Source organism: Podarcis muralis, chromosome 7 (genome assembly GCF_964188315.1).
Source record: "Podarcis muralis chromosome 7, rPodMur119.hap1.1, whole genome shotgun sequence".
NCBI classification, from domain to species: Eukaryota; Metazoa; Chordata; class Lepidosauria; order Squamata; family Lacertidae; genus Podarcis; species Podarcis muralis.
Window position 1 is genome coordinate 80896670 of NC_135661.1, and position 130886 is coordinate 81027555.

Below are 130886 nucleotides of genomic sequence, written 5' to 3' on the forward strand. Positions count from 1 at the left end.
TTGAGCTTTTTTGGGGAACATCTCCCTCCCAAAATACGTTTTTGGGCTTTTCTTGATTTTTTTTTAACCATTTAAAAAAACACAAATCACTCTTAAGTACGTTTGGATTTTCCCAGTTTCTTCAGCTGCCCAGACACCATTTTGCAGCCCGATTCCTGGAATTGTCCAGGAAAACCCAGACTCATGCAGTAAGAAATAATAAAATGAGAACATAAGGGAAAATTCATAAACAGCTTTGAAATGGAAAAGCTGTAGTAAAAAAAGATATAAACTAAGTAAATGGAGAAAGGAGGGAAGGTGAAAGAAATGTAGATTAACTTTGTTGGAATTTTTGCTTAAAATATTTGTAAAATGTGAACATGAAAAATGTACTGGCCCTACTGAATATTTTCCAAGACAGGAATGCTCAGCTACTCTCAGCAGCCAAAGCATCATAGCTGGACCCCAGAGAGACCTGTTGATTTAGGGACCGCTCTGCCACAAGGCACTGCAATGGCAAATGCCTTTCAGTTGCACAGATTCATGGCGAACAATCTGTTTGCCAGTCAGTGGCCATAAGGCATAATGGCTAAATGGAAACGTTTAAGTTTATGACAGTACACAATGGGAGAAAGGCTTTATTGCCAAGGATGAGGAAGCTGTGAGCTGTGAGCCTCTCGGTCCTGTTGGCATCCCAATTCCCAACAAATCCCAGCTGGAACAGCCAGTGGGCAGGAATGGTAAGCGGTGTGGCCCGACCACATCTGGAATGGCAGGCTGCAGTTTATCCCTCACGGAGCTACAGTTCCCAGCGTCCTTAACAAACTACTTGGAGGGAAGCCACAAGCTTTAAATGTATGGGGCAGATGTGACCTAGGATGGCCCCTGGAAAGTTGCCCATAAGGGATTGTGGCCCTCAAGCTGACGAAGATTCCTCACCATGCTATGACCTAGTTGGGGGTGTGTGACCATGATGTGCCAACCAGTGTCTGGCTGCATTCCTTTTACCAAGTTGTGTTTTCTTTTCTGTCTCCTCCTTTGGATAACACTTCTGTTTTCTTGCCTTTAGTAGCTTTCTTGACTCTGCTGCTTAACCACACTGGCATCCTCTTGGCCCATTTGGATACCTTCTAGCAGAGCTTCTCTTATTGTTGTGGTTTTGAATCATGCCAAGCATTCTGGAGAGATGTGATCCTCTTGACTTTCCTCTTTTTGAAGTCAAATGCGATTTGCGTGGGACTCTCTTGGCAACGGTCTGTTCAGGACATCTAATGAAAAATAAAAACCTACTATCTAGTTTGGAAAAGGTCTGTCTAGTCTGTCCATTTGTTCCCTATACAGTGGTACCTCGGGCTACATACGCTTCAGGTTACAGACTCTGCTAACTCAGAAATATTACCTCGGGTTAAGAACTTTGCTTCAGGATGAGAACAGAAACCGTGCTCCGGCGGCACGGCGGCAGCGGGAGGCCCCATTAGCTAAAGTGGTGCCTCAGGTTAAGAACAGTTTCCGGTTAAGAATGGACCTCTGGAACAAATTAAGTACTTAACCCGAGGTACCACTGTAGGTTCCAGCCGCTTCTGGAGATATCGCCGCCAAACATGGCACCAGGGTTCCTGCGGTGGGTGCAGTGGAACTCATAAACGTTGGATGCCAGATGCCATTTTGAACCAAGATGGCAGACCAGAATGTGACTTGGGTGTGACTTTACACAATCTTTGGCGCGAGGGATCCAAACTAAAATGAAAAACGCTATCCATTAAAAAAACCTCGCAACCTTCTTTGGTTTCTAAACATAGTTGTTTAGTGCCGGTAACTCCCAACCTAGTAAAAAAAAAATGTTGATGATGCAAGGCGTTGGTAAAAGGAGAGGCCGTTTGCACATGCTCAGAGGCACTCTTGCTATGTGCAATCCTTACCTCCTAAAGCTGTGCGTCGGTGTGTGTGTGGTGGTGGGGGGGGAACAGGTGTCTGGGTACACATCGCAGCTTAGGTTCACAGATGCGCGCGCGCAATCCCGCTCCTCGCGGGCCGCCGGAGTGAGTCCGGATTGCAGCGAGCCTCATCAAGATTCTGTGCGCGCCGGCGAAGCGATGCAGCGCATGCCAATGCGCCTCTCTCCTCTCCCTCCTCCGACGCCGACGCCGCGCTCCCCTCCCCAAGTCAACCACCCCCTCCCAGCAGTGGGAGCTTGATGAGAGGGAGAGAAAAAGGCAGTGCTGCCGCCGGCCAACGCCCCTCCCAGCCTCGACACCCCCAAAGGGACACCCCCCCCCCAGCCTAGCCACCTCCGCTTCCGCGCATCGCCCACCCCCTCTCTCCACGGGGGTGTAGCAGGATAACGGGAGGGCGGAAGAAGAAGGGAGAAGGAAGGAGCGTTTCGGCTGCTGCGGCTTTGGCAGCCAACAGATCGCAGCCTCTGGCCTCCCCCGCCTGGCTTTGGGGGGCGGGTGGTAACGGGGGGGGGGGGAGGAGGAGGAGGAGGAGGGGGCCAACCGGAGAGATCTCGTTCCTCCCCATCACCACCCCCCAGGAGGACCATCCAGACGTGGACCGCGGATCTTCGCCCCTCCACTTCGCTTGCCGCCGCCGCCGAATGATTGAAGAATCGTAGAGAGAGAGAGAGAGAGAGAGAGAGAGAAGGGGGGGGGGCGCTGCGTCTCTCCCACCCAATTTGCAGAAGGAGGCTCGACGTTTGCTCCCAGAATCCGGAATTGGGGGGGGGGGGTGAGCCAGAAGAAGACAGCGTTCGATTACAGAGGAGGGGATCTGGGAAGGGGGTCCTACCCCCCACCCCCCGAAAAGGGGGGGTGCTGCATCCTGGAGAGACGGACATGGGGAGTTTCCTATTTTATGGGCAGTTCTCCCCCCCTGGACAGGAGGGGGCCTGCGAGGCTTTGACTCCTGAGACATCTGATTAGCCCCCCCTTCCTCCAACAACCCCACACGACCCTGAACTTGCTGTGCACCACGGTTTGGCTGCAAGGGGCTGGGGGGGCCAGGCCCCCTGGGAGCAAAGGACCCCTCTTGTCTCACTCTCCCCCCCCCCCAACCATTTTCTTCTCTTGAGCCTTGCGGTACTGGGGCTGTTTTCTGGATGGAGAGGTGATCTGAGAGTTCTCCAAGGATACTCCGTGGAAGGGAGATTCTGAGGGAGCCGAGATCTGGAGAGTGTACGCTTTTATTTCCCAGAGAAATATACATATATATAAATTAAAGAAAGGGGTGGGGGAGAACGGCCTCTCCCCAAGGAAGACCACAGAGGAAAGTGGGCCTCCCCCCTCTCGAAGAGGGGGAGCTGCAAGGAGACAGAGGCCGGGGGGCGCAGTTCACGGATTCCGTAAGTGGGGAGCACTTCGCTCTTACATTTCTTCGGGGGGGGGATGTGGGGTGGGAGAAAGAGGGTGCCTCTGTGTTTGTTGTCCCCCTTTCCTCGCTCCCTCGGATGTGGCCTCCGTCCAAGGGCCCTGCAGGCATATGTGAGGGTGATGGGGGGGAAATTGGTGGGTCTTGGTGGGGGGCAGGGATCAGAAGGGGGTGTTTGGATTTGAGGCTGGCGGGTGGGTGGGTTGCCTTTCAGATGCTGTGTTTGGGCTGAGTGGTTGGGTGGCTCGACGGAGACGTACGACGTAGAAGGTGGCGGAACTGGGTGAAATGGGTTTTTGGGGTGAGTGGGTGGGGGTCGTGGAGAGAGTGGGGAGATGCCACACGAAGATGCAGTTTATCTTCCCATCTGCCCACCCTCCTGCACCATCCACCACTTGCCATAGATCATGTCTTTCCCCTCCGAATCTCGCCTCGCATCCCATCTCCCCACCAAAAAAACCCCCCAATGAATTATTACATTTGAGCCGCACTCCTCACCGCTGCTTTAGAAAAAGACTTATTTACAGCAGCCGAATACCCCAGGGCTTCCCCCTCCCCACTGCCTCTCCCTCGCCTTCCTAGGCTTTCTGGCTCCCTCAATCTAGGCCAGAGAGCTCTCTTGGTCTCCCAGCTGGCCTAGGTTGTTTCTGTTAGCCAGGCCCATCAGCCCAGGCCACAGCCCTCCCTTCTCCTTGTTAATGGAGGGGATGGTGCAGGTGGGTGATATCGGACAAATCCAGGGGCTTTTCCAGCCCTGTAGGCAAGGCCGACAGACTCTCGGTTGGAGAGCAGAGATCTGGGGATAGCTTAGGAATGCATGTGTCGGAGATGGGTTTAAGCCTGCACAAGTTTCTAGCCCACATTGTGTGTGTATTCATTAGTGTACTTGCTCACAACTGGCTGCTACACCAGTCTTTTGTGGCATATTGGTGGTCTAAGGGGCGGAAAGAAAGAAAGGGCCAACTCTGTTTCAGGATACAAAGGCTCCGTTGCCTCTAGGCCATTCTTAGTTGCCACGGGCTGCACAAAGTCTGCCTGCCTGCGCAAGTCTCCTTCACTCCCTGTATAATTTTTAAGAAACACGTCTCTCGTTCTGTCCCCTTTCCTGGCTCTTCTGCAAATCTCTGTCTGTGTGTCAGAACAGAACCATCAGAAGCTTCCCAGCTTCGCCCACCATGCATTGCTCTGGTAATCCTCACAACAGCCCTGGAAGGTAGGCCTCTGTTGCTATAATTTCAAGGTCCATTCTTCTCAAGTTATACTTTAGGCCCACAGACATTCCCTGCTCTGTTTCCAGCTCCTTCACCCCACGATGCAGTTCACTCCTTGTTTCCTTTCTCCTTCAGAAGGTCTCCTGAGGTCTCTCCATCTTCTGACGTCTTCTTTTGCATCCTCTCAAGCCTCTTTGCCACAGTCCCAATCTTTCTGCCCAGGACACCTGCTTGGGCAACTCTCAGGTTCAACCCGCCACCCCCCCCCCATTGCATAACACTGGATATTCTCCCTGGTATCTCCAGCTCCCCCTCCCCAGGCTCCCACAACCCCACCTTCCACTCCGAATTTTCCCCATGCAAAACAGAGGAAGGCTTTTGAGACTTACGAAGCGGCCTGCCATCAGCCAGGCTATTTGTCCACCTAACCCAGTGCTGCCTGCTCTGACAGGCAGCCGCACTCTCACATCTCAGGCAGAGGTCTTTCCCACCGTGGGCTGCCTGATCCCTTTCTAACTGGAGATACAGGGGATTGAACCCCTGGACCTTGTTCCTGTAGAGCAATGAGTTATGGTCCCACCCTCAAGCTCCCATCCCACACTGATCCCACATTGGGTCTCTTAATGCAGGCTTCCTACTGGGACACCTGGTTGGCCACGGTGAGGGCAGGATGCCTGATCCTGCAGGGATCTTCTTGCATTGTTCCTTACAAACCTACCTACATGTCTGGAAGCAGCAATGACCAAGGATGGGGCATCATTAACGACTGTGTGGAAGAGGGAAATTCAGCAACTTTTCTGCGAGCTGAAATTCTCTCTCTTGCACAACTGCTGTAGGTACAGTTGGGAACCTTCTCTTCCTCTGTCCATCCTAATAGGGACCCCCTTTCTTCCCAATCTCCCACCTACACCTCTCCCCAAACCGAACCATTATGAAGCACCCCCAGTGACCTCTCCTGCCATCAGTTACCTTGCATTCCTGCTATTGCAACCTCCTGCATAAGCTCCCTGCTTCCTCCTCCATCCATGGCCGTGTTTCCTTTATTCAGGATCCACCTCCTTGCTCCTAACCCAACTTGCTTGGTTGGTTCTTTGTTGTCATCCCAGCCTGTCTCCATTCTCCCATCCCCAATCTCCCCCTAGGCAAGCCACTATCTCCTCCTCCTGTGGTGCCCTTTGCTCTCCCCCCAACATACTTCCATCCTCCTTGTTTGCTCCTTGGATGTAACCCTTGCCTCTCTCTGTGTGTGTGATGATGTGACCTCTCTCTCTTGCCTGACTCCCTCCCTTCCTTTGAATCTCACACCCAACACCCTTTGCTTTCCATTAGGAGCCGGCTCTACCATTGCTTAGCAGGGTGAAGTGGCCCAACTCAGGTAGCAAATTTATTTGGTGGAGGTTGGCGGGAAGACCAGCAAATTGTTAACGGCTTAGTTGGCGCCCACCATGGTGGGCCCTAAAAGTCAACCAAGGAGGCTTTCTTATTCGGATCATGCGGCTTCCACACGGCGCCCTGTGCCCGCTTACTTCCCTCTTTTCCTTCTCTCCAGTGCCCGCCTCCTTCTCCTCTCCTGACCAGCTGGGAATTTTGGAACCCCTGTGCCCTATTTCCACCCCCTTTCCTCCCTGCCCCTTTCTGTCTTGGGTGCGCAGCAGCCTTGCCGAGCAGCTGTTGAGGCCGCGGGTGGCGGTTGGTGAGGAGAGGGGTAGAGTTCTGCCCCTGCCAGTCCCAGTTAGCATCTCCCCACCCCCCTGGCAGCTTCACCAAGCTCCGTGGCAAGAGACGGAAACGGATCCGAGACAGGGACCCAATTGCTGTGACAGCCACAGCAGATTTGCCGAGGCCTGGGTGTCGCAGCCTTCCTGGGGCTTTGGTGGAGTGTGGTGGTGGTGGTGGGGGGAGGAAATGGGGTGGGGGCCCAGGGAGGTGCACGGGTTTGTGTCTCTCTCTGTGTTTAACGTCTCTCTGTGTGGCTCAGGAAGCGAAAGGGAAAGGACAGTGGCGTTTCTGGGTGCCAGGGAGATCAAAAAGGTCTCATTTCCTTATCCAAGCTTTCTTGCTTTGTTTGCTGGGAAGAAAAGGAGCTGTTTTATTCAGGGGGAGTTTTTCCTGGGGAAGAAGGGATGGGAAGTAGCAAGGAAAATGCAAGCGTCAGAGGCTGGAGGGTGCCAGCGTTAAGCTCTGGGTCCTCAGCAACAACTTGGCTGTTTGTTCGCAGTCTGTTGTGGCACCTGCTTAGGAAATGTGCATGTTTCGTGGCCTGGCGTGTCTCCATGACTGCATTCACATGCTCCGTTTGAAGCACTATAAACTGTCATGGCTTCCCCCAAAGAATTCTGGGAACTGCAGGTCCCAGAGTGGAATAATGACCATTCCCTCTTCCCAGGGAATTCTGGGGATTGTAGCTCTGTTAGCGGGGTAGTGCGGTCTCCTGACAACTCTCAGCACCCTTAACAAACCACAGCTCCCAGAATTCATTGGGAGGGGGAGCCACAACTGTTTAAAGTGGTATCACGGTGGTTAAAATGTTTGGTGTGACCATGGTTCAAGAGTTGGAATTCTTAATGGAGATAAGTCTTTCCCCCAGTGTAGGACTGGAGTGTAGAAAGTCTGGCCCTCCAGAGATGCTGCTGGACTACAACTCCCATCATCCCCAGCCGTCGTGGCCAATGCCACCTGCGAGGCCACCGCATTCCCCAGTTTTCTCTGTGGGTCTAGGCTGGGCCTGCGGGATTTGTAGCTCTACAGTTCACCAGCAGCGGAGAAACATCTCTGCTTTGCTTTCTGCCCGAGATGGCAAAGATGGGGCAGTGTTGTTGAGCATTTTGCGGCTGCAATAAATCAGGGGTGGGGGCTGAAATTCAGCTTGATGGGTCGTGTTCAGCAGGCACAGCTGGTGGGCACAGGGATGCTTGTGACTTTGGACACCGGTGGCGATTTTAGGGCCCACCACAAGAGGAGATCAACATGTGCGCTGTGCTGGGAAAACGATCCAGAACATCTCCCTGGAACGCTACGTGGTGTCCATTTCTTTCTCGACCACCTCCTTCTGACTCCCTATTCCCAGACCGCAGGTTTTTATCCAAGAAGTATACCCCTCAGCCCCCATCGCAAAAACACCAAAGTCCTAGCACTGACATCTGCATGGGGCTCTATTTATCCCTTGTCATTCTTGTCCTTCTCCTTTTGTTTTGTCTCCGACAGCCAACGTTTAGACTGTAAGTTGCTTGGGGCACAGACTGATCTGCCTGCAAGTACATTGATGGTTCTAGAGAGGAATGTTCCCCTTAACTTGAAAGAGTTTGAGGCATGCAGTTGTACTCTGGTTTTGTCCTACTGAGAATAAGCCCAACTCCTTTTCTTCTACAAATGCAGTAAAAATGTGTTGGGAATGAGGTGGTAGAGTCCTTGAATGGGAGAGGACTGTACCACTTCTCAGGCTGCAGGTAGCAATTGCTTCCCTAAATGATGGAAAAATCCCTATCACCCCCCCCCCCAAAAAAACCCCACCTAAAGCAAAACATCAGATTGTTCATAATAAGCCTTAACAGTTCAAAAGACATAAGATAGGTTCCCCCCAACCTGGTGTCTTCCAAAGATTTTGGACCAGAACTCCCATCGTTCCCTGCCAGCGTAGTTGAGCGCTGTAGCCCAAAACTCCCAGAAGCTGGGGAAGGCTGAGTAGGAGTTCAGAAATGTAACATTTCTATGCACTGATAAAAAATTCAGACTTAACAAGTGGAAAATCTAGAGCGGTGATCTTCAGCTTCTCCAGACTGGAGACCCACCTCTGATTTCTAACCTGCAATGTGGGACCCGCTTTCCCACATTCTCTTTTGATCTATCCATACTATAATATGCTAATGAGCCATATTATTGAATCTTGAAATGGCAATTCACAGAGCAATGGACACAGTGGTATCTTAGCATTACTACTAAATGAAAACCAGCAAGAAATTAACTTCCCCCTGATTCCAACCCTACTGCAGGAAGTGGAGTGAGGCTGATGTTTTTATCCCTGCTTTTTCTACCCTCCAACATTTCTCCGATGAAAATAGGGATGTCCTAAAGAAAAGCGGGACGTTCCGGGATCAAATCGGAAAACCGGATGGCTTCTGTAAATCCGGGTCTGTCCCTGGAAAATAGGGGCACTTGGAGGGTCTGTAAACTCTCATATCCTGTAGCCAGACTTCTGCCGTCACTTCCTGGGTCCCCTTGTTACTGCCATGATGTCAGCTGCTGGGGCAACCAAGCTACCTGCAGAAGGAGACACTTTGGCATTGCAATCCCCAAAGTACTTCCATTCTGGGAGAAGTCTAGAAAGCCGTCGAGACAGACTGGAAAGCAAGCAGAGTGTCCCTTGTTCCATTGAAAAGCTCCCTCACTAAAGACGTAGCTCTAGGAAGGTGGGCCACGTGGTTGGTCAGAAATGCTGTTCTTATTGGGGGAAAAGGCTCTTGACTATCACTTGACCCATCACGAAAATGAATGCCTTGTCTGAAGAAGATGCTCTAGCCCAGAAACTGTATGAAATGCTCCTTTGGTTTGGTCAGCCTTAGCTTGGAGTCCAACATGGCAGCATCAGCATTGTCACGACCCATCTGGGATGGCCTCACTTCCTCCCTGTGGGTCCTGAGCCACTGCTGGAAGATCTCTGATGCTGAACAGAACAATCCATCAATTTATTTAAAAAGCATACTGTGCAAGGGAAATCTCACAGCAGGTTGAAAACAGTTGTACAGTGGTACCTGGGGTTACAGACGCTGCAGGTTACAGACTCCGCTAACCCAGAAATAGTACCTTGGGTTAAGAACTTTGCTTCAGGATGAGAACAGAAATCGTGTGGCGGCAGCGGGAGGCCCCATTAGCTAAAGTGGTACCTCAGGTTAAGAACAGTTTCAGGTTAAGAACGCACCTCCTGAACGAATTAAGTTCTTAACCCGAGGTACCACTGTATAAAGCTTCAATAATGTTGAGTGAGGCCCTGAAGATTGTTCTTCCAGGTTCAGGCAGGGATTTGCTTACTTCTTCTCACTGCTACAGATAGTAAGCAACACCTCTGCCAGTGATAACTGTTGGGATTTTATCCTCCATTAGATATTTAACATACAATTGAACTGACCTTCCTGGTAGTTTGGTCAGCAAAAGGCCCATCCATCCATCCATTGATTGATTAAGCAATCAGTTAATTAATTAATTAACTAAAGGGGAGTACCATGTATGCCACTTTGAGCTTCCTTGAAGAACAGTGTGAGATAGAAATGCAATAAGTAAATAAGCAAGTAATATAATGAATATAATGTATGCTGCTGAACTCCAGCACAGAAAATACAGAACGGAAGGGCACGGAAAGTATTTTCTTTCTATAAAATCGTGGTTATGATGGGATAAACAGGGTGCAGCAGAAGGGGAGAAACAACAGCGCCATGGGAAAAGGGGTGGGAAGTCAACAAAAAGAAAAGAAAAGATGAAATTGTGTTTTGGCTGTATATGCTAAAAATGTTGAAACATAATAAAATATAACGGAAGGAAGGGAAAGAAAGTAAGTAAGTTCTTTATCACTAGGGAGGTGAAATCCCTGTCAAACTTCATGTCTCTCCCCCCCCCCCCATTAGCTATGAGACGGTGGATTGGAAATAGTGGAGGGTTTAAGGGACATGTTTACTTCCTGCAGTGGTGGCTTGCGGTATACCATGGAAAACGAGAGGGCCGGCTGGTCATTTTGGGATAGTTCTTCCTGCCTGATTTGCCAAGATGCAGACTGTAGAACAGGATTGTGCTCAGATGGCATATTGAGCTGGGCATGCAGACTGGAGCAGATCATGCGTTGATGCTTGCTTGAAGACTTGCGTGTGATTTCTTGGTTTCTAACATTTTTTTCCCCCCTCGGGGGCAGCGGCTGGATGTAGTGGAATTGATGGGTGCTGCCGCCTTGATGCTGCGAAGCTCCCGGAGAAGGGAGTTGTCATAGAGAGCTCTGGGTTTCCTTTTCAAATACTGTATCTGTGGCAGAGGAAATCAGATTGCATTTCTCCAGTACTGGCATTTTTGGGGTGCCAACTTGACTTGCAACAGGGCTAGTTTTGTAATACCAGGCATCCGTGCTTGGACTGGAATATTTGTTTAAAGAGAGAGCTTCAGAGCATGTGCAGAATGGCCTCTCCCTGCAAACTGGCCACAGTCGAAGCACATCTGAACTTTCAAATTTTCCCTGCTTTTGCCACTTTGTCCTCTGTGCCCAACACATCAGTCGATAGGAATGCTCTGTCCCTCCTCTGTGAGCTTGCATGCATGTGGCTACTAGGCTAGAGTGCTTCATTCATTCATTTGTGTAATATATTTATGTCTTGCCTTTCTTCCGAGCTGGGATTCCAGGCAGCTTACAACATTTAAAAATGCATATATAAATTAGAAAAATGCAAACTGGTTATAAACAAAAGTTAAAACACATCAGAGTGCATTTAGAACTAGCAATTGAAATCCAGCTTGCCTGTAGAGCAGCCCTGATCCTTAGTTTCCAAAGGTCTGCCTGAACAGGAAGGATAACAAAGAGGGAGCCAGTCTAACCTCTCTTGGGAGTGAATCCTGCAGTATGGGAACAGCCACCGAAAAGGCTCCTTCTCACATCATCACCAACCAGGCTTCTGATGTAGATGGGACCGAGAGGAGGTGCTCATCTGGGCATCTTAGCACCAGGGCAGGTTCATATAAGGAGATATGATCTTTCAGGTAGCCTAGGCCCAAGTTGTATATGCAGAGCTTTCAGGCTCCCTGATCCAGTGACTGGGTAGAAACTGCTGCTGTTTACAACAGGAGTTTCATTGCCATTGAGGTGGCACACCTGTGTCTCAGTTGGAATGGAAGTGAGGACCAAGGCCTTACCCACACTTGTCTTTTGCCCTGTTCTTTCCAGGCCCAGGTTCACGGCAGGAGAAGGAAAGCTGGTCCTAAACCTCTGCTGCCTTGCAGGATATCTTCAGGAGAATAAATGCCCAAGGAATAAACCCTTAGTCCCTTAGACGGTTGGATGGCACCTTGTACGCCTCCTTCCGCAACTCCACTTCAGTGAGGCTGAGAGGGGGGTCTTGTCATGTGGGCAACCCAGGACCTCCATGCACACCGTCCAAGCTTGCACCCCGAGGAGGTCACTTTGGCATTGCTAACGCAGAGGTTCAATTTCACCCCCGGAGGCCAGTGTAGTGTAGTGTAGTGGTTAAGAGTGGTAGTCTTGTAATCTGGTGAACCGGGTTTGCTTCCCCGCTCCTCCACATACAGCTGCTGGGTGATCTTGGGCTAGTCACACTTTTCTGAAGTCTCTTAGCCTCACTCACCTCACAGAGTGTTTGTTGTGGGGGAGGAAGGGAAAGGAGAATGTTAGCTGCTTTGAGACTCCTTAGGGTAGTGATAAAGCGGGATATCAAATCCAAACTCTTCTTCTTCTTCTCCATTGTCTCTCAAGACAGATGGCTGCCAACACTTTATCTGACTTAATATAAGGCAGCTTCTGTAGCTTGTGAATCCCGCTTCCAAACTGAAGAAGTAAAGGACAGGGGGATGTCTTCAAGGAAAGCATGTTTTACAGGAGTTGGGATATTAGTCTGCTTTGATCATTTGCAAGACTTCAGCCCTTCTGTAAGTGCAGGAGCTGAGGAGAGCAGCATGGGCAAAGTGGTCTTGGCTCTCCCTTGATAGCTGAACTCCTAGGGCTGGGAAATCTTTATAAACAATGATATGTAGATATACGCATGCTGAGTTCGATGATCTGTCTGTTGAGCCTGTACATAAGTAAATCCCCTACGTTGCAGGGTGAAGGTTAAAGATGCTTGTTGGGTCTGGGAAGGGTAAAGGCCACAGGTCTAGGGAATGAATCTGCGCAGGGGGACGAAGCCACTACCAGCATCTCCGTAAGCTGATTATCTCTGCAGCCTTCTCCTTGCTAGGATTGCAGCTGGGAGCGCAGGAGGCCTTTGATCCCATTAAACTCTTACCAGGGCTTTGCCCGCAGCTAATCGGGGACTTCCTGCTAAGAACCGCTGTAATACAACATACCTCCGAACATTTGACGGAGGAAACGAGCCAGGTTTAGGGTCTCTTTTTCTCACCACAGGTTCAGTATGGGCTGGGCAGGGCTTTGAGAAAAGCCTTCTAGATTGTTGAAAAAAAGGAATCTAGCACACGACCTGCAGCTGTGGCTTGCCAGGGGCTGAACTGATGTGGTTAAGTTTTGCACACACACCCTCTCTCTCTGCAGCTGCCATGCGCTCATGGGGTGAAACGGTCCCTCGGCTGAGTAGCATAAGGAATTGGCAATGTTCCAGGGGCTCAGTCCAGTTCCCCGTAACAGTATAACCCCACCCATGCTTTTTATGCACATCACTTACTTCCTGCCCCCCCCCCCAAAGTGTGATATAGGTAAAGGGTACTTGAACCTTCTCCTTGGTGCATGGGCATAGTTGGGCAGCAGCCCCCCCGCCCCCGTGAACCAAGTAAATAAATACAAATACTTCACTAAAAGTAGAAATGATCAGAATATTTGAAATTGAAATGCACACGGAGGTCTCTTGGGTGGGGTTGCGCTGCATTCTAGCGATGCAACTGGCAAATCGACTGAGCGATAGACAGAGCCAGAGAGAGGGTGACGACAGGTGGCTGTCCTCCCCGCCCAACATTAATAATAATAATAATAATAATAATAATAATAATAATAATAGTAATAATATTTATTATTTATACTCCGTCCATCTTGCTGGGCTTCCCCAGCCACTCTGGGCGGCTTCCAACAAAATATTAAAACACAGTAATGCATCAAACATTAAAAGCTCCCGTAAACAGGGCTGCCTTCAGATGTCTTCTAAAAGTCAGATACAGTAGTTGTTTATTTCCTTGACATCTGAGGGGAGAGTGTTCCACAGGGCGGGTGCCACTACCGAGAAGGCCCTTTGCCTGGTTCCCTGCTTGGGACGTGGGTGGCGCTGTGGTCTAAACCACAGAACCTAGGGCTTGCTGATCAGAAGGTCGGTGGTTTGAATCCTCTCGACGGGGTGAGCTCCTGTTGCTCTGTCCCTGTTCCTTCCAACCTAGCAGTTCGAAAGCACGTCAAAGTGCAAGTAGATAAATAGGTACCGCTCCGGCGGGAAGGTAAACGGTGTTTCCGTGCGCTGCTGTGGTGCACCAGAAGCGGCTTAGTCATGCTGGCCACATGACCCGGAAGCTGTCTGCGGACAACCCTGGCTCCCTCGGCCAGTAAAGCGAGATGAGCGCCTTAACCCCAGAGTCGTCCGTGACTGGACCTAACGGTCAGGGGTCCCTTTACCTTTACCTATGGATTAACTGGAGCATTCATAGCCTGCCCCTCCAGTGTAAATACACCAGTCAGGGTGGCTAGGACTGTACAAAAGTTGCAATTTCATAAATAAGTTTTTAGATATTTTTACTTTGGGTTTTTTTCTTTTAAAAAGATTAGGTCTGTAGTAGGGCTGAGCGATAGGTGGTTTTCAACATCGTGATATATCACCGGCTAAACATCACGATACAGTGGAACCTCGGTTGTCAAACGTAATCCGTTCCAGAGGACCGTTTGACCTCCAAAACATTTGGCAACCGAGGCGCAATTGACAGTCGCCAATTGCAATTGAGAAAATGGAGAAATGCGCCTCGGAAGCCGTTTGACTTCCGAGGCACGTTTGGAAATGGAAGCATCCAATTCTGGGTTATTGGTGTTTGAAAGCCGAAACTTTCGACTTCCGAAGCGTTCGACAACTGAGGTTCAATTGTATCTGAAATAAGGCTAGAGCTACACGTAGGGACACGGGTGGCGCTGTGGGCAAAACCTCAGCGCCTAGGACTTGCCGATCGTATGGTCGGCGGTTCGAATCCCCACGGCGGGGTGAGCTCCCGTCTTTCGGTCCCAGCTCCTGCCCACCTAGCAGTTCGAAAGCACCCTTAAGTGCAAGTAGATAAATAGGTACCGCTTTATAGGGGGAAGGTAAACGGCGTTTCCGTGTGCTGCGCTGGTGCCGGCTCGCCAGAGCAGCTTCATCATGCTGGCCACGTGACCCGGAAGTGTCTCCGGACAGCGCTGGCCCCCGGCCTCTTAAGCGAGATGGGCGCGCAACCCCAGAGTCGGACACAACTGGCCCATACAGGCAGGGGTACCTTTACCTTTTACATAGAGGCATTGGCAAGCTTCAAGGTTTTTCTCGCATTACGATTTTTGCATAACACACACACACACACCATGATTCGCAATCTATTGCCAGGTCAAAAATTATGAAACCGATATCACAATATGGACTTAAAACCGGTTTTACATGATATATCACTATATCGCCCAGTGCTAGTCTCTAGCCCACAGATGGAGAACCTAAGCCCTTTGGACGCTGTTGGACTACAACTCCCATCACCCCTGACCATGCTTGCTGGAGCTGATGGGAATTGTAGTCCAGCTACTTCAGGACGTTCCCCACAGGTTCCCCACATTTGCCTTATGGTTATGAAAGTTGGTTCGAAAGCTTGTGAGCAATATATTGTGTGGCGTTTGTAAAGCCGAAAAGGAATTTGGTAGGGTTTCCAACAGAGGAAGACTTGAGCAGAGCTTCCGTGTCTTGCTGTGCTGTGTCTAGAAGCAGAATGAATTATAGAAAGTAAGGGAAGAGATATTCGAAGCTCCTTTGACCGGGGATCGCAGTGGGACCGGGAGGAAAATGAATTTGTTCATCCGCAGGCAGCAATTCTTCTATCATGCTGCCTCTATGTCTCTGAAAAACGGTTCTGGGCACACATGAGGATTATCTCACAAACACGATGACCGAGTGCTGAAGCCCCAAGCTGGTCACAACAGCACAGCTATAGCCACAAATAAGATGCCCTCTAGCTTGTGTCTGAATTATGTGCTCTATGGGCACCCATAAAGAGCAGACTCCCAGATTTATGCCTCGTCTTGTTTCGTGGGCACAGTTTAGGTAATAAGACGCTCCACCCCAGTGGTTTTCTCAAATGGAGGTTGGGGAAATCCCTGGGCTCATACTGGGGGTTCCTCAGGGATAAGATCAGTAATGGCAGACAAGTTTTACTGTCCCCCATTAACTAATCTCCCTCTGCATGAAGGGTTGCCATAAAGAAAAATCACCCTACTTGCCATACGTCCGGGTTTTCTTGGACATTTTTGCCAATTCAGCAGAAATCCCCCCGGTGGCCATTTTGCAGCCCAATTCCCGGATGTGTCCGGGAAAACCTGGACTTTTGGCAGCCCTACCTGCATGCAAGCTCTGTGTGAAGCCAGTTCAGCCTGGGGAAGCAGGCTGATTAATTGGTTAGATTAACCATTTAAATATGTGTGTGCTCGTGTATATGTATGTGTGAGTATGAAATATATGTATATCAGTGTGGAGTAGAGGTTCGAGTGCAGGACTACTGAACTAGGACCTGGGAGACCAGGGTTCAAATCCCCACCCAGCCCTGAATCCCACTGAGTGACTTTGGGCCATTTACCGTCTCCCAGCCTGACCTACCTCACAGGGTTGTTGTGAGCACAAACTGGGGGGGGGGGGACTGGGGGAGAAGTGTGTAAGCCACAGTGATCTCTTTGGAGAAAAGGTGGGACATAAATGTGTGTTTGTGTGGGTGTGGGTGCAGATACACTCAGATTAACTTAAAATTATTTTTAAAACAATTATTCTTTTTTAAAAAAAACAGATCCCAGACCCCCCCTTTTTTTGTTCCCTACAGGTTTGCCTCCCCTCTTCCCCAGTTTCCTCAGCACCATTTCCCTTTCTAATAGGGTCACTGTTAAGTTGTGGGCGAACATATCAGACGACACAGCGATTCTTCAAACAGCTCTTGTTTATTCACAGGCCAGAACAGAACTGAACTGAAGGGTTCAGCCAGCCTGCTTATATAGAGCTCCACTACAACGCAACAGTAACAACTTTCTGTAACTATCCAATCACTGAACGTAACTTTCAATTCCTTATTTGCATATGTGGACCTGAGTGAAAACTATCTACAGTATCCCCCTGCTGGCCTAGGGTGAGAACTTCAGTACATAACAGTCACCTTCCACATACAGCTGCTGCTTGTCAGATTGGAACCTGAGTTCAAATCTATACTTTGCCATGAAGCTCACTGGGCAGCTGTGCAGAGCCAGTGGCTTTCTTTCAGTTTGACCTACTTCGCTGGGTGGTTGTTAGAGTAGTCAGATGTGAAAAAAGAAAAGAAAAGGATGGGGTTCCTGCACTCTTAAGAGTTGTATGGGGGAACGAGGGGGTGCACCATTTTATATTTTGTCTCAGGTAGCAGAATGTCTTGGGCCTCAGAATGGGTCACAGAATCTTCAATAGTGCAAAGTTTCTTCAGCAGATGGATCAATGTGGAAAAACTTCCATGAAAGTGGATATTCTGAAAAACCAGTATTCTACCAAAGGAGAGAGGCATATTCCAGGCCGTGTATGCACTATTCATTTAAAGCACATTCAAAGGACGTTCATTCCCTCAAAGAATTCTGGGCAATGTAGTTTCCCCCCTCACAGAGTTAGAATTCCCAGCAACCTTTGTTGTTGTTGTTTAGTCATTTAGTCGTGTCCGACTCTTCATGACCCCATGGACCAGAGCACGCCAGGCACTCCTGTCTTCCACCGCCTCCCGTAGTTTGGTCAGACTCATGTTTGTAGCTTCGAGAACACTATCCAACCATCTCATCCTCTGTCGTCCCCTTCTCCTTGTGCCCTCCATCTTTCCCAACATCAGGGTCTTTTCCAGGGAGTCTTCTCTTCTCATGAGGTGGCCAAAGTATTGGAGCCTCAACTTCACGATCTGTCCTTCCAGTGAGCACTCAGGGCTGATTTCCTTAAGAATGGATGCGTTTTATCTTCTTGCAGTCCATGGGACTCTCAAGAGTCTTCTCCAGCACCATAATTCAAAAGCATCAATTCTTCGGCGATCAGCCTTCTTTATGGTCCAGCTCCCACTTCCATACATCACTCCTGGAAAACCATGGCTTTAACTATGCGGACCTTTGTTGGCAAGGTGACGTCTCTACTTCTCAAGATGCTGTCTAGGCCTGTCATTGCCCTTCTCCCAAGAAGCAGGCGTCTTTTAATTTCGTGGCTGCTGTCACCATCTGCAGTGATCATGGAGCCCAAGAAAGTAAAATCTCTCACTGCCTCCATTTCTTCCCCCTCTATTTGCCAGGAGGTGATGAGACCAGTGGCCATGATCTTCGTTTTTTTGATGTTGAGCTTCAGACCATATTTTGCGCTCTCCTCTTTCACCCTCATTAAAAGGTTCTTTAACCTTTAGCAAACCATAATGTTCAGAAATCTGTGTGGGAAATAATGTGCTTTGAATGCACTTTAAAGGTATTGTGTGTGCACAGTCTAAGTCGCTGAAGGCTCTGTCAGATTGTGGATAATGTCTTTTGGGTTGGGGTGCCTCTTCAGGATGGTTTAAAAAAAGAGAGCTTTTTTATTATTAAATTTCAAGTATAAGCAACATAAACAACAGATGAGTGCAATATATCATGTCTGTATTGAAAGCAACTCCAATCAAAATGTCCATCACATTTAAGTGACTTTCCATAGATAGCTGTGAGATGCTGGCATGTTTTGTCGAGGCATATCTAATGATTTATGCAAACAGCATAAAACTTGTCGGACTTACAGTATTTCTTTGTTCTTGTGGTTTGTGGGTTAATTTTTCCATGAGCACCCGGTCCAATAATTGCAGAGAAACCAAGTTTCCATTAGGTTTGGGTTTTACGACCTGGGTGCAATAATAGACACATGACAGAAAGTTTATAAAAATTATTCGTGAAACAGAGGAAGTCGAAAAATAGAGGGAGGGCATTCTTCTTCTCTTATAGCTCTGGAACTCATGAACATCCGGGGGTGGGGGGGCTGAATGTAGAAAGGTTCTGGACCAAAATATTATAAATTGTTGATATACGGCCTTTATCCAAAGAATCTGTGGAGTAAAATCCTATTTTTACACCTTTTTGGAACACTCTGCTCCTGGAGTTTTGCTAGCCTGTTGTTTATGCTGAAATTATTTTGTTGCCAGGCATAGAGCTTTCTAATTCTTCCAGGGTTTCTGTTTGTTTGTTTGTTTGTTAACCTTTTTAAGCAGCTTTAGAAGTTCTCTGTCAGCTGTGGGTTTGGTTTTGGTTTTTTTGTCGTCTCTTTGTTGTTGCTTTATTTTCCTGTTTGTTAATTATGCAGGGACGTCTTGTATGGTTTTCCCCTCTTTTCGTGACCTGCCTTGGGAAGACTTGGGCATCCAAAGCAGAAATAGATAGAAAGATATAGAAAGAGTTGATGGGGGGGGGGGGGCAGAGAAGAATGTGGGTGAACAATAGGAGAATTTAAGCCGTGTATTATAAATAGAAAAAAATGTCAGAGAACCCTAATTCATCCCCACCTACTCACATTAAACAGCAGTTTCTCGCTTTATTTATTGCTCTATCTCCCCTCCTTTATCTTGTTCGTAAGCTGAAGGTCTGTTATCTTGTCTTCTGCAAAAACCTCCTTGTGGGCAACAAATTCTTTATGTAGCACATATTTATCTCTCTGTGTATGTGTGTGTGTATCTGCTCTGCCCTCCTGAGGGCCATTTAATATAATCAAGAGGTAAAGCTTCCTTTGGACTGTACTATTTTGGACTGCAAGTGTGCTGTTATGTTTGGGGTGGGGGGTCCATTTTTAAAAAATCCCTCATGGGCGGGAAGAATTCTCCCTAGCAGGTCACGAAGAAGCTAAATCTAACCTTTCTGCCTAACATGCTCGTTTTGCATATATGTAGAGCAGCGTTTCCCAACCGCTGTTCCGCGGCACAGTAGTGTGCCGTGGAACTTTGCCTTGTGTTCCGCGTGGAGGCGGCCAAGTCGGGCGGTGAGAGGCGGGGCGGCGGCAGCGAGCACACGCGGGGCTGCGAGCGAGCGAGCTCCCACCATCGCCGCTCGCTACCGGGCCTGCGCATCCGCTCGCTAGTGAGCGGGGAATCCCATCCGCCCCCACGTGAGGGGGAATCCCATCCCAGCCCCCGCGAGAGCAGGGGAATCCCATCCGGCCACGCCTCCTGGCCAGCCAATCGGCTGGCTGGAGGGGGCGTGGCTTACCCTTTTTAGGGCCGGAGCAGAGGGGGCTCGCCCTCTCTTCTCCGGCTAGCCCCATCGCCGCTCGCTATTGCCGCTACGAGGTGCCGCTACTGGGCCTGCGCCTGCTCGGCAAGCACACGTGGGGCGGCGAGCGAGCGAGCTCCCACGTCCGACGGCACCAGGCAGGGGCCCTTGGCCGTGCCGGTGCCCACCGTGCCCGCCTCCGCCCAGGAGGGCGGCAAGCAGCCACCGCCACCCCCGCCGCTGCCCGGCAACCGCGCCGCCACCCCCGGCTCCCCGCGGCGGGTGATCGTGCAGGCTTCGACGGGCGAGCTGCTCCGCTGCCTGGGGGACTTCGTGTGCCGCCGCTGCTACCACATCGCCGCTCGCTACTGGGCCTGCGCGTGCGCGATCGCGCCTTCGGGATTCCCTTCAGCAGGCATCAAGCAGCCTGCCTCCCTGCTTTTTCTAATTAAGGGAACCTCCACTCTCCTGCCCCTCGGTGTTTCTCACCCCAAAGCCTTGTGGGCAGCAGGAAGTGGGGCTGTCCTGCCTCTACCCCACGCCGGGTGGCTGCTGACACGTCCCTTGGGCAGGAGAGGCATCCGGCTGGATGAAGGCAGCGACGCCGGGGGAACGGAACAGCACGGCAGGTCTGAGTTGGCGCCTGGAAGGACACAGACTGCTTCATGTAGCTGCATTCAACAGCTCCGAGGCTGGCAGGTGAGTGCGTGCACTCCTCTCTCTCATTTTATTTAATGTGCATTTTAGAAGCATGTGGAAATATCCTGCGTCATCAACCACTTTGGGGAAAGTGTGCGTGTGTGTGTTTGGGGCTAGATTTCATGCATGCCTTTTTTTTTAAGTTCTCTTCCTGCTTCATCCACATTCACCCCCCAAAAGGCCATTTTCTGTGTGCTGAATAAATTCTGCAACTCAAACGGCACGAGGTGCCAATGCATCGGGGCTGAGGAATTTATTCTGCTTGCATTTTGATGTCTAAATGTTGTATTTTAATCTTGTTTTTAAGTTATATTTCAATCAACTTGTTTTTTAGTATTGTTTCTATTGCAATCGACTTATTTTTTATTATTTATTATATTTCAGTCGACTTGTTTTTTAATTTGTTGTTAGCCGCCCTGAGCCCAGTCTTGGCTGGGGAGGGCGGGGTATAAATAAAATTTATTTGGGAAAGATGGTTTAGGTATGTCCAAGCAGGCTTGATAGCAAAAACTGTTTCTCACAAACTTAACAGCGTATACAGCCATTAAGTGACAGTGGCCTTATTACAGTCTTTTTCAACCGCTGTTAGTGTTTTTCAACCTTTTTAGGTTTTCTGTAAACTGGGGAAGACATCCATGTTGGAAGTTCAATTCCTTGCTTAGCCATGAAGCTCAATGGAAATTGCCTTGCTCTTGCCCTCTCTAATCCAGTGTTTTTCAACCGCTGTTCCGCGGCAGTGCCTCGGGGACCTCGTGGCTTCCGCTATTGCGTGTGCTGCCATCACTCTTCCCGCCATTCCCATGTATAATTCGTGCCCGTAATACAGGCAGTAAGAACTGTTCTGTATAACGACCACCCCGCCTCTCCCACCCCATCTAAGCCCATTTTTTTTCCTTTGCAGAAATGAGCCGCTGAATTGAGCTCACACAGTATGCATGTTTTTGCCTGGCTGTGATTGGTCCGGACTCAAGCCTTGACCTATCACAGTAGGACATCATCTTCCGACTTCCTTCCCGCCCGAGCACATAGACCAGGACTCAGCGGGAGTCGGCACTGCAGAGAGGCCGGATACTGGAGTGATGGAAAAGTTTTTGAAAAGAAAAGAACTGGACTCTGAACAAAATTTGGAGCCAGATGAGAGGCCAAGTACGAGTGGGCATGAAAAGAAAGCAAAGATGGTTAGCTCAAGCAAATTCTCTGTCACAAGGCAATATAGCGAAAGCTATATTTCATTTGGATTTACTTTCACCGGAGATGCAAACCAACCAACTCCACTGTGCGTGGTGTGTGGTGAAAAGCTAGCTAACAGTGCTATGGTCCCAAGCAAACTTAAACGCCATCTCCAAACGAAACACCCTTCGCTTAAAAACAAGAATGTGGACTATTTTGTTCGCCTGCGTGAAAACACGGAGAAACAGGCAACTCTCCTGAGACAAACCTCAAAGGTAAATGAAAGAGCTCTTAAAGCTAGCTATCACGTTGCTGAACTTATAGCCAAGACAAAAAAGTCGCACACTGTGGCAGAGACATTAATACTTCCCGCCTGCAAAGCTATTGTAGAGGAGATGCTCGGACCTGAAGCAGCTAAGGAAATAGCCAAGGTCCCTCTCTCAAACAACACAATTTCCAGACGTATTGATGACATGTCTGCAGACATTGAAAGTGTGGTTTTGGAAAAGATCCATAGCAGTGAGAAATTTGCATTACAACTGGACGAGTCTACTGATATCAGTGGACATGCTCAACTCTTGGCCAATGTGCGTTTTGTTGATGGTGATGCAATTAGAGAAAACTTCTTTTTCTGCAAGGCATTGCCAGAAAAAGCAACAGGAGAAGAAATTTTTCGGGTCACATCAGAATACCTTGAACAAGGAGGACTTAAGTGGGAAAACTGCATAAGTGTCTGCACCGATGGAGCTGCAGCCATGGTCGGGCACATCAAAGGCTTTGTAAGCAGAGTGAAGGAAAGAAATCCAAATGTTATTGTTACGCATTGTTTTTTGCACCGTGAGACCCTCGTAGCCAAGACTTTACCAGCAGACCTAGTTCATGTGTTGGATGATGTTGTGCGCATGGTAAACTTTGTAAAGTCACGACCCGTGAAAAGTCGCATATTTGCAGCTTTGTGTGAGGAGATGGGAGCGAAGCATAAAACCTTGCTGTTTCATACGGAGGTCCGGTGGTTGTCGCGTGGCAAGGTCTTGGTTCGTGTGTATGAGCTGCGGGAGGAACTTAAAGTGTTTCTGACAAATGAGAGGACAGATTACGCAAAACTGCTTGCAAGTGATGAGTGGTGTGCAAGGCTGGCATACCTGGCAGATATATTTCATCATCTGAATGAACTGAACACACGAATGCAAGGCCGAAATGAAAACCTGCTTACAAGTACAGATAAAATAAATGGATTCCGTGCAAAGCTGCAACTCTGGCATCAACACGTGGAAAGTGGCAATCTTGAAATGTTCACACTCACCAAGCAATGGCAAGGTGTTCACACTGCTGCACTGTGTGAGATAATAGCTAAACATTTAAAAACTCTCGAGGGGAAGTTGTCATTTTATTTCTCTTCAGTCTCCACTGAATGCCTTGACTGGGTTAGGGACCCTTATAGCTCAGCATCAGTTGGTGGAAAGGACATGACTTTACAGGAGCAGGAGGAACTAACTGAACTGAGACAAAATCGTGGTTTCAAGCTAAGATTTGCTGATCTACCTTTGGACAGTTTTTGGTTGGAAACTGCCAAGGAGTTCCCCCTTCTGGCAAACAAAGCTATTTTGACATTGCTCCCATTTTCCACTACATATCTCTGTGAGTTGAGCTTTTCAAGCATGATTGCTATAAAAACTAAATACAGAGAGAGACTGAGAGCTGTTGACGAAGAGCTACGTGTGTGTCTTTCTTCGATTCCAGCCAGAATATCAGCTTTGTGTTCAGCCAAACAGGCCCAGGTTGCGCACTGAATCAAGTATTTTATAATTTTTCATATTTCTGTTTACTTACCATTTCATAATAAAGTAATTATAAAATACTTTCTTTGTGTTTATTTGATTCCTATTAAAGAGAGTTACTTTATATATAGTCAATATAGGCAAAGAGTTAATTTTTAAAACATTTTCTAATGGTGGTGTGCCTCGAGATTTTTTTCATGAAACAAGTGTGCCTTTGCCCAAAAAAGGTTGGGAAACACTGATGTAGAGACTTCTGTTTTTATTTTTTAAAGGGGGGAATGGAGTATTGTAATATCCCTTACCTGCCGCTTGTCCTGGGATAAATTGGACCACTTGGGGCTTTCTGAATTTACACCCTGAACCTGAGCAATCGAACGCTCAGTCCCTACATGACTAAATCCCTATATTTAGGCATGGAGTTCTTCAACCTCAGTTACCTGCTTAAGTGGGAACAAATATAGAAAATTCACAGGGTTGTGGGAGGACAAATTAAATATTGCGGAAAGCGATTTGCGCGTTAAAAGTGCTGTGTAAAACTTTAATCAACGAGATGCCGAAAGTTGTGCTGGTTGCCTCGGGGGAGAGCCAGGGGGAAGGAACAGCTTAATTTTTTTTGCGTTTTTTTTGGGGGGGGGGGATGGATGCTCAGTGGGCATAAACCCAGCTTATCCCCCTCTGTCTCTCACCTTTTCCAGAAGACAACAGACTGGGCAGAAGGGTTGTGTTAGGACAGTCGTTTTTTCATCAGAGAACTGTTGGAGGATATGTGCCAGGGTTTTTCCAATGTCACTTCCCCATGCATGGAATGGCCTGCCTGGCGATGTGATTCTGTCTCCTCTCTATTGACTTTCAGTAGAAACCTAAAAACATTGTTTACCTAGGTATTCGGTGGCCAAAAGACCCTGATCCTGGCAACTAGAGAACACTGACAGATATAATGTTTTTAGCTGTCTTTAGAATGTTTTTAACGGGTTTTTATTTTTATTTAGTTTTAAAATTATTATTGATGTTTTGGCTGCCCTAGGTTCTTTCAGGAGGAAAGGCAGGATATAAATTGAGTAAAGAAACAGTAATAAAGGTATATCTTACAGCAGGCATAGGCAAACTCGGCCCTCCAGATGTTTTGGGACTAAAACTCCCATCATCCCTAGCTAACAGGACCAGTGGTCAGGGATGATGGGAGTTGTAGTTCCAAAAACATCTGGAGGGCCGAGTTTGCCTATGCCCTGAGGCACGAAACTAGCCGGCCGCCTCAGGTGTGGCAAAGGATGCTATCCCATCACCAGTCCTGAATAAGATTTGACTTCTGTACGTAGAATGGGGAAGGAAGCCATCTTGCTCTTTGCATCAGGTGACAAAATATCCTGGGTCTGGCCCTGAGTCTGGACTATTTCCTCCCTGTGGACGACATTCTGGCAGAGCTCTTGTGCATTTCAACACCTGTATAACCAGCAAAGAGTTAAGCGTGAAGGCTTTTCTCGCCACGGGCTTTCCCTGCCAGTCGAAGCCAGTGTGGTGTAGTGGTTAAGAGCGGTAGTCTCGTGATCTGGGGAACCGGGTTCGCTTCCCTGTTCCTCCACATGCAGCTGCTGGGTGACCTTGGGCCAGTCACACTTCTTTGAAGTCTCTCAGCCCCACTCACCTCACAGAGTGTTTGTTGTGGGGGAGGAAGGGAAAGGAGAAGGTTAGCCGCTTTGAGACTCCTTAAAGGGAGTGAAAGGCGGGATATCAAATCCAAACTCCTCCTCCTCCTCCTCCTCTTCTTCTTCTTCTTCTTCTTCTTCTTCTTCTTCTTCTTCTTCTTCTTCTTCTTCTCTTGTTGAATGTTTTGTACGTCCCACAGCTGCCAAAGTCGCAGGAGCCCTGCCAGAAGAGAAGTTGGCAACCTTGCAGGCCCACCTGCTATTCCTTCAGTGCTGTCCTGGTGTCCTGCAATGAACCCAGCAAACCTATACTCCTCGTCCGTCTTCACAGCCTCGGCTTGGATGTCTCTCGGGGAGCCTTCTTGCTAGATTTTCTAACAGCACTTTAAACTGTAGCTTGTTTGTTTTGTTTTTTTTTTATAAAAAGGGATGAAATGTGGTAATTTAAAGTCCTTTAAGGCTGGCGTATCAATTTACATCACAATGAAAGCTGCCTAGGTCAAGAAAACAAACAATCCAGCCTTTCCCACTAGGCCAACCCTGCTGTGAAGGAACACAAAGGCAGTGATATGATTAATACAACAACAGCAGACCTGATTCTGCCTCCACCGCCATCCCATATTAATCTTTTTACTGGCTCCGCTGGGGTTATCCGTTTATCAGCCAACCAACCCGCCTGTAGCGGCACCGTCTAACTAAGGCTACATTCATATTATACATTAGAGCATTTTAAACAGGCATGGCTTCCCCCAAAGAATTCTGGGAGCTGTAGTTTGTTAAGGGTGCTGAGAGTTGTTAGGAGACCTCAGAGAACTACAGTTCCCAGAGTGGCTTAGCAGTCAATCGCTCTTCACAGGGAACTCTGGAAATTGTGACTCTATGAGCAGAACCAGGATCTCCGAGCAGCTCTCGGCAAACCACAGATCCCAGAATTCATTGGGGGGAAGCCATTTTGGAAAGGGTGAACAAGGAAGCCTCGCCTTTTCAATGTGAACCTGAAATATACTCGGAGTCGAGAGTGGATTTCATGCTCTTTATTCAGCTCATAGTGGTGAGGAGGAATGGAAGTTCCCCCACAATATCTGCTTTATATACATTATTTACACAATGGGCTGCACGTGATTGGCTAATTCCGGGATTCTCCTGTAGGCCAATCAGGTTGTGGATTCACTTCCACCTGGAGCTGGATTGGGTGGCTCCTGTGGACCAATCATACTGCTGCATTGTTCTAGGACCAATCAGACTGCTGCATTTTGGATCCTATTGTTCTAGGACCAATCAGACTGCTGCACTTTGGATCCTATTCAACTCAGTACATAACAGAACTCAACTTAATTTCTCCTCGGCACAAGGTGGACACGAACAGGCCAGGTTCTGTCTGCGCCGTGGAGATGGGTAGCTGCTGGTTCGGTTGGTGAGCTGTGCCCTTCACTGACAAACGCAGGGGTCACGGATACCACCGGGCAACATAGGGTGAAGCTGAGCAGTGGGCAGCTATGCGTCCATACGACATCACTGACAGCACTGCCTCCTTCCTTGGTGGCTGCTTCACATCTCCCTCAGGCAAGGACGTGCTTCTCCAGCTCTCCCTCTTGTTGCTGCTCAGTGGCGGCGGCGGCTGAAGACGCCTCGGGCCGAAGCCTCACCATTTGTGTTGGCAGCTCTAAAGAGAGAAGCAGTCCCCAGATTGCAAATTTGGATGCCTGTGCTCCCGATTCGTTGGGACGCCATCGTTTGTACCAGGCTCTCTGCTCCTGCGCCTTTTTAACAGGAGCCTGAAAAGGACTGCTTCCTTTTCTCCAGACCGTGCCCAGTGCCAAAATCAGCAGAGGGTATCCTCTTGGTTGTTCGCTCTTCCTCAGAAGTTTGTAGGCGGTGGATGAAAAGGCATTCTTTGTAGCAGCCCCTAAGTTGTGGAACTCAGAGGTGCATTAGGCTTCCTAAAGTTTTCGGGTAATGCAAAAGACGCACTGCTTTTGACCCACGGTTTTCGACGCCTGAGGTGTGTGTTTTCACCCTGTTCCCGTGACGGTCATCTGATTTAACTGTTTTTAATTCTGAATTTTAAATTGCTGTAACCTGCCCCGGAACCTGCTGGCGGTGGACGGGTAATAAATTTAATGATAATGATAAACAGAAATATTAATAAGATAAGCTTTTCCCAACCAGCATGGTGCTAAGGTTTCTTTGAAAATAATAATAATGAAAAAAGCAGAATAATGCAATCAGGGCAATCATGCACACAAGTACAAATGTGGGGTACTACAAAGGATGGTATGGGTCCAGTACAGGTATAACTCACTGTATAAACAGTAAATTGTTTTGTGAGTCTTTCCAATCCACGTGTGCTGATATAACTAGCTAAAGGGTACCAAGTTATAGAAAATACATCATTTTTTGTATGCCCTAACCTCACTGTACCAATAATTCATTGAAAGTCTTTCTAGGGCCTGCCACTTATGTGCTATTTGCAATCAACAAGCTGCTAAGAGAAGTAATATTAGGTCTTTAAACAAAATATCATGGCTTATGTTCTCCAATAAGTTTAATAATTCCAGTGCTGCTGGCATAGTGAAGGACTGGCCAATTACCACATTATTTCATCAAATACAATTACCTAGGATACCTGTACTATTGGGCAGTGCTACCTCATGTGAAGGTAGGTGCCAATTTCTCTACCCAGACTCCAACATTCAGGTTTTGTGCTATTTGTGATTCTAGCATTGTGGCCTTTTCATCCCTGTGGCAGCCCATTTCTCGCCAGTGGTGACAAAAATTAATTCACGGTTCCATGTTATTTGGGTGCCTTGTTAACAAACCCAAACGTTATACAAGTGCAAACTTGCATGTTTTAGAAACCATATTTTTTTGCGGAGGGTATCATTGACAGCATTTAGCGTGTGTCTCAAAAGCAGTAAAATTTTGGGTCACTCATGCAGCACAGTGCAAGTAATCTAAAGTCACACTTGGTGCCCGTTCACTTATTTAATTGCCCCAAAGTGGGAGCTTGCTTCCTAATCCTTATATTCTAAATGGGGATGATAACCACTCTTGGGCTTGCTGATCAGAAGGTCGGCAGTTCAAATCTGCGTGATGGGCTGAGCTTCCATTGCTCTGTTCCAGCTTCTGCCAACCTAGCAGTTCGAAAGCACACCAGTGCGAGTAGATAAATAGGTACCGCTCCAGCGGGAAGGTAAACGACGTTTCCATGTGCTCTGGCACTCGTCATGGTGTCTCTTTGCACCAGAAGTGGCTTAGTCATGCTGACCACATGACCCAGAAAACTGTCTGTGGAGAAACGCCGGCCCCTTGGCCTGAAGCGAGATGGGCACCGCACCCCATAGTCACCTTTGACTGGACAAACCATCCAGAGGTCCTTTACCTTTTACCTTTTTTTTGATTAGCAAGCAGTAGCAACGGAGATGGAGGTGGTGATGGTTTTTTAAACCAGGACCTCCCCGATCTCGAGTTAAGGGTTAGAGACGTGTGTCTTTCAGGAGGAATGGGAGGGAAGTAGCAGCACCATCCCAGCTTATCCTTTCGGTTGTGGATTATAAGGTGCTTAAATTGAAATGCTTCAAAATAAATTGTAGGTGAGGGATTTCCAGACCTCCACATACTGGATCTTCTTTCTAATCCTAATTTCCACACATCCTATGTATAAAGGAAAGAAGCATGTTTTGCCAAATATTAAGACATTTTCGTAGAGAAGGGGGACTCAGGAGAACCTCTTGCACCTCTTCCTCGTGTCCAGCTGTCCAACACCGCTGTAGGGAGCCAGCTACTGCTGCCACCTCCTTGTGAGACTCTGGCCTATTTCCCCCAGACAAGGAAGGAAGGATTTGGGGCTGTCCAATTATCAAGTAGATCCTGGGATCCCGGAAGGATGCACCACCAGCCAATCCCTTGAAATTTACCCAGAGTGCAAAGGCAGCCCATGCTCCCAGTCTCTCTGACACATGATAGAGTAACATACTGATCCCCAAATAGTCCTAAATTTGCAGTGGCGTGGATCCCAAGTGCTCTTGGGATTCCACGGCGAATGGTAAGATGCTGAGGTCAGCAAGCACCCACACTTCAGTGGTCCAGTGATGAAACTTGATTAAGAACAATTATTATTATTATTATTATTATTATTATTATTAACAAAAGAATTTACTCTGATCCTGGCCACAGAATGAGCATTGCAGCCCTTATGAAGGAATCACCCATGTTTATTTTGGTCATTAGTGTCTTCAGGAAATCGCAGCTGGTCTTGTCAAAGCCTTTGCAGGAGTCTAAAAAAGAATAGCAGGGAGTTTTGTGATTGCTTGCTAAAGTGCATTTAAGGAGCCTGTGAATGCTGTGAGGTATTTGCCACCCTCGCATAAAGTCTACTTGGGCTGGTAGAATATGTTTTGTAATTGAATCAACTGATTCTAGTGTGGACAACAGGAGCTTACAAAGAGGGCAAGGAGCGAGGAGATTGCCCCAGTGAGAGTGTGACGATGGGTGTGTTGAATTGGCCACCTCATTAGCTGCTACTGGATGGACTGATATGATTCTGCAGTTTGGCATTCTTCCTTGGTTTGGGGAGTAACACAATCTTAGAATAGAACCGTGAAGGAGGTATAGAACCTTGTTACATGAGGTCAGTAAATAAGTTGGCAAGATGAGGAGGGGCTGGTTCCCTCCCCCAATTTCTTTTATAAAAGTTAGCTCTAAAGCCATCAGTGCCTGGGGATTTATGATTCTTTAATTTCTTGTTGGCTTCAATCACTTCTTTGCTTGAGATATTTTGGTTTAGATATACTTTATGCTTTTTAGCCAATGGTGGAATACCAGTGGTTTGTAGTAAAATATCTTTATAGCTCCACCATTTGTTCTTTGGGTGAACATAGAGTTGTATAGAAGTCTGTAAAAATGTTGCTCATTTCACTATGGGCAAAGCAAAGCTTCCTCTTCTGGTTCTGTACAGAACCAATTTTTCTACTATTTTGTTTGTTTTTATTTTAAAAACACACAATTTTTATTGGTTTTTAAACAAATACTAATATACAATAACCATTCAGCAGTTATCCAGCAGTACAGCTAATTGTGTTTGTTTTATCCCTTGTCTCTAGACATACACATTCAACATTCAGACATATTACTTAATGTGACCTCTCTACTGAGAATATTGAGCGGTTGGTATGAGAAGATCTTGGTTTCTTTTCAATTTGGTTTGCAAGTAATTTAGAATTTTTCTGCCAAATTCGTATTTCTTTTCTCTCTCTCTTTTTTCAATTGTATATCTTTATTGTTTTAAAATAGATACATTTATGTGAGGAAAGCAAAGAAACCAACCAACCAACATACAATCAAATAGGCAAACAATAAATTAACAAACAAACAATAACAATATATGAAACAACACAATTATTATAACTGACATCATTTATACTCCCAATGATGTGAACAATTATAGAACTTATAAAACAAGAAATTAAAAATGACTTCCAATTAGTCTCACTGTACTTTATCTGTTGATTATCTTGTACCGCACAGTTACATATTTCATATCTAGTTTCTGTTAACTTCCCTACAAACTATATTTATACTGTGCAAGGTTCAGTCATTCTGCCAAGAGGTTTCCTTTTATACCGTAGTTTTTAAAGTATTCTTTAAAAAAATTCCAATCCTTATAGACTTTTTGTTTCGTTTGGCCTCTTATCCTTCCTGTCGTCTTTGCTAGCTGCAGATATTCTACCAAATTCATATTTCTGATTAACATACATTAGTTGTGTGGGAGTTTTTGCAGCCTTAATTCTGCCTGTTTTTAAAGAAGTGTTCTTTTTCATGTTTAAGCTCCAGTTCTCCAATTTCCTTCACCAGACATTCTTGTTCTGCTTCTGTGGATTATTTTGATGGCTGACGTTCCACTGATACAGACTCCTCTGATGGCCAATTTCATGGCATCCCAAGTGGTCACCGATGAAAGGTTGCAGCAGGAGTTCACTACAAAATACCCTGTGATTGATGAACCCAGTCTTCCCACCACCAGCTGATTTTGCAGGAGTAGCGAAAGGCAGCTCCAGAACAGCAGGCAAGCAGGGAAGGATTGACGTTTGACAGTAACCCATACAGGGATGCAATCTGACACTTCCAGGCAGACAGTTTTTGCCTAATTTTTCAACTCATCCAGGGGATGATAGGATGTAAGCTGTTCATGTGTATACATTTTAGCTTGGGGGGGGGGGGGACAACAGGTGCAATTTCACACATTAGGATGAAGTCTTTCAAATTCCTTCTAGGGTTTGCTGAGCATTCACATTTGTTTGGATCAGTCTTCCCTTTTTATTGTGCTGTAAATGCCTCGCTGGATTCAAATCACCTCCCCTGGAATGTTTTCAACACTTTAAAAGTTTTATCCAAGAAGGGGAGCTGGGACAATGCTATGTTTTTACCGCTTTGATAGCCCGCGACAAAAATATAACATCCCTCCGTATCTGCGAGCTATGCTAAAGGAGAAAAGTTAAATTAGCAAATAGTATTGCTAGCCCTTATGCTTTGAATGTACCTGGTGAAATAAATTGGAGGAGAAATCTCTTAAAGGTAAAGGTAAAGGGACCCCTGACCATTAGGTTCAGTTGTGGCCGACTCTGGGATTGCGGAGCTCATCTTGCTTTACTGGCCGAGGGAGCCGGCGTACAGCTTCCGGGTCATGTGGCCAGCATGACTAAGCCGCTTCTGGCGAACCAGAGCAGCGCACGGAAACGCCGTTTACCTTCCCGCCGGAGCGGTACCTATTTATCTACTTGCACTTTGATGTGCTTTTGAACTGCTAGGTTGGCAGCAGCAGGGACTGAGCAACGGGAGCTCACCCCGTTGCGGGGATTCAAACCGCCGACCTTCTGATTGGCAAGTCCTAGGCGCTCTAGTTTAACCTTAACATGTGCCTTCTGATGCCTAATTCCCCCCCCCTGCTCCTGAAGACTTCTTCCATGTCTGATTCTTCATCATGGGATCTGCAATGTTGAAGGAGAGGGGATGAGGAGTCCGAGTTAAGTAAATAGAAGAAGTTCCTCATCTCCTCATGAGTGGATTGCCCAATGCATGACACTACCTGTAGTGGTGATCACCCCACCAATATCTCACGTCTGCCTTTTGCATTTTTTCTGTGTAGGGGTGAAATTCACCAATGTGCCTTAACGTATCGGGACCAGTTGTAAAGAAATAACAGCGGTTTGCCTTGCCGTATCACTTTTCCCAAGGGACGCGGGTGGCGCTGTGGGTAAAAGCCTCAGCGCCTAGGGCTTGCCGATCGAAAGGCCGGCGGTTCGAATCCCCACGGCGGGGTGCGCTCCCGTTGCTCGGTCCCAGCGCCTGCCAACCTAGCAGTTCGAAAGCACGTCTAAGTGCAAGTAGATAAATAGGGACCGCTTTCTAGCGGGAAGGTAAACGGCGTTTCCGTGTGCGGCTCTGGCTCGCCAGAGCAGCGATGTCACGCTGGCCACGTGACCCGGAAGTGTCTCCGGACAGCGCTGGCCCCCGGCCTCTTGAGTGAGATGGGCGCACAACCCCAGAGTCTGGCAAGACTGGCCCGTACGGGCAGGGGTACCTTTACCTTTTATCACTTTTCCCAGGCTGTATACTCGCTTGCAAATGGAGATTTCTTGTAGTTGCAAGACTCCTGAAGCAGATCACTAGATCTCTAGGCCAACGATCCTTTTGGGCCAATTCTATACAACGCATCTATGTTGAATTCTGCGATTCCCTCTGAACATGGCACTTTAGTCAGCCATTTTGCCATGAAGGGTATTACAGCTTCACGCCCAGAACCCTTGGCTAATCTGCTCACTTTTAGGTTCAAGCGGTAGTGGTCATTTCCCACCTCCTCTAAGTGTAATTGCGGGCTGAGAGTATTATGCGCTAGCAATTTCAGTTTTCCCACCTGTTTGACAGCTAGATTCACAGCTTCAATGGCTGTCTGAACCACCTTGGTAAGGCTGCCTTTGACTATAGTAACTCCATCTTCCAGAGGCTTTAAAACATCTTTCCAACCAGTGGTTAGATTAGTTCAGAGTCTGTCAAGCTGAGCTGACATTTCTGACAGGAAGAAGTCTGTGACCACTTTGTCCTTCTTTGTCAGTTTCAGCTCCTTCGCCGCCATAGCGGGCCTTCTTCTTTGCTATCTGACAGGACTTTGGGCTCAAAACACTCTCTCAGGTTTCGCTCCGACTACTTGTTTCTTGTTGCGTATACTCCGTGTAAATATTTGTCCGGATTTCAGAGAAGTCCTCATTTAGCGTGTGATTAGCTAAAGATTAAGTGCTGAGGAGTGGAGCTGGTGGGTTGCGCCTCCATTTTCTTTCAGTGACATTAGCATGCCTCCCCTGCATGAAGAAAGCGTTGCCCATGGAATTTATGTGGGAATATCAGACCTGGCTGGCAGGATGTCACTTGGAAACATTCGTTTCAATGGGCTTTCTCTGAGTAGGACTTAGTTGGAGGCAACTCATAGTGTTGGCATCAGCGGTGTGCGGACAATGGACTAGGGAGACTAGGCTAGTCCCCTAAATGTTCCCTTTGTGCCTCCTTCTCAAAGCCTTGGAAACTTCTGCCTGGCTTAGGGAGGGAAGCAAAATGCTCTAATGGGTCCATGAACCCTCCCACCACCTTCCCAAAGTCTGTCCAGCTTTGGGAAGGAGGCAAGAGGGCTCCAGCGTCCTTTCCGAGCCCTGACATGTCCTTCCTAAAGCCCAGGAAGCTTCTGTCTAGCTTAGAGAGGGAGGTGTGATGCTCACATCGGGACGTCACAATGCCATGCTCACGACGTCGGTCCCCCACCTTCACCCTCACAAACTGGCACTTCTGGCCCTAACTCTTCCCCAACGAAAAATTTCATCACATGCCACTGGGTGGCATCATTCGTTGTCAAAACTCTTACCCTCAAGAAACTCCTCCTAGATAAATTTAACCTTAATAATAATAATAATTATTCATTTGTACCCTGCCCATCTGACTGGGTTGCCCCAGCCACTCTGGGCGGCTTCCAGGAGCCCCTGTGTGTCTGTCATGGTTGATGTTGCAGAGAATTTGATGTTCGATGTTGCAGAGAATTCTGGGAGCATTCTCAGTTCCAATGAGGCAATGGGTGCCTCTCTTGGGATACCCCACAGGCGCTGAAAGTGTCCTTTAATGTAAGGGCAACACTCCCCTGTGTCTGCAGTTTTGCACCATGGTTGGCAAGCTGACTTCCGGGGAATTTATCCTGCTGTTACTGAATTTCTTGTTGAGGAACCCCAGAGTTCCTACACCTCATTGTGAAAGCTATTGGGGGTATGGGTCATGTATAGGTTTTTAGAGTAGGGACTGGACCTGAAATTCTGACCTGGGAGACAAGCGCAGGTTCCGTCTTTATGATCTGGCTGGCCGAGGAAGGTCCAGGGGTGTCAGAATTCAGAAACAGGGCGTTTCCTATTTGCCCCATAATAAATCTTTTGGGAGGCACCGCTTTTACACACTGAGTGAAGACTCTCCATTTTCCCGACTGCCGAGCGCCTGTGTGTATCGTGGGGTGGAGAAAAGAGTGTGTCTGTTGCCGTTTGAACTTTGATGCAAATATTGCTTTTCCAAATGTGCTGTGAATATGAACGACACTCATGCAAGTCAATGAGGAGGAACTTGGCATTAAATATTCTCTTAAGCAGCACCTGAGTGCAGAATCCAAGAATTCGAGTCTGCGAAGAAGGGTTGGCCAGAGGCAATATACAGAGGACAGGCTGGCATTTCTGTCCCTTTTAAAAGTTGAATTGGGAGTGAGAGACTCCCGTCTAGGGTGGAAGTTTAGCTGTGGTGCAGGAATACTACTGGAAGCAATAAGCTTTAAAAGTTTAAATAAATAAAAATGGGGATGGTGTTCATGAAATGTGGATTAAGCAGGGCAGGGAAATACCTTGGCCCTAACTGGGAGTGACTGGAAGTGACCACTGAGACCATATAACACCAGTCCTGAAGGACCTACATTGGCTCCCAGTATGTGTTTCCAAGCACAATTCAAAGTGTTGCTAGTGACCTTCAAAGCCCTAAACAGCCTCAGCCCAGTCTACCTGAAGGAGCCTCTCCACTCCCACTGTTCAGCCCGGACATTGAGGTCCAGTGCTGAGGGCCTTCTGGCAGCTCCCTCTCTGCAAGAAGTAAGGTTACAGGGAACCAGGCAGAGGGCCTTCTCAGTGGTGGCGCCTGCCCTGTGTAATGCCCTCCCGTCAGATGTCAAGGAAATAAACAACTATCTGATTTTTAGAAGACATCTGAAGGCAACCATGTATCGGGAAGTTTTTAATATTTGATGTTTTATTGTGTTTTTAAAATTCTGTTGGGAACCGTCCAGAGTGGCTGGGGAAACCCAGCCAGATGGAGGGGGGTAGAAATGATTTATTAATAACAACAACAACAACAACAACAACAACAACAACAGAGCCTTATGGTCATCCTGATGCAAAACAGTCAGCACCCATAGTAGTTGTGTAGAAGACTTAATTCAGCAGATGTAGCTTGCATGACAAACTACACCTGTTGGAAAGTCCCCTTTCCACAACTACTATAGGGAACCTTTTACAGCTAGAAGGCCAGATTCCCCTCTGGCCAGCCTAGCAGGGGCTGCATGCCAGCGGCAGGCAGGGCAATGAATACGAATGTTACCTCTGTACAGTAGGCTGATCTGCAAAGATCCAGGAAAGACAGAGGCGCTCGGCCTAAGTTTTGCGAACCTCCCTGCTCTGGAAGACTATGTTGAAAAGAGGAGAGTGGAGAATAAGAGGAAGGGGCATAAAGGTCCTGTGCTGGATGTTGGAAGCATCTGGGTCACTGACTTAGAGAAATATAGCCCAGTAGGGAAATGTGGGAAGGTTCACTCGCGAGACGAGATCCTTTCACAGAACGGACAATTGATGTCAGCAGTGCAAGAATCAAAGAAGTTCTCACCCTGGGCCAGCAGGGGGATACTGTAGATAGTTATGCAAATAAGGGATCGAAAGTGACGTTCAGTGATTGGATAGTTTTAGAAAATTGTTACAGTTATGTTGTACTGGATCTCTATATAAGCAGGCTGACTGAACCCTTCAGTTCAGTTCTGTTCTGGCCTCTGAATAAACAAGAGCTGTTTGAAGAATCGCTGTGTCGTCTGATATGTTCACCCACAACTTAACAGTTTATGCTTTGTATACTGTAACTTTGTGTTGTGAAGCACCCTGAGACCTATAGGTATAGGTTAGTATACAAATGTTAATAATAATAATAATAATAATAATAATAATAATAATAATAATAATAGGCTGGTTTAGACACACCTTGGGTTGCCTGACCACTGATCCTGCTAGCTAGGGATGATGGGAGTTGTAGTCCAACAACATCTGGGGACCCCAGGTTGAGAAAAGCTATCTCTAGAGATTGGTGAGCCATAACTCCCATCATCCCTGACCATTGACCGTACGTGCTGGGGCTGATGGGAATTGTAGTTCAGCAGCCTCTGGCGGGTCAAAGGTCCCACGCACCTGCCGTTGGCCCTTAATTCTTAGTGCGTGGGAAGTGGCTGGCTGTTGCTATTCAGGGAGGGAGACGTCTGTTTATTATTCCAGAAGGAGGGCTGCGTAGCCACATCAGTCTGTTACATCCAACGTGAAAGACGTTTTCTGTAGCAAATCTGTTACCATTTTACGGATCTCTGCCTGTTTTCTTTCTTAATTTGAAGGAAGTCCCTTGGCATTGTCCACAGAAGAGGGCCTGGTGATGTAAAATGGGCATGTTTAGGGCAGAAGGATCAGGCCAACGGCTCATCTTTGTCCGGCTTTCTATTCTTACAGTGGATGCTTGTGGGAAGCCTCAAGCAGGACCCGGGTTCAAGAGCACTCTGTGGTTTCCAGCAACTGGCACCAGAGCACAGCCATCATGGCTTGTAGCCATCAATAGCTCCCTGAATTTGTCCAACCCTCTCAGGACCACAGAGTTCCCCCCTGCATTAGCAAAATTACCCCTCCTCCCTAGCTGCACCAATGTAAGGACCATGCGTGACAAATGAGGAGAATTTATTGCACAACAAATCGCCCCTTTCCCCACCTCCCGGCCCGCCGCTGACTTTCATCTCTTAGAAAGCGTCAATATGCAGTGCACCAGATTGGGAAGAAAGCACAGGGCATGCCTTGTAGGAGAAGCGCTGCCCTGCCCCCAGGCCACCTTTGGGTGGGCACGCACTTCCCTCCTTTGCTTGGAGGGGCAAGGAGGTGAGAGAGGGCAGCCAAGCTGCAGGTGGCTGTGCCTAGCAACCGCAACATCCTTTTAGCAGCTTCCTGTTTCCTGGCAACCGTTGCCACGTGGTGCACGAGAGAGCCCTCTTAGCCAAACTCGGCGGCGGCTGCGAGTACCCCCACAGCACTTCCTAGCAGGGTGCTGTGATGTCGAGGGGTGTCGCTACTGCCGGTTCCTGACTGTGTGAAGGCAACCCATCTGCCATGCCCTTCTGGCACCTTTGCACCCTTGGCTGCTGGGGTTCCGCTTCCTCCACAGGTGTCCCCTGAATGCCTATCTTTCATTTTAAAAAGAAGAATTTTTTAAAAAAGAATTTTTTAAAAAAAAGCCAAGGTGTTGTTGGACTACAACTCCCATGAGCCTCAGCCAGAATTGCCCCTGGTCAAGGGTGATGGGAGTTGTAGTGCAGCAGCACCTGGAGGACACCATGTTTACTTTCCCTTTGCTCTAACCTAGACCTTTCGGTTTTGAAGAGGGAGTAGAAAGTGTATATGCAGCCTTAAAAAACCCCCCAAATGACCCAATAGCTCACTGGGAAATAATAAAATTAAACAACTTTAAACAAATTAAATGTAAAGGGACCCCTGAATGTTAGGTCCAGTCACGAACGACTCTGGGGTTGCGGCGCTCATCTCGCTTAATTGGCCGAGGGAGCCGGCGTAAAGCTTCCAGGTCATGTGGCCAGCATGACTAAGCCACTTCTGGCGAACCAGAGCAGCGCACAGAAACGCTGTTTACCTTCCTGCCGGAGAGGTACCTATTTATCTACTTGCACTTTGACGTGCTTTTGAACTGCTAGGTTGGCAGGAGCAGGGACAGAGCAACGGGAGCTCACTCCATTGCGGGGATTCAAACTGCCAACCTTCTGATCGGCAAGCCCTAGGCTCTCTCTGTGGTTTAACCCACAGTGCCACCCGCGTCTCTTACATAAATTTACACTCAGGCTCTTCCGAGATGATCCACATCTTCAACTATTTGAAGGGCTGTCACAGAGATAATGGAGCAATTTTGTATTCTGTTGTTTCGGAGGGTACAACCTGAAACCAGTGTTTTCAGATGATAAGAATGCAGATTTTAAAAACTAAAAATAAGGCAGAAAGTTCAGCAGTGACAAAGGCTGCCTCAGAAGGTGGCAGGCTCTCCATCATTGAAGGTTCCGAAATGGAGGCTGTACAGGGCACCTCTTGAAGTTGCTGCAATTTTTAATTTCCTGCATCAGCAGTGGGCTGAACTGGATGATCTCTGAGGTGCCCTTCCAGCTTCCCACATCCCTGCTAAGCCTCCTCACCCCTCTAGCTATGTGGGCTTGCCTTAGAAGCAGGCACTCTTCTCTCTAACTGGCTCCGGAATACCAATAAGTATGTAGGGCATTAAAAAAACCAAAACAAAAATTGAATGCAGAAAGACCCTGCAGCTGAAAGTTGGTCCTGGGGCTCAGCTCAGAGCCCTTTGCTAAAATTAATCCCTAATTAATTTGGAGTAAGGAAAAGATAGCATCTTCCCTTGCAGTGTAAAAGGCCTAGCGTAATGCTCAGGCCTTCATTTGAGTTGGAATTTGCCAGGGGCAAGATGACAGTCTAGCTCTGAGCAACAGGTTCCCGGAAGGGCTGCCATTTCTTTGCTTCCCTCTTCCATTTCTGTTTGCTGTTAAACAAGCAAAAAAACAAAACAAAACCCAAACTCCAGCCCTGAGTGAAGGGATGAGGAAGCATCCAAACCATCTTGTCCTTTTGCTTCAAGGAACGTGCTGGCAAAGCAGCAGCACCCAGCTGGACTAAACCCAGTAACGCCAGCTGATTGACAGGTGGCTGTACTTTGGGGCAAGTGGCATTGTGGGCCAAATCGGACACCCTGGCACACTGAGAGTGACCAGTGTGTTGGAGGTTCCCCGCCCCTGAATGGCATCTTTACAAAGTTTAACCTTAGGATATGATGCAGAGACACCCAAATCCACCTTTGCTATACTGGCTAGTTTTGCTGCAGAGGCTGGTGTAGCTTGGAGGGGGGCAGAGAAGGGAGAATTCCATTGGACCCTGCTTTTTCTGCCCTGGCACCACTGTGGCAGACCCTCCAAGTGTCCCTCTTTTCCAGGGACAGCCCTGGACTTACAGAAGCCGTCCTGGCTTCTGATTTGACCTGTTTCCCCTTAGGACGTTTCTATTTTCATCAGAGAAATGTTGGAGGGTATGGAGTTATATGACCCCGCCCCCTGAGCCAAGGAGATAAGTAACTACAGTCATACCTCATGTTACGTCGGCTTCATGTTACGTTCTTTCAGGTTACGTCCCGCAGCAACCCGGAAGTACCGGAAAGGGTTACTTCTGGGTTTCACCGCTCACGCATGTGCAGAAGCGCAAAATGACATCACGCGCATGCGCAGAAGTGGTGAATCGCAACCCGCGCGTGCGCAGATCCGCCGCTGCGGGTTGCACTCTTTTCGTGTTGCGAACAGGCCTCCGGAACGGATCCCGTTCGCAACCAGAGGTACCACTGCATACAACCTTTAGAAGATATCTGAAGGCAGCCCTATACAGTGGTACCTCAGGTTAAGTACTTAATTCGTTCCGGAGGTCCGTACTTAACCTGAAACTGTTCTTAACTTGAAGCACCACTTTAGCTAATGGGGCCTCCTGCTGCTGCTGTGCCGCCGGAGCCCGATTTCTGTTCTCATCCTGAAGCAAAGTTCTTAACCTGAAGCACTATTTCTGGGTTAGCGGAGTCTGTAACCTGAAGCGTACGTAACCTGAGGTACCACTGTATAGGGAACTGGTTTTTTTAATGTTTAATGCTTGATTATATGATTTAATATATGTTGGAAGCCGCCCAGAGTGGCTGGGGCAACCCGGTTAGATGGGCGGCGTATAAATAATAAATAGAAATAGAATCTTTTTTTATGTCTTTTTTGTGCTTCCCCCCCCCTCTCTTCTTTTTCTTTTTTCTTCTATTTTGTATGGGGTTTTTTTATTGTATTATTTTTCTTTTTTGGATTTTCTGATTGATTGAGATGGTGTTTTTCTGTTTTGGTTGTGATTGTGGCTTGTTTTGTTTTAAACTTTAATAAATATTTTTAATAAATAAATAAATAAATAATAAAAATTAAGATGAAATAGGACGTCCCTATTTTCATTGGAGAAATGTTGGAGGATATGCAGCCACTGGGGAAATGGCACCTGAGTCCCATTGCGGTGAGGGATGTTCCCTGTTCTTCTAACCAGCAACACAGGCTTGGGCGCTTCCATGTGAATGCAACGAGAGCTTTGCTTCCAGCAGCAATCGGCCAGTTGCCTCCGGGAAGCCCAGGAGGAGGCCTGAAGGCCAGAGCCCTCATTTCTGTTGTTTGCCCTCCAGCAACTGGTACTGAGAGAAACAGTGCCTGTGAGCACTGATCATGCATGCCTCTCGTTTTAGAAATAATCTGCTGTTTCAGCTGGAGGTGTGTTTTCCCCTCTCCTCCTGGCTCTTATCTTCAGGAATCTTCCTCCCCACTGTCAAAATAAGCTTGCGAAGTGCAGCACCCCTTTGCCAGCTACTGACCCTTCTCCCCGCCCTCCTCGCCCCCCACTTACGGCACTCTCCCTGCCCCACCCTGGGGGAAAGGGGGGGGGGCAGCGTAGTCTGACGCGTCTCCCCTTCGGCGAACCTCGGCTGTGCCGTTTGCCCGGCCGAGGCTGAGCGAAAATAAATATTAATGCTCAAGGTGAACGCAGTGCGAGGACGTCGGGTGGGGAGTGTTGCTGACTCAGCTCATAGCAGGACCAGCGTCAAGTGCAAAGGGGGAGGAGGATGTGCTGGTCCCTCTGCAGCACTAGGCCTTGGATGGATGCCCAGAGCTTGGGGAGTGCTGGACTTGGTGGCCACAAGGGGGCGGTGGGCTGCAGAGAGGAGGTTTGGCAGTCGGCGGGGTCCCGGAGGGGCCAAAATACTCTCCAAGTCTCCCTCTTTTCCAAGGACAGTCCTGGGTTTACAGAAGCCGTCCCAGTTTTTGATTTGATCCCGGAATGTCCCGCTTTTCCTTTGTTGTTGTTTAGTTGTTTAGTCGTGTCCGACTCTTCGTGACCCCCTGGACCAGAGCATGCCAGGCACTCCTGTCTTCCACTGCCTCCCACAGTTTGGTCAAACTCATGCTGGTAGCTTCGAGAACACTGTCCAACCATCTCGTCCTCTGCCGTCCCCTTCTCCTTGTGCCCTCCATCTTTCCCAACATCAGGGTCTTTTCCAGGGAGTCTTCTCTTCTCATGAGGTGGTCAAAGTATTGGAGCCTCAGCTTCAGGACCTGTCCTTCCAGTGAGCACTCAGGGCTGATTTCCTTCAGAATGGAGAGGTTTGATCTTCTTGCAGTCCATGGGACTCTCAAGAGTTTCCTCCAGCACCATAATTCAAAAGCATCAATTCTTCGGCAATCAGCCTTCTTTATGGTCCAGCTCTCCCTTCCATACATCACTACTGGGAAAACCATAGCTTTAACTATATGGACCTTTGTTGGCTTTTTTCCTTAAGATGTCCCTATTTTCATTGGAGAAATGTTGGAGGCTATGGAATAGGACATCCCTATCTTCATCGGAGAGATGTTTTAGGGGGCATCTTTATTTTCATCTCCAAGTAGGTTTGGGTATCTCCCAATGGAAACAGTGAGAACTTCTGCCAGTGGTTGTAGACCAGCCTTCTCCAGTCTGGTATCCTCTGGAGATGTAGTCCGAAACTTCCAGAGGGCACCAAGTTGGAGAAGGCTGGTGTAGACAGTTCCAAGCTGGATAGACCAATGGTCTGATGTGGTATATGCCAACTTCCTGGATCCCTCGCTTCTGGAACCTCTTTTTAGTTGCCCTCCTGGTTGGTCTTCTGAGCTCTGCAAGAGCAGCTGGGAGAGTGGATTAGGGATGGCGTTGCTTCAGCAGCTCAGTGTGAGACCTTCAACAACATCTCCAGGCCCCAGGTAGCTGGTGGAGTTTGCTGCATGCTGGCACTGTCTGCAGGTCTTCTGCCTTCACCTTTTTAAATGCACCATGGCACAGATGTGCAGCCGCCCCGATTCTCCGCTGTACCTTTGGTCCACCCTTCTCCTTCCCCGTTCTGGAGCAAAAGGAGATTTGCTGGCTCCAGCAGGCAGTGGAAGGAAGAGGACACGGGGTCAGTGGAGGAATAGGGCAAGAGGCTCAGCACCAAGAGTATTTTAGGGTCCTCCTTTTAACTGGGAGGATGTGCTTTCAACTGGGAGGATGTGGTGCCTCTGTTTGGACCCTCAAAGGCCTCTTCAACAGCAGGTGTTATGCTGCTGTTTTTGGCATCCGTGTGTCTCGGGAGACAGTGGAGTGCGCCTCTGGGGGTGAAGTCAAGCTGCTACATTAGCAGCACCGAAGTCACCACCCCGGGGTGCAAGCCTGGGCAGTGTGTATGGAGTTCCGGGGCTGCCTAGACAAACTTGGCCTTGCTGATATGGTCCAGAGGAAAGCAGAGTAAGGCGTTTGGTATCAGCTTGGCTGCAGGAGTTTCTGGAGGGAGGCGTACAAAGAGCCATCCAACCGCCTTAGGGACTCCACTCCAGATCTGTGTAGACTTTTCTTCTCCTGACGATATTTCGCAAGGACCAGAGTTTTCTTTCTCCCAGACGGGCTACCTTCCCAGGTTGGCGAGCCCCCTCTGCCCAAGCTATACTGCAAGGGATCATTATGGCTGTGCCCAGAAGGGGTCGCTGTGCCAAACTCGGTGTGCCCGCTCCATGTGCCTCACGGGGTGTGCTTCTCCTGCCCCTCCTGCAGGTGGCAGCGCGGAGGCCACGGCCGAACTTTCTCCATGAGGAGGGGTAGAAGATGCCGGCTTTGCCCGTGCTGCTGCTGCTGCTGATTCTCGGCTTCGCCCACAAGAGCCTAGAGGTGCTGTCGTCTCTGCGCATGGGTAAGTGGAGGACGCCCACGGGGTGGGGTGGGGGGCTGATCTACAGGGCTGATGCTGTGGGTGGCTGGATCCTAGGGGTGAGGCAACAGTGCTAGAGGGCAACCTGACCGGGTCGGGTTGGTGCTGGGATGTGGATAGACGCTTGGAAAGGATATATTTGTTAGGTATATATTTGTGAGTGCCATCCTTTTGCAGCTTAAAGGGGACGCTTAGATAAACCAGTTTTAGCCTTTTGGTTTAAGTAACTCAGGATGCTTTAAGGAAGACTGGGTTTTCCTGGTCTTTCCCCCTTAAAACAATAATTAGTCTTGTAAAAGTTTACTCACCCTTCATTCTTTTTTGAAGAGTAACAGATACAGCGGCCGAAACAAAATTAAAAAATTCCTTCCAGTAGCACCTTAGAGACCAACTAAGTTTGTTATTGGCATGAGCTTTCGTGTGCATGCACACTTCTTCAGATACACTGAAACAGAAGTCACCAGACTCTTATATATATTGAGAGGGTGGGGAGGGATATTACTCAGAAGGGTGGTGGGAATGGGCTGGTAGGTGTGGTAAATCTGTTGACGACTGTTAAGGACTGCAAATGGTCTTACAGGAAAAAGCAAGTGGTGAAATGGCTAAAAATAGCTTTATCATGTATAATGAGATAAGAATCCAATCCAACCCAATCCAATCCAGAAGGATTTTTTTTATTTTGTTTTGACTACAGCAGACCAACATGGCTACCTACCTGTAAGTAGATACAGCAGCTTTGTTCAGGCAGGCTTAAAATGGTAATCCAGCTACAAAGACATAGCATATTTTTCCGTGTATAACACGCCCCTGTGTATAAGACGCCCCCTCTTTTTTGGGACTCCAAATTGAGAAAATGGGGGGAGATTGCCCAGAGTTGTTGAGCATTTTGGGGTGGGGGGGAATTGCCAAAAATCACAGGACCAACACAGCCAATCGCCCACCCAACTGCCACAGCAGCCAATAGCCAGCGGACCTTGCAGCACCCACCAATCACCAACAAAAACACCACTGACAATCTCCTGCTCACGACAACCACCAATCGCCCGTCCTACCTCTCCACTATCTGTGTATAAGACGACCCGCAATTTTTTGCATATATTTTTTATTACAAAATAACCTAGTCTTATACACGGAAAAATACGGTAACTTTAGTCTAGTTTAAGATGGAGTCTGAGCGTTGGAGTCAGACTCAGCCAATGTTCTCACATTTCTGCTTGGTGATGAAGGTGGAAGAGTAAGAGCAATAGAGAAAAGAGGATGAGCTCAGGCAGGTAGGAGAAGTTATATGGCAACTCACACCCCCTTTCAGGGCACATTGGGAATGTCTCTCACAGAGGTCTCTCTAGCAAACTTACAGGAAAACTCTGTGAGCTCCAGCTCCTATCTTGTGCCTTTCTAGCAAAACATCACTTGTTGGTTTGAGTGCACTTTAAATATCTGGCAGCCGTTTGATGGCTCCATTCTCCATCCTTGCGTCCAGGTGGCTGCAGGGGGAATAAATCAGAACAGGGAAAATGTGGGGAATGGAAAGACATTTCGTGGGGTCGCGCGAAAGCTGCTATTGATCCCATTTGATTGCCTTTCTGCTCCGCTTTCCATTCAAATGAACCCCAAAGTGGCTTACAAGCAATAAACAGAAGCAGCACCGACAGAACGTTATATAGTTACAGCACAACTCAGAAAATATAATTAGCAGATAATCAATAAAAACAATTACACAACAAAACTGTAACAAGTACGCTAAAGACCATTACATTCAGAACGGCTGCCACTGCTACCACCCCCAGCTCAATCGTCTTTCGCTCTACACAATCCATTAAATCACAGAATCATAGAATTGTAGAGGTGGAAGGGACCTCAAGGGTCATCTAGTCCAACCCCCTTGCAATGCAGGAATCCCAAGCAGACGATGTATAACAGATGGCCAACTGACCTCTGCTTTAAAATCTCCAAGGAAGGAGAGTCAACCACCTTCCGAGGGAGTCTGTACCACTGCAGAACAGCTCTTACCATCAGAAAGTTCTTCCTGATGTTTAGTTGGAATCTCCTTCCTTGTAACCTGAATCCATTGGTTCAGTTTCTACCCTCTGGGGCAGGAGAAAACAAGCTTGCTCCACCTCCCATGTGACAGCCCTTCATAAAATACACACCTAGCATACAAGAGGACCAAAGACCCACAGCAGAACCACCCTGTAACACGCACCCTGTCTCCCATGCACCAAGGGTGCAATAGGATTGATCAATGTGATTTGCAGGTGAGCACCTCCTGCAGATACCATCTAATCAGGAGGTCCCTTCCATACGATGCAGGAACTGGGCCTTCAGTGTGGTGGCTCCTACCCTTTGGAACTCCCTCCCACTACACGTCAGACGGGTGCCACCTCTATTTTCTTTGGGGCATTTATTGAAGTTCTTCCCTTTTCAACAATCCTTTTCAGTAGGGATCACCGTCCTGATTTGCTCATGTATTGGATTCGAAATTGTTTTTACACATGAAAGCATTGTTTGATTTTTCATCACAATAGTTTTTGCGTATGGAGTTGTGTAAAGTTCTTTTCCCTCAGTTGCTGATGATTCTGTTGCAAAATTGCTTTGAGATCTTTAAAGGGAAGCAATTGATCAACCCCCTGGAGCAGAATTGGGGAAGGATGTGAGGGAAGGCAGTGTGTTTGGAGGGGGAGCCTATTTCAGAAGCAGAAATCCTTGTGCCGGTCGGATGCTTACATACTTAGCATTCTGCGGGATACAACCCATGACCACCATATAAATGTGTGTCCCATGGGCAAAAACCCTACCCTCACTCAGGCTGCTGCACCCCTAACTCTCGCTCTCACTGAGGGATTGAGTTAAACTCCAGACCCGTTATGTACTGAGTTGAATAGGATCCAAAATGCAGCAGTCTGATTGGTCCTAGAACAATAGGATTCAGAATGCAGCAGTCTGATTGGTCCTAGAACAATAGGACCCAGAATGCAGCAGTCTGATTGGTCCACAGGAGCCACCCAATCCAGCTCCAGGTGGAAGTGAATCCGCAACCTGACTGGCCTACAGGAGAATCCTGGAATTAGCCAATCACGTGGGGCCCATTGTGTAAATAATGTATATAAAGCAGACATTCTGGGGAACTTCCATTCCTCCTCACCACTATGAGCTGAATAAAGAGCATGAAATCCACTCTTGACTCTGAGTATATTTCAAGACCCTTTCCCTTGAGACCCCACACTGCACCACCATTCAACACCCCCCAAACATAAAACAACAGAGGCAGTGATTTATCTATGCCCATCAAATTGGCAGCAAGGCCCACCCTATCACTGTTCCCCAGCAGTTCTGTTCCGGTGAGAGTTGAAAGGGTAAAGGCCCCTTAGGGCAGGATTAGAGAGGGCAGGATCCATCCATAACAGACAAACCTCAGCTAGGGATTGCAGACTGTGTGGCTGCTGCATGCTGTACGTTCAAGTCTTCCGAAGCTGGAGGAAATGGTTGGGTTTTTCATCCTCTGCCAGAAAAGTGGGGAGGGGGCTGCCTCTGTGATCTGAGAAAGGAGCAGTGGCCTCTGGGAATGGGAGTGGTCCTGCCTGCCATCTTCCTCCTCCTCACTCTGTGCTGCCTGTGCAGAGCTAATCAGGGAGGAAGGTGGGGGACAAACCCAAAATCTGTTGGCTGTGCCAGACGTTGGCTGTGTCCAGCGGCTGTGGTCCTCTCTGTCTTCCGCCCTGCCAGTTCCAGCAGGCACCAGCTGCCGCTGCCTGAAGGGAGGCGAAGGGCCATGGCTCAGTCCCGTCTTTCAAGCAGAAGGCCCTGGGTTCAATCCCGGACATCTCCCGGTATGGCTGGAAGAGATTCCTGCCTGAAACAATGCCAAGCTACTTCCGACAGTGTAGACAGTCCTGAGCTAGATGGACCGAACGGTCTGGATTGGCACCGGGCAGCTTCCGATGTTCCTCTGTGCAGCAGTCCAGGACCCTCCGCTTTTCCGCTGCTTTCCCTGGCATCAGCTGCCTTCTCCAACGCGAGCACATCTGGCGGGGCTGGTTTCTGTGCAGCAGCAGCCATTCCTACTGGCTTCAGGCACTCCTGAAGCGCATCATGTGCAGATGTTAGGAGGCGACAGTGCTTAAGACTGCACCATCAAAAAGCCACATGCTGTTTGCTTTTTGTTGCTGTTGTTGTTATTGCTGCTGCATGATAGCTGTTATTTTCTGGTCAGCTGGCAACTCTACTATGGTGGAGGCAGGGCTGAGATGCCATGGGGAGGTTGCCACAGGGTGCAGGTGGCATGCTCTGAAAGCTAAGCTGGTCTGGGTCTGGTCAGCGGGAGATCTGAGGACCTTATGCACGCTGCCTTGAGCTCCACAGAGGGAATAGAATTGCAGGTTTGCAAAGCCAGAAGGGACCTTGGGGGACATCTAGCTCAACCCCCTGCTGCAATGCACGGAATCTCAGCTAAAAGCATCTGTGACAAGTGAAACAAATGGACAAATGAAGAATGGGCAGGACACACGAAGCCCCCATGGCAGCTTCCCACCAAACCAATTTAATGGTGCCTCCAAATCTGCCGGAGGGACGCAGGTGGCGCTGTGGGTAAAAGCCTCAGCGCCTAGGGCTTGCCGATCGAAAGGTCGGCGGTTCAAATCCCCGCGGCGGGGTGCGCTCCCGTTGCTCGGTCCCAGCGCCTGCCAACCTAGCAGTTCGAAAGCACCCCCGGGTGCAAGTAGATAAATAGGGACCGCTTACTAGCGGGAAGGTAAACGGCGTTCCGTGAGCGGCTCTGGCTCGCCAGATGCAGCTTGTCACGCTGGCCACGTGACCCGGAAGTGTCTCTGGACAGCGCTGGCCCCCGGCCTCTTAAGTGAGATGGGCGCACAACCCTAGAGTCTGTCAAGACTGGCCCGTACGGGCAGGGGTACCTTTACCTTTACCTTTACCAAATCTGCCACCGAAAAGGTATCACTGGCAGTGTGCATTCTGGCAAACTCTCAGAGGGCCACATGCTCAGTAGGTAGAGTGTGAGACTCTTAGTCTCAGGGCTGCAGGTTTGAGCCTCACATCGGGCAAAAGATTCCTTCATTGCAGGGGGTTGGACTAGATGACCCTTGTGGTCCCTTCCAACTTCTAAAATTCTATGATATGATTCTGTGTCAGTGTCGGGTGGGGCCAAGGATTAAAATAGGCAGAGCAAGCCATTAAATTGTAACCGTACAGTAAGTAAGCTTCTACGCATGCGTCTTTCTATCCACCCAGACAAGCGAGAGACATTATTAGAATTTAACGACGCATTCCAGCCAGGCAAAAATAAAAATTCAGGGTGTGAAATAAGGCCAGTGTGTGGCCTGAACCTATTTTCGAGGGCTGGATAGAGAGTCCTGTTTGGCCCCTGAGATTTCCCTACCCCTGTGTTGCAGGAAACACATATCACGTCCATGCAGTACTATACAGTAGCTAGATGCAAAAATAGGGCAGGGCTTCTGCTCCTTTAATAGTGGTGCAAACATGGGAAATTTCAGCAGGGGTAGCAGGTATGACACAACTAAAGGTACAGGAGCTCTGTGCCCTTTTGCATCTGGCTGCCCTAAGTGCCATAATGGAGGCACCGTAGTAGCTACAGGTCCATCAGGATGCTCTCAGGGAAGGTGTGACGGTGCTTGCCCTTCCTTCTTCCCTTCCTTTGTAGTTGGAAGTACACTGCCTGCACTCCCAGAACTTCCACTTAGCTGTCACAGTTAATGGTCATTGACAGAGCTCTCCCCCTTCATTACAGGAATCCTGACAAAACGTGTCATCTGCTGTCATTGCTCTCTGTGGAGCTAGTGATGTTGATTCTGGGGGAAAGGAATGCTTTGGGATAAGGAGTAGTTTCCTGGCACTCTGTGCTCCTTAGGAAGGCTGACGTAGTTTAAAAAGACTTTGCGGGTTTAGTTGGTGGGCTTTAGGCAACCATTACGCCAGAGATATTGTTGGACTCCAAGGCCCATCAGCCCCTGCCGGTATGGCCCATGACTAGGGTTGATGGGAGTTGGAGTTCAGCAACATCTGGAAGTCCGCAAGAGTTCCATTCCTGGTCAAAGCCCATCACTCTAGCCCAATGGTTCTCAAACTTTTTCCTCTGTGCCACACTTTCAGAAGAAATCTCCTTCTGCACTCAGAAAGCCATTGCATGCCTTCTCACTCACAACATGCCCAGTTGCCTGTTCTTCCACTGTGGTTTCAGATTTGCCCTTGTAGAATTGAGCAGGGAGGAAAAATGGGGACAAACCCAGAATCAGATGACTCTGCCTGTCATTAGCTCTGGCAGTTGTTTAGGGGTTTTTGTTTTTGCTGTGGTTATTGACATTATTATTATTTTATGTATCCTTATTTTAGATCTTATGATTTATGTGGAAATTGTTCAGTTTCGTTGTGTACTTGCTTATTTATTGTTTATGACTACTTTTGGTATGCTTGTAATTATGCGATTTTTTTATATGTTGCAAGCGGCCTTGAGCATGGCTTTGACTCTGGAAAGGCAGCCTACAAATAGAATTATTGACTGGTTGGTCCCCTCAGCCTCCCTGTTTTCAACCCTACCAGACCCAATGGGCATCAACCACCACTGTTCCTCACTTTCTTGAGGATGAGATGAGAGATGGAAGCACTGGCAACAAGGATGATGGCTGAAATCTTACCATCCCTTGAATCTCCCTGAGCAGTGGTATCGGATCCTTGGTGCGATCCGTCATCCAGGTCGATAGCGTCTCCTTGGAGATGAGAAACTGACACCCTAAGCTCCTCCAATCCCATCAGGCCTGATGGGTGTGAAAGCGTGCTATTGGCCACCTACGTTTTACCCTCCCGGTCCCAATGGGCAGAAGGCACCCCTGTTTAGGGACCCCTTGGGTGCTCATGAGTGATGTTTGCAGAGGAAAGAATATCCGCCATGAGCAGGCCGGGCCGCAGTGACTGACTTCTTGCTTTTCTTCACCCCTGCCTTGCTGTCCCCCATGACCAGCCGCCATTTTGGATGACCAGACAGTGTGTGGCCGGGGGGAGCGACTGGCCTTAGCCTTAGCACGCGAGCACATTAACAGCATCATCGAGGTGCCTGCCAAAGCCCGAGTCGAGGTGGAGATCTTCGAACTGCAGCGGGACAGCCAGTACGAGACCACCGACACCAGTAGGTTGTGTGTGTGAGCGCGTGTGTGCAATACTGGGGTGTGAAAGGATCTACGAAGCTCATGAGGGGCAGGGGAGGGGCTTACCTCACAAAGAATACTGTAGAGTTGGGAGAGGGTTCCAAAAATGGCAACTGAGATGATCAACAGGATGGAGAGACTCCCATGAGGAAAGTTCGCAGCGTTTGGGACTTTTTAGTTTAGAGAAAAGGCTAGTAAGAGGGGCCATGATAGAAGTTTGTCCACTTATGTATGGCATGAGATAAGTGGACAGAGAAAAGTGTTTCTCTCTCCTTCATAACTCTCCCCTACTGTGGTTTCCAGTATTCAGAAGCATTATTGCCTCCAATTGTGGAGGAATAATAATAATAATAATAATAATAATAATAATAATAATAATAATAATAATAATAATAATGATTTATTATTTATACCCTGCCCATCTGGCTGGGTTTCCCCAGCCACTCTGGGTGGCTCCCAACAGAATATGAAAAACCCGATAAAACATCAAACATTAAAAACTTCCCTAAACAAGGCTGCCTTCAGATGTCTTTTAAAAGTCAGATGCAGTGGACGCTCGGGTTGTGAACGTGATCTGTGCAGGATGCATGTTTGCAACCCGCAGCGTCTGCAACCTGCAGCGGCGCGTCTGTGTATGTGCAAAGCGTGATTTAGTGCTTCTGCGCATGCACCACCGCCGAAACCCGGAAGTAACCCGTTCCGGGTTTTGGCGGTCCGCAACCCGAAAAAACGCAACCTGAAGTGTCTATAACCTGAGGTATGACTGTAGTTGTTTTTCTCTTTGACATCTGATGGGAGGGCGTTCCACAGGGAGGGTGCCACTACCGAGAAGGCCCTCCGCCTGGAAGAGCATAGCCATTGTGTTTAGTAGCCATCAATAGCTTTCTTCTCCATGAACTTGTCTTTTAAAGCCATCTAAGTCAGTGGCTGTCACTTCCACCTCTGGGAGAAAGTTCTATAGTTTAACTATGTGCTGTGCGAAGAAATACTCTCTTCAATCTGGCCCATTCAGCTTCACTGGAGATCCATGAGTTCTGGCATTAGGATAAAAGGGAGAAAAGCTTTTTCCAAGTCACATCCTCTACGCCCCCGATCATTTTATACATTTGCCCCATGTCACCTTTTCCTCCAAACTAGAAAATCCCAGATGCTGCCTCATTTCACCATAGGGGAGGATAGCTTTTGGTAGAAGATGAACCGCAGCCCAACAGAAACAGCGCTGTATGTAGGTTGTGAATACAGGGCAGAGTGGGGGACGGAACGGGACAGGACCTTCTTCCATCCCCTGACCAGGTGGGAAGAGCTGCAGACTTTGAAAGGTGATGCAGACAATTTGGTCAGAGGTCTGGGGCAGCAGGGTAGGTGGACAGAATTATAGCCAAGGCAACTTAATCACCCTCATGGCCAGCTGTGAGAGCCAGCGGGTGGGGATGTTTGTGTGCATGTCATAGGGTGACCAGGAGGAAGTGAAAAGGCAATTTCCATGAGGTTTAAGTGTGCAAGGCCATGTGGCTTTGCTCAGGTGGTCTGGGCACAGGTGTGAGAACCAGCTGAAGAGTACAATAATAATAAATCTGTATAACCTCTTTCTCCTGTTCTCTTTGCCCCCGCACCACAGTGTGTCAGATCCTGCCCAAAGGCGTAGTTTCTGTCCTGGGCCCAGCCTCCAGTCCGGCCTCTGCTTCCATTGTTAGCCACATCTGCGGGGAGAAAGAGGTAATAGCACCTCCATCTTCTTCATCACCTTCATGAGCCATAAAACAACCCTGTAAGGTTGGTTACTATCGCAGCTTCGGAGGCTGAAAGGCAGTGACTTACCTACAGCCGCCTAGTAAACTTATGCCAAAGAAATGTTCCTGGTCCACAGCTCAGCTACCAATCACATATACTGTAATGGCATTATTATTACTGTTAAAATCATTACCTGCCCTTCACCGACGGATCCCAAGGCAGGTTACAGCAAACGAATTAATTCAAATTAATTCAACCGTTCTGAATTAATGGTTGCCTAGGAAAGCATGCTTAAAACTTTCGGAGCTGCTGGGGGTTCTTATTACAGACCCCATCCTTCTCTTCGTCTCTGTCCTAACTCCTACTTGAAGCTCCGGCTGTTTTTTAAATTTTCCTCAACCTCTTTCTGCAGTCGGTGACAGAAAGGGGAGGAAATCTGGTTCGGTAGCCCACCCAGTATATAATAGACTTCCCAAAAGGCTTTGATTGCTTTAAGCAGTCTATGGAACTGTAATTAATTTGCTGCATGTAACACTTGTCACAAGAGTTTTCTGTTCTGCAGAAGCTGATCTAAACGAAGACAGCCTCTGTGCTGACTTCTCGGCTGCAGAGGAGGACATGGGGAGGCTTGTAAACAAACGGCTTCTTTCTCTGCTCCAGATCCCCCACGTGAAGGTGGGTCCTGAGGAGACCCCCAAGCTGCAGTACTTGCGCTTCGCCTCCGTCAGCCTCTACCCCAGCAATGAGGACGTCAGCCTGGCTGTATCCCGTATTCTCAAGTCCTTCAACTACCCCTCGGCTAGCCTCATCTGCGCCAAGGCTGAGTGTGAGAAATTGTGGCTGAGCTCTTTGGCGGAGAACGGAGAGGGCAAAGTGGGAGGGGCCAAATGCTGTGCTCATGGGGGCGGGGCCAGAGGGGGACCAATCAGATTTCACAGAGATGTGAGCCATGGGGATGGAAGCGGTTCTCAAATGTCATAACTCTGGCTTTATTGGGGATCGTTTTAAAAATATGCATTTTAAAATTAAAATACAGTGGTACCTCAGGTTGCAAACTTAACTCGTTCCGGAGGCCCGTTCTTAACCCGAAACCGTTCTTAACCTGAGGCGCACTTTCGCTAATGGGGCCTCCCGCTGCCACCTCGCCACCGGTGCGCACGTTCCGTTCTCATCCTGGGGCAAAGTTCTCAACCCGAGGTACTACTTCCGGGTTAGTGGAGTTTGTAACATGAAGCGTTTGTAATCTGAGGTACCACTGTACTTGTTTAGTTTGGCCCCAGTGACTAGATGTGAAGAAAACGGAGCTCCTTCACTTCCTTCAAAACTGAATGCTGGCAGACTTGGTCAGGGATCCCACTGCCTAGTGTTGGCACCACCACAGAGAAGACCCTGCTTGGATTACCTGAAGCCCTAGCCTCCTTCGAAATTAGTATGCAAAGCAGGGCTTCCTATACTACAGTTCTGGGCACAAGAATATATATATATAAAAGCAGAGGTGTTCAAATGCTTTTATGTCCTGATCGGATGGTTCCCGGGCCAAGTCCTAAGCTCTGAAGCCAGGCGGGTTGGGCTGGGCTCTGGCTTGGGCGAAATGTTGGCACAACCCCTTGTTCCTTTCGCGCCCACCAGGCCTGCTGCGATTGGAGGAGCTCGTGCGTCAGTTTCTCATCTCCAAGGAGACGCTGTCGATCCGGATGCTCGATGACACCAACGACCCGACGCCGCTGCTCAAGGAGATCCGGGACGACAAAATCTCCACCATCATCATCGACGCCAATGCTTCCATCTCTTATCTCATCCTCAAGAAGGTGAGGAGAGGGAGTGGCAGGCATGGGTTTTAGGGTGTCCTGCAAGAGGTCAACATTTGATGACCCTCCTCAGCCCTCATGCTCCCTTCCCAGAGGTGGGTAAGGAGGTGCCTGGTTTTGAAATAATAATAATAAATAATTTCTGCCTAGGGCTGCCGTTTCCCTGGGATTTCAAAGGTGGAATTGAAGTCTGGGGGGAATTTCTGAAGGGCGGAGCTTTGTCCTGGATCTTAGAGAAGTGAATCGGAAAATTGTGTTGTTTTGGCATTTTTATAAAAAAAACAAAACAAAAAAACACTCAACAACTTTGGGGTTTTCCTACAAAAACTTTTGGGGTGTCCTGGTTTTTACTATTTGAAATATGACAACCCTAATTCTGCCATGGGGGCTGGGGGGGGGGGCTCTTGATCCTTGTGGTGACAGGCCTAGAAACTTGATTCTGTCCTGGGGATGAAAGCGCCGCACTGATTGCAGTTAGCGGTGTGGGCTCTGTGGTTCGGGCAGCTGCCACGAAACCGGAAGGCAGCAGCAGGCCTCCACTCAGCATCCCATGGATCGCCTCAGCTTCTGTCGGGTTTTTGCAAGCGTTGCCTCCGAGTAGCTCGAGGGCTTTTGCAGATACTTGAAAAGAATCCTCGAAACGCCCCCGTCCCGATCAGCACTCCCCCTTTCCCCGCCCAGCTTTGAAGAGCTGCTCGTGGGAAAACGGTTGCTGTGGGCAAAAGCCTGCCGCACGCAGGAGACCCTTGAGGTAAAGAGAAGCCCCTGTGGCAGGGTGGCTTATTGCCTCGAAGTGTGGATGGTGGCGGTGGAAACGATCGAGTTTTTAAAATATCCCTTTAAAGCGGTTTGCAAAAGCCTGCAAGGGTTTGTGAAAACGCTCGCAAAAAATAAAATAAAGGCCTGTAGTTTGTAAGGTGAACCGGGGAATGGGGTGGCGGGATGTTCAGCCATCTTAGTTAGGATTTAAGCCGCATCAGATTTTGAAGTAAGAATGCAAGGCAGCCACAGCCAAATTAAAACGGCAGAAGTGGAAACACAACTGCTGCTGGTATCATATAAACTCCAGTTACATTGACATGGAGTGGGGTGTTTAATGACAGGAAGGTTTAAACACAACAGAGCCCGTTTCTTGTAGGGAAAAGATGCAGCACTGGTTAGAGCAAGCACAGGGAATGTTTGGCTAGTCTGAGGTTGCTGGACTACAACTTCCACCATCCCCGGCCATCAGCCATGCTTGCTGGGGTTGATGGGAGTTGTAGTTCAGCATTGGAGAAAGGGGGTAGTTCTTTTAGTTGCAAGTTGGAAGCGTCAGTGGCGTAGCGTGGGGGTGCAGGGGGGGCCGGCCGCACCGGGCACAACATCTGGGGGTTAGGGTTAGGGGGCGCAAATCCACGGGTTAGGGGGCGCAAATTATTTGCCTTGCCCCGGGTGCTGACAACCCACGCTACGCCACTGGGAAGCGCTTCTTCTAACAGAGCGTAGTTAAACTACAGAATGTTCTCTCAGAGGAGTCAGGCATGTCCGCCCACCTGGGTGTCTTTAAAAGGGGGTTGAAATGAGATTTTGCTATAAACGAGATTTTGCTACAAAATGAGATTCCGCTATATAGCATGACGAAACGAGATTTCACTTACATAGCATGACAAATGTTTGTGATTTTATTAGGACCCATAAGAACTGCTTAGAGGTTTTGACCGAAAAAGAAGCAGCAGTATACACATTTTTTTAAAAAACAAACATATTTTTAAAAATAAGATGCACATGCATTTTAAGAGGCAATTTCCCTTTTAAAAACAAATGTATATTTTGAACTGATTTTATGTATACTTGAGTTGTTGTTTTTTTAGGGCAACTGGTTTTTGACTCCTACTGAAAAATCTCTGTGTCTGTTTTATGGTTTGTGTAAACCGGTTCACATTTTCTAATAATTACATTAATAAAAGAAAGGGGGGGTTTAGAAAAATTCAAGGGGGATAAGGCTCTGAGAAGCTACTAGCCATGATGGCTGAGATCTGCCTCCACGGTCAGGGGCAGCGATGCTTCTGAATACCAGCTGCTGGAAACAATAGGAGGGGCCTCATCCAGGATTGCAGCAAAACCAGAGCTGGTGAATATTGAGGGTCCACCATTGGTGGGGGAGCTCAGAGACCTGAGGGTCCTTCCTGGAAACTGATTCTCCTCCTTCTCCTTTTCTAGGCTTCAGAGCTTGGGATGACGACCGCGTTCTACAAGTACATCCTGACCACTATGGTTAGTACTGAGACCATGCTATGCAGGCAAAGGAGCCCCTTGTGTGTGTCTGTGTATCTTTGCGCATGTTCACATCCCACCCTGGTTTGTGCAATGGAGAGGAGCTGTAGCTCGACAGCAGTTAAACGTGTGTTGTGACGCAGATCTCTCACCCTGGAAGAGCTCCTTCCTGCTAGTTTAGAAAACGCAGAGCCGGACAGTGGAACGATAGCATAAACCAGTGTCACATTAGCTGAGATTCCTGCATTGTGTGGGGTTAGGCTAGATGAACCTTGGGGGTCTCCCTTCCAACTCTAGAATTCTACAATTCTATATTTTCAGCCTGGGTGGTTTGTAGGGATGTCAGAGAGTTCTGCTGAAAAGGATAATGGGGTGGAAATTGCCAATATTGTCTCACCCATTCTTCCATGTCCGGAACAGAAATCAGTCCAAGGAATATGGTAGAACTCTACTTCCAACACCCATTCCACATATAGCTCATTCAGACTTCTGCTTGTCTTGCCTGTTCTCACCCTACAATCCCTGTTTTTTACCACTGAATTGGAGCAACTGTGAATCAGGTTTTGTGCAGATGGACATTTGCTCACGTTCAGTGCTAAAGAGCAGGTTTTCCGGGGCAAACTGCAAACTGCTCGGACCCGTGCTTTCTAACTGGCCAATGGGATCAAAAGCCACTGAGAGACCAAATAAAAACAATAGGTTCACATTTTCCCCTGTGTCCTCCTCCCAATAAAAGTCGTCATCCGTCAGGGAGACCAAAGCTGGTTCATTCCTATAAACAGGTCTAAACCCAGATCAAAATGGGTTAAGATCATTTGTTTCATCCAAGAGTGCTTGCGATTGTCGTGCCCCAACCCTCTCGGCCACCTTTCCTGTTTCACCTCTGCACATGCTTGCAGGCACCCTCTTGTCCAGTCAGTACTTGCAGAGAGCCCCTCTCTCCTCCCCATAAAACCCAGACCTGTCTGATATAAAATACAGGAGAGAAGGGGCAGAGCTATAGATGTGATGCTGCCAAAAACGTTATGGTCGTGGTTTATTTTAATTATTGCTTTTTGGCTCAAAGGCTCCCCAAGCAGCAACTATAAAATACAATGCAAAGTAAATATACAATCACAGTGCAATGAATCAATCAAAGCAAGACAAAACAGCGAAATTACAACGTACCTGTAAATCACGCTAGCTATGCATTAGGAACGCACCAATTAACCCTCCTGTAAGAAAGGGGGGGGGGGAGCTCGATCAAGTTACCTCTATCTCCCACCTAGAGTGTACACAGCTTCCTGTGCCCAGTTTCCTCTCTTCATTTCAGAAATTGAACATTTTTGGGGGGTTTTGGGGAAGAGAAGGGGGTAATTGGATCTGAGGGCAGCTTTTTTCCAGCTGCAAATCTGTGTTGGGGCTGCAGCTTGCATCTCCTTCCTCCCTCAACTGACCCCTGCTTCAGAAAAGGGAGTCCTTGTCCCCTGCTGTAGCGAAACATTGGATCTGGTTCAGCAATTGTTTTAGCATTGACGAAGGGTGACCCTGCCACAGAAATTCAGCTGGAGGGTACGTTGGTGTTTTTTTTATATATGCTGCTTCTCACAGTGAAGGGATGCTCAGTCTCAGTTTTTTTGGGTTTTTGTCCCTTTTTCGTTGGAAGGTGAAAAGATTGGAGATTTAGAGCGGGGCAGTACAATGATCCAGACAGAATCATTTTGCAAGCCAGCTTCTGTCAACCCCTTTGCCAAATGTAAATCTGGGGCTGGGTATGCACCACATACGCAGGGACGCAGGTGGCGCTGTGGGTTAAACCACAGAGCCTAGGACTTACTGATCAGAAGGTCGGTGGTTCAAATCCCTGCGACGGGGTGAGCTCCCGTTGCTCGGTCCCAGCCCCTGCCAACCTTGCAGTTCGAAAGCACGAAGTGCAAGTAGATAAATAGGTACCGCTCTGGCGGGAAGGTAAACGCCGTTTCCGTGCGCTGCTCTGGTTAGCCAGAAGCGGCTTAGTCATGCTGGCCACATGGCCCGGAAGCTGTATGCCGGCTCCCTCGGCCAATAAAGCGAGATGAGCGCCGCAACCCCAGAGTCAGCCACGACTAGACCTAATGGTCAGGGGTCCCTTTACCTTTACCTTTATGCACCACATACTTAAACCACAGGACTTCACCTCCTAAAGAATCTTGGGAAATGTTGTTCGTTAAGGGTGCTGGAAGTGGTAGTTCTGTGGGGGAGGAACTGCAGTTCCCAAGATTCCTTGCGGGGAGTCCAGCTCTGTTGCTCCTCTTGTGTTGGAATGTACCGTAGATTCTGGCGTATTAGGCGACTGGGCGTATAAGACGACCCCCAACTTTTGCTGTTCAATTTTAGAGTTTTAGAGTTATAGAGTTTGAGCGCCGCCAGGGGCAGAGTGCTCACCCCTCTGCTGTTGCAGCAGCAACCCAAGGTGAGGTGTTTGGCGAGCGAGCAAGCGCGTGCTTGGAAGGACTTTCCGCGTCCCCTTCTGTGGGGAGAGAGGAGGAGCGACGGCAGAAAGGGCGCCTCTGCTCACTGTCTCCCTCTCTTCCTCCCCAACGCGTATACCCGGCGTATAAGACGACCCCCGACTTTTGGGGTGATTTTCCAGGGATAAAAAGTCATCTTGTACTCCAGAACATACGGTAGGCTGCAAGCTCATCAGGGCAAGAACCTACTCCTTCGTGCTTTGTAGAGATCCAGCCATGCTGCTGCGTTAAATGCATGATGACAATAAGAATCAGCATGAAACATAAAGTGCCAATTAACCTGAAAACAGCAGAAATGAAACAGCTACAGCCAGAAGCAGTAAAAAAAATGACAATCAATCCTGCTATCTCTTGGGAAAGTCTCAGGAAAACAAAACCACGTGGCATGTTCGAAAGCAGGAGTCGCCCCTGCATTTCTGAGAGGGGGGGTGGAGCCTTGTCCCCTCCTGCCATCCACCTGACCTTCAAAGATGGGGGCACAGGTGTGCTTGTGGTTGCTTATACTACAAGAAGAAAGAGGAGGGAAAGGTCAAGATTTTTCACCGAGGTAATGCCAATTATCTGCCTAACCCACTTCTTTATCATTATCATCATAGACTTTTATTGCGCTAGCCATAGCCCATGGCATCATTCAGAAAAATAACAAAAGGAAAAACAGCAATAACCATCAAAATCATCAGGCACCACACATACAATATAAACCTTGGTCACAATTACTAATATTGTTTGTTGCATTAATAATAATAATAATAATAATAATAATAATAATAATAATAATAATTTATTTATACCCTGCCGATCTGGCTACCTACTTTGGGCGGCTTCCAACAAAATATTAAAATACAGTAATGCATCAAACATTAAAAGCTTCCCTAAACAGGGCTGCCTTCAGATGTCTTCTAAAAGTTTGATAGTTGTTCTCTTTGACATCTGGTGGGAGGGTGTTCCACAGGGCGGGCGCCACTACCGAGAAGGCCCTCTGCCTGGTTCCCTGTAACTTGGCTTCTTGCAGTGAGGAAACCACCAGAAGGCCCTTGGAGCTGGACCTCAGTGTCGGGCAGAATGATGGGGGTGGAGACGCTCCTTCAGATATACTGGACCGAGGCCGTTTAGGGCTTTAAAGGTCAGCACCAACACTTTGAATTGTGCTCGGAAACGTACTGGGAGCCAATGTAGGTCTTTCAAGACCGGTGTTATATGGTCTCGGCGGCCGGTCCCAGTCACCAGTCTAGCTGCAGCATTCTGGATTAGTTGTAGTTTCTGGGTCACCTTCAAAGGTAGCCCCACATAGAGCGCATTGCAGTAGTCCAAGCGAGAGATAACCAGAGCATGCACCACTCTGGTGAGAATAGCAGAAGATTCTCTAGTAAAATGTGCCAAATTAAATATCCGAATCCTCTATGCAGTTGACCGCTATTTTATCTAGTTCTTTCCGCCTGATCTTCTTAGCTGCCAATGCATTGAGTGCTGTTTTATAAGTTACAGTCATTGGTATCGCTCAGCAGCCATTTCACCCTTTCCACCCTCTTCAAGTGAGTTCCATTCGGAAACAGGGGTTTTATGAATCGGTCTCTTGGGTCTATATATAATGGGCACTGCAATAAATAGTGGCACAGGTCCTCTACACAGGGTTACCCACACAAACAAAGTCTCTCTTCATAAGGTACTTTGCCGTAGCGTCCGGCCTAACCCACTTGAATTTTGCAGAATGCTTAGATGCCATCATTCTGCTCTTAAAGGAGAGATGCAAACAGGTGTGTAGAGCACTGAGCCCCTCACTCCATGACTGTTTAAAATCCTTTCCCAGTGGCTTGTTTCTTCTCAGCTCCTGAGATTTTGGTAGTGATCGCCCTCATTCTTTCAAACCTATCTTTACAGCGTTGAGGACTAGAAACCTGCTTTTTTAAAACAAACAAGCAAACAAACAAACAAACAAACAAACAAACAAACAAACAGAAAATGAAAGCTGAGCTACTCAGGGCACACAATTCTGATCCTGAACCTGGAAGGTCTAGACTTGGGCCACATGCAACCTTGGCTACATCTTATGAAATAAATAAAAGCTTAATAAAACAAATCCCTTGTGTTAGGGCCAAGCCATAGAACCTGATCAGGAATATGGAACAGAAATCTAGCCCTCCTATGCGTTGGATAAGCCACCTACCTTTGCAGAGCAGGAATGCATGGAATTGCAAGTTAAGAGCTGGGAAGTTTGGGGCAAACCATAGAAATGCAATACTGTTCTTCATATTGCTTTCTCACTGCTTTCTCCTAACTTATGGGGAACTGAACCCAGCTCATTTTAGGCTGTGCCTACTTCACCCTAGGGACGCGGGTGGCGCTGTGGATAAAACCTCAGCACCTAGGACTTGCCGATCGTCAGGTCGGCGGTTCGAATCCCCGTGGCGGGGTGCGCTCCCGTTGCTCGGTCCCAGCGCCTGCCAACCTAGCAGTTCGAAAGCACCCCCGGGTGCAAGTAGATAAATAGGAACCGCTTACCAGCGGGAAGGTAAACGGCGTTTCCGTGTGCGGCTCTGGCTCGCCAGATGCAGCTTGTCACGCTGGCCACGTGACCCGGAAGTGTCTGCGGACAGCGCTGGCTCCCGGCCTATAGAGTGAGATGAGCGCACAACCCTAGAGTCTGGCAAGACTGGCCCGTACGGGCAGGGGTACCTTTACCTTTACTTACTTCACCCTACCTGCCCCGTAGTATGATGGACAGCTGTCCTTTTGCCAGCTGTTGTGGTGGTGTTTGTGATGGTGGTTTAGCTGGAATTGCCCCACCTGGTGGTGGCTCAGAGCCGCTGCCGGGAAGAATGCTGATTAACTTGTTCACCCATTCCTGGCCTGACCGGGACTGACCCTGCTTTTGCTGTATCAGACTTGACGGGATCCCAGCCGGAGGCATACGGCTCGCCAGATGTTCCCAACGTAACTCAGCCGTGCTCGGTGTGAGCAACTGGCTGAGTCTGCTGCTCCCCTGCAGACAGCGCTGCCATTACGGATCTTGGCTGTCATGAGCTCTGCTGAAGGAGCATCGCTGGAACGTTTGCTGAGAAACCAAGCGATGGACCTTCACCAGCTCCCCTTGCCCTGAATTGACAGCAATCTGCCAGCAGATTTTAGGAAATGAGCAATTCTGCCCAAGCGTTAATGGCCCCAAAGTCAGGTCCTTCTCTCCCTGTACAGTAACTCCACCAATTTTTTAATTCAAAAAGGTGTATTCCAGTTTCTCTCGAATGGAAGGGGAAAATTGTAAGCAGTAGAGGCAGTCCGTACACTTTTCCCTTTTCTGCGCTGAATATTTGGCTGTGAATTTTTGGGTGTGTTTGTGTGTAAAAGGATTTTTTCAAGGAACTTGATACTGTATGTACTCTCCCCAAAATTCCACTGTACCTTATTTTTGCAGGCTTATTATCACATTTGCAAACAGTGCGGGGCATGGGAGAAAAATATACATAGATGTTTCACCTACCGATCCCAGAATTTCTTAAACAATGAATTTCTACGAAGGTTCACAACAAGACATGGTTTTAGGTCATGCTGACGGCCTTAAGTGCTGAAGTTCCAAAACTATTTTCATTCTGTGTTTGTCTTGTCACGCTAGCAAGAAAGGGAACCAGGCAGAGGGCCTTCTTGGTAGTGGCGCCCACCCTGTGGAACGCCCTCCCATCAGATGTCAAAGCGATAAACAACTACCTGACATTCAGAAGACATCTTAAGGCAGCCCTGTTCAGGGAAGTTTTTAATGTGTGACATTTTAGTGTATTTTTGGTCTCTGTGGAAGCCGCCCAGAGTGGCTGGGGAAACCCAGCCAGATGGGCGGGGTACAAATAATAAATATTATTATTATTATTATTATTATTATTATTATTATTATTATCAGAAAACACAGATCTAAAAGGTGAAGCTAGGTGAAGAACACAGGGTGAAAAGGGCAAGCTGAGAGGTTAGCTATATCTAGCTAAACAGGAGAGTGAATATGTCATGTTTCATTCTTTTTTTCAATATTTCTATGAGATCATAGGCAACAATATCCAGCATTACTGGGCAGCAAGAATTTGCAAAGTTAATTTTAAACTAAGTGCAATGATGCATTAAGCTAAGCAGACGCTCCTGGGATAACTATCAATCTCTTTCCCTCTTAATAGTCATTAAACTGATTCATTAAAAAACATCCGTAGCATTAGTAATATTTATATCAGAACATTAAAATACCCCAGGCGTATTTATCCATAGTCATAGACGCACACTAGCGGGTAACAAGCCCACCGACAGCTCACAAACACAAGAACAGTAACAAAAGAAAAAGAAAATCAGAATTATTTTAACATATAGCAGCATAACTCTGTCTCAGAAGCAAGTCCCATCGAATTATGTGGGGCTTCCTCCCAGCAGAGTGGATATAGGGTTGTAATTGAAGATCAAGTTAGTGTTATTTGAACGAACAGCAGCATTCCAAAGGGAAAAAAGGAGGGAGAGAAATGCCTCCATACAAATTAATCTTTCGAGCAAAGCAAACAACAAATGGGGTTGCACAAAAATCAGGAAGCGTAGCGTTCCAGAACATTATGAATACCATCCATTGTCTTTACAAAGTTGTTAGCGTTATACATTTCATTTTCTGCGGCATCTATGTGATAAGCACGTTTCACTGCTGTGGCTGCATCCCAGATTCGAAAAGTAAATAAATAAATAAAACCAGAGAAGGAGAGAGAGAGAGAGAGAGAGAGAGAGAGAGAGAGAGTCTCTCCCTACCCTATAAATGTATTTTAGCAGCTGTGAGCAGATTAATGACCATTTCTACCTCATTATCTGCACATCAAGATCATTCTGAATCCTTTAACGGAATCCTCAAAGCGCCATCTGAGAATTCATACCCCGTGGCTTGTTCAAGCTACAATAACATGGAGAGCATCAATAGATTTTAATTTTCTCACACATTCCCAAAACATATGCAAATAGACACCGTGCGGTTTTGCCTGCACTGATTAGTGATCGACCGTAAAACAATTGAATTTTATTGGGTGTGTGGGTGTGTGGGTGTGTGTGTGAAGTAACATGGGTGTATTTTTGTTTGTTTCAAAGTGTTTCATTGAGTCACAGAACCATAGAGTTCAAAGGGACCCCCAAGAGTCATCTAGTCCAACCCCCTTTATTGCAAGAATCTCAACTAGATCATATTTTCATTGCAACCATGTTCCACACAACCCCACTGATGGAGGAAGGGGGTACGGTGGGTGCGGCCGCTTGCTGTGGATGGTGCCCCCCGGGACACTCGCCACGCCCCCGCGGGCAGCTAGCCCTGCCCCTGGTTGCACAGCATGTTCTCTGCTCCGGGTACCAGAGCAGCTAGCTCCATCTCTGCGCATCCCTGAGAACTCTTGATGAAAGACGGTGCCTCTGAGCACATGCTTCTCGTGCAGAAGGTCCCAGGTTAAATCCTGGTGTCACTGGGTGGGGGTAGGAGAGAGACCCCCACCTGCAATTCAAGAGTCACTGCCAGTGACTGTAATAATAATGTTCTTTAGTTGTTTAGTCGTGTCCGACTCTTTGTGACCCCATGGACCAGAGCACGCTAGGCACTCCTGTCTTCCACTTCCTCCTGCAGTTTGGTCAAACTCATGCTGGTAGCTTCGAGAACACTGTCCTGCCATCTCGTCCTCTGTCGTCCCCTTCTCCTTGTGCTCTCCATCTTTCCCAACATCAGGGTCTTTTCCAGGGAGTCTTCTCTTCTCATGAGGTGGCCAAAGTATTGGAGCCTCAGCTTCAGGATCTGTCTTTTCAGTGAGCACTCAGGGCTGATTTCCTTCAGAATGGATCGGTTTGATCTTCTTGCAGTCCGTGGGACTCTCAAGAGTCTCCTCCAGCACCATAATTCAAAAGCATCAATTCTTCGGCGATCAGCCTTCTTTATGGTCCAGCTCTCCCTTCCATACATCACTAATGGGAAAACCAAAGCTTTAACTATACGGACCTTTGTTGGCAAGGTGATGTCTACTGCTTTTTAAGACACTGTCTAGGTTTGTCATAATTTTCTCCCAAAGTAGTGTGACTTGGTGTTGGGCAAATACTCTGGTTCTCCTTTCCATTGCCAAATCAGCTCAGATAAGGTGAATGTTTTCTTTTAGCCATTGTCTTAACTCCAAGGCTCTGGAGTCAGAGGCTGCAAAAGAGTGCCCACTTTCTATGCATAAGAAGATCTTGGGTATCTAGGGAGCTTAATGGATAGTGTGTTGCATTTGAACCAATAAGACCTTGGTTCAGTCCTTTCTCTGCCATGGGGCTCACTGGATATTAGCCTTGGCTAACCTGCTCTCTCTCAGCTTATCCTACCTCACAGGGTTGTTGTGAAGCTAAAATGACAAAAATCCATTTATAGTGATGTGAGCTTTTTTTTAAGGATGGGATATGAATGGGTTGGAAATATAAAGAAGTATGATGGGGAGATACAGAAATAACCTCTCAGGTTGAAGAATTAGACCTAGCTGAACTGGCATGAGGGACAGATGGAAAAAACTGGGAGACACACAAACACACACGCAGGCTAATGTAATGCATAAACCGCAAAGCAATGTTTTCATGAAATATAGCACCAATTAAAATGAACAATGTGAATTTCTCTTTGTATCCAGAGCAAAATGATATTAATAATAGTAATAATTTCCAAGCAGGAATAGAATAAATAAACCTGATGTTTAAAAACCGAATGCATATGGCTCATAAAGTATCACAGAGCACACACACAAAAAAATCAGTAAAACCGAGCCATTAAAATAACAAGCTGCAACCAAACCCAAATGCGTTTCAGCTCTTGATTTCCCTCGGTGGTCTCATTAAAGCTACTGCACAGCAATAATAATAATAATAATAATAATAATAATAATAATAATAATAATAATAATTGTAACTCAGTAGATTATAAACTAGAGGTTAGATGAGCAAATCACAAAAGAGCATCGTCTGCAAATATAGTAATTCAGAATATTATAACCTGATTAAAGTAATTTTAAAATCCAATAAAAATGGCATGAGGAAGACCATTGTTGCTTTTCCTGCCTCTTGATCAGGAAGAAGGTTTCTCCAATGTGAGGTTAGTCCATTGCACTCCAGGTGTGCTGAAACCCTGCCCCCTTCAATTTCCCCAAACACAGGACACTTGACTGCATGCAGTACTTTCCTGTGCATAAGACGAGGTTTTTTTTAATTTTAAAAAATGTTAGAAATTGGAGGTCATCTTACATAGGGGCGACATGGGATTGGTTGCTGCCATGACTCGGAGATTGTCAGCAGCTATTTGGCATGTCATTGGTGGCTGTGGCAATGGCTGGTGTTGATTTGCTGTCGCTGTCGCAATCGCGTGGGCGATTGGTGGCTTCTGCCGGTGAGGGGACAGACAAGAGAGAGCCAGTGTGGTGTGGTGGTTAAGAGTGGCGGACTTGTAATCTGGTGAACCGGGTTCGATTCCCTGCTCCTCCACATGCAGCTGCTGGGTGACCTTGGGCTAGTCCCACTTCTCTGAAGTCTCTCAGCCCCACTCACCTCACAGAGTGTTTGTTGTGGGGGAGGAAGGGAAAGGCGATTGTTAGCCGCTTTGAGACCCCTTCGGGTAGTGATAAAGTGGGATATCAAATCCAAAGTCTTCTTCTTTTGGGACATGTGTGAGTGGCAGTGTAGGTCAGGTGGGTGAGCGATTTAGGCAGTCCCCCCTAAAAAATGCTGAACAAGTGCAGGCCACCCCAAAAAGCTCAATAACTCTGGGCAATCTCCCCCCACTTTCCTAATTTGGTAAAGGTAAAGGGACCTCTGACCATTAGGTCCAGTCACGAACGACTCTGCGGTTGCGACACTCATCTCGCTTTACTGGCCGAGGGAGCCGGCGTACAGCTTCCGGGTCATGTGGCCAGCATGACTGAGCTGCTTCTGGCGAACCAGAGCTGCGCATGGAAACGCCGTTTACCTTCCCGCCGGAGCGGTACCTATTTATCTACTTGCACTTTGACGTGCTTTCGAACTGCTAGGTTGGCAGGAGCAAGGACCGAGCAACGGGATCTCACCCCGTCACGGGGATTCGAAATGCCAACCTTCTGATTGGCAAGTCCTAGGCTCTGTGGTTTAACCCACAGCGCCAATTTGGAGTCCCCCAAAATAGGGGGCATCTTATACATGGAAAAATAGGGTAATTTGTGAAACTCTGCTGCTCACCATCTCCCCTCCTTCTGCTTCTCTTCGCCTCCTGACTTATTCCTCACAGGATTTCCCAATCTTGCACCTGGATGAGATTGTGGATGAGCACTCCAACATCCTGGGCTTCTCCATGTTTAACACCAGCCATCCTTTCTACATGGAGTTTGTCCGCAGCCTCAACATGTCATGGCGGGAGAACTGTGAGCTCAGCCCTTACCCGGGGCCTGCGGTAAGTACAAGGGCAATGTTGTGCATAGGAGAAATCCTACCGAATTCTGTGAAGTGACTCTACTAGAATGACCGGCCGCTAGGGATGGAAGAACATGTCAATTTCATTTCTTCTGGCTTCTCGTTTTCCCAATCTTAAATTGGGTTCTCCATGTTTCTGCAGCTAATTTCTGACGTATTTATTTATTTAGATCCTCACGAAAATTCTTCAGAATGTTGGTGAAAAATTCTCCTACTGCAATACACATTTGTGAATGCTGTTTTGACTCCTTTGCACATTTTTTTGCAAGCAACTTCTCCTGATATAATGCATTTCTGCATGTTATTTTCATGGATATGTTCATTTTTTAAGGCTCACTTTTACCTAACCTATGCATATTTTTTTTATAGTTGTCCGTCTGTTGGCGGCCTCTCAAAATTCAAATCAGTGCTAATTTCAAAGGATGGCTGGGTTTCGGTTGTCCTGTTGTTTCAGATTTGATAGATTCAGCTTTAAATGTGGAGTGAATCAAATTTCTCTCCCATGAAATTAGATTTTAGTTTGCATTTAAAGATTTAGTTTGCATTTTCACAGGCTTTCCCCCTCAGGTGAACTCTGAGAAGAGTTTGGATATGCCTCCTCTGACGAAACTTCTGAGTGATTTCTAGGAAAGCGAAAATAATTTCAATTTAGGTTAATTAGGTTTCTTGGTGGGGGTTTTGCCCATCCCTAATGCAGAATGTTCAATTCTGATGTTAAGATACATGGCTGTCCATTTGAGAAACACATTAATTCCAGCCTTGCTCAGTAACTATGACTCATTTCATCCACCTCCAGCTTTGCAGAGGCAGAGATGTTTGAGCCTAGTTGCAGAAGTAAGAGTAGAACGGAGATGATAGGCTAGAGGCCCAGAAAGAACGTTTTGACAGCTGGAAGCGCAACCTGGCTCCCATCTGTCAGCCAGGGAAGAAACAATTGCAGGAGATTTCATTGCCCTGGCATGCTTGGAAGAACACATATAAGAACTTCATAACTGAGAACCGGAGCCTGAGTTTCCTTTTCCCCCTCCTCCTCATCAGCCCCTTTTCCTTTTGTGCCATGTCTTTTAGAGGGTGAGGATTATCTTACTTAAGTTTTTTCACCTGAAGAGTGGGGGGGGAATGCTCTAAATAATAAACTAATAATAATAATGGGACGTGGGCGGCGCTGTGGGTTGAACCACAGAGCCTTGGACTTGCTGGTCAGAAGGTTGGAAGCTTGAATCCTCGCGATGGGGTGAGCTCCCGCTGCTCGGTCCCTGCTCCTGCCAACCTAGCAGTTCGAAAGCACGTCAAAGTGCAAGTAGATAAATAGGTACCACTCCAGCGGGAAGGCAAACAGCGTTTCCATGCGCTGCTCTGGTTCGCCAGAAGCGGCTTAGTCATGCTGGCCACATGACCCGGAAGCTGTACGCCGGCTCCCTCAGCCAATAAAGTGAGATGAGTGTCTCAACCGCAGAGTCGTTCGTGACTGGACCTAATGGTCGGGCCCCTTTACCTTTAATAATAATAACAGGTACCCTCACCCTCCGAGCTGCTTGATAATTAAACGCTGGCTGAACTGTTTGTTCCCCTTCAGCTGTCGGCGGCACTGATGTTCGATGCGGTGCACGTGGTGGTGAGTGCTGTGCGAGAGCTGAACCGCAGCCAGGAGATCGGGGTCAAACCCCTGGCCTGCACCTCGTCTAACATTTGGCAGCATGGGACCAGCCTCATGAACTACCTGCGCATGGTGAGATGTGGCTGTGCTCACAGTGGGCAGGCTGTTTCCTATAATATCAAGGCACCTACACAGTATGAGGAGGGTCCTGACTGTGATTAAGGCCTTGTGCAGGTTATATTTGCTCCAGAAACAAACATTTGCCTAGGTTTGAGCCAAAAATAAGAATGGGATCCAAGTTTTCCGACAGAAATTGTGGCCCTGTGGTGGATTTCTCCTCTTTTCTTGTCTTTATTCTTTTCTTTTCTTTTTGACACTGCGCTCGCCATTGGAGATGCTTCTCTGTCTGTTTCCTCTGAGGGCGTGCAAAAGAGGGCAGTGCGAGAGTGGGCCTTCTCGGTGGTGGCTCCTTGTTTGCGAAATGTTCTCCCCAGGGAAGTACGTCTGGTGCCGACATGGTTTACTTCTAATTGCCTGGGTAAAACATTTCTATTCACCGTATTTTTCGCTCTATAAGACGCACCCGACCATAAGACGCACCTAGTTTTTAGAGGAGGAAAACAAGAGACAAGAAAGCAACGCAAAGCCTCTTGAGCGAAGAGGGAGGAGCAGTCAGGCTGAGCTCAGGAGGCTTTGCGTGGCTATCCCTGAAGCCAGGAGAGCAAGAGGGATCTGTGCGCACCGATCCCTCTTACTCTCCTGGCTTCATCGAAAGCTGCGCAGCCTGCATTCACTCCATAAGACGCACACACATTTCCCCTTACTTTTTAGGAGCGGGAAAGTGTGTCTTATAGAGCAAAAAATACGGTACCTAGGCGTTTGATGGTTAATTGGGAGGGTAGTGAGTTTTCTGGCCCTTTAGTGGGGTGGGTCGGATTCATCCTTTTATAAATATTCTTGGATGAGCATGCTTGGGTATTATAATGCAGCTGCAGAGATAATGATACATACTGCTCAACTTCCCCAACTGCTCCTTGGTGGGTAGCTGAGATTTAATAGCCTGGTCTCTCAAAATGGCCTACCAAACTCTTTTATTTCCTCCTCCCATCACCCTGTGCCCTCCTGCCTTTTCTGCTACCTGTGTGTAGCAGTCAGGTCTCCGAGGCCTTGCCTCCCTGTAACTATTCATGCTATCATTAAACAGTTCCTTCTGTAAGTAGGCCCTTTGTTTTACAAAATCCCCCCCCCCCCGAGCAATTCGGAATGTTCACAAACATTCCATGATGTCACTGCAGCCCCGGCCAATGGATGGGGAGGAAGGGCACACATCAGTCGATTGAAAGCCAGAGCTCTGGCAACTTCATTCTCCAGGCTTCCCTACATCACACCTCCTCAGCCAATCTGGAGCAGGCTCAGTTTCACTTGGGACGGGGGGGAAGTAATTTAATTTCAAAAAGTAAATCTGCACATTGCATCTTTGATAACCTCCGTATGTGCACACACTGCCTTAAAATGATGTGCAGAGAGGAACCCACAGTTCACATATATTGATGAATCTAGGGGGGTGTAAAAATCCGGTGCTGGCTAACTCAAGCTGGTTGTGACCTTCACTGCAGGCTGGTCATATCTCACTGTCTTCCCTTCTTTTCCTGTTTCCCTCTCTGTCTTTTCTCCCTCCCAACCCCCATTTCTGTCTCTCCATCCCTGGCCAGGTAGAGTATGACGGGCTGACAGGGCGTGTAGAGTTCAACAGCAAGGGCCAGAGAACCAATTATACCTTGCGCATCCTGGAAAAAGCCCGCCATGGGCACCGGGAGGTAAGTGGGGAGTTATCCTTTAAACTGGCCTTCCCTTCCCAGTCCAGGTTCTGAGCAAAGGCAACCCGAATCATGCAGTTCAGAATATGCATTTATAGTTCCTCAACTGCAAATCATCTACTCCTGTTGGGTCATTTCCTGTAGCCTTGAGGGGCTGCAGGTTGAAGTCCGCTGTGTGCTTGTTATGTACTGAGTTGAATAGGATCCAAAATGCAGCAGTCTGATTGGTCCTAGAACAATAGGATCCAAAATGCAGCAGTCTGATTGGTCCTAGAACAATAGGATTCAGAATGCAGCAGTCTGATTGGTCCCAGAACAATAGGATTGAGAATGCAGCAGTCTGATTGGTCCTAGAACAATAGGATTCAGAATGCAGCAGTCTGATTGGTCCCAGAACAATGCAGCAGTATGATTGGTCTGCAGGACCCACCCAATCCAGCTCCAGATGGAAGTGAATCCACAACCTGATTGGCCTACAGGAGAATCCCAGAATTAGCCAATCACGTGCAGCCCATTGTGTAACTAATGTATATAAAGTAGATACTTTGGGGAAACATTCATTCCTCCTCACCCCTATGAGCTGAATAAGGAGCGTGAAATCCACTCTTGACTCTGAGTATATTTCAGTGCTCATCTTGCAAGAAAGCGAAATGATTCAGGCCAGGTTTCCAGATACGAGCCCAGTTTTTTCCCAAAGTCTGAAGTTTCTACGTGCAGAATTCTAAGGCCTCTTCTCTTCCTCCTCCTGCAACTGTCCTTCACTCTCCAGTCCTGCAGCTTCTCGGGCCTCTGACTCTGTCTCCTGGCTGTCACAGACGCCTCCAGATCGCTGCTGCCCTTCTACCAAGTCTGTCTCCAACCTTGCTTCTCCCGCTGACGACTCCTCAGTATCCGCTCCTCAGTGTCCAGCCAGTCCCTGACACCGTTTCAATACTGCTCTATGCTTTAAAGAACAAACCTCAAAGCGGTTCACAACACATTAAAACATCAAATAAAACAATCTGGAATAAAACTAATTCAAGCTTCAAGGGAGATATTTCAGATCCTTCTCAAAGTGACGTTTTGCTTTTCCCAGTCGCCAGCCTGGCACCCAGAGATCTCCACATGGTAGCGATCAAACTTGTGCCAGTCACAAAACATGCCTGGCACCTAGCTAATTTCAAGCACTGCTGATAAAACAGTCCAGGTCAGGGGTGGGTTGGGGGCCTGGGGGCCGAATGCAGCCTTCCAGGTCACTCGGTATGGCCCTTTGGATTCTCCTCAGCTGCACCCCCTTTCCTCAGGCCATACCCTCCTTGGTTGTTTTTTGGCTGGCTGGAATGTGTGTTTGAACCCCGGTAATGCTTCTTACGCGCCTGAACTGAGGACAAGGGAAGTATGGCTGTGCATTCATTGCTCCGCCCACCTGTCCTAGCCCCACCCACCCATCCTTCTAGCCCCGCCCGCCCTGGCATCTCTGGGAAGTTTCCCAGAAGGTGTGATGGCCTGGGACTTGGGCTCGGACTCGGAACCGGAGGAGTCTCAGTCCGCACCGGATCCTCTGCCTCAGGCGGCATCTGATCCGAGTCTGGGGCCTGATTCTGAAGAGCCCCAGTCTGCGCAGGTTCCCCTGCAACAAGCACCAGCTGGGCCGAGTCAGGGGCCTGAGCCTGCCCTGGCTCCAGATGTGGGGTTTACCTCTTAACCCTCTGCTGGGCAATCACGTACAGCTGGTCCACTACCAGTTGTGTCAGGAGAGGCTGAGGCGGCCTCTAGGTCTAGTAACCCACCGACATCTCCTGAGCTGCAGAGACTCGGGTCTGAGAGAAGGAGAGACCTGAGTACTCGCAGGAGGAGTGCTCTCCTTTGGGCGAGACAGGGAGGTGAGTCACCGGGGGATCAGGACCGGCTGTTACCCTGACAGAGATAAAAGGCTGTCGGACCCCACCCCAGGTTGCGGGAGCAACATTGCTGCTGGAACCTGCCCGAGACCCTGTGCCTGACCTAGCCTGGTTTCCTGCCTTGTGACTTGCCTTGGCCATGTTGGACTGACCAGTGGCGTAGCGTGGGTTGTCAGCACCCGGGGCAAGGCAAGTAATTTGCGCCCCCTAACCCGTGGATTTGCGCCCCCTAACCTGTGGATTTGCCCTAACCCCAAATGTTGCGCCCGGTGCGGCTGCCCCCCCCCCCCGCACCCCCCACGCTACGCCACTGGGACTGACTCCTCACGGAATCCTTGGATTCGGGACCGGACCTGGACCGCGTTGCTTGGGTTTACCCCCGGGCCCAGCACAGAAGGGAATGCAGCCTTGAGCTGGAGAAGGTTCCCCTTGCCTCTTCTAGTGAGACCCTCTAACACGCTTTTCCTTATTTGCAGATCGGGGTGTGGTACTCCAACAGGACTCTTGCCATGAACGCCACAACGCTGGACATCAACATCTCAGAGAGCCTTGCCAACAAGAACCTGACAGTCACCACCATCTTAGTAAGCTCGCTGCCCGCCTTTGCCAGGCTTTATTAAGGGAGGGGAGTGTGGGTTCCCTTGGCCTTTAATATCAAATTCAGGTTGAGAGTCTTCTAGGCTTGACAGACGGTGAGTTTGTACGTGGGCCACAGGCAACCAGATCCAGAGTGCTGAGCTCCTCAACTTGTGTCAGGGAGTGAATTTTCGCAAACTCGGTTTGTCACGCAAGAGGAAGGAGCGCAACCCCTGCTGAGATTCCTCCACTTTGGCACGGCTATCAAAGCTGCCCTGGCACAGCTCACTGATCAGAAGGCATAGAGCAGCGCGATGACAGGGAGCCTAATGAACTGTCGGTCTGCTCCAGTTTTGATCCCGGCAAGCATGCATGCCATATATTGTAGTCACACACATAACATGGGACACGGGTGGCGCTGTGGGTTAAACCACAGAGCCTAGGACTTGCCGATCAGAAGGTCGGCGGTTTGAATCCCCACGACGGGGTGAGCTCCCATTGCTCGGTCCCTGCTCCTGCCAACCTAGCAGTTCAAAAGCTCGTCAAAGGGCAAGTAGATAAATAGGTACCACTATGGCGGGAAAGTAAATGGTGTTTCCGTGCACTGCTCTGGTTCACCAGAGGTGGCTTATTCATGCTGGCCACATGACCCGGAAGTTGTATGCTGTCTCCCTCGGCCAATATGCTGTCTCCCTCGGCTGTCTCCCTCCTTCGGTGCAGCAGTCTCAAGCCGGAAGCAAAACAGGAGGAGTATGGAGTCCCTTGTGGGCTGCCGTACACGGCTCATGGTGCATTGCCAGTGTGGTCCTCTGCTGGACTCCAGCTCCCATCATCCATGACTATTCCGCATGCTAGCAGGAACTGATGGGAGTTGTAGTCCAGCAAGACCGGGAAGGCACTGTGCATTGGCCAGCTCCGTTGAGCACCATTTTGGCTTGATTGGTCCCAATTCTTGCGAGGTTGGGATTAAAGGTCTAAAGGACCTGTTCTCCTGTACACCTGGTCTCCGGCAAGAGGAGCCCATGGGGCACCTTCCAGATGCCATTGGACTACAACTCCCATCAGCCCCAGCCACTATGGCCTGTGGTCAGGGCTGATGGAGTCCAGCAGCATTGACTGCCCTTAGTCTAAGCAGGAGACATGATCAAAACATTATTACACTGGAACTCATAATAATTCAGCGTAAGCTGAGTGGTTCAGCATTGGTGTGATCTGAACTAGTGCAGTTTGGTGCTGAGTAGAGATTTTTTGTGGGGTGGGGGAGGTGAATGCCTCCCTTTTATTATCTTCTGTCTGCCTTTCTTTTCGTTTTTTAACAAGCGCTTCCTTGCTGTGTAGAGCTCCTCAGGGTGTCTGGCTGCCATTCTCCTCCTCACAGAAGGCGCTGAGACAGAGCTATGGCTGCGGTCAACACATAGCACAGCCCCAGTGCCTTTTGGGAGGAGAATAAAGTGCTTTGTGGAGAATGTGAGAGCAGGGCTTTGTTTCGTTTCGTTTGAAGAAGGCAGGGAAAGGCGACTGCTTCACCAGCCAGGGTAGTTTCCCCTCTCCTCCTCCTGAAAAGAAATAAGCCAACATTTCTCTCCTCTGCAGAGGGCTATTCTGACTTAGCTGTAGTTGCGGACTGACAAAAGTGCTTCTGCATGTTAGGGTTTCGGAACACGCCTCTGCACATGATTAACCTGAGGAATTCACTGCCACAAGATGTGCCGGTGGCCCGCAGTGGAGGGTGAAAAGGTTGCCCCAGCTATTATGATATTATGCACGTCTTGTAGTGGCGTATTCCGAAATGATATATAATGAAATGAAAAAACTACTTAAATACACTTTCCCAAAGAAACCAGAAGCATTTTTGCTAGGGATAACGGGATAAATTAAAAAAGGAAGATTACAAGCTATTCATGTACACAACGACCGCCACTAGAATCTTAGTGGCTCAGAAATGGAAATCCCAAGAAATCCCAACTTTAATGGAGTGGCAGACAAAAATGTTTGAATACATAGAATTGGCGAAATTGACTTATAAGATTCGGAACCAAAAAGAAGCAAAGTTCAAAAAGGATTGGAGTAAATTTGTTGAATATATACGGAGTAATTGTAAGAATTTAAAAACTGTAGCAGGATTAATGTAAATCTTGTGATGTGGATGGAGCGGAAATAAGAAACTGTAAGAAAAGATTTGAGACATGAAAACCGTTGAAGGGATGGAAGGAAGTCCGGGTGCAGTAAGGCGCAGGGTAAATAAGAAGACATACACATTTTTTAATGTAAGAGTATTTATTTTATTTGTTGTTGTTACAAAAAAGCAATAAAAAGTATTTGGAAAAGAAAAGAAAAGAAAAGGTTGCCCCAGCAACCTTGGTCTGCCCTCAGCCAGCCCCCCACCTCCCTCCTGGGTGACACAGCCTGCCATCAGTTGAGTCAGTTGCGAGGAGTGAGAAATGTCCTTATTTTCATCTGAGGAATGTCGGAGGGCATGAAACGGAACAAGGCCTTAGTGAAACTTCCTTGCAAACTTTCTGCTAGCACTTATCCCCTCACGCAAGGGGCTCTTACTCACTGGCTCCCTGTCCCCTCTTACAGGAAAACCCCTACGTGATGCGCCGTGCAAACTTCCAGGAGCTGTCCGGCACAGAGCAGTACGAGGGCTTCTGCGTAGACATGCTCCACGAACTCGCCGACATCCTTAAATTTCGCTTCCAGATTAAGCTGGTGGAAGACGGGCTCTATGGGGCTCCCGAGCCAAATGGATCTTGGACTGGCATGGTGGGAGAGCTCATTAATAGGGTATGGCTCCTTGGGGTGGAACCCAGTGGGGTCTCCTTCTCCCAGACCTTTTCCTGAAGACCCACAACCCCCTGATCTTTCGGTAGTATATCATCTGACAGGGAATCTTCTGTCAGAACCAAAAGCACAAAAGTGTGGGCTGGTGAGAGAGGACAAGCACATGTGAGCATGTACAGCATGCTTCTTCTGTAGGGCACCATGACTGCCCTATCACTGTCTTTTCGGTTCCTCCAAAAGCTCAGGCCTACCACTGCTTCTTTGGTTCTTTGCCCTCAGATGAAGGGCCTGTCTAGACACAGGGCAAAATGTGATAGGTGGCAGGGGATCAGATTTTTTAATGCACCTGCATTCCTGTACTTGCTCCCTGCAAGTAGAAAGCTAGCATCACAGGAACTGGGCTCGGCTAAAATATTTTCCTAGCTTTTTTCTTGCAGGGAGGCTTTGTTCTGTTTGTTTGCACGAAAGACTGCTCAGGAATGACATCCCTGCAACTTAAGTCTGAAGTTGTAAAACCACTCTGTCACTTCACTTTACTGCATGGGTTGACCGAGGGCTTTCCCACAGCTTTCCTTCAGGGAAAACCGCTCTTTAGCGCTGAAAACTGCAACCAGGTTTTCTGGGGATTGCCATTTGTTCCGATTTACAGCTAAAGAGCGGGTTTATCCCTGGGAAAGGAGTGAGACGGGGGTGGCAGGAACCTCTCAGTGCTTTCAAAGCACAAGACAAGCAGAAGTGTGGACAAGCCCCCAGGCACAGGCCCGGTCTTATTTGTGGAGATAATGAATGAGCAGCCGGTACTTCATTCTTTTTCCGGGGCTACAAAAGATAGTGCGATTAAAATGGACAATAATGCACTATGGAAAGAATTGCTATCTGCTGTAGTTCTGGAGTCTCCAACCAGAGGGCGATACTGAGACCTCTGGCTGCCAGTTGAGTGTTTGCTACCTCCAGCCCACAAGGGCAGGGATAGCTAATGTGGGTCCTCCCAGATGTTGCTAGACTCCAGGGCCCATCAGCTTCAGCCAGCATGGTCGAAGGTCAGGGCTGATGGGAGGTGTAGCCTGGCAACATTTAGAGAGCATCACATTGGCCACCCATATACAAGGGCGGCGTTTCTCCAAACTTGGGTCTGTAGCTGTTTTTGGACCACGACTCCCATCATCCCTATCTAGTAGGACCAGTGGTCAGGGATGATGGGAACTGTAGTCCAAAAACACTAAGTTGGAGAAACCATGTACTGGGGGACATATTTATACATTAAATATGCATTCAGGGTGGGAAATTGTTTTCTAACCACGTGATTGGAAACCTCAGTATGAAATAAATGTGCAAAATCACCCTGATTTTTCACTGCATGAGCAAGTTGCCGGAAGTTTGCTGCCACAAATCAGCCTGTGAAATTCAGTGCCTCTCTCTGACCACCAGCTTGGCCTTTCTGGTTCTCTGACACACTCTTCCCTGCCACCTCCTTTTCCGCTTGCAAGGTGTCGTTGCCAAAGTGATCTTTTCCCCGCTCTGAGCAGTTAGAATGGCTGGCGGGTGGAGGGGGAAGAGGAAGAGAAGGCGCCGCTCCTTCGCTCCTGCTCCCACCCAGAAGAGGGCGCATGGCGGTGGGTTGGGCCGTGCGATTCCCCGAGTGACAGGCAGGGGTCACTGTGCTTTGCTCCGCAGAAAGCTGACCTGGCCGTGGCTGCGTTCACCATCACGGCTGAGCGGGAGAAGGTCATCGACTTCTCCAAGCCTTTTATGACCCTGGGGATCAGCATCTTGTACCGGGTTCACATGGTATGTGCGCTTTTGTCTTGTGGGCCTGGGAGGAGGGGGGCCACGGCTGAGAGGTTGGCAAATGGGCCGGTGAACCTAAGGGCAGAACAACATGGCTGTTGAGTCTCATTTCCACACACAACCCAGTGCAGTGGTACCTTGGTTGTCAAACGCCTTGGTACTCAAACAACTTGGAACCCAAACACTGCAAACCTGGAAGTAAGCGTTCCGGTTTGCGAAGTTTTTTCGGAAGCCGGATGTGCTCCGTTTTGAGTGTTACGCTTCTGTTTTGAGTGCCACGCTTCCGTTTTGAGTGTTACGCTGAGGTCTGTCTGTTTTTGCTATTTATCTTGTGTTTTTGTTTTTGCAGCTCTTTGTTTTTGTGACTGTGTGGAACCCAGTTCAGCTACTGACTGATTGACTGTGTGACTGCAGTACATTGTTTATTGCTTTCATTTTATGGATCAGTGGTCTCGTTAGAGAGTAAAATTCATGTTAAATTGCTGTTTTAGGGGTTGTGTTTAAAAGTCTGGAACAGATTAATCCCTTTTGCATTACTTTCTCTGGGAAAGCACGCCTTGGTTTTGGAACGCTTTGGTTTTGGAACGGACTTCTGGAACGGATTAAGTTTGAGAACCAAGGTACCACTGTACCTATTCTGAGACTTTAGACAGCCTCACAATAATATGTGGGAGTTTTGACCCCTGCGGGTGATGTGCTTTAGCCTTCTTAAAGCAGTTCTTTATCATGGGAAACACTGGTTAAAGGAACGCTCCATCTTCTCCTCCATTCTGATAACGGTGAAAAGTTGTGCTGTGGTTTCACACCATCCCACGACTCTTCTCTCCTGTCTTCAGTTTGGGAAGGCAGCAAAAACAGCAACTTTTATCACATTGCGAGGTTGTCAAAACAAGGTCTCCTTGGCTGCATTCAGCTTGACGGATCGCAAAGTGTGCAGCGGGGCTAATATAAGCAACAGTGGCACCAACGATACCCTTGTTCCAATCCCCCGTTTCAGCCTCGAAATTCATTGAGTGACTTCAGGTTGGTCAGTATCTCTCGGCCTCACAAGGCCGTTGTCAGAATAAAATGGGGAGCGAGGAACGAAGCCACGTCCTCTGCCTTGAGCTCATTAGAGGAACATTATCCTAACAAATACCCTGTTATTTGCGAAAGACCTTTAAATGGAGCAAGGGAGCGTAGCTGCAATTGCCCTGGGTTTGTCATGAATCAGCAGAAAGCAAGGTACCAGCCCTGAGACAACAACCTCCGAAACAGCCTCCAGAATCCCCGATATAATGACAACAACAAGCCGGTTTCCTTCAAGGCGCATTAGAGCGAAGGGAACGGCATTAAAGCTAATTGTGTAGCTCCATTATCTCTGCAGTTAGCAGAGTTGACCCGTTAAGTCTGCTTTCAGGAGCACTGCAAGCAATGCTGGCTCTGCTTCCGTGGAGGCAGCTTTTAATTGGAATGCACCACGGCAGTTTGCTGGCCCACATGAAACAGCCCAGTCTTCCTACCTTAGGGATAGGCAATGTTTAGGCTGGTCCATTGGGGCACCTTGACACACCAACCTTCGTCTGCCTCCAGCCAGCCAGCCCTGACCTACCTGCCTCCTTTCTTGCAACCAGTCAGAGATGGTGCCAGTTGTTAGCTTCTTTCCCCTTAGTCTCAGCGTTGCCCCTGTAGAACGCAGCAGCAGCAGCAGGGAGGAAGATGGGGACAAAACTAGAAATGGCTCTGTCATTGGCTCTGGCGCCACCTGCTGTTGGTCTCCCTGCGTTCTGCCCTATCAGTTGCAATGCACACCAGCCGCCACTGGGGATAGGCAAGGTTTAGGCTGGGCTGAAGAGTGATACAGTGGTGCCCCGCAAGACGAATGCCTCGCAAGACGGAAAACTCGCTAGACGAAAGGGTTTTTTGTTTTTTGAGCTGCTTCGCAAGACGATTTTCCCTATGGGCTTGCTTCGCAAGACAGAAACGTCTTGCAAGTTTGTTTCCTTTTTCTTAACACCGTTAATACAGTTGCGACTTGACTTCGACGAGCAACTCATAGCACGCGGTGTGGTAGCCTTTTTTGAGGTTTTTGAAGACTTTGGTGATTTTTGAAGCTTTTCCAAAACTTTCCCGACACCGTGCTTCGCAAGACGAAAAAAATCGCAAGACGAAAAAACTCGTGGAACGAATTAATTTCGTCTTGCGAGGCACCACTGTATAGGGAATATTTGTTGGAAGCCGCCCAGAGTGGCTAGGCCCGCAGGGGTCAGCAAACTTTTTCAGTTTGTCCCTCAGACCTTGTGGGGGGCCAGACTATATTTTGAAGGGAAAAAATGAACAAATTCCCAGAGATGCCTTTTAAATAAAAGCACACATTTTACTCATGTAAAAACACACTGATTCCTGGAGCGTCTGCAGGCCAGATTTAGAAGGTGATTGGGCTAGAATTGCCCATGGGCTTGGGCAATCCAGTCAGATGGGCGGGGTACAAATAAAATAAATGATTAATATTAATAATAATTTTATTTATGATAATAATAAATTAATATTAATAATAATATTAATGGTGATTCAGTGGTCCTGCTACTTCTTCTTTTTTTTACAGGGACGCAAACCAGGATATTTCTCCTTCCTGGATCCTTTCTCCCCGGCTGTTTGGCTTTTCATGCTCCTGGCTTATCTCGCTGTCAGCTGCGTCCTCTTCCTAGCTGCCAGGTTAGTGCCCCCTATCCTGGAGCCATACTGAGGCACTACTAGGGATGGGCCTATGGGGCATGGGCTCCCAGCAGTGTAGCTGGCAGCTTGGGCGCCCAGGCTGAGCCATCCATGGGGGCGGGGCAAGCTGGGCAGGTCTCTCTGGGCGGAGCCAGCATGGAATCCACCCTTTGCCTCCCCCCCCAGCTGCAAGGGGACTGGGGGGGGTGGGCACCTGGCAGACGTGAGCCCCAAGTCACCCGAAAAGGAGAGGTGTATGGCTTGGGCACGTTGGAGGCCCTGTGGTAAGTGCCACCCCCTGGGTGAGTGGCACCCAGTGTCCCCCCCTCCCAGCTCCACTGCTGTGGCCTCCCCACAAAAAAAATTCTAAGCTCCTCTAGTGTTTCTAGGTGGGTAATGAATCTAGCAGAAGTCTGCTTCTGTGTGTTCTCCGTGTTACTGGGATATTAATTTGAGAGAATAACTTGAAATTACTTTCTAAAGAGTCTGTTTGGGGGTGGTGAATTGTGTAACTGAAGGGAAAGTGAATTGGGTTGGAGCAGGAGATTAACGGGGGGTAACTGAGCGAAAGAAGTTTCGGGTGATCTGGGATGTGGTACAAATTAACTGAGTGTTTTTTGGAAGTGGGGTTTGGGTTGGGAAATTAGTCAGCTTGCATTCTGTTGCATTAAAATTCTGAAACTGCATCCACACATATAAATTAGCGTCTGCCCATCTTTGCTTATGGGCTTGTGCCCCAGATCTTTTAAGCACCTAACCAAACGTCCTTGTTGCATTGTGTGTTGCAATGCACCCTGAAGCAGAGGTGGTCAGGCGTCTGCATTCTTTCTCGGGGGAGGTAGATTTAGTCAGACAAATTGAGCTCTGCATAAAGTCACGACCGCCTGTCAGTAGGTACTCAGACATAATGGTATGTGCAGATATGTACATTCACACATACACATTGCACAGAAGGAGCAAGGCAGAGGAGTCACCTTGAAGTATGTAATATTTCAGTTTCTTACAACATTCCTTCCACCATATTCCAGATAAAATTGGGGAGGGCTTCCAGGGACCGGATGAAATTGCTTTGAGTGCTGCATCTGATTCAGAGGCTGCCTGTTAGCCATCCCAGCCTAGGTTTCTTCCACATGTTACACTTGGGGAAAGGACCATAGTTCAGTGGAAGAGTGCCTAATCTACATGCAGTAGACTTCAGGTTCAGTCCCTGGCAGCAACTTCAGGTCAAAAAAGGGGTCAGGTAGCTGACGATGTCAAAGATCTCTAGCCCAGAGGCCTTCTGCAAGCCAGAGCGGGTTGCACTGGGCTAAACGGACTAAAAGTTGTGTGCCGTCTTTAAGGCAGCTCTTGTGTTCTTTGCTGTAACAGATTGTGGGAAATGTCACTGCTCAAATCCTGTGATGGATGTTCGTGGCTGCAGCCATTTAGGGCGAGATCTGAAATGTCACTTTGAAACTGGTTCATCTTTCATGCCTTCCTGTAATTAAATTGGTAGTTCAGTGAAGGTTTGGAGACTACCCCCTAAGACCCTGAGCCTAAATATGTTTGCATAGAAGTAAGGCAGCTCCTCTCCTCTCTTTCTTTTCTTTTCTCTCTTCTTTTCTTTTTTCCCCACAGGCTGAGCCCTTATGAATGGTACAACCCCCATCCTTGCCTGCGCGAGCGGCACAACATACTGGAAAACCAGTACACGCTTGGCAACAGCCTCTGGTTCCCAGTCGGCGGCTTCATGCAACAGGGGTCAGAGATCATGCCTCGGGCCCTCTCTACCCGCTGCGTCAGTGGGGTCTGGTGAGCATCTGTGGGGCATGTGCCTGACAGGTTTGGAGAAAGGGGCCTCTGGAGTTGGGGTCCATAGCAGGAGGGGTGACCAGCTATGGGGTATATTCAAATCTGGAAAATTCCAGACACCACCTCATCTCCCAGCTGCCTAGTAGCATTCTGCTGCCGTTTAAACAACTGAAATATATTAAATATTTTTTTCCAGGTGCCTTTTAAACATTTGGTGGTGGCTCCTAGGAATTTGGATTTTTTAAATGGGATAGTGGTTAAGTCTTGATTAATCTACTAAAGTTTTAGTTGATTAATCGGGGGGGGGGGGTTGGTGACGACAACATTTGAAGGGCACAGCTGTTTATCTGTGAAGGCTGATTTGGTTTTTGCATGTTACTGCAACAGAGAATAAAAAAAATAAAGAAGACAATTCTTTCTGAAAGGGAAACTCCCGTTGTGTTTACCGAATTGTAGGCTGTCATACTTCATTCAGTGTCTTACATCAGAGTTTGGGTGATATCTAATGTTAATTGCTCCATTGATTAATGGTTTAAAAAGCAGATTCTAGAATTCTAGAAATTCTTTAGCCAATTGGCAGCGTGGATTTGTAAACTAAATCAATGTTTGGGCCCACTCAACCCCTTTCAGCACCTTACCCAAATGTTGCTTAGCCTATTCTACAAAGATAAAAAATAGAATTTACTAGTAAGTCTTAATCTGAGCAACGTAATGGAACAGACCTCTTCACCTAAGTGTATGTGACTAGGACATGTTAAATTAACAAGGATAATGTTGGTTTGTGTCAAATGAGGACACAACCTTCTCTCTAGGATAAAGGCTAACAGCATATCTTCAGTGGGTATTGTTGAGGACTTAAATAAGCATCAATGCTTAGGTGAGTGTAGATGAATTTTAATGGCTGGTATCTGCTAGCTACTAGGGATACTCCCATCTGCTTTGCTGAGGGCTGGGGAGAAATATTTTAGCAGTTGGCATGCAGCCAGAGAAGGAGAAAGACGATCAAGGTTTTTTTTAAAAAAACTGTCTGGCAGGCAAGAAGTGGCTTTTTTTCCTTTAAAGAGTAGCTTTACCCATTTGGGAGTCTGCTTGCTCCTTTGTTCTCAACCTGGATATTTGTAAAGTTAACTGCTATCGCAAAGGGTTGCCACCGCCCTCTCCTCAGAAGGATTTAGGACCTGTGAGCTTCCAACTGAGAAATTGTGGCAATGTGAATTCTGATTTGCTGGTAAGGAGGCTAGGCGATGTTACACCAAAGCAACACCCTATCGCTTTCCTTATTCCAAAGAAGTCCAATCTTTCGGGGAAGCCCTCCCAATCTGCTGCATAAATATGCAACCTGAGTTTGCCTGTGATGAGATGCCATCCCAAAATAGCTGCAGCCTGGAAGCGTCGCGGCATTAGATCTTGAAACCCGAAGGGATCTCATTAGCTAGGAAGTTTTCCTCTGCTTCTGCAGGAGAAGTGGAGAGGCACTTTTATGCATGCCCAGAATGCCCTTCCCCGAGAGCCAGTGTGGCGTAGTGGTTAGATGGCAGCACTATGACCTGGGAGAGCAAGGGTCTAATCCACACTCAGCCACCAAGCTCACTGGGTGACCGTGGGCCTCTCACTTTGCGTGGTGAGTTCCCGCCTCCCCCATCGGAAATAAAGACACATGACACCAGCATTTTAGGTTAATGGGCGAAAATAGGCCACAACTTTACTGGTTACAGGAATTGAGCGGCATTGGCTTAGGCATTGGTCCTACCGACTATCCGGCTTCAGCCTGATTGCTTGAAGTCTGGCAAGGGTTAACCGCCAGTAGGGGGAGTCCTGCTGATGCACATGAACTAGGAGCTCCCCCGGGGTGACCGCTTGGGGGCGTGCCCTAGACCCACACCTCCATAGGCTTCAGACAGGGCAACGCCCCCCAGAATCCTTTACCGGACTACCCTTCTATACGGGGGAAGGTGATGGCACTCCCTCCCCCAATCTACATAACAATACCCTTACCAATGCCTAACCCCCAATGCCGAGGAAGTTGTGACGATTTGCTACGAGGCAGGCGAAAAACCAAATGGCTGGAGCCAATTTGCCAAGTGGAAAAAATTCCTACCAGGCCCCTTGACGGCGACCAACCGAAGTCCATAGCAATGTCAGAGAGCCGAACCTAAAGGGTGGGAGGGTTGGGAAACCGGAGCAGCTGGAGCGACGAAAGAGGAAAATCCTCTGCCGCGCTGGCCCTAAATAGTGCAGGCCACGCCTCCTGGCTCAGCCGATTGGCTGGCAAGGGAGATGACGCGGCTGAGAATTCCCTCAGTCTCACAGGGGCTGTGAGCCAAGCCCCGCGCACGTGGGGAGGGCGTGAAGCCTGCAACCCGACCTCCTCTCCAGCTCGGAAGTGGCTTTCTCTTAGCCCAACCTACTCCACAGGGCTGTTGTGAGGATAAAATAGAAGCTGGTTTTTTTTTGGGGGGGGGAATGAGCTATAAATTAAATGCATAGAAATGCATACATTGCCCTCCTTAAATGGCTTTTTTTTTTTTTTGGGTACTGAAAATTGCGTGTGAATTTTGTTCTTGTTGCTGCAGGTGGGCATTCACCTTGATCATCATCTCCTCTTACACGGCCAACCTTGCTGCCTTCCTCACCGTGCAAAGGATGGAGGTGCCCATTGAGTCGGCGGACGACTTGGCTGACCAGACCAACATTGAATATGGCACCATCCACGCGGGCTCCACAATGACCTTCTTCCAAGTGAGAGAGAGATGCGCTCGTCAGCTCTATGGCTGGGCTGACACCCAGTTCCCTCCCACAACTGTCATTCATCCGTCCACAGTCACCGAGCATGCTCAGTTCATCATCAGGCTGTTTTTAAGTTCCCCCCCTTCTAACAATGTTTATGCGCTTCTGTAAACCGTGGGGGTTTTCCTGAGCCTGCTGCTGCCGCCTTCCTCTCACGGGTGGGTGGTGCTGTTTTAGCTGCAAAAGGCATTGGCACCCAGCCCTGAAGTTGGCAGATACGGGTCTTTGATTTGAATTGGGGGGAGTAACGTACTGTATTTTTTGCACCATAACACTCACTTTTTTCCTCCTATAAAGTAAGGGGAAATGTCTGTGTGTGTTATGGAGGGAATGCCTACGGGTGGCGAGGGGGATCTGTTGCAGTCGTGAGCAGAGGATCCATGGTTCCCCTTCCTTCCCTCCTCCGTGGCTCGCTTTGAAACAGCAAAGCGGGAGAAGAGCCGCTGAGTGGGGAGGAGAGAGGGACAGAGAGCCTGCTTCTTTAAAGGAGCAAAGCGGGAGAGGAGAGAAGCCACTTACACGAGTGTAAGCGGCTCCTGTAAGGTTGGTTCCTTTAAAGCAATCAGGCTCTCTGTCCCTCTCTCCTCCCCACTCAGCTCGCTACATAGCAGCAAAGATTTCAGCTCGCTAAGCCGGGGATGAGCGGGGAGGAGGGAGAAAAGCAGAGCCTGCTTGCTTTAAAGGAGCAAAGTGGGAGAGGAGAGGAGCCTTCTCCCCTTAAACCCCTCGCTTGCATTATTAGCAGCATCCTTCTCCACCCACCCCACGCGTGCTCCTTGTCCCTTGAGTGCTTTTCCTTCCCTCCCCACTTAAAACGTGGTTACAAAGCACGGATCCACATGGATCCTCAGGATTTTTGCACTGGGTCACCCCAAATTCACCATCAGATCACATAGCATGTCCATGGCTACATCTTGCACCAAAAAAAGCACACACCCACTGTTGCCTGGGGCCGCAGTGGTGCAAAAATGTGGTTACAAAGCATGGATCCACATGGATCCTCAGGATTTTTGCATTGGGCTACTCCAAACTCACTGTCAGATCACATGTCTGTGGCCACAGCATGAACCACAAAACTCATACATCCACTGTTTCGTTTAGAATATTTTTTTTCTTGTTTTCCTCCTCTAAAAACTACGTGCGTGTTATGGTCGGGTGCGTGTTATAGAGTGAAAAATACGGGTAGCTGTGTTTTAAGCTGATTGTGTCCGTTTAGCTACTCTGTCCCAAGATTTGCTCTTGCTCGTCTTGATAGCTAAAGCACAGAACCTCTTTATTCAGAGACGGGAAAACTCCTAAATGCTTGCTTCCAGGGGTGGCAATCTCCACTTTGACCTCTCTGTGAGCTTTTTGGGATCACCTGCTTGGCCCTGGTTGGATTACATGCTCCTTTTCTGTGAATCAGAGCGACAATCTGTGCATCCTTAGAAGCAGTATAATAGAATCCTGCTGGCCTTCCCTTCGGCTTATGGGGGAATCCAGGCCTAACACGACATTCTCCATGCTTAATAGGAATCAGTCCAAAAGGAAAAGGGGAAAAAAGAATTCCCATGGACAATTCCTTGCGTGTAGTTCCCATTTCACTCAGCAGTTAAACAAAGACATGTATTAAGATTGCACTGTAAATCTGAACCAGTACTCAAAAGGAGTGCAGTTCTGGAAACTGCTCCAACCTCTGCACAAGCTCTGTGGGTTGGGTTTCCAGGGGAGAAGATTTTGTTCACAGCACAAAATACATATATTTTGCAAATATAACAAGGGACAAAGGAGAACAGGTCCTTTCAGGACTCCCCTATTCCTGCGGCTGCAAACTGTTTTTAATTCTGAATTTCAGATCGTTGCACACCTGAAACCTTCTGGTGAAGGGCGGGTAATTAATAGTAGTAGTAATAATAATAATGATAAATTTGTGTAAAATGATTTTTTTTTTGTTTTGTCTACTAGTGCAGCTTCCCCTTGCCACACAACACAAGCTGTCCCCTTTCAAAATACCCCTTTCTGAACCAATATAGGGCCCTGTTCTCTCTCGCATCTGAAAAACATTATGTGAAGAGTGGCCTTCATTTCTTTTCATTCTCCCGACTTCCTGAGTACCTTTTAAAATACCTTCTTGAAATTCTCCGAGTGGTGGGGAGGAAAAGATCTCCACAAAACCACTTTAATTACTGGGTGAATAGCTGAGACGACCTTCAGCTGTCTCTTTAACTATCCCAAATGTTCTCATACATATACACGCCCAACATCAAGCCCAGGCTTCTGTCTCTTGGGACTTGGGCAGTGTCCTAGCCCTGGCTAGCTTTTTCTCTGATATTGCGCTGGGCTGAAGAACTGTTCCCCCTGAAAATATATTCAAAGCTGATGTCCCTCAGGGCCAGGGGGGGCACAGGATCTGACATATCAGTCCAAGTGCCCCCCTCACGACTAATCATAGTATTGGGGTATTGGAGGGGGGAGAGAGAGAAGGTCAAGGCTGGAGGTTCCCATGGCAACAGTAGCCAAGGCGGCAGTGACCAGTCTATTGTCATTTTTTGGGGGGGTGTCTAATTCTATCCTTCTCTTGGTTGCTCTGGCAACCTGTCTCCACAGTAACAGCAGTCTCTGCTCCGGGAGACATTAATGAAGGGAAATCAATCAACAAACAAGGTGGCAGGCCGGATGGCGGAAAGGAAAACCTACAGTTTTGCCTTTCAGCCAGGGCCCTGCAAATTCCTTTCCTTCCTGAGTCCCAAAGCTGTCTCCTCCTTATGTGTTGCCCTTGTCAGGTCTGAGGACCAGCTCGCTGCATCCTGCCACTTCACAATCGCGCGGCAAAATAGTTTTTAGTGTGGAGTCCAGTTCCGCCTTCATCTGTTTCTATGACCTTGGGTTTTTCTTATAGTTGAAGTTGATTCGTTAGTCGCCTTGTAAAAACACCGTCTCTCGTGGCGATTTGTACTGGCGATAGTTGGCGACAAAGAATAACGCATTTAAAGCAAGGCTAAAACCCTAACAAGTGCACACTCGTGGCAAAGGCCCATTGATTCATCTAAGAAAGCCTGTTAGAACAAAAATGTCTTCGGCTGTTTCCAGAAAGTGCAGATAAGTGACCGCCTATCATCTTGGCAGGAATGCCGTTCCGCAGAACAGGGACAGCCCTTCTCTAAGTTACTGCAGAAGAGGCTTCTGAGATCTTTGCAACTTTCACGAGAAACCTGACCACAATAATCTACTATGTGTGCAAGGGCTGTATCATTAATAACAATAATAACAACAACAACCCCCCCCCCCCGACAGAAAACACAAAAATGACAGGTTACCCTGATAATTCCCTCTCTAGTGCTAAACTTGGGCAGCCCACTGCGATATCAGTTTGGAAGCAAAGCATCCAATAATTCAACATAAAATTGTGAGTTGCTCAAGTGCATTGCCTGGGCAGTTTCTGATTTATTTATTTTTTTATGTGTGCCGCCCTCTCTCACCACACCGCATGCTTCTGTCTGCTTGTCACCTGAGAACAACCTAGTCTTTTTATTTCCACCAGCCACAGGGAGAGGACGGAGCAAGACCAGTTCCACTACTTGTTGTTGAAAGCAGTAATTTGATTACACACACACACACACACACACACACACACACACACACACACTAAGCTGGGCGGGGCACCCACCAGGGACTGGCTGCTTTTTTGTTTGAGTTTATGATTTCATTCTAGCAAGACTTCCACCCTGGGCCTCAGACAAGCTCTGCAGCATGTCAGTGAACTTTGTGGCTGGAATATTGAACTTAATACAAGTGAGGCCTAAACTTAAAATTCCCACTCAGCCACAAAGCTTTCTGAGTGACCTTGGGTCAATCGCTATCTTTCAGCCTAGCCTACCCAACAGGGTTGTTGGGAAGATAAAATGGGGAGGGTGAGCGAAACTTGCAGGCTGCCCTGATATCTTTTGGATAAAAATGTAATAAACCAATGTACAGGTCCTTCCTTCGCATTATGACGACGCTTATCACGATAAAATTTCATTTGTGGAAGAAACTAACCTCTCAGAGCAAGCCACGAGTATATGATCGCCTTGCAGAGTCTCAGCATCCTCTCCCTCATTCATTCTCTCCCTATCTTTTTCTCCAACCAGAATTCTCGGTACCAGACGTACCAGCGGATGTGGAATTACATGCATTCAAAGCAACCTAGTGTCTTTGTCAAGAGCACAGAGGAGGGGATCGCCCGGGTGCTGAATTCGAAGTATGCCTTCTTGCTCGAGAGCACGATGAACGAGTATCACCGGAGGCTCAACTGCAACCTGACGCAAATTGGGGGGCTGTTGGATACCAAGGGCTATGGCATCGGCATGCCACTGGGTGAGTGGCAGTAGCTGGAGCCAATCATCAGCTGGCATCGGTGCCAAGAGCAGAACAATGGAACATGTCAAAGGCACAGGGACATAGAAGCGTGGGCCTATTAATAATTACAATGCTGATAATAATAGATGCTATTTATATATACCTGAGTCACTTCTACTTATTGTGGAGGTTGCTGTATGACTCCTACCTTGATTCTTCTGTACTGCACCTGGCACTAGGAATTCCTGGTGCTAGATGTTGCACAAAAACAAAGAAGAAGAAGTTATGAATCGTGTCTATATTATGCTAACATGAAAGATCAACAGCACAAACATTTTACAAGCACATAAAAAAATCCCAAATAAAAATGAATGCTATGAATCACCAACTCTTTACTAGCAATCCGTAGTTGGTAGTTCATAGTTTTCACTGTTTAATTAATTAATAATAATAATAATAATAATAATAATAATAATAATAATAATAATTTATTATTTAGATGCCGCCCATCTGACTGAGTTGCCCCAGCCACTCTGAGCAGCTTCCAGCAAAATAGAAAAAAAATATAAAACATCGAACGTTAAAAATTCACCTATACAGGGCTGCCCTCAGGATTCTGTATATGTTTGTGTGACGTCTGTATTGTTGATCTTCTATATTGATATGAAATAGATACTGTTTATACATACGTGAGCCTCTTTTATCAAGACAAGGCCCTATTTTGTAGATTTATAATCTCAAAGTAGTCAGCATGGGGGTGCAATGGGGGTTCTTGGAGAATTACCGCCACAGAAAACCTTTGTGAGGCTGAGCCAGGCGCCCTGTTAATTGGCTCAACCTGGGGTTGGAATGGGCATTGGAAACAGATAAATGCAAATAACTGGGGGTTCCGCCAGGTGGCAGGTTGTCAAATGCATTTGGAGTTCAGGACACTCTGAACTAATCAGAAGGAATTCTTTTTGAAGGCCAAAATTGACCGTTTAAATTATTTTCCTACCAGAAAGGTAGGAGGTGTGCTTTGTGGAGAGGGCGTAATTTGAGATATTGCAAATGGGTTGTCGGCAATTTTTTATTTTTTATTTTACATAAAATATCCATTGGAAAGGGTAAATCCAGAATAAACTTGTTGGGGGGGAGGTACAGTGGTGCCCCGCAAGACGAAATTAATTCGTTCCGCAAGTTTTGTCATCTAGCGAATTTTTCGTCTTGCGAATTATTATTTAGACAAAGGAAACAAAGTCGCGAGACGTTTTCGTCTTGCGAAGCAAGCCCATAGGGAAATTCGTCTTGCGAGGCAACTCGCAAACGGAAAAACCTTTCGTCTAGCGAGTTTTTTGTCTTGCGAGGCATTCGTCTTGCGAGGTACCACTGTATACAGGTTAGTGTTCTGCTGGCAATGACATTTTGTGAACGCCAGTGCTTTTGTTTCTGGAGGGACGCAGGGGTATGCATATCCCTAAACATTTTGTGAATCTTTGTACTTTTGTCCATTTACTGTATTTATTCCCCCCGATTTGAACTATAAAATGGTGATTTTCTTGAGACAAAATGAGAATACCCCTAAGCATTTTTTTAAAGAAACGCTACAACAACAAAAAACAACTTGCATGACTCTTTCAAAAAACACACATTGATTTCTCATGCAGACGTGCTTGCTTATACCAGCTCCTTCTCTTTTTCCTTCTCTTTTTCCTACTCTCTCTCTCTCACTCGCATGCGCGCGCGCACACACACACACACACACACACACACGAACACCCCTACATAGGCAGGTATAGCCTGTCTTTGGGGATCTTCGAAACAGTGGTTTCATCAACATGGATCTTTTAGATTCCCCTTTCACTTTGGATGAACTTTGGCAGTAAGGTCGGCCAATCACCCAGAGATCAATACTGAGGGAGATTTTCAAAAAAGTGATATAGGCTTGCTCTTGCAAGGAGCCGCAGCTGATTGCAGCAGCTGAGGCCCCTTTCGCCTTTCCCCCCGCTTACCTTAAACGCTGACAAGCCTTGTGTGACCAATAAGCCAACTGGTAAATGAGATTCAAAGTCAGCAGGGAGCTATATTAGACGACTTTCATAATGCTGGAGCCGACATGCCGGCCCCTGCTCTGAAGCTCGACTGAGTGATGGCCTGAGAAGGGGTGGATTAATCATCATCGACAGCCCTGTGTCATATCTGCCTCCTTGACGATCCCGCAGGCTCCCCGTTCCGGGATGAGATCACCCTCGCCATCTTGCAGCTTCAGGAGAACAACCGCCTGGAGATCTTGAAACGGAAGTGGTGGGAGGGAAGCAAGTGTCCCAAAGAAGAGGACCACCGGGCCAAAGGTGAGGTTCTGAGGGTCAGAGGGGTGCGTATGATGGGCGCCGCCAACCTGAGGTTGCCAATGGACGCCATGGTTGGGTTAACACTGAGCAGAACCCAACTGGAATTGCAGCCCAAGGTTTTTGATAAATATGGGTTAAACCTACACCAGGCACTTCAAGTACAGTGTTACCTCGGGTTATATACGCTTCAGGTTACATACGCTTCAGGTTACAGACTCTGCTAACCCAGAAATAGTGCTTCAGGTTAAGAACTTTGCTTCAGAATGAGAACAGAAATCGTGCTCTTGCGGTGCAGCGGCAGCAGGAGGCCCCATTAGCTAAAGTGGTGCTTCAGGTTAAGAACAGTTTCAGGTTAAGAACGGACCTCCGGAACGAATTAAGTACGTAACCAGAGGTACCACTGTACATAACTTCTTCCCCCAAAGGATTCTGGGAACTGCCATTTACCCTTCACAGATTCCCAGTTCCCAACAAACTGCGGTTCTCAGGATTAATTGGGGACGGAGGCATGTGATCTAAATAGTAATAATAACAATAAATTTTATTTATACCCGGCCCTCCCCAGCCAAGACCGGGCTCAGGGTGGCTAACATCTGGTATAAAAACAATGGATTAAAATACAACTTAAAAACAAGATTAAAATACAGCCTCATTTCACTAGAAACTCAAATCAAAAACTTTTGGGGGATGAAAACGTCAAATCTTCACCAAGGCCAACTATCCAGACTGGTCCGATGTGGGCCAGAAAAAGTCAGGGAAGTCCCCAAATAGGGGTTCCATCACAGAAGGAGAAAGGAAAAAGGAAAGGGGGGAGGGGATCAAGTTGATTCCAAGCCAAACGCCAAGCGGAACAACTCTGTCTTATAGGCCCCGTGGAAAGAAATGTGCTTTGAACGTATGGCACAATGTTCCTCAGACCTCTCTTCCATACAAACAATTAAATATGGCAAGCTGGGGGGGGGGGGAAATAAAACCTGGAGGAAGAAGCCAGCAGGTGAAACCTTGGCATTGAGCATGGTTCTCTGCCTAAATGAAGGCCCACAGTATATGGTTGTGAGGCCCTGTCTTTGGGGCTGTTTTGACGTCAGTTTTTGTAACTTAGATTTCATGTGTGGCTCACAGGCATGCCCACCTGCTGAAATCAGATGTTAAGTTTTGTGGAGATTGCTAATAGGCTGTGTAGAGCAACCTCTGGTGGCAAGAAAGAAGACTGCCGGTCGAAAAAGATGGGTTCGTGGAGGAAAATCCAGTGAGCTGCAGCTGTAGACGCAGGAATACATGCCTCACCATAGCAGAAACAGATCCAATATTGTGTCCAACTAACAGTTGAGCAAGTCAGTAGCTTCTGTTGGTTTGGACGCAAAGGGTTTATTTTCAGCCTGTGTTCTATTGTTTTTTAAAGATCCCACTTATCGAAAAATCAGCGAAATGTGTCAGCCCATTTACTAAGGTATTCCGGATTGGCTGGATTCTAGGGAAGGAAAAGCTGAAAAATAGTAGCCAGGGAACAGCAGGGAAAGGGAAACACGGTGTCTGCAAACATCCTAACTTTCAAAAGCATACATTTAAGTTTTTCTTGGGTGGGATTTGGGGATCTTCCAAAGCGCTGAAAATTGCACTGAAAATATTTGGAAGCGAACATTCAGAGCTGCTCTAGGCACATTGGGCAAGGAGACAACATTATAGGTGTGTGTGTGAGAGAGAGATGTGAAATCCAAGGTGTTAGGAATGCTCTCTGACTTCCTGAAAGTGGCCAGGGTGGGGGCAGCTTAGAGCTGTGTCCATTCTGTCCTTGCTGGCTCCCATTATTATTTTTTCTTCCTCTCTCTCTCTCTCTCTCTCTCTCTCTCTCTCTCTCCCCCACCCCCCCAGGGCTGGGCATGGAGAACATTGGAGGCATCTTTGTGGTGCTCATCTGCGGACTCATCATTGCAGTCTTCGTCGCTGTCATGGAATTTGTATGGGCCACGCGTCGCTCGGCTGAACATGAAGAGGTGAGGTGGGGTGCGGCTGGTTCTCTGGTTGCATGGAGGAAGGAAAGAAGGACAGTGGCTGGGTCTAAAGGGAAGACTGTTGCCACCAGCCCCTCAGGAAGTATGAGTGGGTGGTTTTAAGAAGGGCGGTAAACTGGGCAAGGAGCCACAAGGAGATTGAGGAGTGAATCAGAGGGTGCAGACTGGAGGCAGAATTGCAGGTGTGTGTGTGTTTGTGAGAGAGACAGACAGACAGTGCAGACCCTCCAACATTTCTCCAATAAAGACAGGATTGTCCTATTCTGTTGTTGTTGTTGTTGTTGTTGTTGTTGTTGTTGTTGTTGTTGTTGTTGTTGTTGTTCTTATTTTATTATACCCTGCCCATCTGATTTTATTAGTTATACCCCTCCCCAGTTTTTTATGTATTGCCCCAGCCACTCTGGGCTGCTTACAACATATATTTTCCTAAGGAAAAGCGGGACATTCTGGGATCAAATTAGAAACCTAAAAATTAGTCCCAGTAAATCCGGGACTGTCCCTGGAAAATAGGGACACTGGGAGGGTCGAAGAGAGGAGAAGTTCACGTTTACACCATACATTTTAAAGTACCATGCCACTTTAGACAGTCCTGGCTTCCCCAAAGAATTCTGGGAACTATAGTCTGTGGTGAAGAAGAAGAAGAAGAAGAAGAAGAAGAAGAAGAAGAAGAAGAAGAAGAAGAAGAAGAAGAAGAGGAGGAGGAGTTTGGATTTGATATCCCACTTTATCACTACCCGAAAGAGTCTCAAAGCAGCTAACAATCTCCTTTCCCTTCCTCCCCCACAACAAACACTCTGTGAGGTGAGTGGGGCTGAGAGACTTCAGAGAAGTGTGACTACCCCAAGGTCACCCAGCAGCTGCATGTGGAGGAGCAGGGAATCAAACCTGGTTCGCCAGATTACGAGTCCACCGCTCTTAACCACTACACCACACTGGCTGTGTTCGGATGCCCCTATTTCCCTCCCAGGGATGCAATTCTCAGAGTGATTTAAGAACCAATCCCTCTTCACAGGGACCTCTGGGCATTGTAGCTATGTGAGGTGTCTCCTGACAACTCTCAGCATCCGTATCGAACTACAGCTTCCATAATTCTTTGGGTGAAACAACGACTATTCAAAGTGGTGTGACACTGCTTTACAAGTACGGTGTGCGTGTGTGCAGAGAGCGGGCAGAAATCTGCTGTTGTTTTCAGAGCAGGAGCGATGATATTGTCCTGCTTGTTTGTGGCTGGTGGCTGGGCCTTACCTGCTCCTTCTTCAGTATTAATGCTGCCCAGTTCTCCTGGCAACAGTTCTCCTGGATTTCAGGAAGGGGGGGGTGTCTCTCTTTACCTGAGGACGCCGGGCATTGAACCTGGGACCTTCTGCATGCAAAGCAGGCGTTTTACCGCTGAGCTACATCCTCTTCTGGGGGCTTTCTGTTTGAGGTTGCCCTGTAATAGAAAAGCATAATTTCCCTATTGTTCATGACATTGGCTTCATTTTGCGGTAATTTATCGGTTGCGAGCACATATTATTTATTTGCTTGCTTGTTTGTTTTGACTTGTTTGTTGCCTGCTACCCAAAGGTCTCCAAGCAACTTGCAACATATTTAGAACATAAATTTAAATATATTCTGCCGTAAAACAGAACAAAACAACCGCCCTAACAGCCGCAGGAAGCTTTGTAGTCACATAAACAATGAAGATCACAGAGGATGCTGCCCTGCTGTTCAAAATGAATTGTTTTATTATTTTGTTCATCAGCTGTTGGAACCCTCTTGTTTCTAACAAGAGCTGAAGGGTTATTCTCACCTTGTTGTTGTTGTTTAGTCGTTTAGTCGTGTCCAACTCTTTGTGACCCCATGGACCAGAGCACGCCAGGCACCTCTGTCCTCCACTGCCTCCCGCAGTTTAGTCAAACTCATGTTGGTAGCTTCAAGAACACCATCCAACCATCTCATCTTCTGTCATCCCCTTCTCCTTGTGCCCTCCATCTTTCCCAACATCAGGGTCTTTTCCAGGGAGTCTTCTCTTCTCATGAGGTGGCCAAAGTATTGGAGCCTCAGCTTCAGGATCTGTCCTTCCAGTGTGCACTCAGGGCTGATTTCCTTAAGAATGGATACGTTTGATCTTCTTGCAGTCCATGGGACTCTCAAGAGTCTCCTCCAGCACCATAATTCTTGTTCTCCCATATTAATACTTCGTAAATTAGGGAGGGGAAACCTGTGGCCCTCTTGATATTGTCAGTGCTCAGTTCCCTTCAGCTCCAGCCAGCATGACCTGGAATGATGGGAACTTCTGGAAGGTCACAAATCCACTCTGCTTTAAATACACCAATAATCATTCAGTTATCATTATCAATTCTATTAATTGCTGTTTATATCCCATCCTCTAAGACGCTCAGGGCAGTGGGGTAGTTTTGGCCCAGAGAGTGTGTGTGACTGACTGGAACAAGGCCCTCAGGTATCCTTGACTCCTAGAATTGTAGAGTCGGACGGGACCCCAAGGGTCATCTAGTCCAACCCCCTGCAATGTAGGAATCTTAGTTGAAGCAGCCATGGCAGATGGCCACCCAACCTCTACCTAAAAACTCCCAGTGAAGAAGAGAGCCTGCCACCTTCTGGGTGCGTCTCTTCCACTATCAAACAGCTCTGAATGTCAGAAAGTTCTTCCTGATGTTTAGTTAGAATCTCCTTTCTTGAAACTTGAAGCCATTGGTTCGAGTCCTACCCTCCGGAGCAGGAGAAAACAAGCTTGCTCCATCTTCCGTGTGACAGATACTTGAAGATGGTTATTATATCTCCTCTCAGTCTCCTCTTATCCAGGCTAAACATACCCAACTCCCCCCAACCTCAGCTACCAAGGCCTTTTCTTACAGAAACTCCCTCCCTCTGTATCCCTCTTTTCCCTCTGGGTCAGCAATAGGGGAAGGGGAGGACCCTTCAGAAGTATTTAGTATGCTAGCCTCCATTTTTTGTTTTGTTTTAAAGACTTCTCTGTTGCTCCGCCTTTTGAGAATTTCCCCCACATTTTGCCCAAGTAAGGACCATCTCCAAAATGGCTGCCGTGTTGTAACATCACAAGATGGCTGCTATGTCTGGAATGGCACTAAGTGATTATGTTTCATTGAAACCAACTGGCAGTAGGCTCAGAAGAATTTATTCCAGCAGGACAGGTTGGATTTATTCAAGCAGTAGTACTTAGGGAAAATACTACCCAGTTTCTGAATAAATTATATTTTTAAAGGATTAAATGAACCCAGACTAGGTCTATCAAACATTATTAATAAGGCATAATTTTCTGTATTGCCCTCTGTTCCTCGCATAAACACTGCTTCCATTCCGCTGCAGTTCACCTTGAAAACTATATTATTTGTCTCTCTGTCTGCTGTAATGGAACTACGTAACTTAGGTAATTAATTACGTAAATTATGTTGTCGCTTCATTTTTCCATCCCATTCATTTCACTGCAAAGGAAGTGGCGGTGGACAATGAATTAGGTATCATTTTCAGACTGAAAGCAGCAGCAACAAGTGAATACTGATCTATCTGATGGATTGTGAAATATACTCAGAGTCGCAAAGTGATTTCATGCTCTTTATTCAGCTCATAGTGGTGAGGAGGAATGAATAAAAGTCCCCTCACAGTATCTGCTTTATATACATTATTTACACAATGGGCTGCACATGATTGGCTAATTCCGGAATTCTACTGTAAGCCAATCAGGTTGTGGATTCACTTCTATCTGGAGCATGATTGGGTGGTTCCTGCCAACCAATCATACTGCTGCATTGTTCTAGGACCAATCAGACTGTTGCATTCTGAATCCTATTGTTCTAGGACCAATCAGACTGCTGCATTTTGGATCCTATTGTTCTAAGACCAATCAGACTGCTGCACTTTGGATCCTATTCAACTCAGTACATAACAGATTGAGTTCCGTTCTAAACACAAGACAAATAAATTAACTGTGGCCATTTCTGTTCCTGCTGAAATTTCCCCACATCTCTATTCATCATAGTTCAAAGACAAACCCCTGTGTTCAGAGGCAGTCTATCTATGGTTACTAGATGCTGGGGAATCCCACAGGGGTCAAAGGTCAATACCTTGCCCTGTAAGTGCAGAGGTGGATCTTTGTTCTCTATCTCAGCATTGACTTTTTTAAATTAAAAAAACCTCTTGTGATTTGAAGGTAGTCTGTGTTCATATTCTTGTTTGTGTCGTGAGACACAAGTGGATAATACCTCAGTGATTTGGAAGCTGGGTTTGCCAGCAACACTTTCATTTCAAAAAATACTGTTTTTTCTGGGTAAGCGTAGCACGGTCAAGTCGCAGCGGAACCTGCAAGCATCTGAAAACTGAGGAATAGGGTTGAGGTAGAATCTCCTAGGGCAAAATACAAAGTTTATCAACTTTTTAGGCCCCGTTTACTGATGGGCTGGATCAGTAAAATACTTGCTGCTTGGAAACCCTGGTCAGGGTGCAAGTAGAAGGGCAGGGCAGCTATGAAATGAGATGCCAGAAGGGCCAAAGAAGCATGCCTTCCTCCATTGGTGCCCCACAAGTGGGCAGGGGCTGGTCCTGAAATGCTGCCCGCTGTGTTAAATTACCCACAATGCCCCAAGCCGCCTAATGTAGCAACATTACACTGGGTGCTCTCTGTGGTATTGTGCAAAGTTTAACATGGCTTCTCAGTCTCGGCCACTGCCACCACACAAGTATATATGGCCGGGGAAACAAGGGCATGCAGAAAAATGGGAGGGGTCCTTATTTTCACCCGAGGAATGTTGGAAGGTATGCTTAGGGTGGCGCCCACCTCCTCACTGCTTGCTCCTTCCTTCGCGACAGATCTCGGTGTGCCAGGAGATGCTGCGAGAGCTGCGCCACGCCGTTTCTTGCCGCAAGCCGACCCGCTCCCGCCGGCGCCGGCGCCACTACGCCACCCGAGGCGCCCTGTCGCTGCGCTCCGTCCGAGAGATGCGCCTCAGCAACGGCAAGCTCTACTCGGGGACTCTGGTGTCTGAGCCGGGGCCACAGCGCCTCCTGGAGGAGACCCCCCGGCCTTGCACCCACGTCCGCATCTGCCACGAGTGCCGGCGCATCCAGACTCTTCGGGGAGCTCCCCCGCCGCCTCGGGGGCCCCCGCCTTCTGAGGAGGGCACTCCGCGCCGGGGAGCCCCCCGCGAACTCAGCGGGCAGGAGTGACGCCCGCCCCACGTGCTTATTGGCCCCCTGCCCCACCTCGGCCCTGCCTTCGCTCTCGTGCGGAGGCGCCTGCTCTTAAGACATGTACGCTATGCGTATGCCCTGATTTGGGGGACCCAGGCCTGAGGGGAATTCCCCGCGCACACCCTGGCGCATAATCCCTTGCCCTAGGGGTAGTGTGTGGATATCTTTGCGGCCCTCCTGCCTCCCAAAAAAGAAGGCCACAGCTCTTCTCGAAATCCAAGGGGGAGAGAGAGAGTCCTTTTCTAACCCCCACTTCTCGTGGGAAAGAGACATACATGCCCCCCACCCCAGCCCCAGTTGAACCTCGCCGTTGTGGTGATTAGATCTGTGGCAGCTTGTTTCTGACGCTGCAGATGGACAGTTTCCTGAGCCTCTTACTATGAGGGAAAGGGATATGAAAACCAATATCCGCAGACACAGACCCCACCCCACCCCTGTCGGCCTTGCCCCCCTCCAGCTCCTCCTACCCCTTCCACAGTGCAGCTGCAACCACAACCCCCCCTTTTTTGTGCTGTTCCTCCCCATTCCTTCGCCCCGTGGAGGGAGTTTGCTTAAGCAGAGGTGCCAAAAGGGGTTCGGGATCCCACACTGCCCCCGCCACGTGCCTGCTGGGAAATGAATACCTCCAGCTATTTGCGGGGCAAAGGGACAGTTCGCCTTCTTTTTCCGGGGTGGGGGGAAGGCCGGGACCCCTGGCCGGAAGGTCCAGTTAGCGGCGTAGAAACCTAAACCTGCCGCAAGGTGGGTTGCGTGCAAGCAAACTGTACACTGGCGATGGAGACTGAACTCAGGGTCAACTAAGCCGCCTTCTGACGAGTCGTGGGGCCTGCCGGGTTCCACGCTTTTAACAAACCAACCTGAAGTAACACAGGACCAAGAACTAAAAAAAACAGGGGGCAAGTGGGAAGATAAAGACCCCAACAGAGGTAACGAACCAACCCAGCTTTTGGGGTGGGGGTGGGGGAAGTGAACCGCACAGGACCCTGGAAGCAGAAGAGAGTGGGGAGCAAGGATTTGGTCTGTGGGGGCCCCTCCCCATGACGTCTTGTCTGTCTTTTTTTAATTTTTGTTTCATTCTTTCAAAAAAGATTTTTTCTTTTTCTTTTTGGAGAAATTTCTATAGAAGCCAAAAACTGGAGACTTTAGTGGCAACCCCAAAAGACAAATAAACGTGAAAATACTTGATTCTTTTATGTGAGTGATGGGAGAGAATTATTACTTTGTGCTAATGGTGGGGGCAGCTTGGTACACGTCCGTGGCGGGGCGGGGGAACCCCATGTGTGGACACCTGCAAACATCAGCACACATAATCCATCATTTTTCCTTCCCTAAGCCCTGCTTGGGACGCGGGTGGCGCTGTGATCTAAACCACTGAGCCTCTTGGGCTTGCCGATCAGAAGGTATGCGGTTCGAATCCCCGCGACGGAGTGAGCTCCCGTTGCTCAGTCCCAGCTCCTGCCAACCTAGCAGTTCGAAAGCACGCCAAAAAGTGCAAGTAGATAAATACGTACTGCTCCAGTGGGAAGGTAAATGGCGTTTCCGTGCGCTGCTCTGGTTTCGGTTTTCCGTTGTGTCAGAAGCGGCTTAGTCATGCTAGCCACATGACCCAGAAAAACTGCGGACAAACGCCAGCTCCCTCGACCTCTAAAGCGAGATGAGCGCCGCAACCCCAGTCGTCTGCGACTGGACTTTACTGTCAGAGGTCCTTTACCTTTAAGCCCTGCTTGCTTGAAACAGCAGTTTGTGAAATGAAGCCAAGAAAGCAAAGTCAAAGGATGCACAAAACTTTGTTGACAAAATGGCCTTTCGGATTTTTTTAACGCGTTTCAAACATCTTCCTAGGGGGAGATTAAATAATGCACAATCACTGAAAATCTGAATCGTTTCATCATACTCACAGAAATTAACTGCAGAGTGTACCCCTTTTCTCTGATCCATAGAACAATTGTAACAAAAATGTGTTTAAAAATAAGAAGAAAGGGAGAGGAAAATCGGTACGAACACATTACAGGCATTTCAGTTGGTGCCGGCCCTGCTCTTAGGCAGGCCGGAGAAAGGATGCCACCTCGGGCAGCTGATTTCAAGGTACCGCTAAAGGACAGCAAATGTTCAATTTTAATGCATTGCTGGGTATTTTTTTTTACCCCCCATTCATACATTAGATTCCAGAAATAATTAGAAGGTTGAGCTTTGAGTAATACTAATTACATCCCTGTACAGGAAACCTGTAAGTTCACACACACACACACACACACACACACACACACATGATGAAAGTTCTCATACAAAGTGTATTGAGATAAATTGATGATGTTTTGTTTTTTCTGATGAAGGCAAAAGAGATTCAAATATAGTGGTGATTTTCAAGCTTCTGTTCTGTGTGTAGCGGCCGGACGATACGCTCAACATAAAATATACCGGCATTTCCCTCAATGGTGACTCCCAGACATTTTGGACTTCAACTCCAATCATCCCTGACCATAGGCCAAACCAGCTGGTGCTGATGGGAGTTACAGTCTTCTCTTCAGCACTCTGTTCACCAGCCCTTGTTCTTGAACCCATTTGCCCAGTTCCTTCACGCTCCTGTTTCCCCCTTTGACCCTGTGACATAAATCTCTCTGACCTTTAGCACAGGAATATTTCTACAGATTCCCCTCCCTTTATTTCCTCTTTGCCTCAGCTCCTTGTCCTCCCTGCCCCTCCTTCCAATTCACTTCCTCTTCCAGGCATCCATCCCTCAAAATCCTAATTTCCAGACTTACTCAGCATCTTTCCTCTGGCCACTCTGTCGCACATCTCTTCCCAAGCTTCTTTCCTTAGCCTTTGGCTAGCCTCAGGAAGTTGTTCTTGTCAGTAGGGACCTTGCCAAACATATTTTTCCTTCTCCCACAGAAACGGGAAACATTCCTAGAGCTTTGTTCTTTGAGCAGCTGGAGTGTTTGTGCATATTCAGTGCCAGCGCTTGGGCTCAGTTAGTCGGTGTCTGGAGACTTCACTGCTGCAAGTCCAGGACGATATAGAAGCGGCCTGTTAAAACCTCACTGCTAGCCAGGGCTCGATGCAACACATACGCAGTCTGCCATGAAATGATCGGTGTGGCTTAGGATTGTGTCATGGGAGAATGTCCAAAAGCTGATTACAGGGAAACCTCAGCATTTCGGAGGGCTTTCGAACAAAACATCTTGTCTGAGGTAATTTTCATCAACAAGACGAAAGCCTCCACTTGATTTTAGTCAGCATGCCAGCTCCCATTTCTTTCTTCTCTTTACAACGGAGAGGGACATTTTTATGGATTGACACTTATTATTGATTGGCACAGCCATTAACCATGTTGTTCTGCAGTTTTAAAAGGCTTCTACACAAGACAATCTCCTGTCTTACATTGGAGAGAATGTAAATAAATATATGATTTCTTTTCATGAGGAAACGTATGCAGGATTTGGTGGTGTCTTCGTTTTCTTCCCTTGTACACAAAATGTAGGGTTTAACTCACACTTTAAAGGTAAACATGAAGTGGCTTGTGGATTCACATAGGCTAGTATGAAAGGCTTGAGATATGGAGCTGGCAGAGCCTGGCTTTAGATCTCAGCTTGGTTTTATCTCAACAAAGCTTAGGGAAATCATTTTCTCTCAGACAATACCAGGAGGCTTAGTTTCCAGAGCCAAGATCAGTGTCATATGCTCAAACCATCTTGCCCCAGTGAGCAACCTGGACGCTGAATTCTGCACCTGCCGGCGTTTCCAAACCAACTTCAGAGGCAGCCCTACGTATAACGAATTGCAGTAATCTAACCTTGAGGTTACCAGAGCATAGACAACAGTAGTTAGGCTGTCCCTGTCCAGATAGGGGTGTAGCTGGGCCACCAGCTGAAGCTGATGGAAGGCGATCTGGGCCACTGAGGCCATCTGAGCCTCAAGCAACAGCAAAGGATCCAGGAGTACCCCAAGCTATGAAGCTGCTCCTTCAGAGGAAGTGTAACCCTATCAAGAGCAGGCACCCTCCCAGCCATCAGGTCTAGGGAACCAGCCACTAACAGTGCCTGAGTCTTATCTGGATTGAGTTTCAGTTTATTGGCTGTAATCCAGTCCATTATCGAGGCAAGGCAATGGTCCACCGCATCCACTGCCTCAGCTGCAGATGTAAAGGAGACGTAGAGCTGTGTGTCATCAGCATATTGATGACAACGTACTCCGAAATGACCCCGTTCAGCGGCTTCATGCAGATGTTACACAGCATAGGGGATAAAATTGAGCTTTGAGGAACCCCACATTGAAGGCTCCACAGGGCCAACAACACCCCCCCCCCCAGCATTAATCTCTGGAAATGTCCACCCAGGTGGGACCGGAACCACCACAAAGTGGTGCCACACACACCCCTAACTTGGACAGCCGCTCCAGAAGGGTACCATGGTCGATTGTATCAAAAGCTGTTGAGAGGTCGAGGAGAATTAACAGGGGCACATTTCCTCACCTCTCGCCAAAACCGCACCGAAACCCCGGTGGAAATGGATCCAGAAAATCTATTTCCTCCAAGAGCACCTGGATCCAGTCTGTGAGCTTTTAGCATCACAACAACCCTGTGAGATCAGTTGGACTATACTGAGAAATGACAGCTGGCCCAAGGTCTCTTCCTGGGCTTTGGGGCTTTTGGGTGGGGAATTATTATTAATAATAGTTTTAAAGCTAGGTCCCTCTTTCTCTAGGTCTTATGGTATTTGGAACCTAACAATTGGGCTGGGGTCTAAAACATCCCTGCTACAGTGGTACCTCGCAAGACGAATGCCTCGCAAGACAAAAAACTCGCTAGACGAAAGGGTTTTTTGTTTTTTGAGCTGCTTCGCAAGACGATTTTCCCTATGGGCTTGCTTCGCAAGACGGAAACGTCTTGCAAGTTTGTTTCCTTTTTCTTAACACCGTTAATACAGTTGCGACTTGACTTCGAGGAGCAACTCATAGCACGTGGTTTGGTAGCCTTTTTTGAGGTTTTTGAAGACTTTGGTGATTTTTGAAGCTTTTCCAAAACTTTCCCGACACCGTGCTTCGCAAGACGAAAAAAATCGCAAGACGACAAAACTCGCGGAACAAATTAATTTCGTCTTGCGAGGCACCACTGTATATGGTTGACCTCAGCTTTTAAAAATCTAGATTGTTCCAAATTGCATATAGTCCATTCTGTCTTCTCAGGCATGCTTGAGTGTGGTGGTCTATCAGCAGCTTACTGTTATTTATTTTTAAGGAAAATGCATTTTTATTTTAACATTTTGAATTTTTATCAATACTTCTCAAAAGCTATATAGACATGTATACCCAATACAAAGTATATATTTTTCTAATACACCAGAATAAAATAATTTTTTAAAAAAATCTAACTTAAAAGGAAACGGGAGCAAAGAGAAAGAAGGGGGGAGGGAAAAAGGAAAATGTAAAAAAAAAAGGTGAAGCATTGCTTGTATTTCTGTAATGTGTTGCACACTGGAATTTCTCAAGCAGACATGTAATTACCCTTCATTAGAGGAATGCCTTGCAGTGCCCACTTTTAAACACCAGGTGGCATCCCCTTCTTTAATCTAGTTATGGCTTGATGCTACGGTCTAACCGCTGAGCCTCTTGAACTTGCTGATTGTAAGGTCAGCAGTTCAAATCCCCGCGTCGGGGTGAGCTCCTGTTGCTCTCTCCCAGTTCCTGCCAACCTAGCAGTTCAAAATCACACAAGCACAAGTAGATAAATAGGTACCGCTGCAGTGGGAAGGTAAACAGCGTTTCCGTGTGCTCTGGCACTTGTCATGATGTCCCATTGCACCAGAAGCGGTTTGAGGAATCTATGGCCCCTTTAACCAATTCCACAGACTGGAGCAGTTGCATGGACATATGTATGAGGTGATGCGGTCTCACAGGTAAACCGTATGAAAAGCAAGTGATCAGGAGTCGCGCCAGAAGCTGGCTCTGCGCAGGAACACATTGCATGCAAAATACAAAACACAGAAGGAACATCAGTGTATGTAATACATTGGCAAACCTATTGCCCTGTGTGGATTTATAATTGCCTGCAGTTCAGGTAAAATTGCTTTTGCAGAGAGGATCTAGTTCATAGGTTCCCCTCAAGGATGACACCCGGGGCGGACTGCAACCCTGCAACCCCCTTCTACGCCTCTGCTTGGAGCACATGACTTTCATCCCTAGAGCTGTAGCACATGCTGGAAAGGGTTGCCCTGGGTTAGAGAGACTAATTTACAGTTTGGGGGGGGGGCGATGACAATGTGCTTCAAACATGGGGCCTCGGTCCTGTATACCTGAAGGAGCATCTCCATCCCCATTGTTCAGCCCGGACACTGAGGTCCAGCTCTGAGGGCCTTCTGGCGGTTCCCTCACTGCGAGAAGCCAAGTTACAGGGAACCAGGCAGAGGGCCTTCTTGGTAGTGGCGCCCGCCCTGTGGAACGCCCTCCCTTCAGATGTGAAGGAAATAAGCAGCTTTAGATGTCTTTAAAAGACATCTGAAGGCAGCCCTGTTTAGGGAAGTTTTTAATATTTAATGCTGTATTCTTTTTAACACTTGATTGGGAGCCGCCCAGTGTGGCTGGGGAAACCCAGCCAGTTTGGCGGGGTATAAATAAATTATTATTATTATTATTATTATTATTATTATTATTATTATTAGTGGTGTGTCCTTTTCCGCTGCTTGAGGGGAAATGCTGCGTGTGGCCCTGCCACTACCGCTGCTGCCACCACACCTGCCGCCACTTTCCTGCTCATACCACCACAGCTACCCCGTGCTCTGCCGCCGGGTGGCACCCATTTCAGGCAGGCTGAGATTACGCGGCGAGATCTCGTGCGATTTTGCCTGAAATCGACGCTGGTGGCGGCGGCACCTCTCCACCAGCAGAGGAGGTGACAGGGCAGGCAGTGAGGGTGTCGCCGGTTGGCTTCTGCCACCTGAGGCAGCGACCTTACCATGCCTAATGACTGGGCCGGTGCTGCTTTTAAATGCACTTTTACTTTATGGTGCTTATATAGGTGCTGCCTTTCCCTGACCCTGGTCTGTGTACTAAATCGTGCCAGATTGTCAACTGAATTTTAATTTTGACGAAAAATTGTACCCAGGAGCCGGTAGGCTAGACCACATGGTGGCAAACATGGCCTTGTCCTCTCTGTGCCTCCTCAGCGGGTGCTGACTCATTCTGCCTCATGCTATGGCCAGCCTTTCCTGGCATGCATTTTCCATCATGTGAATATGTGTGCAGACTAATGCAAACATCATTGTTCAAACCTTCTTCTTTTTTAAATGAGATTTTTATCAATTCCCCCCCATAATACAGCAAAATAGCAGCTGCAGAAAAATACAAATCGAACTAGTAGAATACGGTGTCCTCTCTTAAAAGTAATTCTTAGCCCTTAACGCATGGGTAGGCAAACTAAGGCCTAGGGGCTGGATCCGGCCCAATCACCTTCTAAATCCGGCTCACAGACGGTCCAGGAATCAGCATGTTTTTACATGAGTAGAATGTGTGCTTTGATTTAAAATGCATCTCTGGGAATTTGTTCGTTTTCCCCCTTCAAAATATAGTCCGGCCCCCCACAAGGTCTGAGGGATAGTGGACCGGCCCCCTGCTGAAAAAGTTTGCTGACCCCTGCCTTAACACATCCACAGAGGACAGCAACTCTCCCCTGCTCTCACCTAGGATCTTTCTATTCATTTCTCAGCCTCTCAGCCTGTGAGACAGACGTTCCTCTGGCTCTCACCCATCAACCACCTTCATAAGTATATAATCTCTGGACCTTAAGAAAGGCCCTGGATGTAGGACACCAAAGAAAGAGGGTGGAAGGAAAGGGACAATAAGAACAGAGAAAAGATAAAGATAAAAAAAGACAAAAGAAAAATAAACATTAGAGAAAGATACAAAAAGAAAATAAACTTCCCATCTGCCGGTTACATTAAAAAAAGGATTGCCATATTTTTTGCTCTATAAGACTCACTTTTTCCCTCCTAAAAAGTAAGGGGAAATGTGTGTGCGTCTTATGGAATGAATGCAGGCTGCGCAGCTATCCCAGAAGCCCGAACAGCAAGAGGGATTGCTGCTTTCACCGCGCAGTTATCCCTCTTGCTGTTCTGGCTTCTGAGATTCAGAATATTTTTTTTCTTGTTTTCCTCCTCCAAAAACTAGGTGCGTCTTGTGGTCTGGTGCGTCTTATAGAGCGAAAAATACGGTATTTAAAACATGCTGACATCCATCATCTCCACTTTCTGCTGAACCAGGGCTTTTCCCCCCAGCTGGAACTCTCCAGAACTCAGTTCTGGTACCCATCAGGTGGGCGCCATGGCCATTCTAAGGGAAATGTTCATGTTGAGTTTCATACAGCAATGCCAACTTGAATAAAATATTGCGGGGGAAGGGGGGAGGTAAGCCCCGTTCAGCATCATCGATCACATGACACGGTGCGGCACAGACCATTTGTATGGAAATGCCCATTAACTTTTTTATCCCCCACGGAAAGTCCGAGGTTGGTTCCCTAATTGTTGTTATTACTGATAAACATTGGCCAGGGTTTCCCCCCCTCTTGTGACTTTGTCATTCAAATGTTCTGATGGCTATAGGAATTTCAGGATCGATCTCAAAAGGCCGCTTTCTTTTCAGTGCTATTTTCAGAATGCAAATACCACCAAAAGAAAGGAACAGCGTCAGCTCACATTGGCAATTTTTAAAATCCATCAGTCCTGACTTATATATATATTAATAGAAGCAGTTCATTTGTCCAAATCAGGGCCAGCCCAAGACATTTTGGCACTTGCAGTAAACCACAAAATGGCATCCCGGCCCGCCCCCCTCACCAGGGAAGAAGAGGTGAGGGGAAATCTTCGTCAGGAGGAAGTGGGGAATAAAATTTTGCATTGGGATCCAGTGGTGCAAATGTGGTGGGGGCACAGGAGCAGCACAAAATTATTAGGGGCACAAAATTTCCAAAGAAAATAAATAGCACGCTCTCTTCCTTAGTCAGGGCCTCTCTCAAGAGGCAAATCCCACCCATTCGGGTCCCACAATTGCGCTCCCATGCTCTCCTTCTCCTCCCAAAGCCTTCACTTATTCCATTGGGTGAAAGGCACATATTTTGTTGGGCTGTTTATATCATTTGTTTTTATTTTATATTCTGCCGGTGGCTGTCATCTGCATTGAACTGAAGGTGGAAAGGGGGAAATGGTTGGGGGGGGGGCAATCAAGGAGATGGGCAGGCTGCAGTTGCCATGCAGGTGCCGTCACAGGTTAGGGAGTGCAATAGTTGTCTTGCCCCGGGCCCTGGCAACTCATGCTATGCCACTGTTGGGATCTGCTGCCCCTGTGGATCCTGCTGCCCGAGGCGACCACCTTACCTTGTCTCGTAGCTGGGCCGGCCCTGATCCAAATAGATATCCAAATGAGACTTATAAAAGGCATATGTTAAAATGTTGATGTAATGCTGATTACGCCTTTTGAGGGGACATGGACGACGGGGCTTGTGCTGTGGTGCTTTCTTTCTGGTTAGAAATCGTTGGTCATGTTAACTTTGGGGTAAATCCTTGATATTTGCAGATGTTAAGACACTTTTAAATGACATTCCTGTGATGTGTGTGTGGGGGGGGTGTGCTTTGCTGTTTTTGCTACCCCTCTCTGGAAAATATTATGATGAATACTAATTAATATCCCACCTTTCTCCCAGAACCGATCTGAATTACATCTCTCGGCACATTCCTGGGCCATTTCTCTGCTTGGGGGAGGCGTGCAGGCTCCTCTGGGTGTGCCGATGGAACTCCTTGCCACTGCTTGCCAAGGGTGCAAGGATTGGGCGGGGGAGGGCGCTGATACAGCTCCTCGTCAAAGGTTCAAAGGAGCCTAGGTACACCTGTGGCACTAGTGCGGAGAAGGAGAAGGAGAAGCGCTTCCCCGGACATTGTATTTAATAATCCCTCAGAGGCGTGGGAGGGGAGACGACCCCAGAAGGAACCCGCAACTCTCTTTGAAGGAACCGACGCAATCCTCACGGCGAACACGCGGGGGCAACCTCGAGTCGAAGTGCGCGCCCTCTTTTTCCTGCGCTTCCATCGCGGGGTTTCCATCTCATGCAACCAAACGGGGCAGAAGGAAAGTGGTTCTGCTGCGGGAACCGAGGCAGCAGGATCCCCTTCCCTCGCCCCACACAAAGGGAGGAGTTGCGGAAGGCTGGGGCGGGCGGGGAAGAGAAAGGGGGTGGGGGTTGCTAACGGTATTGGAGGAGCAACGATCCTAATTCGGAGTGTTCTGGTTTTGGGGGCGATGCTGAGCACCCCGACACGTGGAGATCATGGGTGCAGGCGCCAGACGTGCTGGAGGATCCGGGGGGGGGGGGCGGCGGGTCCAGGGCCGAGATCGCTTGGGAGCTGCTGCGAAGGGACAGATCTATCTATTAATCGGAGTCAGCATTTATGCTACTTTTAGCTGAATCACAGGATTTGCAGACCTCCTGACTCGGGAGGGGGAAGAGGGAAGGACAAAGAGGACTGGAAACTTGGGCTGTAGACCCGTTATAAAGTCCCCAGAGGGGTAAGGAAAGCCGCAACCTCCCCCCTCGTGTAATATTTTTGCACCAGGCTGCAGGTGGATTCCTTATTAATTCCTAGGGTTTAGGGGGTATCCCCCCCAAAAAAATTTCTAACAGTATTCACAAGTCACACCACCCAAGAGCCCCAGATGTTAAGTGGTGGAGATGCTGGAGGTGGGGGGGACAATGCGTTCCCCCTCCCTCCCCGACAAACCACACCCCGAGCGTGTGATCTCCGTCCCTCCCCCCCATTGCCAATTAATACATGGTTTAAAATTGCAGAGGATGTAATGGTATATCTTACAATGCAGCAGCAGGAAGTGGGGGCGGGCGGGAGGTCGGAGCTGTGTGCCCCCCCTCGCCTCTTCCCCATATACCAGCTGCCTGTCTGTCTGCGTCTTCCTCCCCCCCCCAACCCCCCCCCCAACCCCCAGGTCTTGGCATGAGATGGAAAAAGCGAGGCGTCCGATATGAGGCTTATGTAACCGGAGCCTCCTCTCTGGACAAGACGGGACACGTGCGGGAACGGATGAGACAGCTGTCCGGGAGGGGGGAGAGAGAGGCGTAGGGAAGGACAGAGAAAAGACGGCGGGGAGGAAGGTGAAAGGGCGTCTCGGTCTAAGAGCCCAGGCTCCTTCGCGAGAGAGAGAGGGGGAAAAATATTCTGTGTGCTCTAACCACTAGGAATCACTTCCCTTCCGCACGTTGAGGCCCGGGAGTTGTGAGCTGCCCCGCTGGAAAGGGAAAGGGGTATATCTCCATCTAATGGTGTCCTTACAGGAGGAGGGAGAGTTTGCACCAAGAATTAGACTTCCATTTTCATCGTCTTCCCATTGCTTAGATGGGTTTGACAACTCCTTCAGCCAGCCTCTCCCTGCAGCTGTGCCTTCAACAGTCATCTGTAAGGAAAGCTTTAGTTGAGATTCCTGCATCGCAGGGGGTTGGACTAGATGACCCTCGGGAGCATAGCTGTCAATGTTTCCCATTTTTTAAGAGAGATTCCCTTATTCCGAATAGGATTCCTTGCAAGAAAAGGGGAAAGTTGACAGCTGTGCTCAGGAGTTCCCTTTCCCCTCTATGATTCTGTATCAGGGGTCAGAAAAGTTTTTCAGCAGGGGGCCGGTCCACTGTCCCTTTGTGGGGGGCCGGACTATATTTTTTTGGGGGGGGGATGAGCAAATTCCTACGCCCCACAAATAACCCAGAGATGCATTTTAAATAAAAGCACACATTCTACTCACGTAAAAACATGCTGATTCCTGGACTGTCCGCAAGCCGGATTTAGAAGGCGATTGGGCCAGATCCGGCCCGCGGGCCTTACTTTGCCTACCCATGTTCGATATCATCAGAAGATGCTTGACCTCTCCTGTGCTGGGGGTGGGTGGGGATGAGCTTCCCCAGCTGATTTCTGTATCATCAAGGACACAAGGGCATATCTGGTTTTTCCTCTTTGGGTCAACTTTTATTTCATTTTATTTCATAAAATGTATACACTAAGCCGCTTCTGGCGAACCAGAGCAGCACACGGAAACGCCGTTTATCTTCCCGCTGGAGTGGTACCTATTTATCTACTTGCACTTTTTGGCATTCTTTTGAACTAGGTTGGCAGGAGCAGGGACCGAGCAATGGGAGCTCACCCCATCGCAGGGATTTGAACCACCAAACTTCTGATCAGCAAGCCCTAGGCTCTGTGGTTTTAACCCACAGCGCCACCCGCGTCCCTAATGTTAGAATATCAATAAACCAATAGCAGTTTGCAATCTTAGACCCCAGGGTCCATATTTTCTTCCTCATATGCACAATATGGCAAATATTTTTGCTTAACTGTTTTATGGAGCAAGAAGCATTAGTATCCACTCTTTACCGTATTTTTCGTCCCATAGGACGCTCCGTCCCATAGGAAGCACCTCGTTTTTTGGGGGGGAAATAAAGGAAAAAAAATTTCCCCATTATTCCCCCCCCAAAAGCAGGTCGGGGAAACCGAACCAGGTCGAGGAACAGCGGGATGGCGGCACTGCGCCTCCCTGCTGTCCCCCGAGCTTATGGGGCTGGCCGATGTCTGCCCGGCGCAAGGGGCGCTCTGCTTCAGGGCGCCTCGCCCGCCGGGTGGCAGGCTGCTATCCGCAGCATGGGGAGCCCTGCGGGGAACTCCTGCAGGGCTCCCCACGCTGCGGATGTATGCCCAGTGCGAGGAGCGCTCTGCTTCAGGGCGCCCCGCCCACCGGGCGGCAGGCTGCTATCCGCAGCCTAGGCAGCCCTGCGGGACCTCCTGCAGGGCTGCCTAGGCTGCGGATGTGTTCCCAAAGCGCCGGGAGCTCTGCTTTCAGCGCGCCCGGCGCTCCGGGAACCAGGCTAATATCTGCAGCCTAGACAGCCCTGCGGGAACTCCCGCAGGGCTGCCTAGGCTGCGGATGTCTTCCTGAAGCCTGGAGAGCGAGAGGGGTCGGTGCGCACCGACCCCTCTCGCTCTCCAAGCTTCAGCGAAAGCCTGCATTCGCCCCATAGGATGCACCCAGATTTCCCCTTCATTTTTGGAGGGGAAAAAGTGCGTCCTATAGGGCGAAAAATACGGTACTTAAAAAACAAACAGCAAGAAATGGTTAGTAGAAGGAAGGTGAGCACAATTGGGGGGGGGGGTGTCGTGGTGGAATCGGGTTTGCAGGAACTCTTTGGATTAAGGGCAGAAATGTCCAAGGTACGTGTGAGAAGGCTCTTAGTAGACCACAAGCTTGACATGAGTCCACAGTGTGACGCAGCAGCAAAAAAAGCTAATGCTATTCTAGGCTGCCTCAAAAGAAGTCTACTTCAAAGGAAGTAATAGTACCACTCTATTCCGCCTTGATCAGACCACACCTGGAATACCATGTCCATTTCTGGGCATCACAATTTAAGAGGTGTATTGACAAGCTGGAAGAAGTGCAGAGGAGGGAGACCAAGATGATCAAAGCCTTGGGAGGAATAGTTGAGGGAAGTGGATCTTTCCTTTTTCCTTTCTCCTTCTGTGATGGAACTCCTATTTGGGGACTTCCCTGGCTTTTTTCTGGCCCACGTAGGACCAGTCTGGATAGTTGGCCTTGGTGAAGATTGGACGTTTTCATCCCCCAAAAGTTTTTGATTTGAGTTTCTACTGAAATGAGGCTGAATTTTAATGTTGTATTTTAATCTTGTTTTTAAGTTGTATTTTAATCAATTGTTTTTATACCTGGTGTTAACCAGTCTTGGCTGGGGAGGGTGGGATATAAAATTTATTATTATTATTATTATTATTATTATTATTATTATCATCCTGTATAAGAGAAGACTGAGAAAAGATATCATCAAATGTTTCGAGGCCTGCCACACGGAGGATGGCGCAAGCTTGCTTTCTCCTGCTCTGGAGGGTAGGACCCAAACCCATGGCTTCATAGAATCATAGAGTTGGAAGAGACCACAAGGGCCATCGAGTCCAACCCCCTGCCAAGCAGGAAACACCATCAGAGCACTCCTGACATATGGTTGTCAAGCCTCTGCTTAAAGACCTCCAAAGACGGAGACTCCACCACTTCAAGGTACAAGAATTCAAGGTACAAGAATTCAGAGCTGTTGGTCAGTGGCAAGGACTCCCTCGGAAGGTGTGTGGTTCTCCTTCCTTGGGGGTTTTCCAGCAGAGGTTCGATGGCCGTCTGTCATGGATGCTTTAGTTGAGATTTCTACATTGCAAGGGGTTGGACTAGATGACCGTTGGGGTTCCCCTTCCAACGCTACAATTCTATGATTCTAAGAGGTGGGGGTGATAACCCAAGTCCTATGAGAAAGCTGAGGATATGAGGTTGCATGTATGGATTTTGTGCATTAAATTTGAGTGTGTGTGTGTGTTGTTGCTATGGCGCCTCTGTCTCCCTCCAGAAATAGCCAAATACCCAAGCCACCTGTCCCCTTCTCCACCCATGCAGCTCCTCCCCCTCCCCACGTACCGGAAGAGGGGCTTCCCTCCCCCCCCCCATGCTCCCGTTGCTAGGAGAGATGAATTAACACCCTCAGGCTACTGATGCAGCCAGTCTCTGGGATCTTCCCCCCTCTTCCCTCCTCCCCCAGTCTCCCTTCTATCTAGGGCAGAAGAAAATGGGGTGGGAGATGGCGGGGGGTGGCGGGTGGAATTGCGTATGTTCCCATTCACTCCCCTCTCCGTCCCACATCACATGCTCCAAAAAACAGACAAGCCCAGGCGTCCTCAGGCTGGGGAAACAAAAAAGAAAAGAAAGAAAATGAAGCTAAGAGTCTGTCTTGATGCTCAGCCTATTCCGGCATTTCCCTTTCCGTGACCTGCCCACTGAGCGAAATTTCCCCCAAAGCCTGATCTGTCACCGGCGCAGTCTGCTGCATATAATAACCCCGGATGCCCTGAAAATCTGCCTGCCAATCAATGGTCGCCGTGGAAACCAGATATAGCGCAAATGACCTTCAGCTGTCGATGGCTACACAGCGATGGGATTAGCTGGGGGGAACCCCAGTTGAAGGCATCCTTTCAGCCCCCAAGTGTGGGGCCATTTGATGCAGGCGAGCTTCACTGGACTGGAGCAGTTAAAGAGGGGGTTCTGTCTGCCTTCTTTTGTTTTTTCCCAATTTTTAAATTGATTTTCCAATTTTATATCAAACAAAAAAACATCAAAAACCAACCAAACAAACAAACATTTATCCTAACTATAATAATTCCTTTTTTTTTAACATTGTTAAATGACTTCCTTGAATCCCCCTAGCTGAGTTTCCATATAGTCCATTGTAGCAGTTTTCCAAAACTATTTACTTGGTCAAATTACATCTTTCTTTCTTTTCATTTTAATTTTAACATAGTATTTTACAATATCACATTTTTAAAATCCTAGGCCTATTTGGTACTCGCAAGTAATTCTATTTATGTTACCTTGACATATTTAGCTAAATAATCTTTGAATTTCTTCCAATCCTCTTGGTGCTCCTCCTCCCTCTGGCCACAGACTCTTCTGGTCAGGTCGGCTAGCTCCCCAAAAACCATCATCTTCATCTGCTATTCCTCCACTGTCGGTACTTCTTGTAGTGTCCAATTTTTGGCCAACAAAATTCTAGCTGCAGTTGTGGCTTACAAAAACATCTTTCATGGGCAATTCCAAACCTATTATTCCAAGTAGAAAGGCTTCTGGTTTCTTAATAAATGTATATTTCAACATTTTTCCCAATTCTTTATAAATCTTGGGTTCTGTCTGCCTTCTGACCCTCCTTTTGACACCTGTGTCTTTGGAAAGACCAGAGACAGATACCGTATTTTTTGCTCTATAAGACTCACTTTTCCGCTCCTAAAAAGGGGAAATGTGTGTGCGTCTTATGGAGCAAATGCAGGCTGCACAGCTATCCCAGAAGCCAGAACAGCAAGAGGGATCGCTGCTTTCGCTGCACAGCGATCCCTCTTGCTGGTCAGGCTTCTGAGATTCAGAATATTTTTTTTCTTGTTTTCCTCCTCCAAAAACTAGGTGTGTCTTGTGGTCTGGTGCGTCTTATAGAGCGAAAATACAGTAATCACTTTTAAGAGCATTGAGGCAGGGAGGCACAGCTTCCCGTGCCTCTGGGTACCACACCAGACCATTGCCCCCCCCCCCCTTATCTCTGCATTGCCTGCTTTGATCTAAGCAGAGGTCTCCCACCGCACCTGCTCCCCCACCCTTTTAACTGGAGGTGCCAGAAACTGAACCTGTGGCCACCTGGCCTATGGCTCTCTCCCTGCTGTGCAAATGTCCATCTTTTGTCTCCTCTCCTCTGGTGAAACGGGTCTGGCAGGTTTCAAGGCAATACCTGAGCCTACCCAACCCATTTAACTGGAGGCAGCAGTGGGATAAATATTAGCACAGTGGGCTGTGACCCCTCTTTCATATCTGTGAGTTGGGGTGCTTTATTGAATTCTCTGGAGTGTGTGGGGGAAACCCTATTGTCCCTAACCTTAAAAAGCAGCATTCTTGTTTGTGATGGTGGTATCACAGTTATTCCAGATTAAGGAATCCAGAGTTTTATATAAAAAAAGGTATAGTAGCATCAGTACTCTTGACAGCGTCTTACACCCAAATAATGCATTTGGCAGAGTGCCAGTTTAGGAGATCTCAAAGGCAGCCATCTCCAGGTTATTTCAGTGTATCATTTGGGCTTGATCATTTGGGGTGAACAATCCCAGCTCCTTATTCATCTCTACATATACCAGGAATTGATTGGCGTGGGCCGAGGCTGCTTGGCAGTCCTGGACCTGAATGAAGTGGTACCAGCCAGACTGCTGGGGTCAGCAACCTTTTTCAGCCATGGGCCGGTCCACCATCCCTCAGACCTTGTGGGGGGCCGGACTATATTTTGGAAAAAAATAATGAACGAATTCCTATGCCCCACAAATAACCCAGAGATGCATTTTAAATAAAAGCACACATTCTACTCATGTTAAAAACACCAGGCAGGCCCCACAAATAACCCAGAGATACATTTTAAATAAAAGGACACATTCTACTCATGTAAAAACATGCTGATTCCCAGACCGTCCACAGGCCGGATTTAGAAGGCGATTGGGCCGCATCCAGCCCCCGGGCCTTAGGCTGCCTACCCCTGAGCCAGAGCATCTCACAGAGGACACTCTCCTGTAAGTGTGAGTGTGTGATTTGTGGTGTCCCAAAGCTGCATTTGGGGTGTGCCCAACACCACCTTATTTCTAAGTGCCATCTGTGGTCACCATGCATAGTAATTGCTCATAACTGCTGTTTTGCCTGGAGAGAGACTGGCAGTCTTAAAGGGGACAGTCCCTTGATCATGGAGTTTTTGGTTTTATTCCTTTTCTCTCGCTTTCTCTTTCTTTAGCTTTCTCCTTTTCTTGTCTTTTCTTCCTCTGGACTTTGTTCTCCTTTAGACTAAGCAGATGTTTTATCTCAGTATATTACCGTATAAAACAATAACTTTGTAATGGGTATGTATTTTCGTATAACTTTGAATAAGTATCAATAAATACATATTATTATTTTTTCTTAAAAAATGAGTGTTTGGTGCTATCATTAGGCCAACTGGGCAGCTGTTTAGAGTCCACACCTCAGAGGGGCACAGCACTGACCTTTGAGAGACACAGTTTTACACAGATTCGTTTTTGTTGTATCTTATAAATTCCTGATAGGGGACGTGGGTAGCGCTGTAGGTAAAACCTCAGCGCCTAGGACTTGCCGATGGTATGGTCGGCGGTTCGAATCCCCGTGGCAGGGTGTGCTCCCGTTGCTCAGTCCCAGCGCCTGCCAACCTAGCAGTTTGAAAGCCCCCCCCCCCCCGGTGCAAGTAGATAAATAGGGACTGCTTACTAGTGGGAAGGTAAACGGCGTTTCCGTGTGCTGCGCTGGCTCGCCAGAGTAGCTTTGTCACGCTGGCCATGTGACCCGGAAGTGTCTGCGGACAGCGCTGGCTCCCGGCCTCTAGAGTGAGATGAGCGCACAACCCTAGAGTCTGTCAAGACTGGCCCGTACGGGCAGGGGTACCTTTACCTTTACCTTATAAATTCCTGATAATATTTTGCTTGTATCTTATACTTTGAAGAACGTCATTGTTTCTGAAGTAATTCATACATGTAGGGTAGGCTGGAGGTTATGTACTGGGTGTGTTTGGGTCTGGAAGCAATGAGTTTGTTCAGTTTAGTTCAACGGATCTAAAATTATTTATCTGCATTGACTCAGCAGTGGCAAATTCTAACTAGCCATTTATCAAACTTAGCCATAACTGTTAAGCCATTGAAGTGAAACAAGATGGGAGAATTCGATCAATGCTTTGAAACCACTGAGATACAGCATATCATCTTGGTAGCATATGTGATGCTTTAATATATGTCTTTGATGACACAAGCCGAAAAGGTTTGTCTGGAAACAATTCCCATATTGAAACCAAGGCCCTTGCACATGCAATTTGTAAACTCAAGTTTGTGGCATCCCTTGTTCCATGCTAGTCCATTTTGCAAGCAAGCTACTACAAAATATGGAAAGTGATTTAAATTCAGCTACAAGCCAACTGATGGGACGCGGGTGGCGCTGTGGGTAAAAGCCTCAGCGCCTAGGGCTTGCCGATCGAAAAGTCGGCGGTTCGAATCCCCGCGGCGGGGTGCGCTCCCGTTGTTCGGTCCCAGCGCCTGCCAACCTAGCAGTTAGAAAGCACCCCCGGGTGCAAGTAGATAAATAGGGACCGCTTACTAGCGGGAAGGTAAACGGCGTTTTCGTGTGCGGCTCTGGCTCGCCAGAGCAGCGATGTCATGCTGGCCACGTGACCCGGAAGTGTCTCTGGACAGCGCTGGCCCCCGGCCTCTTGAGTGAGATGGGCGCACAACCCTAGAGTCTGTCAAGACTGGCCCGTACGGGCAGGGGTACCTTTACCTTTACCTTTACAAGCCAACTGCAGCTATGATGAGGGTTTTCAACAAGTTTTGACAGATGCCACTGAAAGAACTGGTGACAAAATTTGCACAGGAAAAAGCATGCAAAGTGATATGTTGATGTGCCTGAAATTGAAACATTTAAGAGACTTAAATTGTAACACCACAATTCACAAGATTACTCCAAATGATTGGCGCGAAAATGTTTTCTTTTGCGCTTGAGAAAAATAATCAAAGATGGCTGCATTACTTATTCTTTGCAATTTAAAAGTTCTGTGCGTTTCAAAGTTCTGTGCTTTTCTTTTCTTTTTTTCCCTACAAGAAAACTGAAGTTAGAAATTTTGCGGGGAGGGTAGCCCAGTCGGTTAGAGCGTGGTGCCGATGCGAGGTTGCAGGTGCATATTCCTGCATTGTAGGGGGTTGGTCCAGATGACCCTCAGTGTCCCTTCGAACTCTGCGTTCTATGATTCCTAGTAGTTAGCCTTGCCTGGCACACAAAATAGACTGGCACCAGCACTAGGCAGCCCGCATATCAGCTTCTGCTCCCTGATTGCCAGTGCCATTCAGCTGTGTTTTGAACTTTCAGATCAGGGACTGGGAACCAGGAGCCATGCCAAATCAAATCGTTGGCCCATCATCTACCACAGCTGGTCTACACCCAGGAATGGCTCTCCGGGGCTTCAGACAGGCATAGTTTCCACCCTTACCTGGAGATGCTGGAGGAACTGGACATGGGAACTTGGTCAGTGGAACTCCCTCCTGCAGGAGGCTTAAAGCTTGGATGGCTTTGAAAGAGGATTAGACAAATTCTTCGAGGATAAGCCTGTTCATGGCTACTAGATGTGATGGCTCTTCTCTGCCTCCATGGTCGTGTACAGTGATGCTTCTGAATGCCAGTTGCTAGAAATTACAGGAGGGGACGTGGGTGGCGCTGTGGGTTAAACCACAGAGCCTAGGGCTTGCCGATCAGAAGGTCGGCGGTTCAAATCCCCGCGACGGGGTGAGCTCCCATTGCTCGGTCCCTGCTCCTGCCAACCTAGCAGTTCAAAAGCATGAAGTGCAAGTAGATAAATAGGTACCGCTTCAGCGGGAAGGTAAATGGCGTTTTTGTGCGCTGCTCTGGTTTGCCAGAAGCGGCTTAGTCATGCTGGCCACATGACCCGGAAGCTGTACGCCGGCTCCCTTGGCCAGTAAAGTGAGATGAGTGCCACAACCCCAGAGTCGTTCACGACTGGACCTAATGGTCAGGGGTCCCTTTACCTTATATGTTTTAATATATGTTTACAGGAGGGGAGAGGACTGCTCTGCTCAGGCCCTGTTTGCTGGTTTGGCCACTGTGAGAGCAGGATTGCTGGAGTAGATGGGCCCTGGGCCTGATCTTATGCAATTACGCTTGCAAAACACGTAACCATTTAATGGGATTGGTGACCGCTGGAATCCCTTTAACCACCCCAGAGAGACCAGAGAGTAGTAAAAAAAAAAAAAAAAAAGGCTCAGTCTCTTTCTCTCCCATGTTTATGGGTGGAAGAGACATTCTGAGCCATATAAATAATGGCAAGTACAGAACTCGGGAGTGATGGCTATTCCAGAATGGTGATTAATTCAGAGGGTTGGGGGCTGGGGAGCCTGTGTGAGATCACAGCTTGCCATCTGTGATTTGGGGATCAGAGAGGCATTTGTGAGATCTCACTCTGTAATTTGAAACAAAAGTCAACCCGTATCCCTTTGTCCTTGTAACCCGTTATACAGATTAGAATTCCCCTTTACGTTTTCCCATCTGTATCCAGACTTTCATATTTATTCTCATCGTCCCAGCACAAACTGGTTGCTCCTTAGTATTTGGGGGGTGGGACCCACACAGCGGTACACAAAGGGTGCAAAAACAGTAGGTTCTCCACCTCACAATTAATTCTCTGTGTCCTTATCAACTGTACATTAATCTACTTTGTCCCCCCCCCCTTAGATATAACTAAGCGTGTGTGTCACAGCTGAATGCAAGTTTTGAAAATTAAAAAAAACCCTCAACACATTCTCTATAAAGACTCTAATTTCTCCCCACCCCCTTTTTAAAAGCCCACCTTCCTTATGCTTCTTAACTACTCCTGATGATGTAAACAAAGGGATGATTAAAGTGTGTGTTAACTCATCAGCACAAGGATCTGGTGAATTTCCCCCAGATGGTGGAGATTTGGGGGAATGCTGTTCCCACTGACTTTTCAAGAACTGGAAAGCTTGCTCACTTTTCGTGTGCGCTCCTGATAAAGCAGAGGCAGACAAGCTGCCACCTTCAGAATGTTTGTGAACTCCAATTCCCATCAGCCCCAGCCCATCAAGGCCAAGTGTCAGGGATGTAAAGGTAAAAGGTAAAGGTAAAGGTAAAGGTACCCCTAACCGTTAGGTCCAGACGCGGACGACTCTGGGGTTGCGTGCTCATCTCGCTCTATAGGCCAAGGGAGCTGGCGTTTGTCCAGCCCTGTCACAAGAAGGCATTGCCCAGCTGTGGATTTTAGAATTTTTCTTACTGATCTACATGACTAGCTTTTTTTTTATGTCACCATTGAGGAAAAGAGAAAGATTACTTTGGGCTCTACTCAAATGCAGAATAATACAATTGTAGAGTTGGAAGGGACTCCTGAAGGTCATTTAATCCAACCCCAGGCAATGCGGGGATCTCAACTAAAGCATCCATGTAGATGGCCACCCAACCTCTGCTTAAAAACCACCAATGAAGGGGACTTTGCTTTCTGACGATTACATACCTCCCCATCTGTTGGTTGTTGTTGTTGTTTAGTCATTCAGTCATGTCCGACTCTTCGTGACCCCATGGACCAGAGCACGCCAGGCACTCCTGTCTTCCACTGCCTTCCGCAGCTTGGTCAAACTCATGCTGGTAGCTTCAAGAACACTGTCCAACCATCTCGTCCTCTGTCGTCCCCTTCTCCTTGTGCCCTCCATGTTTCCCAACATCAGGGTCTTTTCCAGGGAGTCTTCTCTTCTCATGAGGTGGCCAAAGTATTGGATCCTTCATGGATCATTGCCTTGTCATGGCCAAGGGGCTTGAATAACTCAGAGAAGCTGTGAGCTATGCCGTGCAGGGCCACCCAAAATGGACAGGTCATAGTGGAGAGTTCTGATTAAACGTGATCCACCTGGAGCAGGAACTGGCAAGCCACTCCAGTATCCCTGCCAGGAAAACTCCATGGACAAAGACAACAGGCATCTGTTGGTAATACTACACAATATGTCTATACTGACTTCATTCATTCATTCATTGTTCATTCATACATTAAATTTCTATAGCGCCCTTCATCTAAGGATCACACAGCACAATTTAAAAACACAAAAATACACAACATAGTAACGAACAAAAACAATAACACACACTCGCACGCACACACACACGCACACAGCCGCAAATCAGTGGTTCCCAATTAGCCAAGTACTGCGGACCGCCTGTTTTCAAAAGCCAAGCCCCTACTTTTGAAAATTTTGATATCTCTATGGTAGTTTTCTTTATGTGAATGATGCCACGGACCTCCTGGGTGGGTTACGCAACTGCAGAAAAGGCCCGCTCTCATGTTGCCCCCCTGCTGACCTCTCATGGAGGGGGTACATGAAGAAGGGCCTCAGGTGGTGATTGAAGGGTCTGGGTAGGTTGTTACCTGGGATATTACCTAAAATCAAGGATATGTCCCTCCTGATACTAATTGATTCCATCTCCCGTCAGCTCTTGCAATGGGAGTTGAAGCTCATCCATACTGTCCTTTGCTGTGGATGGTAGGTGAATTTAGCATCATTCTGTTGTCCATAAGGCGTTTCCCTCTAAATCACTGCCTTTCCGCACTTTCCCCTCCCGCAGTCGGGATTTTCTCATACCCTCTCCTTTTCAGATCCACCCCATACATTTAAAGCACATTACTTCCCCCAAAGAAGCTGTGGTTTCTCCCTCACTGAGCTCCATTTCTCAGCACCCTTAATAAACCACAACTCCCAAGTTTCTCTTGGGGGAGTCATGTGCTTTAAAGGTGTGATGTAAGAAAATCTGGATCAAGGTAGGTGAAAAGGCAGTGATTTGGGGGGAAATTAATGCAGGTCCAGGAAGCTTGCTGTCCACATTAAATGACATTATGGCTGAGCCCTTGAAGTCCCACCAGATCTGGAAGGCCGCAGCTTCCCCACCCCTGCCTAAAATTAATCTCCAACTTTTCTAATATGAAGACTGCCCTGCTTCTCTTTCCTTCCTAATCAGGACTCACAAACTACAGAAGAACCCTTTTCATATTTTCAACCATGCTTGAGATATGTTGGTGACAATTATGATGACTATGACTCATCATTAAGTTTTGGTGGTTCAAATTTGGGGGTTCAAAATTGCCTACCATGCTCTTCAAATTGGTCATCTACACAAAATGACCGATCTCTTATTCTCTCCTTAAATCCAATCTTAAAACGAGCAGGCAACACCCTTAAGGTGTTCACACGCTTCTCTCAAACACAACAGGCCTGCAAGGTTGGCCACCATAGTTATTCTATTTATTTAGGGAGCAATCCTATGCTCCCCAGGGAGAGTGGCTGAGAGGCTACAAGAGCCTGAGGTGGATCACCTAGCATCTTCCCTCCTCCACTCAAAGGACCAGATCTACACCTTGTGTAGAGACAGGTGTGGGCATCTGCTGGATTATACATTTTGAAAAATGAGAGCCAGTCAGTGCATTTTTCTTTTTCTCTCCCAAAATGCAATAGATCTCGGAGTAACCTGAGATCTGCAGCAGCACTAAGCAGACACTCGTTCAATCAAGTCTGCAGTCTCCATCTTGAGCGTGAGTCTGGACGCATATCTTTTGGCCGCACAGCACCAAGCCAATTTTTCATTCCTCCCCCTCCCCCGCTCGTTGCTTTGCTTAAGGTGCAGACTGACGTTTCCCCTCCACTGTAGGAAGCAGCATGCGTCTGAAAACCAGTCGCTGGGATCATTCACAAGTGAGAAGAGCACTTATGCACTCAAGTCCTGCCTGTGGGTTATGCACAGTCATCTGTTTGGCCCGGTTAGAATAGGATACCAGGCTATTTGGGCCATTGGCTTCATCCAACCAGCCTAGTCTTATGTTCTTAGGATGAATAGTTTTAGAAAATGCAAAACTGGCTCGCTGTTTTGCGACATTTTGGTTGCTCCTAATAAAAGTATTTCTTGACTGTAGATTTTAGAGTTCAGCCTCTAGTTTCTTTGTACCTGCAACAATCCCTTCCACGCACTTCTGATCTGTGTGTGTGGGGGGGGCTTGTTTCAAGCTTCTCCCCAATGCCTTCTGGCCAGGAATGAACCAAAGGCAGGGGCATTAGCCACCCAGGGCTCAGCCTGAGAACCAACTCAAATTGAAAGTAGCAATAGCAATGCCCTTGAGCATGTGCAAAGTGCTTTCCTTGCAACCCTAAACAGATCCAATACATCTAAGGTAGCAGGCAGGCCTCCCTGGCCCACCGGGATTGAGCCCCCAAACCTCTCGCGTCAGGAGTGAGTTGCTGCCGTAACGCAGCTGCATTAGCCCAGTCCCACGCTACCTCTCCCAGCTGCTAAGAAATAGGATCACAAAACTATTTATAACAACAAAGAGTTCTGCGGCGCCTTAAAGACTTAGCAAATTTATTATGGCATAAGCTTCCGTGGACTAGAATCCACTTCATCATCAGGTGCACAAACAAGTTTGTGCCATAATAAAATGCGTTAGTCCAGTTAAGGCGCCCCAAGACTCCGTGTTGTTGTTTTTTGCTGCAACAGACAAAATTATGGCTGCGTTTCTGGAACCTATTTATAATTCTCCTTACTGATTCCCCTGGGGTATTAGCAAATACAAAGGAAGGCTTCCTTGGCTGATCCCTGTGTCATCTTCTTGGCAAGGGCAAGTTGTTGCAGAAAGTCTCTCCCCACCAGATAGAAATTCTTCCCCCCTCCAGTGCTCAGTGGTAGAGCACACGGGTTCCAGCAGATCCCAGTTTCAATCCCTGCTGTTTCCATTGGGTTTGGGCTTTTTTAAGGCTCAGGTAGCAAGCAGTGCAGGTAGAATGTGAGAGATCTCTGCTGGAGACCCAAGAGACACTGCTGGCCATCAGAGAAGTTAACCTGTTGAGGGATAAGGCTCTCAGTGACTTCTAGCTGCAATGTCTAGGCTCTGCCTCCACTGTCATGAGTCAGCAACAGTGGCCACAGTGAGAACAGGATGGTGGGCTCGATGGGCCAAGCATCTGCAGGTCACATGTCCCCCCCATCCCAGGGTTAGGGTGTCAGATGAGAACCCAGGAAAGTCAGTTCCAGATTCCCCTCTCAGCTGTGAAGCCGGCTGAGTGACTTTGAAATGTCCATTGTCTCTCAGCCCCTACTTCATAGGGGATAAAATAGGTGGGGAGGAAAGAGTCAAATGTGTCCCTCGTGAGTTTCCTGGAGGACAGAGAAATAAAATAATGGGTGCAGTTGTGAAAGGTGAATAACTGGAGAAAGTTGTGGCGGGAGGCTGACATATATAGGCTTGAAAATGGAGTACCATCCTTACTCCAAGGCACACAGGGCTGCTAGTCTTACTTAGAGTAGACCCATCAAAACAAATGAGCATGACTAAGTTGGGTCTATTCATTGTCATGCACCCACTCTGAGTAGAACATAGCTGAATACAGCCCAAAGTTCGCCCCCACCGCCCAGATCCAGTGGTGGAGTTGGGTAATTTATTCATTATTTATTTGGTAAAATTTATATGCTGCTTAATTGGGGGGGAAAACCAACCCCAACCAACCAACCAACCAACCAACCAACCAACCAACCAACCAACCAACCCTTAAAGCAATTGATTTTAGATGCTGGACTTAATGGCTTTATGACCTCCTCCTTCCAATGGTAATGTCAATTACTTCTTTTATAGCTCAGGTGGTTAAAGCATGGTGCTGATAATGCCAAGGTCGTAGGTTCAGTCCCCACATGGGGCAGCTGCACTGCATGGGGTTGGACTAGATGATCCTTAGGGTCCCTTCCAGCTCTATAATTTGATGGCCCTGCATGGTAATAAGCCACCTCTTCTGCATTTGGCAGGCCCACCTGCTCGTTTTGTTGAACAGGACCTCAGTTCTGTGCCCCAGAGACCCACCCCAATTCACAGTTCACAACACACCTGCAAAGTAGTTTAGGCTGCTCTCTCTCTCTCTCTCTCTCTCTCTCTCTCTCTCTCACACACACACACACACACACACACACACAGAGGGATCTACCTTTGCTTAGAATCTAGAGGTTCTGGTTCAGATCTCCTCTAATTTGTCAGACCCCCCCTTATTTCAATGCAGAAAGGGCGATCAAACCAGCAGTCCAGGCTCTCAGCCCTGCCCCACCCCTGCCCCATTTCCAGCTCAATTGCCAGTGTTTAATGCTGCTGAGGAACATGGCCTGCCATCAGTTTTGCTGCCTTCCCAGAGATGCAGCCAGAACCCAGGATCACAGGCTCTGCACAGCGAGATCCCCCCCCCCCCCCGCTGCCTCCCACCAGCATCTCCAGCCATTCTGCTTCCAGAGCTGAAAAACAAAACCCCGGGGGGGAATGTGGTTTGGCTGGCAATTTGCAAATGTGCAATTCCGGATGGCTGTTGGATTGGTGCTGGGGAGGTTCAGGGGGAGGGAATCGGTGCCTTTGAGAGATTTTTTTTGGCTTCCCTTCCCCTTCTGACTCTCTCCAGGCAGGAGGGGCTGGGATTCCGCCTGGCCACCTGGTTTCTGCTCTGCAACCGCAGCAGGGAGGGAGGAAGGACAAACCAAGGTGAAGGAAGAGGAAGACCCAGGCTGAGAGACAGGATGCAGAAGACCTAGCCAGACCCACAGACCTGGGTGCACATGGCAAGAGCAGCATGGGTGGGGGAGAGGGGTAGGTGGGGAAGGCACAGAAACCCCCCCCCCATGGATAGTAATCACACTTCTAGACATACACAGAGGTTTTCAGTCTGGGCCTGTTCTTTCAAAATCCCTATTATTATTCCTCTTCATCATTGGTGAACCTTCTGCATCCCTTGATGAGGAATTAAAACCCCACTTCCTTCTCCTTGGGATTGATAGGCAAAGGCCCACCTCCAACCCTGCGCCCTCTGAAACCACCTGCTTTCATAATGGCAAAATCCTGCAGCACTACCAAAGGCGCTCAGAACCTGCAAAGTGTGTGGCACTGAGTCATACCAGCTCTCCAGAGCGTCACAGACAGGGTCTTCTCTCAAGCCTTACCAGGAGATGGTGAGGATCGAACCTGTGACCTTCGGCTTGCAAATCATGGGCTGCGTCCTACAGCAGGGAGAAGAGATAGAGATGCTGTGGGCATTCTTCTATCGACAGCATTCACCTCAATGTCTCGGCAGGACCCCTAGGTCAAAAGGGCAGCCTGAATGCGACTTGCTGGGGGAAATAGTGGGAGGGAGCTATGGCTTTCATGGCCTGCTGGGAGACTTCTTGAATGTGCTGTCCACTGTTGGAGGCAGGGTGCTCAGCTAGTTGGACAGAGGTAGCAGGGCTCCTCTTTTGCCTTCTTGCCTTCCAGAAATCAGAGACAGGTGCTTTCTTATAATGGGACACCAGCTCTCCCTTCCTCCACTTCCACGGGCATTTCCAAATGTTGTGAGAGCAACTGCTTTTCCTGACCTTCAGAGTCTGAGTCACAGGAGACAGATTTCCTACTCAGAAGGCATTCCCCTGTGGAGAAGTTGTGCAAATTGCACATGTAATTCCTCACACCGGGGCTGACGAGTACGCAGGGCTTTATATCACCGCGGTGTCCATTTTTGAACACTTGAATTGCAATTTATCGGGAAGTAAAGGTTATGGGGCACACTCCTCCGTTGTCTCCCGAGACAGAGAGATACCAACAACAAAGATTTTGAAAGGTTTGATGTGTTACCAGCTGTTCCACACATACAGATTGACTTCTTGGTGAACATGCAAGTCTGGGCTGCCTTTTGGACGTGTTTTCATGTGTTTTTACCTGTTTGGGAAATGGAGTGGAAAGGCGCCACTAGCTGTGGCCCACGCCGCCCATGTCAACCCACCGAAACAGACACGTGTGCCTTCTTCCCACAAAGCAAACTGTTTAGATATTATTGCATTCCTGCCTCACCTTTCCTCTAACGCAGTGTTTCTCAACCTGTGGGTTTCCAGATGTTGTTGGACTACAACTCCCATCATTCCTAGCCAGCATGGCCAGTGGTCAGGGATGATGGGAGTTGTAGTCCAACAACATCTGGGGACCCACAGGTTGAGAACCGTTGCTCTAACAAGTCCAAGGTGATGTACTTGGCTCCCCCCTCCATATTATCCTCACAACAACCCTGTGAGGCAGGCTAGGCTGAGAATTGGTGGTGTACCCAGAGCATAGAATCAGGGATCACAGAATTGGAAGGGACCGTGAGGGTCATCTAGTCCAACCCCCTGCAGTGCAACGTGGGGCCCAAACCCACAACCCTGAGATTAAGAGTCTCTTACCAGCGGAGGTGTCCCAGCAGCCCTCACCCAGTGAACTTCATGGCCCAGTGAGGTTTGGAACCTTGGTCTCCCAAGTCTTAATTCATCTCTCTAACCACTGCACCATACTGTCTAGCATCCTGTCAGTGCTCACACATCTTTCTCGCAGGAAATTTCATCTTGTGTGAAGCCGTTCTTAAGACTATCTCTGGTACTACAAGGGCTCCAATTTCCCTACAGTGGAGGGTTGGGAATCTCAGGCCTGATCAGCCAACCCTAAGCTCCTTTATCTGGCTTTCAGTATCACCCTCAGGCTCTGCCCCATCCTAAGCCCCACCCCTCACCAGACATGCCCTTCCCAAGTGTAGGAATGTGCCCTTGAATTATGCCTCTGGCTTGGAGGATGGCGAGCTGAGTGTAAGGGTAGTAACCTGGCTGGAATGTAGCCCGCTCTTCAAGGGAAAGAGCAATGCCTTTTGCTCCACCCACTTTCTCTTCTGGCCCCGCCCACCACTGGCATGTGACTCACCGAAAGCTTTCCCATGAGCAGGGCCGCATTTAGGTTTGATGAGGCCCTCAGCTACTGAAGGTAATGGGGCCCTTTATATGTCCAGCTGTCCTTTGTCAACAACAAATTGTCACTGTTTTTTGTGTTGAATATATGCTATACGGTAATTTATGGACCTAATAGGTATCTAAAGCCATTTGCACATGTTGCCATGCAACCAGTCCATGCAGAACTGGCACTCTATATACAGAAATGAGAAAACCAGTGATATTTTAGGGAGCAGGCTAGCAGGCGGGGCCCATTACATACATCATATGAGCCTACACAACACAAAACACTGTTGCTGTATGTAGGTTTTATTTTATTTGCTTTTTATCTTATATTTTGGAAATGTACATCCAGTTTTTTCCCCTTTAATTTTTTTGGGGGGCCCCAAGAGTGTGGGGCCCTAAGCTATAGGGCTTGTTTAGCTTATATGTAAATCTGCCCATGAGAGGCAACGTGGCCCCTGGTCTGAAAAGTCCCCGCAGCCAGCTTGCCTTACAGGAATTGAGCATCCAACGTCACCAGAAGAAGTGGGCGTGGCTTGGTCTATGGTGCCTGTCCTCACGATGCTCATGAATCTGTGGAAGATGTGGGGTTTGCCTGCCACATCCACACGGTGCATTTAAAGCGCTCTTGTGCCACTTTAAACAGACATGGCTTCCCTCCCCACAAAAACTAGAAACTCTGGTTTGCCTGTGTGTGTGTGTGTGTGTGTGTGTGTGTGTGTGTTAAGGGTCTCCCAACAGCTTTCGGCACCTCTAACGAACTACAGTTCCCAGGATTGCGGGAAGTTGTTGTGCGCGTGCGTGTGCTCCGAGAGAAGCGGAAGAAAGAACAGCCTGCTCGCTTCAAGCAGGAATGGAGCTGTCCATTTCAGCACCATCAACAAGGACTGCGTTGCAGGGCTTGGCCACAGATGGAATGCCATCCATTTACAGCTCACAGCCAATCAGGTTCCAGAAGAGGCGGCTGTGATGGGAAGAGTTCTTGGCAAACTTTTCCTTTGAGAATTGAAAGGGAACGGGGCGGCGGCGGCGGGGAGGGAGGGAGGAGAAAAGGAACGATGGGGAACTGCCCAGAAAATTTCTATTGAAGGACAGTTTGGAAATGTATACAATAAATAATAAATAATAAGAATGGGCAAGGGCGAAATGGTTTGGGACCTGTGGTCAGAGCAGAGGAGCCCGGAGTAGGGGAAAGGCATGAGAAAGCAAGCGGCAAATGTCAATGAAATTGAACTGGAAAGATACTGTGTTGGCGTGACAAAGGCATATGAGCGTTGCCAGGAGTCTGCGGACATGATGGATTTCTTCTGGAATCTGCAAGGGAGCAAATGGAAACAGAGGTCACTGCACCCAAAAGATCCTGTCAGCAAATAATAATAATAATAATAATAATAATAATAATAATAATAATAATAATATTTTAAACCCTGAGGATTTTACTGACATGCTTACATTTCTCCCATTGAAACTCATGGGATTCCAAAGAGCTTAACTTTGGCTAGATAATGTCCACAGCCAGTGGTAAAACTCAGAGTGGATTTTGTGAGCCAAAGTCCAGGACCCCCCAAGTGACAACCCAGAGAGCAGCAGCGTATGGGGCAGGAGCAGACAGGCCCAGCAACAGAAGTTGGGCTGGTGATTAGCATGCCAGGACCCACGGAGGGTGATGTCGGTTCCTGCAGACATCCTTTCTTCTTATTTTTGAAAACATATTAGAGTTGCAGGGTGGGTGGCCAGCAAGGCAGGCATATGTTTAGCTATGGATCCGCATTTTATTAACCAGGTTTTGGGGGAAAATATATCCTTCCCATGACAAAAGGGTGCTTATTCTCAAATTGGCATGAGAACAGCAGAAGGAAACGTAATTTCATTTCTGTGGTCATGGTGGTGCTAGGATTTTAAGTGAGTGTGAAATGTAAAACTGCATATGCTCATAGCATTTTCCTTTCTTTTAAACGGCGTCGGCAAGCTTTTTGTTTTGTTTGCTAACGCATCAGGAATGTTGTGACAGTTGTGAAAAGCGTGGAATGGCTGGTTGAGGGAGAAGAGAAATGTCAAGGTTGTGTTTCACAACTGAAGTTGTACATGTGGGGCAATTAAAGGGGGGCAATTAAAGCCACTAAGTCTAGGGGTTAAAACTACTTAGCTATACCATTGCCCATGGCACTTTTTGAGTGTCCAAAGTACTGTACTTATGTACTAGTAATCCTATAAGGGAGGTCAATTTCCTTAGGATTATATTGCAGGCCTGGAGCCAGTGGTCAGCTTGGTTAGCCATTGGCCATGGACTTCAGAAGCTCAGAAGGACCCCTCAATGGACCAGCTTTGTGGTCCTGCCACATACCACCCTCTTGGTCTGCCCCCCGACAGACATTTCAGTGGTGGGCAAGTGGCGGTACCACTTTGGACCAGAAGTCGGTTTCTAGGCATGCTGTGGCTGCTTGTAAATTTAATGTAACCATTAATGCTCCCTCTTCCATTGAACTATGGCAGTGTCAGTGAAAGAAAGAAAAGAGTGCAGTTCTCTCTTTCTTTCTCTGTTTGTGTGTGTTGGGGTGTGTAGAAATCCCCCGTTGGCAGCCCAGCTCTGATGGTCCCCCAGATTCTGGCACCGTATCTGATGGTGGGGATCTGAGGCTGAAAGATAGCAGTTTGGGCTGGATGACATAACTGTTGGGTGGATTTTTAGCTGGTTGACTAATGGAACCCAGAGAATGCTCACTAATGGTTCCTCGTCAACCTGGGAAAAAATAACAAGTGGGGTGCCACGGTGTTCTGTCCTGGATCTGTTGTTGTTCAAGGTCTTTATAAACAACTTGGACAAAGGACTTGAGGACAGCCTCATCAAATCTGCAGATGATACCAAACTGGGAGGGGCAGTGAATACCTTAGGCTTAGAAGATAGATTCAGAATTCAACGCAACCTTAACAGATTGGAGAACTGGGGAGAACTGGGCCAAAACTAACAAACTGAATCTCAGTAGGGACAAGTGCAAGGTTCTGCACTTCAGCAGGATACAAGATGGGGGTCACCCGGCTTACCAGCAGTACATGTGAGAAGGATCTAGGGGGTCTTAGTAGACCACAAGCTTAACATAAGTCAACAGTGGGATGCAGCAGCAAAAAAAGCGAATGCTCTTCTAGGCGGCATCAACAAAAGTATAGTGGAATACTGTGCCCAGTTCCAGGTGCCACAATTTAAGAAGGTTATTGACAAGCTGGAACACGTGCAGAGGAGGGAGAGCAAGATGATCAAGGTTCTGGAAACCCAGCAGTTTGGGGCAGTTGAGGGTCTTGGGTCCTTTTAGCCTGGAGAAGAGGAGAATGA

General features: G+C 48.0%; 2 protein-coding genes across 4 annotated transcripts; both read left to right on the forward strand.

Annotated features, from left to right (window-relative positions):
* The first annotated feature begins 2145 nt into the window (after window positions 1-2145).
* On the forward strand, window positions 2146-99793 carry GRIK5 (glutamate ionotropic receptor kainate type subunit 5). Of its 3 annotated transcripts, XM_028742287.2 has the most exons (20): window positions 2147-3319; window positions 42979-43114; window positions 50121-50285; window positions 51923-52020; window positions 52696-52861; window positions 53665-53843; window positions 56043-56096; window positions 66840-67001; window positions 68598-68750; window positions 70331-70435; window positions 72792-72899; window positions 75475-75678; window positions 77350-77463; window positions 80048-80157; window positions 81775-81948; window positions 84522-84687; window positions 88845-89070; window positions 91254-91382; window positions 93255-93376; window positions 98222-99793. In XM_028742287.2, exons 2-20 carry the CDS (start codon window positions 43030-43032, stop codon window positions 98576-98578), a joined length of 2877 nt encoding a protein of 958 aa, XP_028598120.2. In that variant the 5' UTR covers window positions 2147-3319; window positions 42979-43029; the 3' UTR covers window positions 98579-99793. The 3 variants fall into 3 exon arrangements, 2 of the variants coding, with proteins under 2 accessions (XP_028598121.2, XP_028598120.2); XM_028742288.2 differs by lacking the exon at window positions 70331-70435 and having other exon boundaries at window positions 2146-3319; XR_013393768.1 differs by lacking the exons at window positions 75475-75678; window positions 77350-77463; window positions 80048-80157; ... (4 more) ...; window positions 93255-93376; window positions 98222-99793 and having other exon boundaries at window positions 2146-3319; window positions 70335-70435.
* Window positions 16914-23396, forward strand: LOC114591266 (uncharacterized). The gene is made up of 3 exons (XM_077932514.1): window positions 16914-17000; window positions 19675-20367; window positions 21269-23396. Exons 1-3 carry the CDS (start codon window positions 16914-16916, stop codon window positions 21272-21274), a joined length of 786 nt encoding a protein of 261 aa, XP_077788640.1. The 3' UTR covers window positions 21275-23396.
* Window positions 99794-130886: the final 31093 nt, after the last annotated feature.

Excerpts from the sequence above, each read along its gene's own strand:
- LOC114591266 (XM_077932514.1), top strand. The coding sequence starts at position 16,914 with ATGGATCAATGTGGAAAAACTTCCATGAAAGTGGATATTCTGAAAAAC. Across the intron at positions 17,001-19,674 it reads AGAGGCATATTCCAGGCCGT|GGCCGGAGCAGAGGGGGCTC; the intron begins GTATGCACTATT and ends TACCCTTTTTAG.
- GRIK5 (XM_028742287.2), top strand. The coding sequence starts at position 43,030 with ATGCCGGCTTTGCCCGTGCTGCTGCTGCTGCTGATTCTCGGCTTCGCC. Across the intron at positions 56,097-66,839 it reads AGTACATCCTGACCACTATG|GATTTCCCAATCTTGCACCT; the intron begins GTTAGTACTGAG and ends TATTCCTCACAG. Across the intron at positions 81,949-84,521 it reads CGCTGCGTCAGTGGGGTCTG|GTGGGCATTCACCTTGATCA; the intron begins GTGAGCATCTGT and ends TTGTTGCTGCAG.